Below are 144179 nucleotides of genomic sequence, written 5' to 3' on the forward strand. Positions count from 1 at the left end.
AGAGAATATAATTTACCAATGGATTAATCTGTTTCGGCTGCCACAGTATATTTAAGTTCTACTGAATGAACTGAACTTCAGAAGCTGTTGTTTTCTTGTGCAGGAAACATTTCAGAAGTTTAAGCCTCTTCAGCATGACCCTTTTGTCTTCTCTCGGGAAGACAGCATTCATGCTCCCCTGGAGTACCATTCTGCTGGTGCCCTGGAAGTTGTCTCTATTTTTTTCATTTTATGGGATGTGGGGATTGCTGGCAAGGCCAGTTTTTATTGCCCATCCCTAGTTACCCTCGAGCAGATGGTGGTGAGCTGCCTTTATGAACCACTGCATTCCCACTTCACCCACAGGGTTGTTGGGGAGGGTGTTCCAGGATTTTGACCCAGCGACACTGAAGGAACAGCGATATATTCCCAAGTCAGGATGATGAGTGACTTGGAGGGGAATCTCCAGTTGGTGATATTCCCAGGTATCTACTGCTCTTGTCCTTCTAGATGGTTGTGGTCGTGAGTTTGGAAGGTGTTGCCAAAGAAACCTTAGTGAGTTCCTGTAACATAGAAACATAGAAAACTACAGCACAAAACAGGCCCTTCGGCCCCACAAGTTGTGCCGAACATATCCCTACCATTTAGGCCTACCTATAACCATCCATCCTATTAAGTCCCATGTAATCATCCAGGAGTCTCTTAAAAGATCCTATTGAGTTTGCCTCCACCACCACTGATGGCAGCCAATTCCACTCGCCCACCACCCTCTGTGTGAAAAACTTCCCCCTAACATTTCCCCTGTACCTACACCCCAGCACCTTAAACCTGTGTCCTCTCGTAGCAGCCATTTCCACTCTGGGAAAAAGCCTCTGAGAGTCCACCCGATCTATGCCTCTCAACATCTTATATACCTCTATTAGGTCTCCTCTCATCCTAGGTCTCTCCAAGCAGAAAAGACCGATCTCCCTCAGCCTATCCTCATAAATCATGCCACTCAATCCAGGCAACATCCTTGTAAATCACCTCTGCACCCTTTCAATCTTTTCCACATCCTTCCTGTAATGAGGCGACCAGAAGTGCATCTTGTAAATGATGCATAGTGCTGCCACCTTTTACCAGTGGTGGAGGAATTGAATGTTTGTGGAAGGAGTAGTAATCAAGCAAGCTGCTTTGTCCTGGATGGTGTCGAGCTTCTTCTGTGCTATTGGAGCTGCACTTATCCAGGCAAGGGAAGAGTATTCCATCACACGCCTGACTTGTGCCTTACAGATGGTGGACAGGCTTTGGGGAGTCAGGAGCTGAGTTAATTGCCGCAGGAGTCCGAGCCTCTGACCTGCCCTGTAGCCGTAGTGTATATATGGCTAGTCCAGTTCAGTTACTGGTCAATGGTTGATGCTGGGGGATTCAGTGATTGTAATGCCATTTAAGGTCAAGGGGTGATGGTTAGATTCTCTCTTGTTGGAGATGGTCATTGCCAGGCACTTGTGTGGCACTGCCTGGACATGTCCCTCTTCCCCTGGAGGCTATGCTTACCACTGCACTCCTGGGGGGAATCTCCTTGATTGATTATTGTTTTTCAGAACCCATTGTAAACAAGTATGAATATTCAGTAAGGGGAGAATCATGTGACAGGGAAGGGATGCTCAGTAAGTATATTATAATGTATTGAAATACATTTAATTGAGATTCCAGCCCTTTCTGGGCATGATCCTCATTACATCACCCGCGAAGAGGGTGGAAGATTGGAAAATGTGATCTCACCACTGAGATCACGTTTTCCGATTCTTGCAGGATCTTGTGCCCATGTTATCATTTTCACTGACGGCAGAAGCAAGCTTCCTCAGCGAAATGGAAGCTTTTAATAAAAAGGTTTCTTTATTCAGCTGCCTGCCTTTTTGCAATTGAGCATGACCGGAAAAATGAGCAGAGGTGGCACAGAGAAGAATAAACTGCTTAAAGGGAGAGGAGGAGGATTCTCAGGCCATATCCACCCAGGATCCCTGGGGAACAATTCTCCTATCTCAACTTCAGTGAGATACAATGTGTTAGACACCTCTGCTTCACCAAGGTGGAGATCACTGAAATCGGCTGCTTGTTATAGTCTAAACCTTAGCCTCCAGACAGGGTGAGAAGTGCATTCCCAGTGACTGTGATGGTCAATGTGGCCAGGAATGATTATGTCTTAGGCTACTTCCAGGCTAGAGCAGGTGATATCTGCAATATTGATGGTTTGAGTTATAAGGAGAGGCTGGATAGATTGGGACATTTTTCCCTGGAGCGTAGGAGGCTAAGGGTTGATTTTATAGAGATCTACAAAATAATGAGGGGCATAGATAAAGTAGATAGTCAACATTTTTTCTCAAAGATAGGGGAGTCTAAAGCTAGAGGGCATGGGTTTAAGGTGAGAGGGGAGAGATACAAAAGGGTCCAGAGGGGCAATTTCTTCACTCAGGGGGTGGTAAGTGTCTGGAATAACTGCCAGAGGCAGTAATAGAGGTGGGTACAATTTTGTCTTTTAAAAAGCATTTGGACAGATACATGGGTAAGATGGGTGTAGAGAGATATGAGCCAAATGTGGGCAATTGGGACTAGCTTAGTGGTAAAAACTGGGCGGCATGAACAAGTTGGGCCGAAGGGCCTGTTTCCATGCTGTAAACCTCGACGACTTTATGGCTGGTGTTTTACGACCTCGCCCAGGTGAGGTTCGTAAAATCCTGGCCGAGGCCAACGGAGAATTCTGTTCTGCGAGCCTCGCCTGCCCTGATTCTGGGGCGGGCGTGGCGGTAAAATTCCACTATATATCTCAAAGTTCTCCACTACTGGTGAATAAGTGAGGTCACTGATACTCTGCATGCAGAGAGCTGGTTGTATTTCATTCACTCTTGCCAGAAATAAGACGGCAGAATGAGCACATGGCTTTGTGAGAATTGCAGCTTTACTCATGGGGCCATTGACTGCAAGAACCTCATTTTGCAGGCATGACGTGTAAATTAGGATCTGCCACAACTGAAATGGATTTCGCTCCCACATTGTCCAGCTGGTGTGCAATCACATGCAACATATAATGCAGGTTAACCTTTATAGTAAAAGGCAGAAGCATAGGGCTGTGGAGAGTTTAAAGTTTATTTATTAGTGTCACAAGTAGGCTCACTGCAATGAAATTACTGTGAAAATCCCGTAGAGGGGATGGGGAGTAAGAGGCGTGTTACACAATCTGCAGCTTGTAACTCAGAAGAGATTGTGGTATGAGAAGGAAGGCGGAGTGAGAAGGAGGATTAGGAATCAGGCCAAGACCATCTTCAGCTCTGTTGCTATCCAGAGCTTCAGTAGTGGTTACTCCGATGCTGGGAGCAACATCTCCTCCATGGAAAGAAGGACATGCAGGCATGCTTGTTCCCTGTTGGCTATCTTCTGATACCTCCAATTGTGCACCGCTTTTTCCTGCAAGAGGATGGGAGGTATTTCAGTGGGTTTCCTGCAATTGAACAAAGAACAAAGAAATTTACAGCACAGGAACAGGCCCTTCGGCCCTCCAAGCCTGCACCGACCATGCTGCCCCGTCTGAACTAAAACCCCCTACCCTTCCGGGGACCGTATCCCTCTATTCCCATCCTATTCATGTATTTGTCCAGACGCCCCTTAAAACTCACTATCGTATCCGCTTCCACTCCCTCCCCCGGCAGCGAGTTCCAGGCACCCACCACCCTCTGTGTAAAAAAAAAAAACTTGCCTCATACATCTCCTTTAAACCTTGCCCCTCGCACCTTAAACCTGTGCCCCCCTAGTAATTGACTCTTCCACCCTGGGGAAAAAGCTTCTGACTATCCACTCTGTCCATGCCCCTCATAATCTTGTAGACTTCTATCAGGTCGCCCCTCAACCTCCGTCGCTCCAGTGAGAACAAACCAAGTTTCTCCAACCTCTCCTCATAGCTAATGCCCTCCATACCAGGCAACATCCTGGTAAATCTTTTCTGTACCCTCTCCAAAGCCTCCACATCCTTCTGGTAGTGTGGCGACCAGAATTGAACACTATATTCCAAGTGCGGCCTAACTAAGGTTCTATAAAGCTACAACATGACTTGCCAATTTTTAAACTCAATGTCCCGGCCGATGAAGGCAAGCATGCCTTATGCCTTCTTGACTACCTTCTCCACCTGCGTTGCCACTTTCAGTGACCTGTGTATCTGTACACCCAGATCCCTCTGCCTATCAATACTCCTAAGGGTTCTGCCATTTACTGTATGTTTCCTATCTGTATTAGACCTTCCAAAATGCATTACCTCACATTTGTCTGGATTAAACTCCATCTGCCATCTCTCCGCCCAAGTCTCCAACCGATCTATACCCTGCTGTATCCTCTGATGGTCCTCATCGCTATCCGCAAATCCACCAACCTTTGTTTCGTCCATAAACTTACTGATCAATCCAATTACATTTTCCTCCACATTCACCCCAAGCAAGAATTAACTGTCACAAGGCGAACCCAGTGTGAAGCGAGTTGAGGACATGCGCGAGTACTTTGGGTGATGTGTCTTTCTTGATTGACTAGTTGTCAGCAAGCTGGGAGATATGGGTAAGAGGTTTGCAGCAGTGATAATCGTGTGTGGGTATGGTGAGGCACAATGTTAGGTTTAGGTTATGTTTGATAGAAATTGTTGGTCGGTGAGGGATGGTGCATTGAGCTCTGCATGAGAACAGTGGGATATTGCATTTGAAGATGCACCTCTCATGTAAGGTAATTGAGTTGTATCCTCAGGGCTATATTACTTATATGGACCGGCACAGCTATCTGTTCCCACTGTCTTGTGTCTGTCTGGTCCTCCTCAGCATCTCCTTGACCAAGGGCTCCAGTGCAACTGCAGAAAATCTTGGAGCCCACTCTCTTCTATGCTGTGCTACCATTGAGTGTTTGCCTTTTTGCTCACACTCCTTTTTGCAACCAGTTCCAACACTTGCTGCAGCCAGTTTTCTGCACCTTCTCTTTAAGACTGACTTTAAGTGGTGTCGGTTAGATTTCAATGATGCTAGAAAATTTTGTGGCCCTTCTCTGACATGCAGACCTAACATTGGCTGCATGCAGCAATAACTGGGCATGAGGTTTGTACGCGGTCTGCGTTGGAAGCAGGAGATGCTGTTGAATCATTTTGCATGATCCCCATATCTGCTTTTTGGGTCTTACTGAGTTATGCAGTCTAGATACCTTTACAGAAACTCACTGGTATTGTTGCTGATGGGTCTGCAACCATATTAAGATCAATAATTGGTCAGTTATGACAGTTTTCATGAATTGAGGACATTTCCTTGCATTGTTCATCAGAAGCAGCTGATGCCAGAGTGTCGAAATCTGAAACCCATCATGGAGATTGTTTTGGAAATTGTGAACTACATTGAAACCCACGCACTAAATAACAGATAATTGAGAAATCTGATTGAAGCACTGTGATGAAAATTCCACTTCAGGTCACTGTTGTTTCACTCTGTATCAGATATCCTTACTTGCAGAAAGTGATTGCTCAATCCAGCGATAAGCGTTCGCAGAAGGACAAGAGAAAGCATACTCTGAACTGATGGATCTTTCTAGCAGATGTCTCACAGCATCTGGATAAATTAAATCTGGAATCAAAAGATGAAGTTGTTACCTGAACATCTGCAAAGTGTGTTTTCCTTTCGAAACAAAGTTGAACTGCTCCAGACACAGTTGCAGAGGTGGAATGGTGAACTGCTAATTAGGGTCTGGAAAATGATAATGTGAAAGAAGGACCACACCGTCGTAAGTATTATTTGACCTTTTTCCTAGATCTTAAACAGTATTTTATTTTTTTAAGATATTGAAAAACATACTGATGAGATTTCAGGCTGACCCTTTCGAAGCAGCGAAGTCTCCAGTAGGTACCAGTGCAGCAACTTCTCAATTGGAAATGATCAAACTACATGAACATCACAGACTGAGGTCAATTCTAAAACAGTGAATCTTTGGGTGGCCCCATTCACCATGCTCGCAAATCACATTATTGTCACTAAATCTCGTGAGGGCCAAAAACGGGATTTGTGCCATCGTGATCTCAGTTTGAGATCATCCCCATCCACTGCCAGTGATGTGATCCGATTTGCACACAGGTCGTGAACCTGATTTCCATGACTTTAAATACTTTTTAATATAATTAAAGGGCTTTAGTCAGTAGTATCTATCCAGTATGTATTCTCTATCCTGGAGGAGCGATGTCATGCCGGTGCACATCACTACTGCTTTGCAAAAGCCAAAATCAGCCATATTGACCATGCCCGAGGCATGGAGGTTCGTGGAGGCTCTACGGGTTGAGGGACAAGGCTGGGCATTGCCCCTGGCACCCTGACAGTGCCCCAAGCAGTGCCCCCTGGGACAGTCAATCTGCAGAGCCAGGTTTACAACTGGATGGTAATTTAAAAATCTTACCCCAAAGGCTTCAGCTCCAAATCGCCATTCCAAAGAATAAACAGGCATTAGCACAGAGGTAAAGCAAAATGAAAGCAACCATTAAAAATATTTATTTCCCACCTAGGCTAAAGATATCATTCCCCCTATCCAACTGACAAACTTTCTCATCTCTAAAGAGCTTCTTCTGGGTGTATTTTTCTAATTTGTGGGACATGGGCATTGCTGGCTAGCCAGCATTTATTGCCCATCCCTAGCTGCCCTTGAACTGATTGGCTTGCTGGGCCATTTCAGAGGCCAGCTGAGAGTCAACCACATTGCTGTGGCTCTGGAGTCACATGTGAGCCAGACCAGGTAAGGACGGCAGATTTTCTTCCCTAAAGGACATTAGTGAACGAGATGGGTTTTTCCGACAATCAACAGTGGTTTCATGGTCATCAGTAGATTCTTAATTCCAGATTTTTTTATTGAATTCAAATTCCACCATCTGCCGTGGTGGGATTTGAACCCGAGTCTCCAGAATATTAGCTGAGATTCTGGATTAATAATCTAGCGATGATACCATTAGGTGATAATGGACTAAAGGCAAAGCCAAGCAGTACTGTTATACCTGTTAATTCTCAGATACTTTCAACCAGTTTACTTACTCCAAGGTTTTACCCCGGTGCCCTTATTTGCAAGGTGGACAAAGGACAAACACAAGTAAAGATTCAACAAGTTTATTAAATAACACTATTAACCCTTAAATTACCCACATAAAACAAGAGGATACCCCAGCAGATTCAAGTATACTACCCGTAAAGATGGCTTGGTTAAACTGCAGGCCCGATTCTCTGAGTCCCTCTGGTCTGTTGTCACGAAGGTGAGTCTCGATGGCCGCTTCTTCCTTCCTTCCTTGTCTGGTCAGTCTTCCGAATGGTCACGGCTGTCTCCCCTGTCGAGTCTTCGCTCCTGTGTGCCTCTGAGCGTGTCCCTTTATCCCCAGCCTGCTTGCCTTTCCAGAAACTTCTCTGGCTTCTGGCCAATGAGGTCCCAGGAGGGGGTTCCAATACCCAGTGGGTTTCTTGAACATTCTGGTCTGGAGAATGCCTCCAAGCCTTTTGCTAAGCGCTGGTGAAATATGGAGGGGGAGTTATGAAAACCTGGTGGTAAACACGTCCAGGTGTACTGTTGTCCCTGGAACGTGAAGGCAAATTTATGTCTGCCTGACAGGACACCAGGGTCCGCCCCCAGGTGTCCATCTCCATGTTGTTAAACTTGTTATCAGGTAAGGTTTCTACAGGATCTCTTGGTGACAGAAAGTCTGGCCCGATCTGGGCTTCTAACAATAGACCGATGCATTTCAATGAGGTGCCATGATCTCCTGCTAAGTCTCAAGTAGAGTGTAACGACCTTTGATGGGTGGTTGATGGGTCAGGCCCAGACACATTTGTGTATTGTACAATTGGCCTGCCTGAGGTGTGACTGTGTTTGATTTCAATGTGCCCAATTCTTTAATTTAGGATATCCAATTTTATCAGCCTTAAAACTAGGCCCTGTTTATATCACCACAGTACTCTAACAGGACTACATTTGCATTCATCAATCTCCTTACAAATACTTTCCAATTCTGATTATGATGTGCTGATTCAGTTGAAACAAATAAATACTCTGCATAGCATGCTGCTGCATTTGTAAACAAGGAAAAGCATTCCATGGTGTCCTGATATCACCCTCACGGATGATTCCTTTTACCTTGCTGAACTGACCTTCTTCAGAAACAATCCTGTTGCAGTAATTCATAATGGAGTGACGAACCATCTGCTGAAGTGCATAAAGTTACCATCCGTGTTCAGCTTGACAAACATTCAGCAGAGTTTTCAGGCTATCCTCGGCTGCTTAGCAGTTTGGTAGGTCTCGTTTGGCAGATTCAGTATTGCAATTCCATGCTCATTGAATCTAAATTGATGCAATCCCTACATTATAAAAGTCACTTGCTGTGTCAAATATTAATGCAACAAAATCCAACCTGATTCTTCTTCCAAACACTGGCAACAAGAAAGGCCGGAAATAAGCCATGTGTGACTTGATGCACTGCTGGTGCACCACAGACCGAAACAGCTCTGCTGACTCCAAATTTGCAATGTTTCCAGAGAATTGGTTTACATTTCAAATACTCTTTCATCTCCAGTTGCAATCAGAAAGAAAGTCAAGGAAGCCAAAGATTGCAAATTCCACTTCCATCTTACAGTAAGGATAATGTTTTGAAAAACAAACAAAGGGGGGAGGGGGGGCGTTAAATTTAACAGAATTTAGTTGTTGTGGTTTCAGTTTTCCATCAAACTATAAAAATGGGTGCAGGATTCAGATTGAGCCTGCAACGTTATACATATTAAAACAAACTATTAGGAAAATATGAGCATGATGATCAATGTCTAAATCATATAAGGTAAACAGCTAACCTGAATAAAATACTACCACAGAGTTAATGAAAAGAGGCAGGCCTCTTTATAGATTCTCATTGTCTTAAAAATATAAGCTGGACTTTACAATCTGCTGCCAAAGAAATCACAACAGCAACGTTATTTTCAGCATACAAAAAGATTACCCTGATCAATAAAGGGCACAATACCCTGTACTCCTCACAATATAATTCAAACACTTTAACATGTGTTCCAATCAGGTTGGGGACTGTTAACATTTAAAGAGAAATCTGAACACCTTGGGAGGAATTTTCCTGTCCCGCCTGCCACTGGAATCGCAGTGGGCAGGACACGGATCATTGCAAAGGTCTGTTGACCTCGGGCAGGATTTTCTGGCTTTGGGGCGAGCGTGGCCAGGAAATTCTACCTCTTGTTTCAACCAATAAAACTACACACCAAGATTTCACATTTTTAAACAAAACTTTATAAAATAATTAAGCAAAACGAACAGTCTTAACATGATAAATTACAACTATGTAAGCCAAGCACTCAATTTTACTCCTTACTTCCCCCAAATAATTATACTTTATGATATCGTAAGAGTTATTTACTTCTGTCAGGACCACCCAAACTATGCATAGTCCTCTGTAAACTACTTTAATTCTCCTCAGTAACAGCAATTCTCAAAAGTAAGACTTTCATTTACTATCTTTTGACTATAGATGTCTCAGACCCCTGTTGTGGTTGCCTTTCCAGTAACTTCCAATCAAATACTGCTGGTTGCTTTATTTTGCCCAAGACTTCATGAGGACAGCTGTAGGTTTCCACGAGCTTAAAATTAGACTATCTTCCAGCTTCTATTCCCTCACAAAATTCAAAATGGATTAAACCCTACCTGCATCTCCTACGGTGGATAAAGTTAGTTTTCTCTGCCTATAGTGCAGGTCTACTTACAGTTGTATACTTTGGCTATCTTCTCTCAATGAGCTGCAAATTGCACACACCAGGTTCAATTGCAACTAACTATCTCAACAAACACACAGATAAATTGAAACTAGAGAAACTCTCTAAATTTCACCCATCTCCATGGTGACGTGGCATGCTCTGGGATGTCCTTAAGCAGACCTTTAGGTTATGTATTCCTCATTTAATATTCCTTCTTTGATCTGATGAAAGAAATTGATTTTACAACCCTTCAGGCTTTACTGAATGCTTTTAAACTAATTTATCTCCCAAAATATCTCTCTGGACTGCCTTCACTGATTGTAGATGTCATGTCTCCACCAAAAGGCCCACACACAGACAGGTTATGCAGTGTTCAAGTTTCTCCACTTGTAGTTTCATGGTCTTAGGTTTTTAGTTGTTAACCTCCTCAGACAAGAGATGGCCCCAACCGTTTTAGTCTACAAGACCCCAAGCACGTTTTAATTGCATTTAATCAATTTTCTGCAGGTAAAGCTTGAATTCCTAAAACCAAAAATTACATTCTAAAAAAACATGAACCATGAACTAGATACTCACAACACATGCCATCGAATGCAGTCTAGTTTATGAAATGCTGCTGCCTTGGACAAAAAGCAAACTAAGGCACAATTAAAATTTAGAGTTACATTGGCAGCAGTTGTTCCAAATTTGTCTGTCAGCGATGACAAAACTGAATAAGTTGAAATATCAGTCGGCTTGCTTTGACAAAACAAATATATGTTTCTGTATGCCAATATGGAACTTGCCTGTCGTATGAAAGCATGATGAACCTTTTTATCCAGTAGGTTTGCTATACAAATATATATGTTTAAAAATATCTCAATGGGCTACAGAGCAGCAGACCAGTAGTTGCAGCATGTTAGCCAGTGAGGGTGAAGATTAAAGACATTAAGAATTGGTTACAGACTGGGACTTGGGATGCAGCAGCTACAAAAGCTGCCTGAGCAGCAGATCAAGAATGAGTTTAATGAATAGGCTAAAGGCATTAATGGACACAAAGGGCCTGATTTTACCATTTTCATTCTAAGTGCTGAATCTGGGCGCAATTCAGATCCGACTTGGAAATCTGCTCTCAGGCGCCCCCATTAGCACTTAGCTTGAAAAAAAAGTCTGAATTGCGCTGTGGGCGGGGCTTAGTGTGCCCGAACCAATCGGAGCTCTGAACTACGCATGCACAGTTAGAAAAAAATTTGAAAAAGTGTGCCCATGTCAGATCGCCCCCGGGCCACAGAAAGTGGAGAAAGCAGCCCAGGAGCAAAAAGCGGGAGCGATGGCCCTCACAGACATCGCCCAACCCCCACAACATAACTGTCCTCTTATCCACCCACCCCTCCGCTACCCAGACCGATCACGACCTCCTGCCCCCTTCCCCCCGCACTGATCGCCCGCAGAGTGGCAGTGGACCCCCCTGTCCCCCCCGTCCCCACCACCAGAGATCCATCTGGCCTCCCCACGCCGCCTCCAGCGAGCGATCGGGCCTCCCCCCTACCCCTCCACCAGAGATACATTTTACCTGCCTCCCTCCTCCCCCATCCCGCAAGCCAGAGAATGATGTGGCCTCACTCCCCTCCACCCCCCCAGAGGTACCTCTGTCCTGTCTTCTCCTCCCTCCCCACCCCCTCATCAGAGAATAATCTGGCTCGCCTTCCTCTCCCCCCCCCCCCAACCAGACAACGATCGGGCCTCCCTCCACACCGTGCCCCCCCCCTCCCCCCCACCACCGATCTGAGTTAGAGAGCCGTTGGAAGCTCTGACTGTACCTCTTCAACAGCTGGAGCACCCAAAACAGACTTTTATTCAGCATGTCCATTTCGACCCGATTCTGGATTGGCGAACGCGGTAGTAAAGGGGGAAATGCTGATAAAGTTGGGTGGGCAGTTCATTAATTCAATTTAAATGCATGCAAATGCATTTAAATCACTGTTGTGCCCGTTTTGGGCGCGAATCGGATCGCGGCCATTCCCGGGCTCGGTAAAGTGGCGGGTGCGGATCGTGTTAATGGCCTCATGCCCGACTTTGCCACATTTTCCCGCATGAAAACGGGCATGACGCAATGGTAAAATCGGCCCAAAAAGAGACGAGAGCTTTTAAAAGGACGTGGGGAGGCCAAAGAAACCGACTTTGATCAAAAAGGAAGTCTTGTGTTCGAGTGAGACTCAGAACAGGATAATGAAAATAAACTATTCTATTTCTATAAAAGCACGGACATGTTTTAAATCCTTGTAGACCATTGTAAAAAAATTAGCTTATCATATGCTAAAACGTTTAAAACCACAAAATATAAAGTTTTACATCAAATAAAAACTGCCTTGCTTGAACAAAAAGAACACTAAGTAAGAGTAAGATGGCAGTGGGTTAATCAGAGAAGGTTCATAAATATGTACCTGATACCGCCTTGTGGCCAGAATGCAGTAGGAAAGTGCTGAAGCAAAATGTGACAACAACATGCCGACAGTGGTGCAAACAGAAAGTCAGTGCAAGTATAATGCTGGCTGTGATTCTCCACCCCCATTTTCAGCAGAATCCAAATGGAATCCCCAAGTGGCTTTTACGCTGACGGGATTTCCCCTTCAGATGGTCCCTGCCACCTGCCAATGAGTTAATGGAGTTCCCATCATGAAAGGTTGGAACCCCATCAGTATGTATTTAATTCTCATCAGTCGGCTTTCCTGCTGTATTATTCCCCCACGTTAGAGTTTCCCCACCACCAGCGTGATGTCACGTCAGAGGGTTTTACAACAAGTCTGGACCAATGGGGACCTGGGGAGTAGTCCCCACTAAGGGTGCATAGGGGGCAGTTCCCAGGCACTACCAGGGGACAGTCCAAAGGGACAGTGCCGGGGGCAATTCTGGTGGGCACATCAGTTACGGACATTCAAGGTGGGGGTGTCCCAGGTGGGACTGGGGGAGGGAGGTTCTGTGGGGTCTTTGACTTATTATTTTTAATTTTTTTTGATCAGGGCACCCTTTAAGACAGCCATGGTTGCAGGCAGGGCAAGCCAGCATGATATTCTTGGACCCGCCTGAGGCAACACATGATAAAAATTGAGAGTATATATACATATATAAGACACATCAACATGCACATAGGGCTTTGAGATCATGTGTAGAAATGAGGTAAAATGGGGTTTAAAAGTGAGGGATATTTAGACAAGGGTGTGCAAATACAATCCAGTTCTCATTTTACAATTACATATTCTGTCCTTATTTTTATATGACAATTATTAAGACATTCGGAAGCAGAAAATCAGAGATGATTGGAGCATAAGTATTCCTTGGTGACGAAATTTGAGGAGTTGGAAATTGCTAAACTGAAGAATTTACACCACCACCGCTGAGGAGAGATGTAATTACGACATGGCAAGTTAACCTAAATCGTTTCCATTATAAATGTGGATGCAGAAATTTGGACAGAAAGTGTGTGCTGGTATGTTTGGCCAAATTTACTGTGGTCAGGCATCTTTAGAATCATAGAATCCCTACAGTGCAGAAGGAGGTCATTTGGCCCATTGCGTCTGCACCAGCCATAATCCAACCCAGGCTATATCCCCTTAACCCCATGTATTTACCCTGCTAGTCCCCCTGACACTATGGGGCAATTTAGCATGGTCAATCAACCTAACTCGCACATCTTTGGACTGTGGGAGGAAACCGGAGCACCCAGAGGAAACCTATGCAGATGCAGAGAGAACGTGCAGAGTCCGCACAGACAGTGACCCGAGGCCGGAATTGAATCCGGGTCCCTGGCGCTGTGAGGCAGCAGTGCTAACCTCTGTTCCACTGTGCCGCATCTATCAGCATTTGTCATTCGACTTGCCCATGGAGCCTTCAGCTGAAAAGCTTTCCCCACAAAAGTATTGAAAATGTGAATTGGTAACATCACAAATGGCTGGGATTCTCCAGCTTCCCAGCTGTGTGTATCCCGCCAGCAGGAAGTAGCGCGTTGTTTGCGAGTGGCGGCATTCTCTGGTCCCTCTGCTGTCAATGGGAATTCCCATTGACGTCACCCCACGGTGGCGGGAAACCCACAGGCGGGGGTGCGCGGCTGGCGGTGTGACTGGTGGGAGAATTCCGGCTGTGATATTCATCTGGTATCTGTAAACTCAAAAGGCAGAGAAAAAGGCATTAAGTAGATGCGGAGCAGGGGGAGGGAGGTGGTGAATTCAATATTAACTCAGGTATAGAAAGAGAAACATAGGGTGGGATTTTCCAGCTGTGCTTACCCCGAGACCTGAAAATCCCGAGGTCAACGGACCTTTCCATGGTCCACCTCTCACCCGCTATGATTCCCGTGGCAGGCAAGGACAGGAAAATTCACCCCATAGAAAGAGAAAGATTGAATTAAGACGGAGAGAAAAAGTAATGAAGAGAAAAAAAAGGTAAAATACAAAATTTGACAATTTTAAAATCTACAATTGAAACATGAAAGAATGAGACTCCACACTTCTAATAGCCTATTTACAGTGCCAGAGAGGCTGATTGACAGCATTTAACAATTATCACGTCATTAAAAGCATACTTACGCTTGAAATGATAAGACTTAACTTTTTGCAAGGAGTTTCCATCACACCACCCACAAACAGAGCAACAATGACATTTCAGTGACTATAAGTAGTGCAGTTGAGAACAATATGCAGTTTTCGTAAAGGCGATTGGCAGCAATGTTTGAATATTCACTATTAATTGCACAATTGTTCCTTGACTGAAATTGCTGTATCATTTACCCCAAAATAACTCTGAACCACACTGTTATTTTGACAGCAGAGTCAGGCCTAAGATTTTGCACAAAACGCTTTCAACATGATGGAGTACCACAGGCTGTAACTGCATGGTTCTTGTGCTGACTAAAAATAGATGATGCAATTGCTTTAAAATTGAGAGCAGTGAAGATCCGTTCTCATCATCTCTCTCTCCCAGGGCCTGAGCTGAACTTTAAAAGGTCCTTAACTTTTCAGCTCTTTGCCAGATACATCTTATTTCTGCAGTTGCACTCTGAAAAGTCAGTCACACCCAATAATCCTGGGATTGTGTTGTATGAGAGCACTGGAAAATGGTTTGCAAGAGAGACTGACAAATGCATGGTAAAGACAGGTTGGTATCAGGATGTTGGTGGATAAGCACCTTGAGTACCCAGATTGGGTAAGAGCTGAGGTTGTAAGAGGGAGGGAGGAAATGTACACCTGATCACAAAAAGACTAGGTGGTATAATAGTACTGTCGCTGGACTAATAATCCAGAGACCTGAGGTATTGCTCTGGAGTCCCGGGTTCAAATCTCACCGTGGCAGATGGAAGGTTTCTTCCAAGGGAAGGCTGACTGATCGTAGGGTGATTTGTCTTGGGGCAGCATGGTGGCATAGTGGTTAGCACTGTTGCCTCACAGCGCCAGGAACTCGGGTTTGATTCCAGCCTTGGGTCACTGTCTGTGTGAAATTTGCATGTTCTCTCCATGTCTGCATGGGTTCCCTCCGGGTGCTCCGGTTTCCTCCCACGCTGTGGGTTAGGTTGATTGGCCATGCTAAATTGCCCCTTAGAGACAGGGGGATCAACAGAGTAAATATGTCGGGTTGCAAGGATAGGGCCTGGGGTGGGATTGTTGTCAGTGCAGGCTCGATGGGCCGAATGACCTTCTTCTGCACTGTGGGGATTCTATTCTAGGTCTTCTATTTACACATTCCTGTTTATCGGTACTTTTTGTACCATGATTTTCTGCTGATTTCGACATGCTCTAACTGAGTTTAATGCACAGAATTGCTTTTAATTTTGGAATTTGTACAGGTTTCCATCCTTATTTTCGGTCCCCCCAACTTTAATTGATGAAGTTGCTTCTTCAAGCTTCATTTTTCTAGCTAACATTGCAGGTGAACTTTAGAAAACAGGAGATTTGTAAACATTACACCCTATTTCAAATAAGGGTGTAAGGATAAACCTAGCAACGCAGTGGCACGGCATAGTGGCACAGTGATTAGCACTGCTGCTCTCAGCGCCAGGGACCCGGGTTCAATTCCAGCCTTGCACATTCTCCCCGTGTCTGCATGGGTTTCTTCTGGGTGCTCTGGTTCCCTCCCATAGTCCACAGATGTGCAGGTTAGTTAGATTGACCATGCTAAATTGCACCTTAGTAACCCAAGATGTGTAGGTTAGGGGGATTAACAGTGCAAGTATGTGGGGTTATGGGAATAGGCCCTGTCAGAAAGTTGCTGCAGACTCGATGGGTCAAATGGCCTCCTTCTGCACTGTAGGGAGTCTATGATTCTACATATCCCCCGTTTTAACTTCAGTGGTGGGAAAGCTTTTAGAAATGATAATTCATGTCAAAATTAATGGTCAGTTGGAAAAATGTGGATTTATTAAGGAAAGCCAACATGATTTGTTAAGGACAAATCGTGTTTAATTAACTACCTTGAGTTTTTTGATGAGGTATCTGAAGGGGCTGTTGAGGATAATATGGTTGCAGTGGTTAACAGGGGCTTCCAAAAGACATTTGATAAATACCACCTTAGCAACAAAGTTAGAGCCCATGGAATAAAAGGGGCAGTAGTTGACACATGAGTTATCCTTTACACTGTGCCTGGCTGCAGCCCATTCATGCCCTGTGACTCACCCCATGCAAATCCTGACTCTGTATTAGTCTGCAAAGTTTACATTGTGCCGACATTTGAACTGGTGGGAGTGAGTGTCAGATCAAGTGCTTCCTCATCAGTTCAAAGCTGTTGCTCTTTCTCATGCTCCTCTGGGTACTGTTGCTGGTCAGGCAGCAATTTTTGGTATCTGAAAGCTTAAAATCAAAAATGGAGAGTTAGGGTGAGGGAACCAGGATGGGGTATAAAACATTATAACCAGGATGGGGTATAAAACATTATAATGGATCAGAGCTCCATTGTCACACCATCTGCTGTTTTTGAACCGTGTTAGATAGCAGGATAAGGGTCAGGTGGGAGATAAGAAGGGGCATTAGGCAGTATTATAACATCATTCCAAGTTCTCTCAGCAATTCTGGGTGTTACAGGCTCTGTCATAGCCGACTTCATGATGTGTAACACCATTTCCTCATTCAGATTGATGAAAGTGCCTTTGTTCCCTGCCAATTGTGTCCTGCTGCCTTCTATTGTCAACAACCTTGTCCTGCAAGAGAGAAGACAGAATGTCTCGGCACTTATGTGGCACAAATATTGCTTACTACTTATCAGCCCAAGTCCAAAGTTTAAAGTTAAAGTTTATTTATTAGTCACAAGTAAGGTTTACATTAACACTGCAATGAAGTTAGTGTGAAATTCCCCTCGTTGCCACAGTCCGGCGCCTGTTCGGGTTCATGCACCTAACCAGCATGTCTTTCAGAATGGTTGGGTCTAGGACATTACCCTGAGGAACTCATGGAAACATAGAAAGATAGAAACTAGAAGCAGGAATAGGCCATTTGGCCCTTTGAACCTGCTCCATCACGTCTTTTGATTACGGCTGATCATTAAATTCAATAATCTGCCTTTCTGCATATCCCTTGATCCCTTTAGCCCCAAGAGTTATATCCTAATATAGAAACATCTATATCGAAACAACTGATTCCCATTGACTCCAGTTTCTCTCGGACTCCTTGATGCCATACTCTATGAAATGCTTCCTTAATGTCAAGAGCAGTCATTTTCATCTCACCTCTTGAATTCAACTCTTTTGTCCATATTTGGACTATGGCTATAATAAGGTCAGGAGCTGAGTGGCCTGGCTGAATATGAACTGAGCAGGTTATTGCTGGCTAAGTGTCACTTGATAGAACTGTTAACAACAGAATCCATCACTTTGCTGATGATCGAGAGTAGACAGGACATATCTGGGCAATTTTCCACATTGCCGGATAGATGCCAGTGTAATAGCTGTACTGGAACAGCTTGGCTAGGGGTACTGTAAGTTCTGGAGCACAAGTCTTCAGTTCTATTGCTGGGATGTTGTCAGGGCCCATAGACTGACATCTGCGATCCTGGGGACCTCCGGAGAAAGTGAATGCATCGTTCACTCAGCACTTCTGGCTGAAGATTGTTACAAAAGCTTCAGCCTTGCCTTTTGCACTGATGCGCTGGGCTCCCCCATTATTGAAGATGGGGATATTTGTGGACTTTTGTTAGTTGTTCGTTGTTCAATTGTCCACCACCATTCACTGCAAGAGTAAGAGAGATCGTAATGTGGGGCATTTGGTCTGCGGAGCAATGGGCTCAGGTCACGAGCTGTGCCAGCCAGCACGTAGGGTGTGAATTTGATGGTCAGCTTGTCAGTCAGTGGGGGTGTCAGATGATGTTCACGGGGGTGGGTCAGTGGCTTTGATAGTTGTGGGATCAGTTGGTGGCTGAAGGGATAGAATGTGGTCAGGGTGTCTGATGATTCTCAGACCAGGACATGGAGCAGATGGACTGCACAAGTTCACTGAGTAGTTTGTTGACCCTGAAGTAAACAGCATTGCTGTATTGAATCTTTCTGGCATTCTTGCAGCAGTTGATCTGAGATCTGGGAAACCAGCAGCCTATGGGAAAAAAATAATAATGAAGGTGGATAGCTTCATTGTTGCCTTAAAGTGACCAACCCTCACCCATTTCTGTTAAAACTGAAAATGGATAGGTTCAAGATGAATCTGCTTCTTCATAGAACCATAGAATACAGTGCAGAAGGAGGCCATTCGGCACTGCTCACAATCCCACCCAGGCCCTATCCCCATAACATCACGTATTTACCCTAGTTAGTCCCCCTAACACTAGGGTCAATTTACCATGGCCAATCCACCTAACCTTGCAAATCTTTAGACTGTGGGAGGAAACCGGAGCAAACGCACGCAGACCCGGGGAGAATGTCCAAACTCCACACAGATAGTGATCCGAGGCCAGAATTGAACCCGGGTCCCTGGCGCTGTGAGGCTGCAGTGCCAACCACTGTGTTACTGTGCTGCACTTGAGGCATGGTGGTACAGTGGTTAGTGGTGCTATGAGGCATTTGAGCCTTCAAATAACCCCAATGTCCCATCCTCAGCCTCAATGTTTGCTCAGTAACTGGGACAGTTTTTAAAAAAAATCATTCATGGGACATGGGCGTCGCTGGCTGGCCAGCATTTATTGCCCATCCCTAGTTGCCCGAGGGCAGTTAAGAGTCAATCACATTGCTGTGGCTCTGGAGTCACATGTAGGCCAGACGAGGTAAGGACAGCAGATTTCCTTCCCTAAAGGACATTAGTGAACCAGATAAGCTTTTCCAACAATTGACAATGGTTTCATGGTCATTAAGTAGACTCTTAAGGACAGATTTTTAAAAATTGAATTCAAATTCCACCATGGCGGGATTCGAACCTGGTTCCCCAGAGCATTAGCTGAGTTTCTGGATTAATAGTTTAGTGATAATACCACTAGACCATCACTGATTTCTCATACTCTGTTGGTAGAATACAATTTAGTTTGACTAGGTATACTCAGCTACTTGTCATGTATGTTGTGCATATTTCGTAGGATCATATATTTTTTTCAAACTACTTTTACTTGCATCTTTCTTTTTCTACTGATGCATTTTTACATTAACAGTTGCTGTTGCAATCCAAACTCACCCCAGCTTTGTTTCTCACACTCAATGCAAACGTTCTCCTCGACAAACTGTGAAATGAAGCAAAACATTCGGTGCGAAATAATCTATGATAGAATACCCTGTGTGAAGATTAGACTAAACAACCAAACAGTCATTCACAGCAGCAAGCAGTGACAACAAAACTGCTGAAGTCAGTTCAAATAACACAGCAATCTTGAACCAGTTCATGAAAGATTAAACAGACAAATCTATCAGTCAGGTTCCTTTGAATAGCTTTCCTAGCAGATCTTTCAAAGAAAATATAGATAAACACTGATCAGAAACTGATTATCCGGCTGATCCCTACAGGGTATAATCTTTCTCTGAATTTCATGACTGTTCCTACCTATAGAGTCACATTTTGCCTTCTTATAAAAACTATAATGAACTGGTATATCAAATGTGGTTGATCCTGATATCATAGAACTATTTGAAATACAGTGCTCTCAACTGAAACTTCTATAAGCAAATTCCAAAACATATGCAGGGAGGCACGGTAGCTAGCACTGTTGCCTCACAGCCAGGGACCTGGGTTCAATTCTGGTGTGGAGTGACTATGTGGAGTTTGCATGTTCTCCCCATGTCTGTGTGGCTTTCTTCCGGGTGCTCTGGTTACCTCCCACAGTCTAAAGATGTGCGGGTTAGGTTGATTGGCCATGCTAAGTTGCCCTTTAGTGTCAGGGAGATTAGCATGGTAAATACATGAGGTTAGGGTCTCATGTCCCTGCGGCCCTTCTCCTTCTAGATAGCAGTGGTCGTGGGTTTGGAAGGTGCTCCCTAAGGAGTCTTGATGAGTTCCTGCAGTGCATCTTGTAGATGATACACACTGCTGCCACTGTGCATTATTGGTGGAGGGGGTGGAAGTTTGTGGATGGGCTGCCAGTCAAGCATACTGCTTTATCCTGGATGATGTCAAGCTTCTTGGAGCTGCACTCGAGCAGGCAAGAGGAGAGTATTCCATCAGATGCCAAACTTTGCCTTGTGGATGGTGGACAGACTTTGGGGAATCAGAAGGTGAGTTATTCGCCATAGGATTCCTAGCCTCTGACCTGCTCTTGTAGACATAGGACAGGATTTTACAACCTCACACGGGTGAGATCGTAAAATCCCACCTGAGTCCAATGGAGATTTACATTCTGCGAGCCTCGCCTGCCCCAATTCCGGGTTGAGTGAGGTGGTAAATCTCCGGTTATAGTATTTATATGACTAGTACAGTTCAGTTTCTGGTCAGTGGTACCACCCAGGATGTTGATATTGGGGGATTTGGCAATTGTAATTCTATTTAAGGTTAAGGGGTGATGGTTAGATTGTCTGTTGTTGGAGATGGTCATTGCCTGTCACTTGTGCGGTGCAAATGTTACTTGCCACCCAAGCCTGGAAATTGTCCAGGTCTTGCCGCATTTGGACATAGACTGTTTCGGTATTCAAGGAGTTGTGAATGGTGCTGAATATTGTGTGATCATTAGCGAACATCACCACTTCTGAACTTATGATGGAAGGAAGGTCATTGATGAAGCAGCTGTAGACAGTTGGGCCTAGGACACTCCCCGGAGGAATTCCCATATCTTGTGAGTCTCCTCTCAAGGAAGTCAGACATGGATAATTAAATTTATCATTGCCTGTAATGTGCTAGCTTATGATGAAAAGAAAATTTGAGTACCAGGATCTCAAACGCAAGACTAAGATCATGTTTGTCTGGGCAGTCATGATCCCCACACTCCTATATGTCTTTGAGAGTTGCACATCCTACAGCAAACACCTCAAAGCACTGGAGAAGTACTGCCAGTAATGCCTTTTCAACATCTTTGAAATTCAGTGGCAAGAAAAACTGGCCAACTCTGGGATCCTCTCTGAAGCCAGCATTCTGAGCATCCAACTACTAATCACTCAAAACCAGTTCCACTCGGTGGAACATATTGTCCATATGCCTGACAGCAGATTCACAAAACAAATGTCCTGCTTAGAACTTGTTCATGGCAGGAGACTCTCAGGAGACAGCAGAAATGCTTTTGGGATGTCCTCAAAGCATCCCTGATGAGATCAACCTGCCGTCTCATAGAAGTCCCTGGTTCGTGAGTGAACAAAATGGAGACGGTTATTTGGGAAGGCACATTGGGAGACCTTGGGGGCGATTCTCCCAAAAGTGCTGAATTTGCAGGAAAACAGTTATAAATCCCGACTGTTTGTCAGTTCAGCTTCTCACCTGAATTGCCGCACTCTGTGCACTGCAGAGGTCCCAACTATGAATATCATTAAAAACTTGGGGGGGGGGGGGGCTATTCGTGCCAGAGTCTGACAGTTCTGGAACTCTGCACATGCGCAGTGGTTCCGATCTGTCAGACTCCCCATTTGCTGGCCAGCTCGATCGCTGGCCAGCCCGGGACCCCCACAGTACTGCCCCTCCAGCCCCCTCCCATGGCCCAATCGTGGCCCCCACAGCAATTCCTGGACCAGCCCTGACCCCCCCTCCCACCCCGGAGCGCCCCGATGCACAGCCCACCCACCCCCTTACCCTAGCAGACCTTCCCCCTGCTGACACCCCCCAGAGTTAGACCCCCCCTCACCCCCGGGGGCAGCCCCCTCCCCGGCAGACCACCCTCTCCCCCAGCCCGCCCCAATCACTGCCCTCCCTCCATCCCACACTGATCCTCTCTGCAGAGTGGCAGTGGGATCCCCGCGCCCCCACCAATCACCCCTAGGCCCTGCCCACAATAGGCCCATGGGCAGTGCCAAGGTGCCCCCTGGGCATGGGTACTTTGCCAGTTGGGCAGTGCCAGAGGACACAGGTTGGCACTGCCAGGGTGCCCATCCCCAGAGGGCACCACCCCCCCTGCCGCCCGACCCCCGAGGGGGCCCTGATTGCCTCCCCCTTCATTCCGGTGGGGTCTCCCACTAGTTTCCCGAACATGGGGAGCTATTCTGAACCCCACTGGAATGAATTATTCCTGGCAGGGTGGGAGATTCAATCGGGACCTGAAAGGTCCCGATAGTGAACTGCTAAGCATATTTAAAACATATTTTAAAAAGATTTAAATTACTTACCTGCCTTCCCGCCGATTTCCAGCGTGGTCTGACCTGTAACTGTTCGTGGGCCTTGGGAGATGCGCATGCGTTCTGGCGCATGCGCAAATCCCTGTTCAAGGCCGGCGATGCGCATCTCCCACACCGACCCGCCAGAAAAGTTGCGGGTCGCGATGGGAGAATCGCGGCCTTGTTCGGAACATGAAGAAATTAAGTGAAAGCTTTGGAGAGAGCGCACAAACCTCCAAACTATTCATCTGCCTGACTCTTCAAGCACCATCTGCCCTGTATGTGGCAGTGTTTGTAGATCATACATTTGACTTAATCAGTTAGCTCAGAACCCATTGAACTGAGTGGAAGCAAATCAACCTCAATTCCCGAGTGCCTGCCTTGGAATACTCACTGAACATTGGGCAGTTTGTCAACACAATGGTAAATGAAGCTTGAACGTGAAACCTTTTCAGCTTTTACACTACTGGTATCGAGCAGGTGGAATGTCACTCTACACACAGTCTAACTGATGTAGGTGAATGTTGAAAATTGCTGGCTGGGTATTTAACAATGTTTTTCAACTGAATACTTTCTAACTCATGAGTGGTACAAAAATAATAATTGAAATCCATCACTGTGCGTCAGAGATAGTACCATTTGCAGGAGTCAGCCACATCCTACTTCATATCTGGATGGATAACTGCACACGGTCCTGGACACTCTCCCAGCTCTCACCTGTGGTTCCACGTAACAACTTGTGAATGACAGCGGCCACACCCTGGTAAATGCTAGGTGAGGCTAGAATGCAGGATGGTGTTCACATGATGAGAAAGATGCCTAACTCCAACCATCCTTTTCCTAGTGCACAAAAAGAAGCTGCCTCAACTGGTGGAGAAGAGTAAATTATATTCCATTGCTGGAAAGTGTAGAGTCCTTTATCACAGTCAGAAAAGGTGCTGCAGATCATCTACTGCCATCAGCCACATCTCTAGTCATAGAACAAAAAACAGTACAGTACAGGAACAGGCCCTTTGGCCCACCAAACCTGCTCCGACATATGACACCTTTCTAAAGTAAAGACATTTTGCCTCTGTTTGACTTGATAAGCCACTAGGAACAAATGTGCAAGACTGAGCACTTTGAGCTGGTCAAATGCAACCCATCTCATAGAAACATAGAAAATAGAAGCAGGAGTAGGCCATTCAGCCCTTCGAGCCTACTCCACAACTCACTTTGATCATCGCTGATCATCAAATTCTATATCCTGATCTCGTCTTCCCCCCATATGTCTTGATCCCTTCAGCCCCAAGAGCTATATCTAGTTTTTTCTTGAAATCACACACTATTTTGGCCTCAACTACTTTCTCTGGTGGTGAATTCCACTGACTCACTACGCTCTGGGTGAAGAAATTTCTCCTCACCTCAGTCCGAAAAGGTTTACCCCTTATCCTCAATCTATGACCCCTAGTTCTGGACTCCCCCACCATCGGGAACATTCTTTCTGAATCCATCCTGTCTAATCCCGTTAGAATTTTATAAGTTTCTATGAGATCCCCTCTCACTCTTCTAAACTCCAATGTAAATAATCCTAACTGACTTAATCTCTCCTCATATAACAGACCTGCCATCTCAGGAATCAATCTGATAAACCTTTGCTGTATTCCCTTTACAACAAGGACATCTTTCCTCAGATAAGGACACCAAAACTGCACACAATACTCCAGCTGTTACCTCACCAATGCCCTATACAATTGCAGCAAAACATCACTATTCCGATACTCAAATCCTCTCGCTATGAAGGCCAACATACCATTTGCCTTCTTTTCTGCCCTCTGCACCTGCGCACTTACTTTCGGTGGCTGATGTACGAGGACACCAAGGTCTCCCTCTCCCATTCTCCATTGTAATCAACTTGCACATAGATATTCCTTGTATACATAACTTATTGATTCCGGAGTTGAGAGGGTTGGCTTATAAGGAGGGACAGTAGACTGGGATTATACTCATTGGAATTCAGAAGAATGAGGGGCAATAAGCTAATGAAGGGAATAGATAAGATAGAAGCAGGGAGGTTGTTTCCACTATGGGTGAAACTAGAACTAGGGGGTATAGCCTCAAAATAAGGGGGAACAGATTTAGGACTGAGTTGAGGAGGAACGTCTTCATCCAAAGGGTTGTGAATCTGTAGAATTCCGTGCTCAGTGAAGCAGTTGAGGCTACCTCGTTGAATGTTTTTAAGGCAAGGATAGATAAATTTTTGAACAGTAAAGGAATTAAGGGTTATAGTGAGCGGGCGGGTAAGTGGAGCTGAGTCCACAAAAAGATCAGCCACAATCTTATTGAATGGCGGAGCAGGCTCGAGGGGCCAGATGGCCTACTCCTGCTCCTAGTTCTTATGTTCGCAGCTGGAATACTGTGTTCAGTATTGGTCCCCTTATTTGCAGAAGGATATATTGGCCTTGGAGGGAGTGCAGAGAAGGTTCACTTGGTTGATACCAGAGATGAGGGGTGTTGATTATGAGGAGAGACTGAGCAGATTGGGTTTGTACTCGTTGGAATTTAGAAGGCTGAGGGGGGATCTTATAGAGACCTATAAGATAATGAAGGGGCTGGATAGGGTAGAGGTGGAGAGATTCTTTCCACTTAGAAAGGAAGCTAGAACTAGAGGGCACAGCCTCAATATAAAGGGGGGACAGAGTTGAGGAGGAACTTCTTCTCTCAGAGGGTGGTGAATCTCTGGAATTCTCTGCCCACTGAAGTGGTGGAGGCTACCTCGTTGGATATGTTTAAATCACGGATAGATGGATTCCTGATCGGTAAGGGAATTAGGGGTTATGGGGATCAGGCGGGTAAGTGGAACTGATCCACTTCGGATCAGCCATGATCTTGTTGGGTGGCGGGGCAGGCTCGAGGGGCTGGATGGCCTACTCCTGCTCCTATTTCTTATGTTCTTATTTCTTATGTTCTTATGTTCTTCTGTTCCTATTGACTCCTTCGCACTAATCCTGTTATATCTTGAAATGCATTCCTTTAGTATTCATCTACACACTACAGTATATTGCAGGTGAGACAAGAAAAAGAAGAAACAGGAATTCTACTTCGCAAACAATTTTTGTCTGCAATGTGAAAAGCCATGCAGGTCTGTAATCAGGTCCCATAGCCACATTAGAACGTATAACAGATTAGGCCTTGGGGATACACAGAGATGGCACACACGATTCTATGTGTGCAGTTGCTTGATTCAGAGTGCTTTTAAAATGTCTGTCCTCATACTTACAGCTTCTCGCCAACAGTTTAGTTTATTTTTCACAGTCACCCATACTTAACTAATTACACACAGTGAACAGTCAACAGGCACACATAATCAGACACCAAACAATTAAACACTAAACAATTAAACCTCTGCGCACAAAAGCAATGGCTGTCTTTGATAACAAAGGAAAACCAATAACAATGATCCCACACCTTTACGTGTGAAAAATAAATGTAAAGACTTATAGTTCAATAATCTACGTTTTCCTACACCAACATTTTAGGCAACCTCAGGCAACCTCACATGCATTCTATTCCTCTATCTCACTTGGTACTCCTACTGTTGAGATCGGCAATTCATTTAAGAACTTTAAAACTTGATGTTTGCATTTACAGTGCACATCAAACGATACTTTAATACAAAGCAAATGTCTACTGTTCCAAAGTATTGTATAAAAAAAAACAATCTCAGAGAGACCAGTGCTGGATAGTGTGTGGGTGTTTTAGCCAGAAACAGTCACACTCTGTCAGCTGCAGTGTGCGACTCTCAGCTCTTTTATAGTTATCTTCAGACATTATTTGTAGTCTCTCACTGCACTGACTGCCAGTTTCTTCTCCTGAAGGCTCAAAAGAGATGGAACGCAATCAGAGAGTAAATTACATGACTCTTGCTTCACTGATTCAGAAAAGGAGAAATGTGCAAAGTCCATTCTAACTGAAAACTTCTTGGATGTTTTGTGATGGCGTTTATCCTTGAAACTTCTGTATTGTGCAGTTGGCACACTTCTGTTCTATTGGCTTATGGAACATTTTGCTTTGGCTTTTCTCCTATTTTTTCTTTTGCTTCCTTAGCTACTTAGCATAAGTAATGTTGTTCGCAAGCAGATCTTAATATACATCAGTTGATGTGAACTCATTGCAATGTACAAGCAGACATATTCCCACATCAGTATTTGTGGATGCTCTCTTGTGTTATTTCACCTGTATTAAAAACTGCAGCAATTTTCCACATAGCAGATTCATAGAAAATAAAAAATGGTTTGTGTTAAGTGACAGTGGAGGAGCCAAAATTATTTTGTTACTCCAAAAACTTCATACTACAAAGATTTAGGCAGTTTATAGAAAGGTCTATGGATTCTCCAACCTCTTCAGAGGCCTGGAGGAAATCCAGATGTGGGGTGTCGGCCGAAAATTGGGATTCCTGATGGGTGTGAGAGCTCTCGAGATTCACCTGACTCGCCTTACCGGTCCCGTTCGGGTTCCCACCCAGTGATCTTCGGATTTGCCAGGGCTAGAAGGGACAGTCCAGCCATGACACCCTCATCCTGGCAGAGAGTGGCAAGGTCTACCCCTTGCCCCCAGTCCGAATCCATCCAACTCCAGGTATTCTGAATCTGCACACCCAACTCAGAAGCGAAACTTTAGAGCTTCAGCTCTGCACCCAGGCTTAAGCAATCAAGTACAATGGTCAGTTACCAGACTAGCATAATCAAATGTATATCAATTAAACACTGTAGTAGTAGATGGGGGTGAAAATCAAGTGGTCTAATGGGTTAATATGCCCTGGATGGTGTCACGTTTCTGTGGTGTTGTTGGAACTGCATTCGTCCAGGCAAATTGAGAGCCTTCCATCACACTCCTGACTTGTGCCTTGTAGATGGTGGACTAGCTTTGGGGAGTCAGGAGGTGATTCATTTGCTGCAGAATTCTCAACCTCTGACTTGCTCTTGGGGTCAAAGTATTTACGTGACTGACCTAGTTAAGCTGCTGATCAGTGGTATCCCCAAGGTGTTGATGCGAGGGAATTCAGCCTTGGTATTGTCTTTAAATGTCATGGGGAGATGGTTAGATTTTCTCTTGTTGGAGATGGTCATTACCTGGCACTGGTGTGGTAAAAATGTTACTTGACAATCATCAGTCTAACACTATATGTTGACATACTTGTTGTATGTGAAAATGGACTGCTTCCGTATCTGAGGCTTTGTGAGTGATACTGAACACTGCAATCATCAGCGAACCTCCTCACTTCTGATCTGATGCTGGAGGGATGGTCATTGATGAAGCAGTTGAAGATGGTTGGGCCTAAGAGCAGCTTGAGGAGCTCCTGCAACAGTGCCCTAGGAATGAGAAGTAAGTGCCAACAACCACAAACATTTTCCTTTCTGATGGGTATGACTCCAACCAGAGTTGTGTTTTCCACCTGATTCCCATTGACTCCAGTTTTGCTAGGGCTCCTTGATGCCACACTTGGTCAAATGCTACCTTGGTGTGAAGGACAGTCACTCTCACTTCAACTCTGGAATTCAGCTCTTTTGTCCATGTTTGGATCAAGGCTGCATTGAAATCTGGAGCTAAGTAGCCTGGCAAAACCCAAACTGAGTGTCAATGAGCAAGTTATTGCTGCGTTGTGTCACATGACAGCACTTTCATCAGCACCACCCATCACTTTGATGATCGAAAATAGACAGATAGGTTGGTATTCATCTGGATTCGATTTGTCCTGATATTTGTGGACAGGGCATATTGGGCAACCTTTAACTTTATTGGGCAAATGCCAGCGTTGTAGCTTTAATGGAACACCTGTTATGGGTGTGGATGGTTTGGGATACAGTTCCTCAGTACGACCAGTGGGATGTTGTCAGCACCCAGAGGCTTTGCTGTAACCAATACTTTCAGCTGTTTCTTGATATCTTGTGGAGCAAATCAAATTGGCTGAATAATGTTCAGATACTGAACCAATCCATGCTGGGAAGCAGCAGAACTTGGACAATATTCAAGCTTGGACTAATAAGTAGCAAGCAATATTTGGGTCATGTAAGTGCCAGGCAATGACCATCTCCACCATGAGAGAGTCTAGCCACCTCTCCTGGGCATTCAATAGCATTACCATCGCTGAATTCCCCCAATATTAACATCCTGAAGTTACCATTGACTAGAAACCGAACTGGACCAACCACATAAGTATTGTAGCTATATGAGCCAGTCAGTGACTGGACATTCTGCAATGAATGACTCAGCTCCTGACTTCCCAAAATCCTTCCACCATCAACCGGGCACATGTTTAGAGTGTGACGGGATACTCCACTCGCATGGATGAGAACAGCTCCAACAATACGCAAGAAGCTTGTTGGCTTTTTAGAATAATCACTAGATCAGTTTTTACTGACAATCAATAATGGTGTCATGGTCTACTCAATCTCAATTACGTTTTAATTCAAATTGCCCCAGTGGAATTTGAACCCGGGTCCCTAGATTACACGTTAATTATTTAGTTCCTCCACGGCTGGTGCACAATGGATGCTGTCTGTACCATCTACAAGGAGATCTTTGACAGCACCTCCCAGACATGTGACTTCCACCACCTAGAAATGGTATGAATAATCCCCGCAAGGGCAGTGGGTTAGTGTATCAACCTTTGACACCACTAGCTGCTAATACATAGGTGTGGGTCCTTGGTGCTGAGTTAAAGAGCTTTGTTAGGAGGAATTAAGGTGAAGCATTTGCTGATCAGGTTTGATGAAGAGTGCTGGGGCATAAATGTCCGCATTAACCAGTCGACCCAAATTAGCTGTTCCTGTAATGTAGGCTTGATGCATTGCTATGTAAAATCATATGTCAGAGGCTGTGAACATTGCTGAATGAGCAACTCCTAGGCACCTCTGAATGGCTGATTCTCAAGTGACTTGGCAGAGATTAGCTTGCTTTTTCTTTAGGTGCCTTAAGGGAATCTACATGAAGTGAAAAAGGATGATTTACATAAATATTGCTAAAAGCTTGGTATGAGATGACAATTTGATTGTTCAGCTTCAGGTTGTGATCACTGAAAGCATTTATTATCAAGTGTCCAATGGTTCAAACTTTGACCAGATCTTCCAACCTTCCCTGCCACCCACATCTCAGGGAACAGGGTCAGATCAGATCCCCACCATGTTCCCACGCTATTGGAACAGTTCACAGACAGTAGGACCAGATGCATAGAGGCTACTTATTTCAAGGAGGTGGGTGTAGAGTAGAAGGTTAAATTAGAAGCATACAAGATGCTGATGTAATAATGACATCGCATCCCATGACTGAGAAGCAAGACGGATCTTAGAATCATAGAATCCCTACAGTGCAGGAGGAGGCTTTCGGTCCATCGAGTCTGCACCAACTCTCTAACAGAGCATCCCACCCAGGCCCTATCCCCGTATCCCTGCATATTTACCCCACTAATCCTCCTAACCTACACATCTTTGGCCACTAAGGGGCAATTTAGCATGGCCAGTGGGATGTTGTCAGCACCCATTGGCTTTGCTGAACAATGTTCAGATACTGAACCAATCCATGCTGGGAAGCAGCAGAACTTGGACAATATCCAAGCTTGGACTAATAAGTGGTAAGTAACGTTTGGGTCATGTAAGTGCCAGGCAATGACCATCTCCACCATGAGAGAGTCTAACCACCTCTCCTGGGCATTCAATAGCATTACCATTGCTGAATCCCCCAATATTAACATTAATTACCTGACCTGCACATCTTTGGATTGTGGGAGGAAACTGGAGCACCCAGGGGAAACCCACATAGACACAGGTAGAATGTGCAAACTCCACACCGACAGTCAGTGCTAACCACTGTGCCACCGTGCCCCCTTAAATCGTGAAGAGAGCAGATGCTCTTACTTGGAGGTTCAAATGTGTAAATACTTGCTATAAATAAATAGATCTGCTGAAAAACATGATGGTCTCAAGCAGCATACAATTGGAGGACTAGACAATCCTCAAACCCTGTCACACAACATAACGTGGAGATGCCGGCGTTGGACTGGGGTGAACACAGTAAGAGTTTTAACAACACCAGGTTAAAGTCCAACAGGTTTATTTGGTAGCAAATACCATTAGCTTTTGGAGCGCTGCTCCTTCGTCAGATGGAGTGGAAATGTGCTCTCAAAAGTTGTGTCTCTGTGCACTGTTTGAGAGCACAAAGAACAAAAAGAACAAAGAACAATACAGCACAGGAACAGGCCCTTCGGCCCTCCAAGCCCGCGCCGCTCCCTGGTCCAATCTAGACCATTCTTTTGTATCCCTCCATTCCCACTCCGTTCATGTGGCTATCTAGATAAGTCTTAAACGTTCCCAGTGTGTCCGCCTCCACCACCTTGCCCGGCAGCGCATTCCAGGCCCCCACCACCCTCTGCGTAAAATACGTCTTTCTGATATCCGTGTTAAACCTCCCCCCCCTCACCTTGAACCTATGACCCCTCGTGAACGTCACCACCGACCTGGGAAAAAGCTTCCCACCGTTCACCCTAATTATGCCTTTCATAATTTTATACACCTCTATTAGGTCACCTCTCATCCTCCGTCTTTCCAGTGAGAACAACCCCAGTTTACCCAATCTCTCCTCATAACTAAGCCCTTCCAAACCAGGCAACATCCTGGTAAACCTCCTCTGTACTTTCTCTAAAGCCTCCATGTCCTTCCGGTAGTGTGGCGACCAGAACTGGGCGCAGTATTCCAAATGCGGCCGAACCAACGTTCTATACAACCGCAACATCAGACCCCAACTTTTATACTCTATGCCCCATCCTATAAAGGCAAGCATGCCATATGCCTTATTCACTACCTTCTCCACCTGTGATGTCACCTTCAAGGATCTGTGGACTTGCACACCCAGGTCCCTCTGCGTATCTACACCCATTATGGTTCTGCCATTTATCGTATAGCTCCTCCGTACGTTAGTTCTACCAAAATGCATCACTTCGCATTTATCTGGATTGAACTCCATCTGCCATTTCTTTGCCCAAATTTCCAGCCTATCTATATCCTTCTATAGCCTCTGACAATGTTCCTCACTATCTGCAAGTCCAGCCATTTTCGTGTCGTCTGCAAACTTACTGATCACCCCAGTTACACCTTCTTCCAGATCGTTTATATAAATCACAAACAGCAGAGGTCCCAATACAGAGCCCTGCGGAACACCACTAGTCACAGGCATCCAGCCAGAAAAAGACCCTTCCACTACCACCCTCTGTCTTCTGTGACCAAGCCAGTTCTCCACCCATCTAGCCACCTCCCCCTTTATCCCATGAGATCCAACCTTTTGCACCAACCTACCATGAGGGACTTTATCAAACGCCTTACTAAAGTCCATATAGACGACATCCCTCGTCAACCATTCTAGTCACTTCTTCAAAAATCTCCACCAGGTTAGTGAGGCATGACCTCCCTCTCACAAAACCATGCTGACTATCGTTAATGAGTTTATTCCTTTCTAAATGCGCAAATGTGTAATTACTTGCTATAAATAAATAGATCTGCTTAAAAACACGATGGTCTCAAGCAGCATACAATTGGGGGACTAGACAATCCTCAAACCCTGTCACACAACATAACAGCAGGCAGCTACTTACATAATTATACAGTTAAAGGTATTATTAGATGGTGGGCCCACAGACATCCAATTAGATGGTCACCCGTGGTAAAATTGCCAAGCTGCTGCCTTGTACCCTGATGCCGGGAACCTGATGATCCATCCCATTTTGCTTCTGAACATTTAACTGTTTTATCATGTGCCTGCATGCCAATGTAATGTAAAGGTGCCCAGCAGAGCGAAGGTTAATGTGGGACTGCAGAACAGCACTGCTCACGGTATGATGTATAGAGTCAAATGGCTGAGAGAACCGTCTCAAGAGAACATTCTAGAAGCAATCTACCTGCATAGCAACAGCACCATGCATGCCTGTAACCTGGGATATGTAAATAGTTAAAGGCTACCAATATAGGGTTTAAACACACAAGTCTCAAGATCACACCACTGAGACATCTAAAGAACTCATATTACAACATCAACTGTTCAAGAAATCTTAGAATTCTGGTTTGATCATCTGAACGAATTCCAAATTACTATCCTACACCTCATAAAGAATTGTTTTGCATTTCAAAAATATTATATTCTAAGTGTACAATTTATTTTTTGCAGTTTCCCTTTGAACTTCATTGCCACTCTGTAGCATTTTCATATTAAGAAGTCTAACAACATCAGGTTAAAGTCCAACAGGTTTATTTGGTAGCAAAACTTTGGTAGCCTTTGCTACCAAATAAACCTGTTGGACTTTAACCTGGTGTTGTTAGACTTCTTACTGTGTTTACCCAAGTCCAACGCCGGCATCTCCACAGCATTTTCATATTACCAGAGAAATTATAGAATAAAGCGTCAAGTGGAACATATTCATTTTGACAGGACTGTTTTTTTATTAGTGTCACATGTAGGCTTACATCAACATTGAATTGAAGTTACAGTGAAAATTCTCTAGTCGCCACACTCCAGCGTCTATCCAGGCAAATTGAGGGAGAATTTGGCATGGCCAATGCACCTAACCAGCACATCTTTCAGACTGTGGGAGGAAACCGGAGCACCCGGAAGAAACCCATGCAGACACGGGTAGAATGTGCAGACTCCGCACAGACAGTGACCCAAGCCGGGAATCGAACCCACCTCCCTGACGCTGAGGCAGCACTGCTAACCAATGTGCCACTGTGCCGCCCCAACAATGGCGCTCAAGGTGGGACTCAAACCCATAAACCTGAGATTAAGGCCAGAATTTTACCGCCATGCCACGCCCTGGCCTAAGAGTTTCATGCTCTCCAGAGTGAGCTAGCCAGGCAGGTCTAGTTGTGAGAGGGAATCTCAAAGGAAAGAGCATGGGCTTTTGTAATGTGGCATCGTGTTTGTTAATCTGCGCGTTCTGTAATAATCAGAATTTTAAAACACAATTTCACATATTTCACAATACGGATCTGGGTTTTACATGAAAATTAATAAAAAAAGCTGCATCCCTTCTAAAAAAAACAGATTAGCACTTTTCATTTTTTGAAACAAAAAACTCCCAACTGATGTATTATATCCAAGCAGATATAATAAAAGGAATATCCCCAAGGGAGGCATTGCCTTTTAATAGAATTTTGTGAGTACCCTAAGTAACAAGTCATGTTTAGCATTAAATGGCACTTCCATTCCTTCATATCCCCAGAGCACAGATCTCCAGTCCTGATAACACGCAGATGGCATTCATCACTAAACTGTTTGTTTAAGTCAGTCCTAGAGTGAGGACTTTTTTTTGCTTGTATAATAAGTGTCAGAGAAAAATAAACATTCTGCAGGGACAGATAAAGACGCAGGATCTATTTGAATTCATATTAAAAATGAGAAAAGAAGCCGTCTTGTGCACCATGCCATTTTAATATAATCTGTTACCCACCCTCCTAACCAAAGAATGCTGTCAGGTTTTGTAAAGGATAACAAAAGAAAAATTGAAATGGGATGATATTTATGTGATGAATGCATTCATGTTTGATAGTGTTCATCATCAGTTAATCAATGCCTCAGTTTTAATATTCTCATCATTATTCTCAAATTCCACCACAACCTCACTCCTCCCATTCTCTGTAATCTCCTCCAGCCCTTCAACCCTCTGAGGAAGAAGAGGCAAATGGAGGCATAAAGTAAAGATAATTTATTAGTCACAAGTAGGCTTACATTAACAATGCAATGAAGTTACTGTGAAAATCCCCCAATTGCCACCTGTTCGGGTACACTGAGGGAGAATTTAGCATGGCCAATGCACCTAACCAGCAGGTCTTTTGGACTGTGGGAGGAAACCAGAGCACCCAGAAGAAACACAAACAGACACAGGGAGAACGTGCAAACTCCACACAGTGACCTAAGCCAAGAATCAAGCCTGGGTCCCTGGCGCTGTGAGCCAGCAGTGCTAACTACTGTGCCACCATGCTGCCTTAGGCATGTGGAGGTGATTGTGCAGAGACAGGAATTGGATAATCAATTGTTGGAAATGCTCTGGATATGATTAGAAAGCAAAGAGGAGAATCAGGAATAGTCTCAATGAGCTGGATAATCAAGAGAAGAAGATGCGGTGGTGGGCCGTGTCAAAGGTTGCTGAGGGGATTGGGAGGGATTATGCCACATGGTCGCAATCACAGAAGGTAGCATGTCATTTTGGTTAGGATATTTTTGGAACTGAGGATGGAGTGGAAACCGACTTTCAGCATCTTTCCAGAAAACAAAATGGACATAGATCTACGAGGTGACAATATATTGAAGGATTTTGGTGAGAAAATGGAGGGTGTAAATGGGACAGTGCTCGCTAAGGCAGAATGTCAGAGACTTGCGCCGAAAACCTCTGACCCTCATCCGTGGCTGGGATACTCCAGTGCTGCTGCAGTGACTGGAGTTCTGGCTGAGCGCCAAATTCTCCGTTCTCACTGGCAGTTGGATGGGTACGGAAGAGGTGGGAGAATCCTGCCCTTGTTTTTTAACAAAGTGGGGTTGGTGGCTGTTTTGAAGGGAGGAGTTGAAATACCCAAGGAGACAATGCCAGCAAGGCTAAGGGCAAGGAAGGGGATTTGGACAAGTAGCAGTTTGTTGGAATAGAGCCAAGGGATCTTGTGCACAAGCTGAGCTTGAATTAATGCTGAAGGGGAAATAAGATAGAAAATAGACAAAAACGGTGGAGATTCGAGACTTGCAGGAACTGTGCTGAGTCATTTGATTTCCTCTGCTGTAGCTTTTAGTACACATTGCTTTTAAAATGGCAAAATTCCTACTGCAGCTGTTTGAACATTCATTCAATACTGAAGAAAACTTGACTTCTGAAATTAACAAAAACTTGTGTTTGTATCATGTCTTTAACATAATACAACATTCTGAGGCCCTTCACAGGAGCATTATAAAACTAAATATGACACATAAGGAGATATGTGAACAGTGATTGACTGAAGAGATAGATTTTAAGGAATGTCTTAAAGGAGCGAAGAGAAGTGCAGAGGGAAGGAGACTTATGGAGAGAATTCTAGAGCATGGCACCAAAACAGCTGAAGGCCTCTGTTGTGGTTTAAAGATGAGACCACTCGAGTGTGAAAGTTCCTGTGACTAGAGATCTTTAGTCAATATATGTTGTCCTCTGTGCCCTTCCAAGGACTTCTCACTCAATACAAGGATTTACAGCATATTTTATACCTCAAAGTTAACTAAATCAGTTAAAGCATAAACGCATTAACCAAAAACCTCCGACCTCATCTGTGGCTTCGATTCTCCAGTACCGCTGCAGTGAATGGAGTTTTGGCTGAGCACCACATTTTCCGTTCTCGCTGGCAGCGGGGCAGGTACGGAGAAGATTGGAGAATCCTGCCCAATGTCTTACAAATACAATTTTAAAAGTTAACTGAATCAGTGAACACATAAACACAATGGTTGTGATTCTCCAGGGCAAAATCAAAGTGCTGCTGCCGGGGAAAAATTGGTGGGTTTCCTGTTGCCACTGGCAGCGCAAATAAAGTGGGATTCAACAACTTTAAAAGTGAAAGAACTAACCCCATGTGAATCATGCCAGCCCAAAGGCACCAGGCATGTGAGGCTCTTGAATCGATGATCAGCTGTTCAATTGACATTCAAGAACAGTTCCATCTTTTCCTTTTTTGAGAATAACTGAAGGAAGAATAACGCAATCTCACATTAATGGAGCAAGCAATTGATCTTAGACCTTTTATGAAAACAATCTTTGTGATTTATAACTTTGGAAATGATTCTAACAGTCTCAACTGCAGCAATATTCCAGAAAACCTCATTGGAACCTGTAACTGAATTGCTCCCCAAAAATTTAATTCATGATAAGACTAAATAGATATTCTACTCACTGTCCATTTAAAATATGTGATATCACAGCATCCAACCTGTAGTTTTCCCTATTAGAATTGCATCCCAATAGTTCCATCTTTCTGACATCCCCATGATAATAGAATGAGGTGTAGTTCTAAAATGGTGCCCAGTACAGGTGCAGCCATGTGGGCAATGCACTAGGGTTTTGAGTTTGGATACAATAAAGCAGAGAGATATAGATTTGCACGTATAATGCCTCACAAGTTACCAAGCTCATCTTAATATTGGAAGGTGAACACTCTTCACACAGGGAGGGAGAGTTAGCCCAATAACAGCCCCTACGTACCTTTATTGACCAGCTGCTCACCAACTCACTCGTGAATAATGAATATGATGGGAAAACCATGAAAAAGAGGCTTGCATTCTTGCATAGCATAATACTGTGTATTCCTGTGTTCTAGAGTGCCAGAGAATTACATTGAAATATTAATAACTGTACTTAAGAAGGCGAACATTGATGAGGAGAAAGGGAAATCACGTAGAAGCAATCTGGTGCTTTAATTAACAGTTTTCTCTTATGGGATCTGGCATGTTTGTTCAGTGTGGTATTGTCATAATTGCAAAGGCAATTTCAAATCCAAAGTAGCAACAAGAAGAGTCAGACTTTTGAAACTTCTAAAAGCCAATGAATTACCAAATGTTCAAATGAACAAGATTCTACTTCCTCATCTCATACGCAATGGTAAAATTATTTTGGTGTCTTATTTAACTAATATGAATGGTCCTTCTGTGGATATCATTGGATGATATGAGGAGATTGGCTCTAGATTTATAAAAATTAGTAGCAGAGGAGATGGCCAATCTGCCCATCAGAAGTCTGCTAGCTGAAAGAGATTCCATTTTTTAGCCTTTGGCAATAGCCCCGTAGATCATGATACTTCTACAGCATAACCATCCGTTGCATGTTTTAGAAACTTTCTTAATTCTAAATCTATGCTCCTTTGATCTCTGTTCACTGACCATAAAGACCACATTTCCACTCCATCTGACGAAGGAGCAGCGCTCCGAAAGCTAATGGTGTTTGCTACCAAATAAACCTGTTGGACTTTAACCTGGCGTTGTTAAAACTCTTACTGTGTTCACCCCAGTCCAACGCCGACATCTCCACATCATCACTGACCATAGAACATAGAACATAGAACATTACAGCGCAGTACAGGCCCTTCGGCCCTCGATGTTGCGCCGACCAGTGAAACCAATCTAAAGCCCATCTAACCTACACTATTCCAATATCATCCATATGTTTATCCAATGACCATTTAAATGCCCTTTAAATGACCAGATGAAATAATATTTCACTACTTGCCTTCTCAAGGCCTTTCAACATTTTGAACATTTCTACTAGATGCCCTCCTAACTTTGTCCCCCTCCAGTGAACTCAGTCTTTTCAAATCTTGACTTTGTGGCTTTATCAAAATGTTCTAGCAGAATCCAATTAGGCATGTCAAAAAATCCCTGGTCCAGATGAGGTTGAAATTGTTGTATGTCTTTTATCCCTGACTACTAGTTTCTGTATTTCCAAACTAGATTTACCTCTGCATATGTAATGTGACACTTCATTCTAAAATCCTAAAATTTACGACTGTTATTGCCCCCAGTCAATTGAATTTGGGAACAAGGCATGTACTTTGAAAAGGATTTTTTGCCGCATTAGCTGGTTATTTCTTTTTCAAGTGACAAGTAAAGTAAAATAAAATTTGGGAAATATGTATGGAGCTGTTTCTGGCATATTGGGAAATTTACAAGTTTGCTGAATGGGTGTGATAATGGAAGAACATGTGCTATAAGCAAATAGTAAAATTTGTCTTTGAAACAAATCAAAAATCACATTTCAAGTTCTTAGTGCCTGAGAGGAATAATAGAAATGAATAATGATTTTTGCACTGGCAGTACAATGTGCTCGAACTAGATTTGTTCAATATAGTTTAATAGGCAGGAAATGAGCTTTCAGAAAAAAGAAAAAGCGAATTTTTTTGATTTGTTTGAATAACCTGAATTATTTTCTGACATAAAAGCCAACAACCTTGTTTCCGTACTTAATGAGTTTCTATTAGTGGGTTTTATCCACATCCAATTTGTCCTTACAAAAAGTGACCTGACAAAAAGGCAAAAAAACCAGCCGAGTAGACAGTTAATCAAATATTCTGAGGTGGCACTCCCAATTTGCTTTTAACCTTGTTTAACTGCGATAGTAAGCTTTTATAATAATATTGAAAAATAGTGTCAAAATTAATGCTTTCAAAATTGTATCTGTGCTGTTATGTAAATAAGTTGCACTTATATAACACACTTAATGTGAAAAGCATTCAGTGCAGTGGCATGGTGGGTCAGTGTTGTGGACCGAGGGGTAAGAGGAGTGAAGAAATATTTAAAAAAATTAAAGGGGATGCATGGTAAGGCATGATGGGAATGTTTAAGAGGTGAACAACAGTATAGTTGAAATGGTAAGTCTTAAGAAGTTTTTAAAGGTAAAGCGATGTGAGAAAGATGTACAAAGAATATAGTTGCAGTGGCTGAAGGCTCTACCAGCAATAGGGGAAGGCAATGGTCTAGTGGTATTATTGCTAAACTATTCATCCAGAAACTTAGCTGATGTTCTGGGAACCCATGTTCAAATCCCGCCATGGTGGAATTTGAATTCAATAAAAATATCTGGAATTAAGAGTTTAATGATGATCAAGAAATTATTGTCAATTGTCAGAAAAAAAACATCTAGTTCACTAATATCCTTTAGGGAAAGAAATTTGCCGTCCTTACCTGGTCTGGCCTACACATGACTCCAGAGCCACAGCAATGTGGTTGACAGTCAACGGCCCTGCAAGAGCAATTCAGTTATCATGTGGGTGATAAATGTTGGCCAGCCAGCGACGCCCATGCCCCACGAATTAATAATTCCATAAATGCTGGGACAAAGAGATGGGAAGATGCACAGAAGACCAGAATCAGAGCTCTGAAGGGTGAGGAAGAAAACCTGGAGCAGGTTACAGTGACTGAATGGGCTGAAAGGGAAAGGATTTGTAGACAAGTCGGCGAATTTAGCTTCAAAGATTTGTGGTTAGGATCCAATGTAAGTCCACGAGGATGGGATTGATGGTGCAACAGGGCTTGATGTGGATAGAATAGAGGTAGATGAACTCTGAACCAGTTGTTGTTTATGGCACATGAAAGATCAGGCCAACAAGAAGAACCTTGGAGAAATTGAATCTAGAGTTGGGAAAATCATGGCTAATGAGTTCAGTAACAATAGCACTGAGATAAGGGGAGGTTAGTAATGTTATAGAAGTGGAAGTGAATGGTTTTAGGGATATACAATATGGGGGTTTGAATTTTAGTTCTGGATGGACCTGGATGTCAAAGTATTTTTTAGACTTATTGAGCCTAAATGTGTGGGTAGTAAGGGATAGGGAGCTCCTGGAAAGAGCAGTTTATTATGGTGGTGGGGGAATTAGGAGTGTGCGTTGAAGCCAAATATAATGATTTTGATCTTATAAACAGGCAGTTTCATAGAAAATGTGCAGTTGAACTTTTAGAATATTCCCGAATTTTACAATAACTTACATATGAACATACGCATTAGGAGCAGGAGTAGGCCACTCGGCCCCTTGAGCCTGTTCTGCCATTGAAGAAGATTGTGACTGATCTGATTGTAACCTCAACTCCATATTCCCATTTACCCCCAGATAATCTTTTACCCCCTTGCTTATCAATAATCTATCTACCCCGCCTTAAAAATATTCAAAAACTCTGCTTCCACTGCCTTTTGTGGAAAAGAATTCCAAAGATTCACGACCCTCTGAGAGAAAGAATGTCTCCTCATGTTTGCAATGTTCACCAATGTAAATTCAAAGCAACACATTTCAATCAATAATTCTTCTAACTTTTTCAGAGTAATTATTAGTGTAACCCTGGTGGAAGCACCCAAAGTTTTCAATTTAAGTCACATTTTTGAATGACTCCCAGATCAGGGCAACTGCCCAGAGGAAGTTAGAATTTCTGGGAAATTGCTGTGCAAACCCTTACCTGTGAAGTTCTGAGAGGAATTCCCCCAATACATCTTTGGGGTACCCCCTAAATCTGGTGCTGGGCACTCGGAAGTTATGACACAATGGATGGTTGTGAAATCAGTCATGCAGTGATAATCTAGTAATGGAAGCTCTCTGGCTCAATAGATGAGTGAAATTGCAACAAAATCAATTTTTAACACCAGATTTTTTTGAGAAGATTTAAAGAGCAGGAGTTTTAAGTGCCTGATAGCTCAATATCTCAACTTGACATTTCTTTAACCGATGCTTCTGACAGTTTTGACAGTTGATTTTTGACAAGTCTGTTGCTAATTCAAATGAGCATGACAGTGGTGAGTTGATGAACTTTTTATGTATGAAAATGCCTACTTTTAACAATTCCATAGGTCACCTGACCTACTCAAAAGGGCATCTTACTTCTCCCAAAATTATGCCAGGACCAGATCAAAAGGGGTACCTTTCCTCTCCAAAGAGGGATGCTGGCTATTCAAATAGATTCACAAAGTTCAATCTGCTCTTAACTACTCTAATGTTCACACTTCGGGTTTCACACTCATGGCCTACCAAAATTCAACTTCAGTGGAGGCAGCTGCTAATTTAAATGCTGGTTCCTCTGTGAAGCGCAGCTGCGCAAAATGAGTTCCAGCCCCATTCTCACCTCCTGCAAAAATGGGAAATGCTGTGTTCGGGAGAGATCATAAGATTTTCAGTCACTTCTGCCATTTTTGTTATGATGGAGAATGTGTGCGTGTGATCGTGTTTCAGTAGAGTATCATCACATCTACATTTAAGTGATCAAAGTTCATCCAATAATAGAAGTTCTAGCCTATCTGAAATACCAAAACCTTCCAGGTCCTAGGAAGACAAAGGACCATTGAAGCAGAGAACAAAAAAGCAGTACTATAATTTGGAAGCTTCAGATAAACTTATAAAGCTCAAATCTAATGAATTATTCCACATCTCACACCTGTCCAATGCTATAGATTTCACGGCAAAAAAGGACCCTTGATGGCATTCAGTGTGAATACTAGTTCAAGATGTCAGATGGAGTGTCAGTCTCAATTTTCAAATAGTAAAATATTTGCTGTGACTGCCAATGTGAATCATTCATTGTATCAGTGAGAATGAGAGCATTGGGAATGTGTGAAAATTGTATCATTTAGCACTGAATGCTACTTGGGAGGGGGCAAGGGTTTTTTGATGTAAGTAAAGTCGAGCAATTCACATATATTGAATCCTCTGTGTCAGCTCTCTATTCCTGTGACATTATATCAACTCTAGCCTGATCAAACTCTGAAAACCAGGCCCCAGGCTTATTACACTCAGCATACTGAGCTGGGACTAACTGCTCTTCTTCATCTGTCAAACCGTGCACCTTGCATCAAAGTAAACTGTCTGCTGTGCCTTATACAGAAAGGTCTTTGTTCCTGAAGTGTAGAAAGTCAGTCCATCGCTGGAGAGATGTTGCTGTTTAGTTAAAAGTCTCTTCACTGACCAGCCACCTTTAATATTAAGTCATAGAATCACTACAGTACAGAAGGAGGCCATTCAGCCCATCAAGTCTGTACCATCCACAATCTCACCCAGGCCCTATTCCCGTAACCCCACACATTTACCTTGCTAATCCCCCTGACACTAGGGTCAATTTAGCACAGCCAATCCACCTAACCCGCATATTTTTGGACTGTGGGAGGAAACCGGAGCACCCAAAGGAAACCCACACAGACACGGGGAGACTCTACACAGTGCAAACTCCACACAGATGGTGACTGAGGCCAGAATTGAACCCAGGTCCTTGGTGCTGTGAGGCAGCAGTGCTAACCACTGTGCCACCGTGCTGCCTCAAGTCCAAGTACTGATGTGCGTCATGAGGTTGCAGTTTGACTACTAAATAACTTTAACTGATTAATTGTTTTAATTCATTTTGATTTATCAGGAATACTGAAGAAAACATATACACTGGACATTTACTTGGATTTCTCTTCATTGACCTCTGTAATGTCATGTCCAGCAGGAGCTGTGGCTCAGTTCATGAGATGCTTGTAGTCAATAACTTCTCAGGAGCTCAGAACAGAGAGGCCCCAGCTGTGGACGGCGACAACTCAGTGTCAAGTAGGTTTCCTCACAACAGAGTGGCCACTGGTTTAGAGTGTGGTAAAAGTCCAGCTACGTAGTCATCCTAAGAGATGCAACATGCTCCATTCCCATCTCATGTTAACTCTTTTTACTCTTTTGGCTGCAAATTCAGTCGTCCCTCTGATGTGCTTGGGAGAAGACTGCAAGATGTCCAGGATCAGACTGAAGTCCCAGCCTGTTAAATTCAGAGGAGGTGGTGGGACCGTAGTATCAGAATCCCCGATAATTGCTATTAATAATGACACACATGTTACTTGATGTTGTCGACTGCAGCCTGAAGGAGGTGATCACTTGTGACATTTTTGACTACAGACCATTAATGCCATGTTCCAAAACCTTACACAAATTGACTCCTCTGCATTCCCAAACACAAGTTCCCTCACAGGTAGTCCATTTAAAAATTGCTGGTTAACAGAATACCTCTTTCTTTTAAAGTCTGCCTTCTTGTAGTCTGCTTTTTTTTATTTTTCTCAGCGGACCTTGGATGAGAGTTTATTCTCTGATGAGCTGTTTCCTTTTGCTGTCCTTTCCACCTGCACCTCTACCTACTCACTGTGAATCATCCAGTGCAGATCCCTCTAGCGCACAGTTTATGCCACATAGGATGTCCATTTCTGCATTGGAACTTAGAAAGGTGAGAGCAAATTACACTGCCCTCCTTTTTCTCCTGTAAGGTCTGACAACCGTTCAGCATGTAGCAACATGTGTAGACAGTGACAGATGAGCGGCAGTGTAAGAATTCATCTGGTTGAGATGCTGGGTGCAAGTGAGAAAGGTAAGTAGAAAGAGGAGAAGATGCCTGAAGAACCTGTTACGAGTGTCTTCAGCCTTGGTCAGCTTCAATGTAAATGACCACATCTTCTGTTGGCAACATCATGCTATAGAGGAAGGGTGTTCTCATGTTCTTGTATTCATTTTCTTTTGTGCCTGTTGTTCCTACGGTAGAGTTGCAGAGTGCCCAATCAAAGGGTTTGTAAGGTTCCTGAGGCAAATCAACAGAGTGTGCATGAGAGGCGAAAACTGATCCTCTAGGGAATAAATATTAAAAAGCTTCTGCCTAATGGGAAGCAAACAATAGTTAATACTTGTAAAATAATTTTGCAGAAATTATATTTGTGTTTTATTTAGCATCTAAATAGATATGAGTTAAATCAATAGTAAGGCGAAATGGTTCATTGCATTCTCCACTACTGCCAAGCTGCAGGATCAAATATCCAGGCGTGGATTAAAAAGTAGTGCGGTGGCACAGTAGTTAGTACTGCTGCCTCCCAGCTCCAGGGGCCTGGGTTTGATTCCTGACTTGGGTCACTGTCTGTGTGGAGTTTGGATGTTCATCCCATGTCGGCGTGGGTTTCCTCCAGTTGTTCCGGTTTCCTCCCACAGTTCAAAGATGTGTGGGTTAGGTGCATCGGCAATGCTAAATTGCCCCTTAGTTTCCTGGGATGCATAAGTTAGAGACATTAGCAGTTTAAATATGTGGGGTTATGCAGGAAGGGCCTGGGTGGAATTGTTGTAGGTGCAGACTCGATGGGCCGAATGGCCTCCTTCTGCACTGTAGGTTTTCTATGATTTCTATTCCACTGTTTCTTGGGCAAATCCTCAATCAAGTTCCAATTAATAGCATATGTAAGGCTGCAATTTGAAGCATGTAGCAATTCTCACGCATTTATTAAGCTTTAGTATCTAAATTTAATTGCAGCAATTGACAACATCTTTGGTAGATTAAATCCGTGGACACCCATTTTCTCAACTTGCGATAACTCTGATATACTCTGATTTGTCGCAATATGAATTAAAGACATGACACCATGTTCCAAGTGTACTCTGGTAACATCCAATGCTACCTGATCACTACTTCTCTCAATCCTTCCATTTTCTTTTTATTATCAGACTGCTTGACGGGTTCAGTTCTCAATGAGATACATCTTCCGCCAATTACACACAAAAAGACCAAACTCATTTTCTGCGAGCCCCAGCCAAAGCCTGAGTTCTCTGACCATTGATTCTATACCTCTCCCTGGCCACGGTCTCAGGCTGAACCAGATCTTCAGTTCACAACCTTAGAGTCCTATAGGTTTCAAGCCACACATCATCTCCATCACAAAGATCACCAACTTCCACCTCCATAACGTCAACCATTTCAGTGCTTCAACAAGAAACTACAAAAGGTCGTGAATGTAGCCCAATCCATCACACAAACCAGCCTCCCATTCATTGACACTCTACACTTCCCGCTGCCTCAGCAAAGCAGCCAGCATATTTAAGGACCCCATGCACCCCAATATACTCACTTCCACCGTCTTCCATCGGGAAAAAGATACAAAAGTCTGGAACACATACCAACCAACTCAAGAACAGCTTCTTCCCTGCTGCTGTCAGACTTTTAAATGGACCTACCTCGCACTAAGTTGATCTTTCTCTACACCCTAGCTATGACTGTAACACTACATTCTGCACTCGCTCCTTTCCTTCTCTATGAACAGTATGCTTTGTCTACATAGCATGCAAGAAACAATACTTTTCACTGTATGCTAATAGATGTGACAATAATAAATCAAATCAAATCAAATTAAATCAAAATCACATGTGTAGCTGAATAGCATTCTATGCTTTTGTTTCTTCCAGACTTGACAATTCTAATACTGTCCTGACTGAACACTCTTATGAAGAGCATATCCTCTTATATTAAGAGCAGTAGTTGGCCATTCAACCCCTCAAGCCTGCTCTGCCATTCGCACTCAAGAAAAATATGCCAGACCATCTTGAAGTATCAACCAGCCATAGCTGATTTCTACTGAAAATAACAGGTCACAATTAGTTTTTACTGAATGCAACCAGAATTAAAGGACTTTATAATTGGATACCGGTTGGTAACTTGTCCAGTCGGCTTTAACTGGGATAATTTGAATCTCACTGGAACCAGTTGAATTGTTTACTGTTTCAATGGTTTCCAACCAGGATAATTGGTACTTATAATGGGGAACCAGTTGTGATTCCATTTGCCCAGTTGACTTCAACTGTATCTACTTGAATCTTACTGGAACCAGTTGACTTCTGTTGGAACAAGTTGACATGTAAACTGTTGGAATTAAGTTGACATGCTGCTGCCTCAATGATCTTTGAACTGGAAATTGTACCAGTTGAAACCAGCTGAAATGACTTCAGTCCAAAGACTGCCTGAGTAAACGTGCCGAGCAAAACGTCATTGGTTTGTCAGTGCACATTTTCACATCAGGTTTGCAATGTGTTACAAAGAACACAATGGTATTTATCTCCTCTCTGCACAAATATGTTTAATGCTATGCATTTAACCATTTCATGATTTTTTTCTGGTTTTGTTTCAGCGCAGCCACACTCAAAGGGGCACCAAAGCAAACGATAGGCTATATTATGTTGAAAACTTTTCAGGTGTGAAAAAAACATATTTTTCTCATTGAGAAGCATGAAAAGGCCTTTACAGGATTAACCGTTGCCATGATAAGTACCTTGGTTGCATTGTGTCATCATAACTCAAAGGTAGTAATGGAAAAAATGCAAGAAACACTCTCTTGAAATGATTAAGAAATGCCACTCATTCTCTGATAACCCCTGTTAGGAATTGCAAGGAAAACCCATATGGACACCTACAGGAACATGAGCTGAAAATAGTGGCAGATAAAAGTGGAAGAAAACTCAAGGAAATGAACATATAGATACAAGAAATGAACATATAAAGACAAGAAATCAATACATAAATCAACATTTTGGGCCAAATGTGGGCAATTGGGACTAGCTTAATGGTAGAAACTGGGCAGCATGGACAAGTTAGGCCGAAGGGCCTGTTTCCATGCTGTAAATCTCTATGACTATATAAACACAAGAGGAAAAGATACGTCCTTGCTATCTGAATATCCTTTCTTCCACAGGCCATCCTTATTGCATTGGCTCTCTGGTACATGCTGCCTCCTGGAACACCTAGATAACAAAGATACCTATGTCAGACTCCTATTTATTGACTACAGCTCAGCCTTCAACACCAGTATTCCCATGAAATTCATTTCCACACTCCGTGGCCTGGGCCTCGGCTCCTCCCTCTGCGACTAGATCCTGAACTACCTAACTCACAGACCACAATCAGTAAGGATAGGCAACAACACCTCCTCCACAATCATCCTCAACACCGGTGCCCCACAAAGCTGTCTTCTCAGCTTCCTACTATACTCCTTATAAACCTATGACTGTGTGGCCAAATTCCCCTCCAATTTGATTTTCAAGTTTGCTGACAACACCACGGTAGTTCGACAGATCTCAAACAATGACGAGATGGAGACCAGGAATGAGATAGAGAATCTGGTGAACTGGTGCAGTGACAATAATCTCTCCCTCAATGTCAACAAAATGAAGGAGATTGTCATCGAATTCAGGAGGCGTAATGGAGAACATGCCCCTGTCTACATTAAAGGGGACAAAGTATAAAGGGTTGAGAGCTTCAAATTTTTAGGTGTCCAGATCACCAACAACCTGTCCTGGTCCCCCCATGCCGACACCATTGTTAAGAAAGCCCACCAACGTCTCTACTTTCTCAGAAGACTAAGGAGATTTGGCATGTCAGCTACGACTCTCACCAACTTTTACAGATGCACCATAGAAAGCATTTTTTCTGGTTGTATCACAGCTTGGTATGGCTCCTGCTCTGCCCAAGACCGCAAGAAACTACAAAAGTTCGTGAATGTAGCCAAATCCATCACGCAAACCAGCCTCCCATCCATTGACTCGGTCTACACTTCTCGCTGCCTCGGCAAAACAGCCAGCATTATTAAGGACCCCACGTACCCCAGACATTCTCTCTTCCACCTTCTTCCGTGGGAAAAAGATACAAAAGTCTGTGGTCACGTACCAACTGACTCAAGAACAGCTTCTTCTCTGCTGCCGTCAGACTTTTGAATGGACTTACCTTGCATTAAGTTGATCTTTCTCTACATCCTAGCTATGACTGTAACACTACATTCTGCACACTTTCATTTCCTTCTCTATGAACGGTATGCTTTGTCTGTATAACACGCAAGAAACAATACTTTTCACTGTATGCTAATACATGTGACATTAATAAATCAAATCAAATCCCTCTAGATTCCCAATGTTGCATTGCTAACTCTGGCAGAATCTATTCCCTGGAGCTTTTATCATGTGCCCTCCTAACCTCAACTACCCTGCCCAGTCACCTTCAATATTTTTACATCTTTGGTGTAAAAGATATTCAAAGAGAAGAAACCCTCACAATTGCTTTTGATATGACTCAATGATTTTGTTCATCCAAAGCTGCTTAAACCAGTGTCATAGAATCATAGACACCCTACAGTACAGAAGGAGGCCATTTGGCCCATCGAGCCTGCACCGACACCAATCCCACCCTATCCCTGTAACCCTGCTAATCCCTCCAAAACTAGGGTCAATTTAGTATGGCCAATCAACCTAACCTGCACATTTTTGGAGTATGGGAGGAAACCGGAGCACCCGAAGGAAACCCATTCAGACACAGGGAGAATGTGCAAACTCCACACAGACAGTGACCCAAGCAGGGAATCAAACCCAGGTCCCTGGTGCTATGAGGCAGCAGTGCTAACCACCGTGCCAACTCTGGGAGTCTAGGAGATTTATCATTACTTCCTGGGGACTCCAGGGCATTCCTGGAGGATTTACAACCTTATAATGAACCCGCTTCCCTCCCGCTCCTTTTATGGTGGCTCCCGTCCTCCCTGATATTTGACACCAACTTGCCACTGCTTCCCGACCTCGTCATGATCACCGAATTATTGGGTCACTCTCCATCCTTCCAACCGCACTTCCTGAGGCGTTGCTCTCAGTAACCGGCTTCTGAGAGGTGCCCCCAACAGGGAACTTGGTGATCAGCACCAGGCTGGGAAGGAAGCAATGGGAGGGAGGGAGACATTACACTGGAGAGGGTGGGAGCGGCCATACCAGGGAATGGAAAATAGGCATCAAGTACCAGGGACAGCAAGGTGAGTGCTGGGATGGGGGTGGGGGGAGGGGGGTGGGGGGGGTGGTACGAACCATAATGAGGAATGGAAGGGATGCGGCCATAACAGGAATGGCAGGGACACAGTGATGATAGCCCCAGAGTGGCCAGAAGGCAGTGAAGACAACAATATGACTCGCAGAGCCAGAAAGAGAAGGAAGCTGGAGAAGCTCCTCCATTGTTCCCTGATTTGCCAGCTTAAACAATATCGTTTTCTGTTCAGTCACAGTGCTTGTCAATCAGCGGTGTGCGTTCATCTCTTCATTCTGTGTGGAGAAGGGAAAAATAGTTTCTTGAATTTTCTCTGTGAGGGTGAGGCAAGGAAAGAATTTTATTTGACAGCTTTACTGGAGACAGGTCTGGGGATGTGAAATTGTTTTAATACCACTTTTAACACTCACATTTCAGGCGCCATTTTCCCGCCCTGCTACGCTACCGGGGAGCGCGCAAGACTGATTTAAATATTGATACATTAATTTAAATCCTTTTAGCGAGTTCCAGACGCTATTATTCGGGCTCACTTGGCTCTCCAACCTCGCCAGAGAAGGTTCCCACCAGCGGAGATCACATAAAGCCCCCAGCAAAGGGGACTTGATGTGATGGCCTCGCTGTTGGGACCAGTGGCCACCCGGGAGGTCCGGGGTGGTGGTGGAGAGGGGGGCGGGGGGGGGGGGGGCGACAGTGTTGCAATTCACGAGTCCCGGGTTCATATCCCGGACAAGCTCTTTATTAGGGTGGCATGGTGGCACAGTGGTTAGCACTGCTGCCTCACAGCACCAGGTTTGATTCCCGGCATCGGGTCACTGTCTGTGTGGAGTATGCACATTCTCCCCATGTCTGTGTAGGTTTCTTCCAGGTGCCCTGGTTTCCTCCCTCAGTCCAAAGATGTGTAAGTTAGGTGGATTGGCCATGCTAAATTGCCCCTTAGTGTCAGGGGGACCAGCTAGAGTAAATGCATGGGGTTATGGGCATAGGGCCTGGGTGGGATTGTAGTCTGTGCAGACTCAATGGGCTGAATGGTCTCTTTTTGCACTGTGGGATTCTATGATTCTGTGGTGGCGGGGCCAGAGAGGGACATATCCAGATGCGTGGGTGGAGGTGGGAGGGGTGTGAAGGGGGGTCCTCTGCATCGGGAGGTGGGGGCTAATGGTGGGGCCAATAGAGGACTGGGGCTGGCCAACAAAGGTAAGGGCCGGCCATCGAGTGGGTGGGGCGGGGGGGGGGGCTCAGGGCCGGCGATGTCCCGGGGCCAGGTGGGGGTCGTGGCCAGTGATCTCCGGGAGGGGTCAGAGAAGTTGGGCCTGCCATCGGAGGTCGGGGCTGGCCATTGGGAGGCCAGTGATGGGAGGGGGAGTTTGGGGCCAGCAATCAGGGGTTGGGGGGGGTGTTGGGGCTGGTGATTGGGATTCAGGTAATGGGAGGGGCAGCAGGATGTCAACTGATTTCCCAGTATACAGGGAGGCCGGCACATACCCAATGGCCCCCTGAGCGCTCTGCTGCCGGCCTCTCCAGCGGGATTAGGTTCCGTTCCCCCCTACTGGTGTGAATCACCTGACAGCCTCTGTATTGCACAGAGTGCTGTAAATTAGCGAGACTCAGCATGCTAAAAAAAGGGCGGGAAAACCTGCCATTTTGCCGCCAATTGGACGCTTTGATTTTTTTGGGGGAAAATCGCTCCATATTCTCTGCTCTTTGTTTCACAGGGAGACCCACTCTTTTCACTTACTTTTTCAACACAGGTCTCCATATCTTTGTTAATTCCTCGATCAGCAGTGCGCACATCAAGCTGTAGAGCATCACATTAGCTATTGATCTTAAGCCCCTGTATGTTGCGATGGATCCCAACAGTGGTGAACTACAAGAGGTTGAATAGAAAGCAGATTTCAAGTTCTCAGCTCATCCTCATGCTTACAGGTAGATTTCAAAGATATGAGGAAACTTTGTCTTCATGAAAAGGATTGAGAATATCTGTGAATCTTTTAACACTTGGAAACCATTTGCCTGATAACTTGTTGTCCCCTCCACCATGAACTCTGATTTTACATAGTAACCTTTGATGTGGCACCTTGTCAAAAATTATCGTCCGCTTTCCACAATTTGAGCTCATCTAAATTTTGCTGCCCTTATCCTGCTCACTCCTACATTCACTGACCTACATTAGCTTCCAATCCATGACGCCTTGATTTTAAAACTTTTATTCTCATGCTCAAATTTTTCCATGGCCTTATGCCCCACTTCACCACTTCCCGCCCACTTTCCCAACTCAGTCACCTCCTCCAGCTCTGGAACTTTGAGAACTCAATGTGTCCCCATCTCAAGGCGTTTTGTGCATCCCCCACCTTTTCAACATGCAGCCCAAACTCAGGAATTCCCTTCTTAAGCCTCTTTCCCCTCTCTCATTTAAGATTTGGGAGCAGCAAGGTAGCACTGCAGCCCCACAGTGCCAGGGACCTGGGTTCATTTCCAGCCTTGGGTAACTGTGTGGAGTTTGCACATTCTCACCGTGTCTGTGTGCGTTCCCTCCGGGTGATCTGGTTTCCTCCCACAGTTCAAAAATATGTGGGTTAGGTGGATTGGCCATACTAAATTGTCCCTTAGTGTCAGGGGATTAGCAGGGTAAAAACGAGGGGTTGCAGGGATAGGGCCTGGGTGGGATTTTATTTTATTTGATTTATTATTGTCATGTGTATTGGTATACAGTGAAAAGTATTGTTTCTTGCGTGCTATACAGACAAAGCATAACATTCATAGAGCACATCGGGGAGAAGGAAAGGAGGGTGCAGGATGTAGTGTTACAGTCATAGCTCGGGTGTAGAGAAGTGCAGACTCAATGGGCTGAATGGCCTCCTTCTGCACTGTAGGGATCCTATGATTCTTCTATGATAAAACCTACTGTTGATCAAATATTTGGTCACCTATCCTGATGTATACCTCTTTGGCTTGATGTCAATTCTTTTCCAAGTCTGATCTGGTGAAGCATCTTGCTACATTGTAAAAGTGCTACATAAATGCAAGAAAGAATAGTCATTATCCACCTTGGAATGTTTTCTTTATCCCATACGTTGCAAATTCTCTATATACCACAATCCAATTAAACCAACCTCGCAGTGCTGTAGGATATAGTTTTCTTGAGAGGGCAGGTTTCAAAGTTAATGAAAAATCATTTTCACTTTTGCTCCAATTTAAATTGAACGGGAGCTGTGGCACTTGTCCTGTGGCTTTGTATAATGTAGCAGCAGAAGATGGCATGTGGGAACATCCATCTACTGTGTCATGACATGTTTGTATTACTGCATAGCATGTAATTTCTTCAGAGGTAACCATAATGGAATTTTGCACTTACGGTGTGTGTGTGGAGGAAGCATGTTATTCACAGAATAAAAAGCTAGTTCATGAGTTTATAATATTACAGTAGACAATGGATACTGTCCATTTATTATTCTGAAGTATTTAACACTTAGTTTATTTCTAGCATACAATAGGAAATAAAGTCACATTCATAGTGTTCCCCTTTTCATTATTGGCTTGCTTCTCTGTTAAATTCTGCATCTTGCCTATCTGGCTCGAAGACCAATTAAATTGCATCTGCGGGCTGTGTTAAAAGTTGTTGTGTTATAATGTGATACATTTTTGACTATCTCATCTTGCCAGAAATGTCACTTAAGAGTCTTCGTTTTTCTTGACACATTTTCAATTTATTTATTTTGCTCACAGTGTGCTTAGCAGAAATTAAGGGCTGCAATTATACTCCAACTATAGATCTCCAATCAGGAGCTACAGTATATAATCCCGTAGGCAGTAGTTTGTTTATTGTGTGCTGAGTCTCACTCCTGGGTGCAGAATATCAATTGCATTGAGAATGCAGTCAGGAGTGTCCATTCTCTTAATACACTCAAATAAGCTTTGGATAAATTTAGAAATTGTCCAGGAGATCCAACCGTGAAGGACCTGGGTTCAAACGCAGACTGAGCTGAGTTACCCGCTTCAGCCAAGAAATGCTGGAAATGGCACTGTTAGACTCATACACCAGAATTTTACTGCCCCGCCCGCCATGGGAATTGGAGCGGGCGATGGGCGGACAATGGGAAGGTCTGTTGACCTCGGGTGAGATTTTTAGGTTTTGGGACGAATCAGGTCGTAAAATCCCATAGGGTGGGATTTTCTGGCCATGTTCATCCCAAGACTGGAAATTGCTGCCCAAGGTCTGCCAGATTTTCTGTCCTGCCCGCTACAATTCTAGTGGTGGACGAGCTGGGAAAATTCCACCCATAATTTGCTCGCTAAGGAGAGAAAATTCAGCTTGATTTTTTTTTCTCCTTTGGCTCCATTATGAGGACAGGAACAGAAGCAAGCAAACACGGGAATTCCTGATGCTGGCCAGCATGTCAGCACCACAGTCCTGACTCCCAATCATTTCCCTAGAGGTTGGATTGGTCGAGCAACAGCTACCCAACAGCTATCAGTGATGGGTAATTTATTAATACAACTGAGAATGATTAAGGCTGTTGATCAAAAACCGACTGGAATTCTAGGTGATAGACCAGGCGGGCCAGCTTGCCACATTGAAGACCCCTGACACCAGCGGTCACCAGACCTATCTGGCCACAGCAATGGCTGTTGTGCAAGGGTACAATGGAAGCTGTGGCTATATTTAATATCAAATATTTAGTAAGTGTTGAGAGAGTGCCTCAAAATGAAATCCCTTTCTCGTTTATCTGCAAAGGTATGCCACAGCTCTTTTAGTGCTGGGAGCCCTCTTATTAACCCTCCAGCTTTGAGAGGCTACCAGCCATCCTTAATTGGATGACAAGTGTGCCCCTGGGCTACTAATTGGCCAATCCTTCTTAAACTGCCGTCAGGTTACTGCTTCCAACATGGTGCAGGTTGGGATTTGCATTTGATCCAGACTTTGGGGGCTTGAACCCAAATGGAAAGTCCAGCCCTAGGTCACCTTCTAGTGATTTCTGCATGGACATTTCTGCTTCTGAATCCTTTGTTTTCCCTCCTTGCTTTAGTCAAGACACTGAGACAGATTTTCCCGGCCCTTGATTGTGCATGATCAAAGGCAAGCAGGGTAGAAATATGGCTGCAACATCACACAGGCAGAAGTCCCACCTCCGTTACTGCTCTTCCCAATCTTCCAGAGGGTGGGGGAGAGTGCTGGCCTCCAAACAGGCCCACACAACTATTATCAGGAAAATTAAGATTGATGTGGGCTTATTATAGCCTCTCTCTTATTTTTCTTTCAGTATTCCCAGTGGAAGTTGGCATTTAGCAGCTCTCTCTGTCCGACCAGCTGCGGGGAGGTGAGGACTATGTCTACTGAAAGGAAGAGTTTAAAGAGCTAAGTGAAAATGTTGTTCAAATGTTAAACAGCTGAAACCTTTGAAGTAGAAGTTGCAGCAGCCCATCACAGGACAGGGGAGGAGCCAATATTAAGAACTTTGACAGTTCAAGAGGCCATTTTATTCCTGGCATTATGTAAGCATTGGAGCAGATGAAAAGGCTTTTTGGACTCCACCTGAGCACGAGGAAAGCTACTGATGGGAATGGGTGCTGCACCCTCAGAAATCTAGGCCATTGGATGTGAGGAATAGCAGTCTGCATTGGCAGGGCAGAACGCCATGCATCAGGAGGCCTGCGGAGAGACATAAGAGGCACAGTGGAGATGGAGACATTTCCCTAAGCACAGGATCTATGGGTAGAGGTGAAGAGACATGTGGGAGAACCAGTAATTCTATGTGTGCAACAAATTCCATCCACAGTGCCTTAAAATGTCTACTCCATGGGCAGAATTTAATGTGTGAAATGCAGGCTCGATGTACAGAACTGGAAGCTGTCGTGAATCCTGGTCCCACCCAAGATCAATTGAGATTAAATGGCAGCCAGCATAAATCACGGCTGCATTAGGCTGGGGGTCTGTGAGGGTGGGTGCACGGTGATTATGTGCCCAATGGCAGCCCGTCACAAAGTTTAAAGGCAGCATGCAAAGACCGCTGAGGCATCATGGCTTACAGAATGACGAGCACTGGTAGACACAGCAGGAGGGAGGGGGTGTTCCAGCGGCCCTCAAGCCCCTCATTCCCCAGATGACTGCCTCAGAGCCCTAGTTCCAGTAGTCACAGCCCGAAGGGATATATTGATTCCCATGGGTGGATGGAGGAGGCCACCACTCCTCACCAGGAAGGCATGGACAGAGGTGGCTTCTAAGGCCAATGGGCATGTCCTTGTCTGGCATCCAGTGCCGGAAAAGGTTCAATGATCAACTGCACTCAGCATGGGTGAGTGATGACTAGGCATTGTCCAGTGTGGGGCACAGAGGAAGCGTGTTCGTTCATTGCTGCAATGAAGTGTGTAGGTTTCTGGAAGTCTCAGATTACACATGTGTCTCAAGGCTGGAGAGAAGAATCTGAAGCCCTGGGTTTGTCAACGGATCAGGTGTCCAAAGGGATTCTAATATTCTCTAACCTCTCTGGGGAGATCTGAGTTGGGGAGAGGAGAGCATGAGATACTACTGAAGAAAGAGAGTTGAGTACTCAATGGAGCCCTGCACTTACTTGCAGGAGAAATGGAGTCACAAGAGCCAGCAAAGAGCAGCCATCGGAGGTGGAGTGCCAAACCTGGCCACCCTCACTGGCCATGAGATAGGAACACTGGAGCTCGAGTGCGAACAGAAAGGAAAGTCATCAGTTCATGGTGAAGCTGGCGACTCGGAGGAGGGCAAGAGCCCAGTGGCTAGAATCATGACAGGATGAGGGTGAAAGTGATAAATGGGCATCTCATGCTGGTCTTTGAGACACTTTGATGCAACAGAGACCTATCATAATGGTCAGCAGATGTTGAAAGTTAGGTCTGTGTGTATGAGTTATGTCTCAGAATGATTGTGTTAATCTCTTAAATGAACCATCCACCAGAGCCAGCAAGAGGCCGAAGACTCTCTTTAGACACCAGAGCATACCCATGGCACACCCTCTCTCAGCACTAAGCACCAACACACATACTGGAACGTCGGAGTTTGTCACCATTTTAGGAGTGTTGGTATTGCACAGCAGCGAGGGCACATCATCCTCACTGATGCAGATGGTAGAGGCAGGGAATGCCCACTAAGCCAACAGCAGGAGGATTGCTCGATTCCAGGGCCATACTGAGCCTGAGGAAGATGATGAGCCTCTGGAATCATTTGAATGGCAGCAAATACTCAGTGTCCAACGGGATGCATGGAGAGATCTGGCAGAGATCCCTGAGGGTGTGTCTGTCATGGAGGAATCTTTGTGGAGTGTGAACGGTGCATTGACCCTGAGCACTGAGCGCACAGCCTCCTCCATTGAGAGATTGGTAACTCTTATGGAGAGTCAGCTGTTACTGGGGTTATATTTGGACCTGCAAAATCCCACACAGGCACTGACTTCAGGATGAAGTTACAGGCACTAACTTCAGGATGATAGTGCCCGTATGGGAGGAGGACGCGGCACTGACTCTCTGACAGATGCCCATCCTTTGTTGGCAAGCAGCACAGTGAGGACTCACCTCCCAATGATGGACCAGCTAGCTATCATCTCTGGGACTCTCTCTCATGGTGCCTAGGACAAGGGCAGCATCTGTCAGCCTCTCTGCCAGTCCTCGCACCATCCTCTGAGTCCATGGTGACTGAGGAGTGCCCAGCCGTGTCACTGAGCGAATCCTTCCAGACGGAGCCTGCTCAGACCCTGCCGGTCAGAGGATGACTGCCATGGTTACCAGCACCAAAATGGCATCGACATCAGCAACCTACCTCTCATGCCCCTGACAGTGAGGAGTGGGCCTGGGACACCTAGATGTAGCATCCACAAATGTAAACTTAAGTCACAGTGAGCACAACCAGGGGTTTGTACAGAGTGCTCTTGATTTCCTTCCCTCTCATTGTTTTCTGTAGCTTATCCAAATCTATAATGTATTATGTGATTGTTATCACCATTAAATTCTTATTGCTCACAGAACATCAGTGTCCTGTGTGTTTGAATGGCTTCAGCCTCATTAATGGCTGTGGACAGACACGTATTAGTCAGGCTTTTGGGCTGATTGAGTGCTTCGTTGTGAGATGTTGGAGATTGGAGTGATGTCCATGGACTCTGTGACAGGGTACCTGAAAAGTGTTGAGTTAGGGCCTCCTTTGTGTCTCTGTCCCCAAATACTCCTGATGTCAGCCTGCTCATCCCGGCCTTCTGGCTGCCCGGGATCTGCATCCAAGTCAATGTGGGTATCCTCTTCTGATCCAGGTACACCCGGCTCCAGAGGTTCACCCCTGGAGAGCAAGATTATGAAGACCACAGCAGACAACTACAATCAGTGACACTCCAGATAGACACTAGACAGATAGTGCAGGGTATCCCTGGATTGGTCCAGGCATCCGAACTTTATCTTCAGCAGCTCAATGGTCCTTTCCACCACTGCCCTTGTGGATACATGGCTGTAGTTGTATCTCTCCTCTGCCTTTGTCCTTGGATGCTTGACAGCTGTCAGCCACCTCTTCAGCGAATACCCCTAGTCACCAACCAGCTCCCCTTTGAGGTGAGCTGGAGCAGTGAAAAGCCTTGGCACTTGTGAGTGCTGCAGTGTATAGACATTGTGACAGCTGGCTGGGTACCTTGCATAGATCATACGGTCATAGGCTATCTGAACATTCATTGTGTGGAACCCCTTTCTGTTCACAAATGTACCCGGCTGGCCAGCTGGCATCCTGATGGCCGCTTGGGTGCAATCATGGGCACCCTGGATGCGGGGAACCTGCAATTGCAGCAAAGTCTCTGGAATGCTGAGCCTGGCTGTCATGGTCCATCCTGAAATAAATGAATATTCTCATTCATTTGACACGGCTGTTTGCAGCTGTCTATGAGACTCCACAAAGATCACCCACAGCACCCTGGAATGATCTGGAGGCGTAAAGGTTTAGTGCCACAGTCCCCACACAGCCTTGGGCCTTGTGTGTCCATCCATACAATTGGAGGCTATCTTCGAGCTGATCATCTGGCATGTGCCCATTACTGCATTCCTTGAAAGCCTTAACCCTTCTATGGCACTGGACCTCTGTCATGTCCAAGTAGTTTGAATGTTGCCTGCACACCCTGGTAGCTGGGTAGGGGTGTCCCTGCTATCCCTCATGATCCAGTGCCTGTACCTCTGCCAGAGGTGGATGCATGTGACCACCCCAGGCCTCCTCCCTCTTTGTTCTCTGTCCTCCTTCGAGAAGGTGCTTACTGCTGAGTAAACCATACCCATTTGTGGATATGCAGATGGGGCTGACCCGTGCACAAAGGGTGGCAGAGGGAACCAAACCTCAGGTCAGTGGACAGCAATATCAAGAGAGCTCCACACTATACTGAGGCCAACACAGAACTTATTCTCTCAAACCACAAAACACTAGCCGATGCACGTCTACGCCCACTGACCAAAATATCACACCAGTACGCGATGATGTCAGGATACGCGTCCAACGTCATCACCTGCTATTTAACATGCTTCCAGGTCGTGTGTGTGCCCAACCTGCGGATGTAAATTCTACCCCATGCTTCTATCTCTATCTTCCAGTTCTTTCTACAGTTCTTTCTATAACTCGGTGGAGTTGTGGACAGTGCGGAAGGATGTTGCAGGTTACAGAGGGACATAGATAAGCTGCAGAGCTGGGCTGGGAGGTGGCAAATGGAGTTTAATGCGGAAAAGTGTGAGGTGATTCACTTTGGAAGGAGTGACAGGAATACAGAGTACTGGGCTAATGGTAAGATACTTGGTAGTGTGGATGAGCAGAGAGATCTAGGTGTCCATGTGCATAGATCCCTGAAAGTTGGCACCCAGGTTGATAGGGTTGTTAAGAAGGCGTACGGTGTGTTAGCTTTTATTGGTAGAGGGATTGAGTTTCGGAGCTATGAGGTCATGTTGCAGCTGTACAAAACTCTGGTGCGGCCGCACTTGGAGTATTTGCGTACAGTTCTGGTCGCCGCATTATAGGAAGGATGTGCAAGCATTGGAAAGGGTGCAGAGGAGATTTACCAGGATGTTGCCTGGTATGGTGGGAAGGTCTTATGAGGAAAGGCTGAGGGACTTGAGGCTGTTTTCGTTAGAGAGAAGAAGGTTAAGAGGTGACTTAATAGAGGCATATAAGATGATCAGAGGATTAGATAGGATGGATAGTGAGAGCCTTTTTCCTCGGATGGTGATGGCTAGCATGAGGGGACATAGCTTTAAATTGAGGGGTGATAGATATAGGACAGATGTCAGAGGTAGGTTCTTTACTCAGAGAGTAGCGAGGGAGTGGAATGCCCTGCCTGCAATAGTAGTGGACTCGCCAACGTTAAGGGCATTTAAATGGTCATTGGATAAACATATGGATGATATTGGAATAGTATAGTTTAGATGGGCTTTAGATTGGTTTCACACGTTGGCGCAACATCGAGGGCCGAAGGGCTTGTACTGCGCTGTAATGTTCTACGTTCTATGTTTTATGTTCTACAGTTTGGTTATATTTTTCTCTGAGTCCACACCCAGACTTAACCAATCAAGCACAGTGAGCATCAATAGTAAACAGACTCACATTATCAAACACAGAATAGTTAAATCATTGAACAATGCACCCTTTCTGTATAACAAGGTGGCTCCTCTTGTTACCCTCTGGGAAGAGGGATCTCTCAACTCCCTCTTGGGTGCTAGTTCTTTGGCTCCCCTGTGTCATCTTAGATTCTTGTGGTACAATGACAGGGTTTGGCACAAACGCTCTCCCACAAGACAACCAGCACTCAGTGGTAGCTGTCTCAGATGTCTGAAACCTGTCTCCATTCCTGCTCCCATTAGCATTAACTGGACAATAAACCCATCTCCTTATCAATTAAAGGCGCACTTTCACAAATATTCAAACTTCAGTCAGTTTTCCACTGAAGGTGGGTTTCGGATACAAAAACAGAACTGGCCCCTGCTTCCCTCCTCCAAGGGGAGGGAAAACTGGATTCCATTGTTACTCATGATGTGGAGATTCTGGCGTTGGACTGGGGTAAACACAATAAGGAGTCTAACAACACCAGGTTAAAGTCCAACAGGTTTATTTGGTAGCAAACCTGTTGGACTTTAACCTGGTGTTGTTAGACTCCTTACTGTCTATTCCATTGTTACTGGCAGGACTGCAGCATCATGGCAAAGTTGCCATTCTTCTAATTCAGTGTTGATAGGCTACTCGACCTCTATGTGCATCACTTTAGCCTGATCCTGTAAACAGCTCTGATCCATATAAAGCGTAGATCACCAGATAGTGATTTGGAATGGGAAATTAGGCTAAATTATTACCTCCTTGGAGAATATGAGCCCATGTATTCAACAACAATCAGGTGATAGATAATTTGATTTTCTGCATTTACAACATCTCATTATTTGAAATTTAAGACATACAGTTATATTTATTTAAATAGACTATATGTTCTGTGTGAAAGAAGGTCACTGTAATGTCTGCCTTATGAGAAGATGAAACTCAAAATACAGTGAATTATGAACAACCATGCTGTTTATATGCTTGATACAACCAGGAAACAGACAGACAAAGCTTATTAAAAAGAAATGTTAGTTTGTGAGTTTATTAAGAAAACTATCTGGAATATTGTTGTTTAGAGGTCAGTACAATATAAATTCTGCAATGAATAACACATTTAATTATTCACTCTGTCAACCTGTTTTAATTAGTCTGACTCACTACTAATCAGGAAGCCTTACAATCTCTCGAATTGATTGATATGTCTGGAACTAAAGGGAATGAACCTGGTAAAACATTGTTGCTTTTTTGGATATTATGGAGAATAGGTGTGTGTGAGAGGCATAAAATAAAATTAAAAGGGGAAGGAAAATGAACATCCTAAAAGATGATTGTGCAAAGCAGGTGAAGATCCTTCTAGCCACATGATGTGTTTGCAAGTTGAGGTCATGCCAACATGATAGACATATTAAACTGCTGCCACTGATTAAGAGGAGCTGGTATCAATTAAATTATCTTGGGAATTTGAATCAGATTTTAACTCGTTAACTTGTGCTCAGCTCAATTTGATGTTTAAGCCAAAATTAGCCCTGACATAAACATGCTGAGCTAATTAATAAACAGCATTTACAGAGAGTCTCCTACAAAATGGCTGTGGTTATGGATTGTGCTTTTGCGTGAATAGTAAGTTTCAGTACATTATTGTTGCATCGTCTGAAGCTATCAGTTCATGATGAATAGGGGGGATGGTGAAGATGTTGTGGAGGTATTTGAGAAGTTTGAACAAAAGTGCAGATTGACATTCAGTAGTTTCCTCAATGGCGCCAGTGAAGAGGAAAGGATCAGTTAGATTTTTTTGTGGGCAGGAGAGAAAGGTTTAGATCCTTTCAAAACCAGGAAATGAGTGAGAATGAGAGTGAAAACCTTGGCAAACATTTGAAAAATTCAGACACATTTGCAACCAAAGTCAAAACCATTGGATATTAATTTCAAAGCCTAAAGTTGACAATTTCTTAACACGATTGAAAAATGCAACCAGCAATTGTAAATTTGAGGGAAAATGAAAGGCTGGTTGACCAGCTCAGCTGTGGCTCTGCACACCCTGCTGAACAAAAAGATCCCAGTAGAAAGGAGACGGTCACAATATTCCGGGCTCTACACACTCTCAGAACACATGAAGGAGTGAGCAGGTGGATGGAGATGCTGACAACCCAAACGACTAGCCTTCAGTTAGTTTTAGGGAAAGGTAGCAGAGTTGAAGCAGTTAAACAGCAAAACAAAATAACAGCAGACAGAGGAAAAGATGTGCAAGAGCTGTGGATGACCAGGTGGGTTCATAGATGGAAGAGAATGCCCCACATATGGGTTAAACTGCAGAGCTTGTATATAATCCCAATGACTGTGCAATGTGACAGAGATAGGGTGGGTGGTCCTGGGTAAGATGCTCTTTCGGAGAGTTATGCAGACTCAATGGGCTGAATGGCCTCCTTCTGCACTGCAGGGAGTCTACGGCACTGGGAAAAGCAAGAAGATGGTAAAGGAATTACCAGAGGCAGAGCAAAGAAAATAAATTAAATTATCCTGAAGGATGACAATGAGGATACAATAGACATACAGTCATAAAACTGCTCGAAGTGGCTGGATGCAACAGTTCCCAGAGAAAAGAAATTCATACAGTCATTCAGATCAGAAAGGGAGTAAGAAATAAACCTACAACCGTAACTCTGAAGCTGAAACTTGATTCTGGAGCACTGTGAAATATCAGACTATAGCAGAAAATTGTTGTAGAAAATTTGAAAGAAAATGTGTTTCTAACGAAAAATGCTTTGAAACTGAACGTCATGCTGATAGCAAATGACAGAACTAAGATTCCAGCTAGGGATAATCCAAATGAGAGGGACACACAAAGGGAAAAATGTTAACTGCAGGTTCTACACCACAAAACAGATGGTCTTGGTATCCTGGAGTTTGCAAAGAGTTACAGCTAATGTCAGTAAACCATGAGATGAAGGGAAGTGTCACTGAAGGTAGTACCATAGAACGATAGAATCCCTAGAGTGCAGAAAGAGGCTACTTGGCCCTTCAGGTCTGCACCAACTCTCCGAAAAAGCATCTCAGCCAGGCCCTCCCCACTACCCTATGCCTGTAACCCTGTGCATTTACCAGCCGAAACTCTACCACCTCGCTCACCACGGAATCAGCGCAGGCGAGGGTCCGACAATGGAAATCTCCGTTGACCTCGGGAGAGAAGTTTTGGTCTCTTCCGAGTGAGGCCGTAAAATCCTACCCACCATGTTTAATCCACTTGAGCTACACATCTTTGGACACTAAGGGGCAATTTATCAATGACTAATCCACCTAACCTGCATCTCTTTGGACTGTGGGAGGAAACTGGAGTACCCACGCAGACAAGGGGAGAACATGCAAACCCCACACAGACATTCACCCATGGTACGCCCATTGAAAAATGCCCTCTGATCAGAAATAAGAACAATTTGGTCCAAATTTATCCAGAGTGTTTTGGTGAGATGATTGGACGCTTTGATGATTGTGAGTATAACATCACTATTGATCCAGGGAAGAAACCATTCATCCCCCAGGTAAAGTACTAATTGTGCTAAAAATATAAAGCTTCAAAAAGAGCTCCAAGCGATGGAAGAAATAAAAGTGATTGCCAAAGTCAAACAGCCTCCAGATTGGGTAAATTTTAGCACGGTGAGAAAGAATCCAAATGGACAGCAGCGAAGTTACAATGATCCCAACATTCTGAATCTAGCCATAAAGAGGAATCACGACCCTCTTCCAACACTAGAAGCGATCAGACCAGCTGGGGAAATGCTTTTAAAGAACTTAAGGAATCTTTACTCTTGACAAATTCAACACATCCTTTGGATGGTACAAATTCTTGCATCTACATTTTGGCCTTAGAGAGAGCATGGGTATGTAGTAGACAAAGCACGCAAGGGATGCAAAGCAGCAGTTGTCATAGCTGATGATATCCAGGTCTGTGGGCTGGATGAAAAGAATACCATCTACATGAAGCCATGACGGGAACCAGGAAAGCTGGGATTAGGCTAAACACTAACAAATGCATTGTGAAGGTGGCAGAATGCAGTTCTTCAGACTGGTTTATATACCTGATGGAATCAAGCCAAATCCTGAAACAAATCACAGCTATCTCTCAGATGGAAGCTCCAGGAATGAAGAAACAACAGTGAAGTTTCCTTGGCTTGATCCAGTATATAAATTCTTTCAAATCTCACATGTCAGAACACAAAGCAAACCTACGAAAACTGATGATAGAGGATCACAACAGAAAATGCTGGAAAATCTCAGCAGGTCTGACAGAATCTGTGGAGAGAGAATTCTCTCCTCACAGATGCTGCTCTGTTTTGTTCTTTCAGTTTTGTTTATTTATTTATGAGTCACAAGTAGGCATACATTAACACTGCAATGAACAGTTCAAAGCCCACAGTCCAAAGATGTGCCTGTTAGGTGGTTTGGCCATGCTAAATTGCCCCTTAGTGTCAGGTGGATTAGTTAGGCTGAATGCATGGGGTTATGGGGATAGGGCCTGGATGGGATTGTGGTCGGTGCCGACTCGATGGGCCTCCTTCTGCACTGTAGGGATTCTATGATAATAAAGTTCCTGCTTTAATGGTTCGGGAGAATGTTAAATAAGAGAGGCTGAAATTCTAACCTCTAAACTATTATAATCGTTTGTTGATAAAAAGTAAGTTTTATGGAAGAAATACAAGGGAAAGCAAACAAACAAACGAGTCTCATGGCTTTCTGCCCATCGGGGACCCTGGTAACACCCCCCCCCCCCCCCCCTTTTTACAATGTGGCACAAACAACTTCTGTGTGAGACTTGGTACAAACAGGCTTGGAAAACAATGTACAAAAATATCACTCAAAGGTCAGCTTATTATTGTTGTGTAGCTGCAATTTTAGCTTTTCACAGGATGAATATTGCTGAGTTCACTGGGTTGACTGGCGAATATCTTAACTCCTTACTTTCTATACAGATGCTGTCAGACCTTTTGGGATTTTCCAGCATTTTCTGTTTTTGTTTCAGATTCCAGCATTCGTAGTAATTTACTTTTATATTATGACAGACGATGTTGAGTACTCGTGGTCAGAATCACGAGACGAGTTTTAACAAATTCAAAAAAGTATGCAAAGAGACAATTCTGTCATACTACAACAGGGAGAAATCTGTTATCAGTCTTTTGCTGCAAAAGTGTTGGGCGAAGGTCTGTTATAAGAGGAAAAGGCATCCAAAATTCTCATTTCAGCTGAGACCAAGTACTGAGAGCTTTTGGCAATTGTGTAATGTGGGATGTAAGAAATGTTGGGGGCGATTCTCCCAAAAATGTTCTAAGTGCTGAATTCACAGGTAAAATGGTGTAAATCACGATTGTTTTTTCAGTGGGAGTTCAGACTCAAATCTCCCACACTCTGTGCACTGCAGAGGTTACAATCGTGAATATCATTAAAAGCTCGGGGAGGGTGGGGCCTATTCACACCGGAGTCTGACAGTTCTAGAACTCTGTGCATGCGCAGTGGCCCCGCACTGTCAGTCTGCAGTTCGCTGGCCAGCTCGGATCGCCGGCCAGACCCGGACCCTTGCAGTGCTGCCCCTCCCCAAACTCCCCCACGGCCCGATCACAGCCCCCACAACCATTTCCGGGCCATCCCCAACCCCACTCCCATCTCGGAGCACCCCGATCTCCAGCCCCCTCCCACCCGGCAGTCCGTCCCCCACAGGAAGCAGACCTCTCCCGGGAGGCAAACCCCTCACCCTGACATGGGAGGCAGACCCCTCAGGGAGGAAGACTGCCCCACCCCTGCAGACCTCCCTCCAATGGGAGGCAGACCTCCCCAACAGACCCCCGCCACCCCAGATCGCTGGCCTCCCTCCAGCCCCTGATCCTGTCTGCAGCGGGACCTCCCACTCATCGCCCCCTAGGCTCTGCCCCGTAGGCCCTGCCCCCTTGGCACTGCCCCATGCCGCAGTTGGCAGTGCCAAGGTGCCCCTGGGCATGGGCACTTTGCTCCTTGGGCAGTGCCAGAGGGCACAGGCTGGCATTGCCAGGGTGCCCATGCCCAGGGAGCACCACCCCCCCACTGCCTGACCCCCTGGTGTGCCCCAATTGCCCCCATTCACTCCAACAGGATCTCCCGCTGGTTCCTCGGAAGTGGGGAGCTACTCTAAACCTCGTCAGAATGTAATTGTACTGGTAGGGTGGGAGATGCTATCAGGCCCACAGAATTCCGTCCCGGGCCCGATAATCACATTGAAATCACATTAAAATAAGCTTAAAATAACTTCCTTGGTGTTCCGCTGATTTCCTGTGTGGTCCTGACCGTGCTGGATTTCTGTCGCTGGGAGATGCGAGTGCGTCGGGAACACATGCGTGAATCTCGCGAATCGGTGCACACATGAATCTCCCGGCCCGACACGCCAAAAAATTAGCGGGGCGAATCACCCTTGTTATATCCACCTTTATGGGTGAAATTCCATATTGGACATTGATCATTATGCACTAGACCAGATCTTCAAGATAAATTTGTGCAGAATCATAGAACCCCTACAGTGCAGAAAGAGGCTATCTGGCTCATTGGGTGGCATGGCGACACAGTGGTTAGCACTCACAGTGCCAGGGACCCAGGTTCGATTCCCGGCTTGGGTCATTGTCTGTGCTGAGTCTGCATGTTCTCCCAATGTCTGCGTGGGTTTCCTCCAGGTGATCCAGTTTCCTCCCACAATCTGAAATATGTGCTGGTTAGGTGCATTAGCCATGCTAAAATCTCCCTCTGTGTACCTGAAAAGGCGCCGGAGTGTGGCGACTAGGGGATTTTCACAGTAGTTTCATTGCAGTTTTAATGCAAGCCTACTTGTGACACTAATTAATAAACTTTAAACTTAAACTCTGTCCCATCCCCGTAACCCCACATTTTTACTATGGCTAATCCACCTACCCTACACATCTTTGGACTGTGGGAGGAAACTGGAGCACCCGGAGGAAACCCACACAGACACAAGGAGAACGTGCAAACTCTACACAGTCACCAATGGCTGAAGTTGAACCGGGGTCACTGGCACTGTGAGACAGCAGTGCTATCCACTGTGCCACCATACCATTGTAGAGCATGAACAGCTGCAAAGGTTACTCTTGTAGCTTCAGAATTATGATTTCACTGTGAAATACACGCCAGGAAGAGAAATGATGCTAGCAGAAAACCTGGCCAGAATTTTATCATCCCACCCGCTACGGGAATCGAATCAGGCGAGGGGTGGAGCATGGGAAGGTCCATTAACCTCAGGTGGGATTTTACGGTTTTGGGATGAGCGAGGCCGTATAAGTCCGCCTCCTATCTCAGTTGTTGCCATCTAAAAACAAGAGCTTAAAGATGTAGAGATAGAAGATCCATCAACAAGTGAACATGACACCACGGAAACTGAACTTAATTAGAGATGAGACCAGCAAAAAGACAGAGTGACAGCTGCTCCCAGCAAGTGATCCAAGGACAAGCTGATATGATACAACAATTGCATCCTGCAATATGGTCTGTTAGAGATGACATCTCACTCGTACCTGATGTTCTAATGGCTGGATCCAGAATCATCACCCCAAACAATTTACAGGGAACTTCACCAGAATATATATGGAGGTCTCATGGGAATGGAGAAGGATGAGCTCAGAGCCAGATCAGCTGTGTATTGGATTGGTGTCTACAAAGACATCAAAAGAATAGTATCTACATGTAGTGCATGCCAGAAGTATAAAAACATATAGAATAGAATCCTACAGTGAAGAAGGAGGCGATTCGGCCCATTGAGTCTGCACCGACCACAATCCCACCCAGGCCCTATCCGCATAACCCCATGCATTTACCTTAGGTGGTTCCCCTGACACTAAGAAGCAATTTAGAATGGCCAATCGGCTTTACCCAAACATCTTTGGACTGTGGGAGGAAACCGGAGCACTTGGAGGAAACCCACGCAGACATGGGGAGAACGTGCAAACTCCTCACAGACAGTGACCCAAGCCAGGAATTGAACCCGGTCCCTGGCGCTGTGAGGCAGCAGTGCTAACCACTGTGCCATCGTGCTGCCCCAATATATATCAGAAAGATGAGATGATGGCCACTGAAGTACCACCAAGACCATGGTATAACATGGGAGCTGATATGTTTATACACAATTAAGAAAGGTATCTCAGAGTATTACTCTTCAGATCCCATTCATCAGAAAAGTGACAGATTTATGATCTACAATCTCAGCAGTAAGAGTTCTGTTTGCTGAGCAAGGGATTCCTGCAAGGGTAACATGTGACAATGGAATTAAAACCACCTCCAGAGAATACAAAGAGCTCACTGAATAGTTTGGGTTCAACATCATAAGCTCATCACCATATCATCCAGGGGAGCATGGATTTCTGCAAAAAAACCAAATGGTCAAGAGAACCTTTATGAAATAAAGATGCAATTTCTAATTTTCATTTTTTTTGCTGGATTATAAAAAAAATAATTTTGACCCTCTGAAGACAATGGAAAATTGCCCAGCAAGTGGGATGAACAAAAAAAGGCACAACCTAACAGGGAGACTGAAACACCTCGCCCCCTGTTGGCTTTATATCATCCTGAGACTTCAAATATTTTGGAAATGAGACATCAAAATGCTGTTCTGAAACAATAACTGGAGCAGACTTGAATTTAATAGAATTCCTCTGGAATATACAGCCAGTAAGATACTTTAAGGACTGCTTGCCAAGTAGGTGAGAGAGAGCAAGAGACAATGTTGTACTGAACTCAGGCTATGTGAAGCTGTGTACCATTTCTGCCTCTTCTTTCTCTTAGAAGTGCTGCCCAGTTTGCAAAGTAACTACCCTGAGAAGAGAAATCTTCTGTAAATTCAGAGTAAAATGGGGAAATCTTCCCCATACAACTACACCCAGGAAAACAAAGGGACAAAGTGGTTACAAATCCTGCCTGAGGTCAATAAATCTTTCCATTGTCTGCCTCCTCGCCTGCTCCGATTTCCGTGGCGGGCGGGGCGGTAAAATTCCAGTGCAGGAGTAAGCAAGCTGATGCTAAATACTATTCAGTTTGTGATGTGAGCTCAGGCTTCTGGCAAGTCACGCTGGATGAACACAGTTCCTATCTCTGTATCTTTAACACACCATATGGGAGTAACAGGTTTTTACCTTTTGGTATTAATTCAGTTCCACAGAAGCAGCTGTTTGAAGGATTAGAGGACATGGAAACCTCTGTTGATGATGTGCTGGTCTGAGGAACCACACAAGAAGAACACAACCACAGACTGAGGCAGGTGCTGGCAAGAGCTGGAGAAAGAAACTTAGAACTGAAGAGGGAAAAGTGCAAAATAGGTCTTTGAGAAATCAAGTAATTGGGACATGTGCTAATAAGTGAGGGACTGAATGTGGACCAGTGTAAAAGCGAAGCGGTGGTGAACACGCCATCCTCAGAATGTGAGAAAGACTTGGAAAGATTTTTAAGCATGGTGACCTCTATTGGTAAATTTATTCTGCACATGTCAGACTGAAGTCACCAAGAAACATTGACCAGTGTAAAAAGCAATGACCTAGATACCAGTGTTAAAGTATTATAATATCAGTCAGCCAGTCATGATATCTGTGGATACTTCAAAAAACCAGCCTGGGAGCTGTCCTCTTCTAAAATGAGGCACCAGTGGTGCGCACTTGAAAGGCAATGACTGAAACACAGCTATGCCCAAATAGAGAAGGAAATGCTTGCTATTGTGTTTGCTCTAGAATGCTTCCACCAGTTTGTCTATGATCAGAGATGTCTGATCATAAGCCATTGAAAGCTATACTTAAAAAGTTCCTGAACTGTGCATGACTAAGAATCAATAGATTACTACTGCATCTGCAGAAGTATCAAATCAGAGGCAAATACAAACTAGGCTAAGAAATGTATATCACAGACACTCTGTCATGTGCGTACCTACCCCATCAAGGAAGAATCAGACAAGCTGGCCGAGGCTGGCCCAGACACGTCCAGGGGGCCAGCGATTGGAGCATGGGAGGGATCAATGGGGCAGCATTGTGGGATTGCGGGGCTGCCCACTTATTCTTTGTGTGCACTCTGCAGTGTACGGAGTGTGGGAGAGTCGTGAAAGTGACACAGAGCTGGAGCAGGCCCTTCTCTTTCAAAATCATCTCTGCCACCAATCAGAACATCTAGTGGAAAAACTATGAACAAAAACACAGAGATGCAGCAATTAGTAAAAGACAAAGCAGGCTGATCAAAATGGAATGCGAAAGAATAAATAAGAGGCTTTGTGTACTTGAGTCGGCTAAACCCACAGCCCATTGTCTTCTAACAGAAACTAGCCTGAAGTGTTAAAAAAGGAGAAATGCCATGATAATAGGACGGTTATGGTGGTGGACTTCAATGTTAGATGCAATACGGTACCCTCTATACCTTCATGGCGTCACTTGATCGGGGAGGTCGAAGGTAAGTGTAAGTGTAGGTTATAGCAACGCCTTGCAGTTGTGTGTTCATGTTCTAAAAATATGTTATTAATAAAGTTAGATTACGGCAAGGGTGTTGGTCATCCTGCAACATAAAAACACGACAGTCAACACTTCAACAAACATGCTCAATCCCTGCCTGAGATGCTGACGACAAACTGCAGATGCACAAGATCTAACACTGAGAACCTGGAACCCAGAAAAAGTGATTGGTGAAGCTAAGACTCCAAAGACTTACATCATCAAGAATGAAACTGGTAAACAGATGAGCAGGAGCAGAGTCCATATTTGGCCTACACCTCAGCTGGTGAAGCAGAAAAGATTATCAGCAAAACTAGTGGGATCACGAACAAGTGAAATAACATCAAGAGAATAACCAACAAGTCATGCAATGTTAACAGCAAACGACATGTCAGTCACAGCATGCACAACTCTTCCAACACCAGGAGCAGTACACACACACCAGTACAGCCTGCCAGCTCATCAGTGAGGATAAAGAATACCAAATCCATGAAATGCAGGCACAATATCTTCCCACCTAAGCGTTACCATCAATATTTCTTTTGAGAAAAGACTCTTAAAGTATTTAATTTAATTATAGAAGTGGATTATTAATTCTCTCTAGTTTAGACATAATGGGTGCAATTTTACTAGATATTTCTCTAAGTGTCCAGCTAGTGTGAAAACGGGAGAGTTCCTGATCCGTTTTTCGGGTGAGTTTTCACACTCAATCATATGCACTCTTTGAAAATATGGGCTAGACTGTTTCTAGCCGCAAGAGGCAGTAGGTGGGGCCTAATTCACCAGACAGCCTGCAGCTCAGATCGGAGCGACAAACTGCGCATGCGCAAGAAAAGCAGAAACAAAAACTTCTGCTGACAGAAGTTCTGCTGACAGAAATCACATCACACGTGATTTTACGACATTTTTCTGCCGCAAAACGGGCATGATAAGGTCATAAAATTACATGGTCACACAGAAGCATCATGGGGGAATTCTCCCACGGGCATTGTAGCAAGCGGGGGGTGGACCACGCAAAGGTCCATTGACCTCGGGTGGAATTCTCTGGATTTGGCATGAGCGCAGCCGGAGAACCTCCCCCATATCTTTTTAGAGGAAGAAGTATGTTATATTGTTCTATTATTCAAAAATAGTTAGGAACTATATTGTTATTCCCATGTATACCTAAGCCTCCAGAATGCCGCACCACTCACTACTGTAAAACAGACCCTGTATCAAAGTATCATTCCACAGTGCATGATGAGATCTGAAGAAATACAATTATGGGTGGAATCTTGAGACCAGACTCTCTGTGCGTGGTCTTTGGGTCCTGGACCAGAATCCCAAATTACATTAGGAAGCCAGACTAGACCCCAACAATTTTTCTATTTTGGGCATAAATGTGAGGATAGGATGCTTCACTCCAAGAGTAATTCCGCTGACAAATTAGGGATTGTTCATAGTAAAACAAATTTTATTTGACAACACAGCTTAACTATAACTCTAACAAATGAAGCAGCTTAACTATTATCTGTTTGACCAACATTTAAACGTGAAAAGAAGCAACTCTAATTTCTAACTTATCATTGTTTTAGTTCCAAATAAGCAACATTCTTCTTACTGACTCAAAAAACACTTTAAATACAGTTTGCAACCATGAATATACTTGATATAAGTGGTGCAGTCAACCTTGAAGCTGTTGGAGAGATTTTGTGGACAGAGCAGGTTGCAGACCTCTATCTATAAACAAACTTCAGCCAGAACTCAAATGCTGTTTTTTTTACCTCTGCTACATACCTCGTTCCTCCCAGTAATCACATTATCACATGACCCTGTCAACCTTAATCCATCTTCCATTCCTTTAATCAAAAAATCCAGGGGACCTTTTATTTTTGTAAACTACAGTAAATTAGCTCTCTCCTGAGTAAACAATACATGGCTAAAATGAATAATTATCCTGCTTTCCCAGCATCTGAACCAGATTCCTTCCAAACATACCGACTGCCTGTACAAAAAAAACTGAACTTCAAAACAATTCTCTTAAGCATAATATATAAATATATGTCTGGAGCAATAGCACACTATCATCACAGTGGGATCACCAGTGGGTGACCAGTGGGTGTCAACTTGTGTCAGGGCAGTGCCATGGGCGAGTCTTAGTGGGAACGCCACCGGGGGTGGTGGTGGGGGGGGGGGGTGGGCGGGGTGGGTGCATTTATGTGTGGTGGGGAAGAGGGAGAGCAGTCACTGAGGGGTAAACTGCCGGCAATGATTGTCAGGGGCGTGGCATTGGTGGAAATGCCAGTTTTGATTGTGGGGATACCTCCATAGTAAAGAGGGGAGCTTATTTTTATTTCTGGTTAGGGCGCCCTTTAAAGATGGCACTCGAATCACTGTGGAGCTTGTTGCCAGCTCTCACAGTTCCCACGCTGCCAGAGTGATGGCGTAAACCAGCTCAATCATTTTTTTCTTTAAAGAAACTCAAAATCTGAAGGGAAAACAGGTCTGTGCAACTGAAGACCTACATACCAACTTTCTGACTGAGCCTGACACTTTGACAAATTCTGATAAGATCACGCCTCTAATGTCTGTTTCAATAACTAAATCCAAAAGTGTGATTACTTCAGATTTCTGGGAAGTACATGCAATTTGAGAGGGAGAAGCTGGAATCAGATGTAATGGTTTTACAATTAAATAAAGGTAACTACAAAGACATGAGGGAGGAGCTGGCCAGAGTTGATTGGAAAGGGAGCCTAGCAGGGAAGACAGTGGAACAGCAATGGCAGGCGTTTTTGGGGGTTATTCAGGAGGCACAACAGAAATTCATCCCAATGAGGAGGAAACATGCTAAGGGGAGGATGAGGCATCCATGGCTGACGAGGGACGTCAAGGACAGCATAAAAGCAAAAGAAAAAGCATACAAAGTGGCGAGGATTAGTGGGAAGCCAGAGGAATGGGAAGCCTTTAAAAGTGAGCAGAGGACAACTAAAAAAGCAATAAGGAGGGAGAAGATGAAATGAGTGTAAGTTAGCTTGTAATATAAAAGAAGATAGGAAGTTTTTTTAAATATATAAAAGGTAAGAGAGAGGCTAAAATGGACATCGGACCACTGGAAAATGAGGCTGGAGAAGTAATAATAGGAAACAAAGAAATGGCAGAGGAACTGAATAGTTACTTTGCATCGGTCTTCACGGTGGAAGACACCAGTGGGATACCAGAGCTCCAGAAGAGTCAGGGGGCACAGGTGAGTGTAGTGGCCATCACTAAGGAGAAGGTTCTGAGGAAACTAAAGATCTGAAGGTGGATAAGTCACCTGGACCAGATGGAATACACCCCAGGCTTCTAAAAGAGATAGCTGAGAAAATTGTGGAGGCATTGGTGGTGATCTTTCAGGAATCACTGGAGGCAGGGAGGGATGTTGGATTTATGTCACATTATCAGTAACCCCCACAGCTTTCCCCCTGATCTTGCAGAATCTCACTAGCTGTTCTGTCTGGAGACAATACACATCTCTTTAACCTGTGTTGAATGCTCCCTCCACCCACATTGTCTGTACCTTTAAGACCTGGCTGGCTGTAGAGATTTGCATTCTAATTAGTATTCTGTAACTTGATTTCTGTGTCTGTGCACTGTTGGAGAACAGATATCCACTCTATCTGACGAAGGAGCTGTGCTCTGAAAGCTTATGGTATTTGCTACCAAATAAACCTGTTGGACTTTAACCTGGTGTTGTGAGACTTCTTACTGTGCTTACCCCAGTCCAACGCCGGCATCTCCACGGCAGGGAGGGTACCAAAGGACTGGAAAGTAGCTAATGTAACACCGCTGTTTAAGAAGGGAGGGAGGCAGCAGATGGGAAATTATAGGGCGGTTAGCCTGACTTCAGTCATTGGCAAGATTTTAGAGTCCATTATTAAAGATGAGATCGCAGAGTACTTGGCAGTGCATGATAAAATAGGACTGAGTCAGCATGGCTTTGTCAAGGGGAAGTCATGTCTGACAAATCTGCTAGAGTTCTTTGAGGAGGTAACAAGGAAATTAGATCAAGGAGAACCAGTCGACGTGATTTATTTAGATTTCCAAAAGGCCTTTGACAAGGTGCCACAGAGGAGACTGTTAAATAAGTTAAGAGCCCATGGTGTTAATGGTAAGATCAAAGAATAAAGAACAAAGGAAATTACGGCACAGGAACAGGCCCTTCAGATCTCCAAGCCTACACCGACCATGTTGCCCGACTGAACAAAAACCCCCGACGCTTCTGGGGACTGTATCCCTCTATTCCCATCCTATTCATGTATTTGTCAAGATGCCCCTTAAAAGTCACTATCGTATCTGCTTCCACTACCTCCCCCGGCAGCGAGTTCCAGGCACCCACCACCGTCTGTGTAAAACAACTTGCCTCGTGCATCTCCTTTAAACCTATGCCCCCAGTAATTGACTCTTCCACCCTAGGAAAAAGCTTCTGACTATCCACTCTGTCCACGTCCCTCATAATCTTGTAGACTTCTGTCAGGTCTCCCCTCAACCTCTGTCGTTCCAGTGAGGACAAACCAAGTTTCTCCAGCCTCTCCTCATAGCTAGTACCCTCCATACCAGGCAACATCCTGGTAAATCTTTTCTGTACCCGCTCCAAAGCCTCCACATCCTTCTGGTAGTGTGGTGACCAGAATTGAACACTGTATTCCAAATGCGGCCTAACTAAGGTTCTATAAAGCTGCAACATAACTTGCCAATTTTTAAACTCAATGTCCCGGCCAATGAAGGCAAGCATGTCATATGCCTTCTTGACTACCTTGTCCACCTGCATGGCCACTTTCAGTGACCTGTGTGCCTGTACACCCAGATCCCTCTGCCTATCAATACTCTTCAGGGTTCTGCCATTTACTGTATATTTCCTATCTGTATCTGACCTCCCAAAAGGCATTACCTCACATTTGTCTGGATTAAACTCCATCTGCCATCTCTCCACCCAAGTCTCCAACCGATCTATCTCCTGCTGTATCCTCTGATGGCTCTCATCGCTATCTGCAAATCCACCAACCTTTGTGTCATCCACAAACTTACTCCTGGCATGGATAGAGGATTGGCTGACTGGCAGAAGGCAGAGAGTGGGGATAAAGGGGTTTGTTTCAGGTTGGCAGCCGGTGACTAGTAGTGTGCCTCAGGGGTTGGTGCTGGGATCACAATTTTTCACAATATACATTAACAATTTGGAAGAAGGAACTGAAGGCACTGTTGCTAAGTTTGCAGATGATACAAAGATATGTAGAGGGACAGATAGTATTGAGGAAGCGGGGGGGCTGCAAAAGGACTTAGACAAGTTCGGAGAGTGGGCAAAGAAGTGGCAGATGAAATACAATGTGGAAAAGTGTGAGGTTATGCACTTTAGAAGGAGGAATGGAGGCATAGACTATTTTCTAAATGGGAAAATGCTTGGGAAATCAGAAACACAAAGGAACTTGGGGAGTCCTTGTTCAAGATTCTCTTAAGGTTAACGTGCAGGTTCAGTCAGAAGTTAGGAAGGCAAATGCAATGTTAGTGTTCATGTTGAGAGGGCTCGAATACAAGAGCATGGATGTATTTCTGAGGCTGTATAAGGCTCTGGTCAGACCGCATTTGGAGTATTGCGAGCAGTTTTGGGCCCCATATCAAAGGAAGGATGTACTGACCTTGGAAAGAATCCAGGAGAGGATCACAAGAATGATTCCTGGAATGAAGACCTTGTCTTAAGAGGAACGGTTGAGGACTCTGGGTCTGTACTCATTGGAGTTTAGAAGGATGAGGGGGGATCTTATTGAAACTTACAGGATACTGCGAGGCCTAGATAGAATGGATGTGGAGAGGATGTTTCCACCATGTAGGAAAACCTAGAACCAGAGGGCACAACCTCAGGCTAAAGGGACGATCCTTTAAAACAGAGATGAGGAGGAATTTCATCAGCCAGAGACTGGTGAATCTATGGAACTCCACAGAAGGCTGTGGAGGCCAGGTCATTGAGTGTCTTTAAGACAGAGATAGAGAGGTTTTTGATTAATAAGGGGATCAGGGGTTATCGGGAAAAGGCAGGAGAATGGGGATGAGAAAAATATCAGCCATGGCTGAATGACGGAGCAGACTCGATGGGCCGAGTGGCCTAATTCTACTCCTATGTCTATGGTCTTATGGTCTTATAAGAAATAGCACCATGGATGTAATATAGAAAGATCACTCAGTGCTGCTATTGTGACATTTGGGGTGGCATGGTGGCACAGTGGTTAGCACTGATGCCTTACCACCCCAGGGACCGGGTTCAATCTCAGCCTTGGGTCACCATCTGTGTGGCGTTTGCACATTCTCCCTGTGTCTGCGTGGCTTTCCTCCAGGTGCTACGGTTTCCTCCCACGGTCCAAAGCTGAGCGGGTTAGGTTGATTGCTAAATTGACTCCAGTGTCAGTGGGATTAGCGGGGTAAATATGTGGAGTTACGGGAATAGGGCCTTGGTGGAACTGTGATTGGTGTCGACCCAATGTGCCGAATGGCCTCCTTTTGCACTGTCGTGATTCTACGATCACTAAAAGTAAAATGCCAGTGCCGCCATGGAGATATATGAGGCTTTGGATCATCTTCTTGCATGCACCTGAGCCAGCAACACCTATCCAACTGTACAGAAACAAAAAGAATTGGTGATGATGATGAGATTGTGTCTTTTCAATCCTTATTGTGTACTGAGGTACTTTTTAGAATTAAAGATGGTTAAATGCCAGTCTTTTGCTGAATTTTCTGAAGTGGTTGTCAAATGCTGGATATCACACTCTTTCAGAGTGTGAAAATTGGGAGCATTAATTATCCAACAAAACCTGAAATTTAATTCTATTTCTGCACCTTTTTTAAAAACTGTACAAATAAACAGAAGGATGTGGGTTGGCAGATATGCTGTGTGAGGCAGCCGCTTCATGATTTGTGATCAGCCTTCTCCTATAACATTTATTCACATTTATATTCTGAAGGCCTGGAGATTTCTGGCCTCGTTCTGCTCGCAGTTTAGCTAGTTTCCACATAGTGGAGGTAAAGAGCAGCAACAAATTTAATAAATGTGTCACATTGATGGGACTTGGATTGTTCAAGTCGGTATCACAAAGCCTTTTAATTAGATTTTTAAATAAGTGCCACAAAGTTGTAATGCCACAATCTTTTTTACACAAAGTGGATAAACTATTGAAACTTCTAAAAAGTGTAGAACTCGATGGAGAATAAACAGATTTCCTTATACTTCTCATTTGAACAAATGCTGTTATTTTACAGTTTTGTTGATAGTTGCAGGTCGAAATTAAATTGAGAGAGATGGTATAAGAGTGTATGTTATTATTTGACATTGTGCATTTTTTCCTTCAATTTTTTGGTCTTGTTCTGGTGCAGAATCCCATTACATAAATTGTTGTGAATAGACTTCAGGATATGAACAGAACTAATGCCTTCCCATGGCATCACAAGGATCAAAAATATTTGCCCTGCGTTTTCATTATTATTATGAAATTTAATATGGGATATCGGTACAGGGAATTCCTCAGATCTATAAAGGTGATAACCAATCACCAAACTTGTTTCTTGATCATCAATCATAGGTTTGACTAACTGTCCTATTTATAAATAGTATGGGGAGAGTTTGTTTTCGCTGCTTTGCTGAAGACATGGGGAGAGAAATGTCATTTGCTTTTCCTGAGCACTGGTAAACCTTTGGGGGAATCTTTGATTCGTTTGGGTGAAAGTAAAACCAGAAAAAGCTGGATATAGTCAGTAGCTCTGACAGCATCTGAGAGAGAAAACAGATTTAATGTTCCAGGAGAAAGCGATTGCTTAATTGGCACCCCATCCACCACCTTAAACGTTCACTCTCTTCACCATCAGCACCCAGTGGCTGCAGTGTGTAATATATGCACTGCAGCAACTCGCTAAGGCTTCTTCGCCTTTTCATTATCTTCCAAACCCACGACCTCTACCACCTAAAAAAGGGGAGGACAATAATTTTCACTTGGTGGGGGAGGAGGTCACATAAGAATTCTGGTATGTTGCCGTGGGCCCTATATCTGTTTTGTAATAAAATTACCTCACCATCTTAAAAAAAAACGTACTCATATGTGAAGAACGAAGTCTCTTGTGGACATGAACAAGGGTGGTGAAGTCAGCTGTCATCTGTGTCGTTGCAATGCGGGAGCAAGGTGGTCATTTCATCACAGAAAAAGTCTGTTTGCAAATTATATTTGGCTGCATGTTTGCTCTCAGTGTCGGTTGAAGTTGTCGTCTTTGAATACGGCGACCCTTTCTTTGCAAACTAAGCACAAAGCTTTCCCTGCTACATCCGTAAAGAAGTATTTTGAAGCCCACTCCTTGTTAAACACTCAGCATTCAGCGTGTACTTTTACTCCTTCGATAAATTTGTATTGAATCCCTCCGCTGAGGCACGTCAAATCCAAACTCCTGCAAAACTGAGAACTATATAACTAATTTCTGCACGGCTCCCATGCTAAACAGTTGGCTGCTACAATTGGCCACTGTGATCATAGCAACCAATCACAGGCCTGTTCTTTCTTCCTGTACAGCGCTCGCCGATAAAATAAATTTTGTTCAAAATACAACAATCTGGCTTTTGCTTTTGTCTGGTTTGGGAGTCATGGTGGGTCGGACAGAAGTAATATATGGGCCGGATCCGGTCTGTGAGCCGTATTTTGCCTATTCCTGATCTAGAAGGACAAGGGCAGCAGATCCATGTGAATACCATCACCTGCAAATTCCCCTCCAGGTCTCCCACTATCCTTAATTGGAAATCAATTGTCGTTCCTTCATTGCGGCTGGGTCAAAATTCTGGCACTCCTTACCCAGGATTATAGAATCCCTACAGTGCAGAAGGAGGCCCTTCGGCCCATCAAGTCTGCACAGGCCCTATCCTCATAACTCCACATACTTACCCTGCTAATCCCCTGACACTAGAGTCAATTTTCCCCCGGCCAATCAACCTAACCCACACATCTTTGGACTGTGGGAGGAAACCAGGGCACCCGGGGGAAACCCATGCAGACACGGAGAGAATTTGCAAACTCCACACAGACAGTGGCCCGAGGCTGGAATTGAAGCCGGGTCCCTGGCGCTGTGAGGCAGCAGTGCTAACCACTGTGTCACATACCTGACAGCACTGTGGATGTACATTCAGTAAAAAGGCTGCAGTGGTTCAAGAAGGCAGCTCACCACCATCTTCTCAAGGGCAATTAGAGATAGGAAATTGCCAGCTGATTGCTGGCAATGTCCAGATCACATAAGCAAAAATCTGAAATGATCTTTACAGTTCACGATAGCAAAAGCAGGATGGCCTATTTTAAATCAGTATATGGTCTCATTGCTTTGGTTTCTCTGTTTCAGTACTGTGGTTGGGAATCAATTGTATCTTTTGAATTATATATAGAAATTTGTGATATTTGAAGATGTATTATATGAGGACTTTGACTCTGTCCCTATGTCACAAATAATCAGTAGCTTTAAAGTAACATAAATAGAGCAATGAATAGTCAAAAAAAATTTAATTTTCCAGTTGAGTGAACAAGAACTCTATTTTATTGGTGCTATAGAAGCCCTGACGAGCTGTTTAAGGATTTAATATATACAAGAGTAAATATTGAGGACAAAATGTCAGAGACTGTGGGCGAAATCTTAGCAGGTCCGGTGAGAAATACAACATGTTTTCCTCCAGATCTTATCACACTCTGTCACAAAAAAACAGCTGGGTGGGTTTCACATTGTCATGTAGGGGGGAGTGGGGCCTCAATATACCGGCAAAACTTGGCTACACTGAGATTGGGGCGCCATTTTAAGGGGCCCCACGCTCAAAACATGAATAAACCTCCCCCTAGCCCACCATGGAGGTCTCAAGAGCTCCCATTCCTGCCACCCCGATCGGAGCCAACATTCACCCCCCCCGCCCCCCTCACCACCCCCGCCCCCTCGCCCATCCTCAATCGGAGTTGGAGCCGCAGCGCTTCTCCACCATCGCCCCCTCTTCACTAAATCAGAGCTGCCACCTCCCCCCACCCACAGTCAGTGCCGGCACCATCCCTCTTTCCCCTGAACATCAGACCCCTTCCCTCTCCTCCCAACAGTCAGTGTCAGCACCCCCCCCTTCCTCATGAACATGGGACCCCGACCCCCCAACCCCTCCAAACGACCATCACCAGCATCCCCAACTTCCATGTCCGCTCCCAGCCACCATCTACAGAGACTTCTGGTAGCTCCTATTTAACCCCATTCAGCTGGCACTGCCTCAAAATTGAATTAGTGTGTTACTAGATGGCTTGTCTACGTTCATAGCAGCTGAATTCTGAAGCAGTACTTTGAACAGCATGTCACCTTAGTCTTTTGGAGGACTTGTTAATCTACAATAACTGAATGTCATTCCCAGAGTGCTCAGGCTAGATATTGTCCAACAGTTACACCAGAGGTATTTAGGTATCACCAAGTGCAGGGCTAGGGCCTGCAATTCAGCCAGGCATCTCCAAAGCTATTGAAGACATGATTTCTAACTGTGCTATTTGTGCCGTTCATAGATAAGACCACAAGGAACCACTGATAGCCTGTTCCTTGTCATTCTGACTGTGGGAGTGCATCGGGATGGATTTTTTTGCTTTCAAGGATAAAACCTTTTTTATTGTCCTGGATTATTACTCTTGGTGGATTAAGGTCAAATGGTTACAAGGGCCCACCTTGGCAGTCGTTATTGCCATGCTGAAAGGAATTTTTGCAAAGCATGTCAGCCTTCACTTGGTTGGCTGTAACAATGACCTAGAGTTTACCAATGATTGCTTCAAATGCTTCACTGGGACATACGGCTTTGTCCACATCACCAGCTCACTCAGGTATCCAACAGAAAAGCGCGGTTTATACTGTCAAATCCTTATTGAAGAAAAATGACAATATCGACCTAGTTACAGGTCTATGCCCTTGCAGACCAGTCCGGTTTCATCAGAAATCTTCATGAGTAGGAGATTATACACACATGCCCTTTGAGCAAGTCTCAAAATGACAGAGATAAACTAAGGTGCAGGAAAGAGAGGACTACTATCATGTGGACTAGACCCTAACATACAACTGTTGCCACAAAGCACAGGATGTACCAGCACTCTTGTCAGGGGAATCTATCTGGCCCCGAGAACGGAACTGGCCTGGCCAGGATTTGAGTCAGTCTATTCATCCACATTCCTACCTTGTGCACACTGACCATGGTGTCTTTAGCTGGAACAGATATGCACTGGTATCCATCAGCAGATGGCCTTTACAGGATTACAGGATTGGTTACCTGAATGACCAAGGAGGGAACCAGACCAATTTATTTGATGGTTCACCAGACCCGTCCACAAGAACACTGTGACCCTAGCCCTCTTCCAAAAGAAACAAGAACACAATCAGGCAAGATTAATCAAACCACTGCAGCACCTTTCTCTTTGACTCAGGAGTGGTGACAGTGACTTGCAGGGGGAGGAAGTAGGATGTATAAATATTTCATAGAATCATAGAATTCCTGCAGTGCAGAAGGAGGCCATTCGTCCCATCTAGCTTGCACTGACCACAATTCCACTCAGGCCCTATCCCCATAACCCCATGTTATTAGTCCCCTGACACTAAGGGGCAATTTAGCATGGCCAATCAGCCTAACCCGTACATCTTTGGAGTGTGGGAGGAAACCGGAGCACCCGGAGGAAATCCACGCAGACACGGGGAGAATGAGCAAACTTCACACAGACAGTCACCCAAGACTGGAATTGAACCGGGATCCCTGGTGTTGTGAAGAAGCAGTGCTAACCACTCTGCCACCGTGCCACCCAGATGAGTTGATTGAAAGACTAGGAAGGTGATATAGTATAAAGGGCTAATAGCATCACCCCAATATACATCATTAGTGACACCACATCACGTGTCATGGGAACTGAGAGAGAACTGTTTCTGGAAAGAGCCTTGTATATAGTTGTATACAGTTAATAAATGTTTAGAAGTTTCTAGAAGCTTGGAAGCGATTCTCCCAAAAGTGCTGAATTGGCGAGAAAACTGGTCTCGATCACGATTGCTTTTTCAGTGAGAGTTCACACTCGAATCTCCGCACTCTCTGCAATGCAGAGGTCACAATCGTGAATATCATTAAAAACCCGGGGGGAGGGGGGATGTGGGGCAGGGCCTATTCACGCCGGAGTCTGACAGTTCCGGAACTCTCCACATGCGCAGTGGTCCCAATCTGTCAGTCTCCCCGTTTGCTGACCAGCTCGATTGCTGGCCAGCCCGGGACCCTCACAGTCCTACCCCTCCAGCCACCCCCCCATGGCCCAATCATGGCCCTCACGACAATTCCCGGGCCAGTCCTGACACCCCCCAGTCCCAGAGCACCCTGATGTCCAGTCCCCTGCACCCAGCAATGGCAATCCCCCCACTCTTCTCACCCCGGCAGACACCCCCTCTTCTGCTGACTCCCTCCGGGATCAGACCCATTTGACGGGAGGCAGACCCACTCCCCTCCGGAGGCAGCCCCCCCCACCCCCCCCGGCAGACCACCATCCCCCCAGCCCACCCCGATCACTGGCCTCCCTCCAGCTCAGACTGATCCCCACGCAGAGTGGCAGCAGGACCCCCCACCATCACCAATCACGCCATAGGCGCCGCCCACAATAGGCCGCACCCCCATGGCACTGCCCGATGCTCGCTGGGCAGTGTCAAGGGCCCCGGGCATGGGCACTTTGCCCCTTGGGCAGTGCCAGGAGGCACAGGCTGATACTGCCAGGATGCCCATGCCCAGGGGTTACCACCCCCCCCCCCCCCACATCACCGGCCGATCCCCTGGGGGGGCCCAATTTCTCCCCTTCACTTCGGCAGGGTCACCCGCTAATTCCCCGAATGTGGGGAGCAACTCTAAACCCTACCAGAGTGAAGTACTCCTGGAGGGATGGGAGATGCTATCGGGCCTGGCAAGTTCCATGCCGGGCCCGATAATCACATGTAAAATAGATTTAAAATTAAAAAAAGATTTAAATCACTTACCTGTCTTCCCGCCGGTTTCCAGCACGGTCCGACTGCGCCTGTTCCCTTGCTCTGGGAGACGGGCATGCATCGGGAACGCATGTGTGAATCCTGCGAAATGGCTGACACGTGATTCTCCACCCCGGACCCACCAGAAAACTTGCGGGTCGCAATGGAGAATCGACCCCCCCTTGTTTTTAGTAGTTGCTGTTAAACTCACCCTGGGACTGTTTATGACGATACTTCCAGCAAATGTGATGGAGGAGAGATTCTGGAATAGGTTGGACATTTCCCCTACCTTGGCAAACACCTGTTTCGAAAGGCCACCATTGATGAGGAGATCCGACACTGGGTCATCTGCACCGACTCAGCCTTCGACAAACTGCGGCAGTGTGCGTTTGACAACAAAGACCTCCACAAATTGACTAAGTCCGAGTGTACAGAACAGTTATTGTCACCACATTCTGTACTGCACTGAGACCTGGACTGTTCAAAATATTAATTTCACATGCTAGAAATTATAGATGTGACTATGGAATGAAGCACACATTATAGATTAGGTAAAATGCTTGGGTGCATGTTGACCAAATGATGACAGGTTGTCACAAGTTGTTTCGAAAGAAAACTGAGTAGTAGGATGTAAAAATGTAGTCTATAAGATCAAGAACTGCCATTCTCTGTGAAGCATGTGTGAGCTTGCGTTACTGTGCTCAATTTAGATCATATTGCGTCAAAAGTGTGAGTAGAATAGATTCAAAGAGCGTCACAAAGGTGGCTTCAAGCCTTGGATCATTGAGCTCCTTTAGCTTCTCTTTATAGCTCAGCTATTATTGGAAAAGTGAAAATGACCTTGGATGAGAGAAACATTTATTTTTAACCATAAATGGAATGAATCGACTAAATATGGTTTGGAATCAGATTATATGATTACAAGCTAAGGCAGCCATGGGAGAAACATAACTTTTATACACTGAGTAATCAAACAACATGATAGTCTGTTCTATTAGCTAATGCTTAATCAAATTTAAAAAAAGATGTAGGGCAGAATTTTCTGGCTGTTCCCACTGGCGGAATCTTCCAGTCTCTGCGATGCTGACCCCCTGCAATTGTGGGGGGGTGGTTGTGGAAGTTCCACCTGTAGGGTTACTCCCAAAAGAGAAAGAAGGCAGGAATGGTTCATGCAAAGATTTGTATGATGGCTCTGAGTAAAAGTCACACTTGGTGTACTGAGCTATATGGACCAGCGAAGTTCAATTCCTGGCCAGTGCTGGGTTCCTTCATCACAGGGGTCTACTGCCTTATGGACTAGGAGAAATAAAAATATGTCCAGTCTCATACTTCTGATTGCTACTCGGTAAATGCTGCTGGAAAATACATATGTGGAGACAAGATTAACTGTGATTTTTCCTCCCCATGATTGTCAACAGCTCACAGTCAATTTCTATGCTCGGAAAAGAAGAATGATTAACGCAACACTGCTAACATGTAATTCTGTTAATGACCCATTGCATTTGTGTTGTTTATAGTGTGAAATTTAGTGAGAACAATGGACATTTTCTTTCTTTTAATATTAAAAGAGTGATGCAAAATTGTAAGCGTTTATTAAAGCTGCTCGAGTGAAATGGTGGAGGGCAAATGGTATTTATTGAACCAGAGGTGGAATTTTATGGCTCCTCTCGCAGGAGGCATTTTCCGGACCCGCTGAAGTCAATGGAGTTTTGAATTGCTCGCTGCATTTTCCAGTCCCTGCCACAGCATTGGGGTTGGAAAGTTCAATCCTATATCACGTTGGCCGCTGGATATGGGTGCAGAAGATGGAGGGAAATAAGAAAGGAATTTGTGCCACAGTTGGAATATTGTGTTCAATTCTGGTCGCCACCCTACCAGAAAGATGTGAAAGCTTTGGAAAGGGTACTGAAAAGATTTACTAGGATGTTGCCTGGTACAGAGGGCATTAGCTGTGAGGAGAGGTTGGAGAAACTTGGTTTGTTCTCACTGGCACGACAGAGGTTGAGGGTTGACCTGGTAGAAGTCTACAAGATTATGAGGGGCATGGACAGAGTAGATAGTCAGAAGCTTTTTTCCCAGTGTGGAAGAGTCAATTACTAGGAGGCATAGGTTTAAGCTGTGAGGGGCAGGGTTTAAAAGTGATGCACGAAACAAATTTTTTACACAGAGGCATGGGTGCCTGGAACTCGCTGTCTGGGGAGATAATGGAAATCGATATGATAATGACTTTTAAGAGACATCTGGACAAATACATGAATAGGATGGGAATAGAGGGATATGGTCCCCAGAAGGGTAAGGGATTTTAGTTCACACGGGCAGCGTGGTTGGTGCAGGATTGGAGGGCCGAAGGGCCTGTTCCTGTGCTGTAACTTTCTTTGTTCTTTGTCTAATCTGACTATCACTGGAATCACTGACTTAATTGCATGATTATCTTCCCATTCCCACCGCCTTCTGTTCATTTGAGAAAGTTTCATTTTTGTTTGTGCAAACTTTCCTGCTGTCTTACTATCTCTTTTGAGGTTATCTGTCCACTGGTCTGTAACAATACTGACATTTTCGTTTACAGACGGATACACAGTCCATTATCTCAAATGGACCTTTTGCCCCTCCAGCATCTATTAAATCCAAGTGGTAGAATTTGTTCTTTCTACTCTATCGTTTATCTATTGATTTCCTTCCCCTCTACACCCTGCCACTTTGTTCCATCATTATATCGCTCTCGTTTACTGATTTACCTTTTGACAAAATCATTGGCTTGGATTTAACTCTATTTCTTATTCTTTTGCCCTGCAACTTTATGAAGTATTATGCACATGAGGTAACAGAGCCAAGGTCAATTGAATTTTTGCTACATTATTGGATAGTGTATCCATCACTACTTGTAAGAGATATAATTATTTTATGTTGTTCAGTGATTTTACCCATCCTAATTTTTAAAATCCATAACATCAAGTTGAATTACTTCAATTCAAAAAGCAATTTTCCAAAAGTTGAATTACTCATACTTTCAGCTTACCTTTATCTGTCTTTCCATGTCTCGGAGACATATTGACAAGCACTTGCAAATGTGTTTTGTAGAAAATCGCGGAGTTGCTCATTTATTCATTTTCTTTGGAATGTTCCTTTCAAATTCTTCAGAATATCTGCATTCTGTTTGTCCGATAAGAGCAATTTTAATCAAAAAGAATACTATCGCTGTTTGTCTCGCAAAAAGCTTCAAAGAGGGACAAAAATTGGGAGATCCAGCCTTCCATCCAATGACTCCGTCTACACTTCCCGCTGCCTCAGAAAAGCAGCCAGCATAATCAAGTACCCCGGACATTCTCTCTTCCACCTTCTTCCGTCGGGAAAAAGATACAAAAGTCTGAGGTCACGTACCAACTGACTCAAGAACAGTTTCTTCCCTGCTGCTGTCAGACTTTTGAATGCACCTACCTTATATTAAGTTGATCTTTCTCCACACCCTAGTTATGACTATAACACCACATTTTGCTTCCTCTCCTTTCCTTCTCCCCTTTGTACTCTATGACCAGTATGCTTTGTCCGTATAGCGCAAGAAACAATACTGTTCACTGTATACCGATGCGTGTTGTGGAGATGCCGGCGTTGGACTGGGGTGGGGCACAGTAAGAAGTCTCAAACACCAGGTTAAAGTCCAACAGGTTTATTTGGAATCACGAGCTTTCGGAGCACTCTCCTTCCTCAGGTGACTCACCTGAGACTTCTTACTGTGCCAATACATGTGACAATAATAAATCAAATCAAATTGAGTTCAAAGACGAAGGTGAGAATGTTAACAAGTGAAGCATTAATTGTCAGTGAACCATCCAGAAGATGTGAGCTAACATGTGATAAATAGTAAGGATAGGATCTAAAGCAGCATGTATACTACCAGTGTTGTTTTCTAATACAGCTCAGAGTAAATCAATTAAGGACAATAATTGTGTTGCTCCAGGGAATTGTGCAAAACTTTTCCCTCCAAATTCCAATAAACAGGGACATGTTCTGCACTCTTCAACTTTGGCCTCCCTGCAGTGAGAGGTAGTGGAATTTACCCTTGTATTTCTAATGAGGAGACATGACAACACCACTACCTCATAAACCAAGAGACAAACGATTAAAAATCAGAGATTTAGCATAAGAATAATGAATTACTGTTTTTTGTTCAAACATGAACTAACATAGATTAACAGTTTGGTTCTAAAATCATGAGTGACTAATTTCATCTCGAACAGGTCAGAGTACCATATCATTGCATCTTAAAATGCTTTACAAGAAAATAATTCAAGAATCCTCGGCAGGATTTGAGCTGAAGAGGCCCTAAAGTGACATTCTCTTCTCAAGAGAATAGTGAGTCTGAAGCAAAAGGCACTGGATGCAGATCTGTTCCCACAGAGGTGCTGGATGCTGGGCATGGAGTGTCGATGATCTATTCATCATTATTATGGGGATGTGATACCAAGGCAATGCCAGAGCCATAGAAATCAAAGAGGGCATGGTGAGGAGGGCCAGGTGAGGGGATTGCACATTTACTCTAATGACCCCCAAGGCTTGTTACAGAAAGTTCCAGACTTCTCAGGGTGATGAGGTCCTGTAGATATACATAGGCCAGGATACTATGAATATTCATGTTGTATTGAACACCAAGCTCTGAGCCCCAGGTAGCAGTACCCGTGATCTTGGAGCACAGGAGTCCCTCAGATACTACCACTCAAGAGCCGAAGTGTGCTCAGTTTATCTAACACTCACATGCACAAACCTTATTAGGTAGGGGGAAGTCGGAGGCTTCACGGGGAAGGCAATTGCAGGTCTCAATCACAGTGGCTCCTTGGGCTGGCGTCTGGATCCTGAGAGTAAGTGTGAAGGTAAATAATCCAAACCCAGAAAGAAGAAAACAGTAAAAATGGGGAAATAAGATTATTGGTCCAAGCTGTTTTTTTCTGACTGGAAGTTCATCAAGTCCTCACCTTGAGAATGTGGCTGAGTTCCCAGATGTTCAGGAAATATAGCTGACAGCAATAAATTCAGAATCTGAATGGCATTGAAGCTCTATCTCAATATTATATAAAGTTGCAACCCTCCTCTTTGGATTGTTGATGCAGGGTGACTGACTCTGGGTGAAGTAAATAAGGGACCCTTCACCATGGCAAGGTGTGGTGGTGGACATTGGCTGCTGCCGAGACCACTGAGCATGTCAGGGGGGGTGGGGTTAGCCTTGTTGGCAAGACTATGAGAGTGGTGGGAGGTGCTGGCAGAACCTTTGGAGCTGCATGGGAGAGTCAGTACTTCACAACTGCTTTGGCCAAACAATTTGCCTCTCAAGTCTGAAAATGCCAGCTCAGACCACCCCTCTGGTCAACTGTTGGACAGCCCCAGATTCCACATCACCAACCTGCTGAGCTTGAGGCACGTGCAGACACAAATGCTGCAGAGACTGACCAAATCTAGGACAAAGTGCATCCTGGAAAAAACTGATGCGGGAAGTAAAGGCCAAATTACCGAACTGGTCTGGAAAATCCAGGAGAGTTGCCTATTCACCTTCCTGCCTTAATCAGAATTGGAAATAGGCAAGTTGGAGCTGAATTTGGGATGGGGAACAAATTTCATAGAATCATAGAATCCCTACAGTGCAGAAGGAGGCCATTCGGCCCATCAAATCTGCACTGACCACAATCCCGCCCAGGCCCTATTCCCATAACCCCACGTATTTACCTTGCTAATCCCCTGATACTAAGGGGCAATTTAGCATGGCCCATCAAACTAACCCGCACATCTTTGGATTGTGGGAGGAAACTGGAGCACCCGGACGAAACCCATGCAGACATGGGGAGAATGTGCAAACCCCACATAGACAGTGACCCGAGGTCAGAATTGAAGCCAGGTCCCTGGTGTTGTGTGGCAGCAGTGCTAACCACTATGCCACCATGCCACCCCTGATTCTTCACCCTCCCACCTGACCCAAACTCATGTTTCTTTCCATTAAAGTTCAGCAAGTTGCTTATATGAACATAAGATCAACTGAGTTCCAACCCCATCAACATAAATCATCCTTGTAACAGAAATCCATACATACATAAGGGTGGCACAACCATAATTGAAAAGTTAATTGACTGGACACTAAAATAATTAGTTTCCTTGTGTTTAGATGAATATTTTGGTAGGAAAATTGTCGTAGCATGGCCCTTTAAGAGGGATCATTTCCCGAGATCCACGTAGTCGGCAGTGACCCTATGGATTATCCTCCGTAGAAAGCTGAACCAATCAACAGGAGGGGTGTACTGCGAGTTTGAGGAGGCACTCACAATCGGATCTAGGGAATCAAGCAGAGCAATCGCATTTGCAATCTAATCAGAGTTGTTGCATATAAATATTTCTCCTGTTGGCAATAAAGACTTTTATTGTTAAAGCCACATCAAATCGCCCTCAATCTATTACAAAAATCATACTATTTTACCATTCTACATTTTAAAAATGAGTCCAATCAAATGACCTTCATTATAAAAGATGATTTTAAATCCACCTATACCATCAAATCTATTATATCATACATGCTTTATCTTAATGTGAATGTAATGTACTGTTATCTTATGCATATTTTCTGCAAAACTTGAGTGTCAGGAAAATTTATAAACGTCATTATTTGTAAAGTTACACTTGTTTACACAATTAATGTATACTATACCTTTGACGATAGTGGGTAACTATCACTTTTTATAAGGGATGAGCATTATTTGGTAAGAATTGGTCCCTTAGCAATGCTGCACAACTGCAGCTTCAATACAAATTACCACGTACTGTTCTTGTCTTGATGAGAAAAAGAAAAGATTGTGATTTGGGGCTGAGGGCGATACAGAGAGTAAAAGTTCAGAACATCTTCGAAGTCTTGCAGAGCTGCTTCCTGTAACCAAGTAAGCAATCAGCAGACAATGGGCTGGATTTTGGAAGGCTGCTGGAGGTAGGAATGGGGGTGGTGGGCCCAGAATTTCCTGATGCCAGTCAGCATGCTGGCTTGCCAGCACCACCCTGCATCTGGACCATTTTTAAGGAGGCAGGCTGAGCGGGGTGACATCTACCTGCCCACGGATGTGGTTATAATCAAGAGGCTTATTGAGACCAATGCTCAGAGGATGAGTGGAAATTCCCAGTGAGCCTTTGGGCCACCCTGGTTTTCTGAAGCCTGAAAGATGCCTGGAAAGCAGTTTTTGGCTGTAGAACAAGAGAGCAACACTCCAGGATCAATCTGAGTTTCCCCAACCCTGACAACAGTCCCCATACCTACACAATCATAGCTAGAGCCATGAGTCACCCTGTGGAGGGGTTCCTCTGGCCAGCAATTGGCCTTTCATTCTAAAATCATGGTTTGCATGTAGCGGCATGGGGTGTTGGGACTCCGAGTTGTCCCAACGTCGGGTCCTAATCCAAATATGAAAAGCCAACCCTGAAAGTCAGCAATCTGATCTGACCCAGCTTCCTGAGCAAATATCAGCAACTGAATAATCCCGAGGCCTCTTGCAAGATTGAGTGAGATCTGATTTTTCTTATAAATAGCATCTCTCATAATAGATTCATAAGACTTGGCATGTCTGCATGATTCATGCTGATTTCTGGCTAGTTGAACAATTTAAAATGCCCTAATCCCCACTGTGAGAAATTTGTTTGTGTGTTATACTGTTAATTAATTCTGTGAGCCAATCTCAATTGACACACTGAACTCTTTGACCAAGCTTTTGGCCATTTGTCCTGACACTTCTTTTTGTGGTTCAGTGTCAAAAATGTTACATTAAATACATTCTTGTGAAGTGCCTCAGAATGCTTTGCAATGTTAAAGGAGCTATATAGAATCCTGGAATCCTACACTGCAGAAGGAGGCCATTCGCCCCTTTGAGTCTGCACCGACCACAATCCCACTCAGGCCCTATCCCCATAATCAGTGCATTTACCCTAACTAGCCGCCCTGACACTAAGGGGCAATTTAGCATGGTCAATCCACCTAACCCGCACATCTTTGGAGCATGGGAGGAAACTGCAACACCCAGAGGAAACCCACACAGACATGGGAGAAGGTGCAAACTCCACACAGACAGTAACCCAAGTCCGGGAATCAAACCCGGGTCCCTTCAGCTGTGAGGCAGCAGTGCTAACCACTGTGCCGCCATGCCGCCCAAGATTGCAAGTTATTGTTGAAAGTTATGATTGCAAGTTATTGTTGATGTTGCTGTTGTGTCCGTTAAACACCTTCAGAATTGAGTTCTGATTAGCTGAGCAGAATATATGCTGATTGTTTCTCCCTCAGTTTCTAATGATGCTGATATTGGAAATTACATTTTGGGGACAGTGCAATTTTTAAAAAATATTCATTCATGGGACATGGGCGTCACTGGCTGGCCAGCATTTATTGGCCATCCCTAGTTGCCCTGGAGAAGGTGGTGGTGAGTTGCCTTCTTGAATCGCTGCAGTCCATGTGCTGTGGGTTCACCCACAATGCCGTTAGGGAGGGAATTCCAGGATTTTGACCCAGCGACTGTGAAGGAATGGCGATATATTTCCAAGTCAGGATGGTGAGTGGCTTGGAGGGGAACTTGCAGGTGGTGGTGTTCCCATGTATCTGCTGCTCTTGTCCTTCTAGATGGTAGTGGTTGTGGGTTTGGAAGGTGCTGTCTAAGGATCTTTGGTGATTTGCTGCAGTGCATCTTGTAGATAGTATACACTGCTGCTACTGAGCATCAGTGGTGGAGGGATTGAATGTTTGTCGATGTGGTGCCAATCAAGCAGGCTGCTTTGTCCTGGATGGTGTCAAGCTTCTTGAGTGTTGTTGGAGCTGCACCCATCCAGGCAAGTGGGAAGTATTCCATCACATTCCTGACTTGTGCCTTGTAGATGGTGGATAGGCTTTGGGGATTCAGGAGATGAGTTACTCGCCGCAGTTACTTCCTAGCCTCTGATCTGCTCTTGTAGCACTGTGTTTATGTGGTGAGTCCAGTTGAGTTTTTGGTCAATAGTAATCCCAAAGATGTTGGCAGTGGGGGATTCAGTGATGGTAACACTATGGAATTCTTTGAGAACATTACATGCGCAGTGGACAATGGGGAACCTGTGGATGTTGTATATCTGGATTTCCAGAAGGCATTTGACAAGGTGCCACACCAAAGACAGCTACATAAGATAAAGGTGCATGGTGTTATGGGTAATGTATAAGCAGGGATAGAGGATTGGTTAACTAACAGAAAGCAAAGAGTGGGGGTAAATAGTGTTGGCGATCAGTGACTAGTGGTGTGCCTCAGGGATCAGTGTTGGGACCGCAATTGTGTATGATTTACATAGATGATTTGGAGTTGGGGACCAAGTGTAGTGTGTCAAAATTCGCAGATGACACTAAGATGAGTGGCAGAGCAAAGTGTACAGAGGACGCTGAAGGTCTGCAAAGGGATATAGATAGTCTAAGTGAGTGGGTGAGGGTCAGGCAGATGGAGTACAATGTTGGTAAATGTGAGGTCATCCATTTTGGTAGGAATAACAGCAAAATGGACTATTATTTAAATGGTAAAAAATTGCAGTATGTTGCTGTGCAGAGGGACCTGGGTGTCCTTGTGCAAGAATCACAAGGAGTTGATTTGCAGGTGCAGCAGGTAATTAAGGAGGCAAATGGAATTTTGTCCTTCATTGCTAGAGGGATGGAGTTTAAAAACAGCGAGGTTATGTTGCAGCTGTATAAAGTGCTGGTGAGGCCACATCTGGAGTACTGTGTACAGTTTTGGTCTCCTTACTTGAGAAAGAATATACTGGCACTGGAGGGGATGCAGAGGAGATTCACTAGGTTGATTCCAGAGTTAAGAAGGTTGGCTTATGAGGAGAGACTGAATAGATTGGGGCTATACTCATTGGAATTCAGAAGAATGAGGGGAGATCTTATAGAAACATATAGGATTATGAAGGGAATAGATAAGATAGGAGCAGGGAAGTTTTTTCCACTGGCAGGTGAAACTAGATCTAGGGGGCATGGCCTCAAAATAAGGGGGAGCAGATTTAGGACTGAGTTGAGGAGGAACTTCTTCACCCAAAGGACTGTGAATCTGTGGAATTGCCTGTCCTGTCCAGTGAAGCAGTTGAGGCTACCTCATTGAATGTTTTTAAGGCAAGGATAAATAAATTTTTGAACAGTAAAGGAATTAAGGGTTCCGGTGAGCGGGCGGGTAAGTGGAGCTGAGTCCACGAAAAGATCAGCCATGATCTTATTGAATGACGGAGCAGGCTCGAGGAGCCAGATGGCCTACTCCTGCTCCTAGTTCTTATGTCCTTATGTCCTTATGAATGTCAAGGAGCGGTGGTTAGAGTGTCTCTTATTGGTGATGGTCATTGCCTGGCATTTGTGTGGTGTGAATGTTACTTGCCACTTGTCAGCCCAAGCCTGGATATTGTCCAGATCTTGTTGCATTTGAACATATACTGCCTCAGTATCTGAGGAGTCGTGAAATGTGCTGAACATTGTGTAATTGTCGGCGAACAGCCTGACCTGATGACGGAGGGAAGGTCATTGATGACGCAACTGAAGATTGTTACCACAGTATGAAAGGCAATGGAGGATATGCAGGCATGTTCCTGCTGGTTCCATAGCAACCCTGCTATCATCCCATGTTCCTTCAGACACAAAGCAACCTCCCCCATCCCCACTGGAAACCCTCTGAAGATTGCTATCTCTGATATAGTGGACCCAAACTAGATACCTTGAAAATGGCAGGCTGCATCTCATGTCATCACAGGCACCTACATCCCACTGATAATATTGAGATGAGCCCTGAGGCCCAATTTAGGGCAAGGCTTTTAGGCTTCCAGCTTCTAGCAGCCCATGGGAGCATGTTGGTCAGTTTGTAGCTAAATATGGGCCTACACTCTAATTCAAGGAACATAGTAGCTTTCAGCACATAGATCTCATTTCCTCAGTGTTGGCATATTCTCCTCTTCATTTTTGAGTCCACTAAAGCTGGCAAGTAATTTGAAGTGGATGCGTGCATAAAACTTGACATCGTGAACATGAACTGAAAAAAAGCTGATGATTCTGAGGTTATATCAGCGGAAATAAAAATGATAGGAGATGCAAAATAGATTGTCTTTTTACTATCAGCCATATCTCACACCACCTCACAATGTCACAATCTATTTGTGAATGTGAAAATGGCTTGCTTCTCTCTTTCACACACTTATAAATGCAATCGGGGTGGACAAGGAACAGGGATACCAATCAGTGAGAGGCACGTTGTAACTTAAAAGCAGCTAATTGCATAAATAAATATTAATATTTCACTATATAAAAATAATTATAATTACTACATAGGATTGTATGGAATGTTAAACACAGAAACAAGCCATTCCGCCCAGCTGGTCCATACCAGTTTTTATACTTCTCACAAGCCTCCACCAATCCTCTCCAACTGGTCTGAAAATGGGAGAGTTACAGATCAGCTTATTGGGTGGGTTTTCACGCCTAATCTTATGCACGCCATCTCTAAAAAGATGGGTTAGTCAGTTTCTAGCCAGAGAGGCTGTGGGCAGGGCATAACTCAGGAGACAGCCTGCAGAGGGAGGTATTGCGCATGTGCAGACCTCTGATGTTGCACATGAGCATTAACAGTAGCAGAGGTCTGATAGACAGAGAGCGGCCAGGCCACTGCTATTGCAGGTAGCCTCAACTAGCTCCCCCCACCTCTCCCCCCCCCCACAATCGCGGAGGCTCTTGGCCCGAGATGCAGCCCCCGCCGCTCCCCTCCCCCTAAAGATTGAGCACCGGGCTTGCCAAACACATTGAAATGAACATATACATAAATTTAAATTAATTAATTAGTCTCTCGCCCATTTCCAGTAAGAGGCTGACTACAAGGGAAATCCAGGTGTTGCAATATTGCGACAGGCACAAAAACCGATGCCATTTACGCTAGCCGCTTTACAGCTGATTTTACGACATTTTCCCACCACAAAACGGGTGTAAAGCAGCTGTAAAATTGCATCTTATAAGTGTAACTGACCTGCCACTATTCGAGATATTGCATTAAAAACTCCAAACTTTGTTTCATAAAGGATAGAGTAATTTACATATGAAAACTTCATTTGTATTATTACATGCCTCACAACATTACAGTAATGGTTTTATATTGCTGTGACTAACTTAATTAAATGATCACAAATTTTAATTAATAGTGACCTCCCATTACTAAAGATAAGATACATAATAATTAAAATTGATTAAACACCTCACTCAGAAGACAGAAAATCCCAGATCACAACATTTAAAACATGATTAAAGACTTTTGGGCCTAATTATCTGCAAGACTGTGTTCTCTGAGGTCAGTTGAATGTTTGGAAGGCAGTTGTAGTGGTATCACAATCACATTAAAGATGCGAAAATTTGGATTTTTATGTATTTATTTGACTCAAAATAAGACAGAATAATAGATTATTAAAAATAATGGCAAAGGAATTCGTATGGGAAGAAATAATCATACAGGAGTAATTCCAATGAGGGGAATAAAATTATCAATGATTAAAAGCAATGCGTATTGAGTACTTTAATTATCATTTCCATGTAAAGTATTCACTGGAGAAAAATATGAAGCCTGGCTCAAGACATCAACTCAAAGCAATTACTTAAGAACATAACATAAGAAATAGGAGCAAGAGTAGGCCATTTCCTCTCTTGAGCCTGCTCTGCCGTTTAATAAGATCATGGTTAATCTAATTACGGTCTTAATTCCACTTTCCTGCTGCTCCTGTAATCCTTGACTCCCTTATCAATCAAAAATCTGCCTAACTCGGCCTTGAATATGCTCAATGACTCCATTGCTCACTGAGGAACTCTAATGACCCTCTGGGAGAAGGAATTCCTCCTCATCTCTATCTTAAATGGGAGACCCCTTATTCTGAAACTGTGTCTCCTAGTTCAAGCTACCCCCATGAGAGGAAACATCTTAGCATCCACCCTATCAAGTCTCCTCAGATCCTTACATGTTTCAATAAGATCATGTATCATTCTTCTAAACTCCACTGAGTATAGGCTCAGCCTGCTCAACCTTTCATCATAAGTCAAACCCCCTCATCTGAGAATGACCCTCGTGAACCTTTTCTGAACTGCTTCCAGTATGTTCCTCCTTAAGTAAGGTGACCAAAACTGTACACAGTACTTGAGGTGTCATCTCACCAATGCCCTGTACAATTGTCGCAAGACACTCCTATGTTTTGTTGTAATGTGAGTTCTTTGGATGTCTGAATGATGAAATCTTGAAATTTGTATATTTAAACATGAACCATTTATTGTCAGTCTTTAACTATTTACAGATGCCGAGTTACTGTCATGCATGGAGCTGCTTCTCTATGCAGGTAGGCTTCTTCTAGAATGTTCTCCGAGCCTCTTACCATGTGACTCTATATATTGTACCATTGGCACTATTCTCCAGTCTCACATTAACCTTTATACTGCCAAAAATCTTTACATTACAATGGCATGCACGCAATATCATGACACTTCTATACTCCATTCCCCTTCCAATAAAGCTGAAATTCTGTTGCTGTATCTGCATGCTAACTTCTTGTAATTTATGTACAAGGACACCCAGGTCCCTCTGTACCATAGCATTCTGCAGTATCTTTCCATTTAAATCAAATTATGCTTTACTATTCTTCCTGCCCAAATGGACAACTTTACATTTTCCCACATTATACTCCATCTGACAATTTTTTGCTTACTCACTTAATCTATTTATATCTCTTTGCAGACTCTTTCTTTCTTCCTCACAACATGTTTTTCTACCTATCTTTGTATCTTCAGCAAATCTGGCACTAAAACAGTTGGCCCTTTCATCCAAGTCATTAATATACGTTGTAAATAGTTGAGGACCCAACCCTAATCCCCAGCTACAGTTTGACATCTTGAAAATGTCCCATTTATCCTGACACTCTGGGCCTGATTTTATCATCACGTTGTGGCCGTTTTTAGGCTCAAAAGCTCGGTAAAGCCGGGCGTGAGGTGAGTAGCGTGATCCGCGTCCACCTCCGCACCGGTTCCTCTTTTACCAAGGCCCGAAAATGGCCGCGCTCAGGACCGTGCCTGAAACGGGCGCGACGACTATTTAAATGCATATTCCATGCATTTAAATTGACTAAATGGGCTACACGCCCAACTTTATCGGCACCTCCCCCTTTACCACCGCATTTGCCCATCCAGAATCGGTGCGAAAGAGGCATGTTCTACAAAAGACCAATTCGGGCATTCCAGTTAGTGAGGAGGTAAGTGCTGAGTATCCAACGGCTCTCTGCTTGAGATTGGTGCGGTGGGGGAGAGGGGTGGGGGTGGGGAGGGGGGGGGGGGGGGAGGGGGGGGAGGGGGGGGAGGGGAGGAGGGGAAGGGGGGGGTCCACTGCCACTTTGCCTGAGATCAGCGAGAGGGAAGGGAGGGTCCAATGCCATGCTGCCTGAGATCAGTGAGGGGAAAGGGGGGTTTGCTGCCACTCTGCCTGAGATCAGTGAGGGGGAAAAGGGGGGGAAGGACCCTCGATTATTTTGGGTGGCGGAGGGGTGGGGGGATTAGGGGGTCAGTAATGTTGTGGGGGTGAGGCATTATCTGTGGGGGCCAGGAGGAGGCATTGTCCGGCCCAGGAGGGATGTGACAGGGGGCAGCATTCTATCATTTTTTTTCTGCACATGTGCAGTTGGTGGCGCCGATCAGAGCTGCAGGATTTCGACGCATTAAGCCCCACCCACAGGCTTGTGCAGTGCGATTCGGAATTGCTGATATTTTTCAGGCAGAGTGCGTATGGGGCACCTGAGAACGGGTCTAAAAGTCGGATCTGAAACACTCTCAGTTTCAAATCCACCCAGCACTTAGAATGAAAATGGTAAAATAGGGCCCACTGTTTTCTGTTGGTTAGACAGTTCCCTGTCCATGTAACTATATCATTTGCTATAACATAAACTCTCACTTTGTATAATTAACTTCTATGTGGCACATTGTTAGAGAAATGTCAAATAGTCAGGGATTTAAGACACTGATAAGACAACTAGCATAAAATGAAATGACTCCAGATCAGACTTACAGACTAACAGGGGTACTGTCTGCAATAAGACACATATAATCACAATAAGAGATTTAAACAATTAAGAGATTTGAATAAGTATTTCTGATTTAAACATGTATTTTGGATTTCAGAGGTATTTTTAAAATGGTGTTTGCACTTTGAACAAAAGTAGGCTGCTTCAAGGGCATGATGGGATGAAGACTTAGTGAGATGAACCATGTTCTTTGGAACAATGAAACTACAGGATGTGTATATTCTTATCAGCCTAAGTTACGGACAGTATGGGTTCCCAAAGCCATAGTATGAATAGAGCTGTTCAATTTGTACTGATAAGACAGTGCTGCTCAGGCATGGGAATATCAACTGTCTGACCCGACCATTCGATGCAATTGAGAGTTGATGGGAACAGTACCTTCGAACCCCATAGCTAAGCATCAGGGGTTGCTAAGCAACAGGGGGAAGAAGCATCCTGATTCTACGGACCATTGAAATCTCATGATGTCAGAGTGTAGAATGTAATTGGCTAAGGTATATGACAAATGATTGATTTGTACGAATGATGACTGATTCATAACTAACGGGAAAGCGGGAAAGGCAAACTTGAAAATGTTTAATTGTCCTGTCTAATGTAATGTAACTTCAGAATCGTATTGGAATGCTCAGGGCCTTTTCATCAGAGGGGTGTTGGACTGCGCAATGCTATCTCTCCCAGTGATCGTTGATCAAATAAAGATACGTCTTTAACCAGGATACTGACTTCATGAGTCTTTGTATTAGCTGAAGTCTCTGAGAAAACCTCACAACACACATTATCGAACGCCTTTTCAAAATCCATATAAACTACATCCTTGATTCGCCTCTATCCACTCTGCTTGTTACATCCTGAAAGAACTCTAATATATTTGTCAAACATGATTTCCCTTTCACTAAACCATGGGGCGGAATTCTCCCATCTGGGACTAAGTCCTGTGACAGAGTTGGGGAGTGTTTCCTGCTAGAGAGGCCAATGGAAAATCACGCCATACCTTCTGGTCCTGACTTCATTAATTGTGTAACCAGGGATTTAGCGTGGTGGGCCTGATTGTGGACCGCCCACTGTCATGTCCAGGTGCCAAATTTAAAAGGTGCCCAACATCATTGTCTCACAGTTGAAGAAAGAAGATGGGCCTCCTAAAAAAAGATGGATCACCCGGAACATGTTGGAGATGGAATATAGATCTCCTTGATGACACTGAAACTGAAAGCTCCCCCTGATAGATGCTCCCCCACCCACTGCTGTGGTGTTTCAGATTTCAGGGTCGCAGGCAGCCTATATCCCAAAACTCCGGAGGCAGCCCCGGGTATTCTTCAGTTGGGTTCCAACTTCTGCATGTTGTTCCAGACGTGTTTCCAGTAGCGGGATGCAAATGAGTTTCATGCAGGCCGTCAGCGGGTTTTCCGATCTACCATGGCGAGCATCTGTGAAAGATTCCACTTTTGGAAATACACGCCAGTGTAAAAACAATTTTTGGGTCTCCTGATAAATTCTCCCTGCTCCCCCGCCATTGAACCCACCACCAGTAGGGGCAGGTCCACCCACGGTGTCTCTCTGCCTGATTATACTACAATTTTCAATTTTCTTTGCTACCACCTCTTTAATAATGGACTCTACCATTTTCCCAATGCCAGACTTTAGGCTAAGTGGTCTATAATTTTCTCTGTTCTGTCCCCCCTGCTATGACCAAGTGAGAAGTCATCAAATGACTCTTCACTTTGCTCTCTATCACCTGACTGCAACATGATTTTTTTTGCTAGAAAGGGGTAATTGTCAATGCAGTAAATACATAACTGTTTATACACCGTGATCATAAAAAGTCAATAGGATAAGTTTTCTTGCATTTAACAAAGAAACAGGTTAGCTTGGAGAAATCTAAGTAAAATAATAAAATACACATCAACTTTTACACACACACAGACACACACAGACACACACATACGGAAGGAACAGAGTTGGTGAGCGTAGGTTAACCAAATCAGAGTCCATGAAACAAAGTAAAAAACTACATAGTTCATATTTTAGGTGACTCAGCTGGCTTCAGGTTGAATTCAATTTTCCTGATGCTTCTGATTTAAAGACGTAAATGTCTGAGCTTGTTGTTCTTTTAGAGACGCAATTGTGGAGTTAAATTCTTTCTTTCAAATCTCTGTCTGTTGCACATGGAAGAGAGAGTCAACAGCAGACAGAGCCCAAAGCTTGCAAGTTGTGCACAGAGAGAGAGTTGGAAAGGACCTCACTTAGATTCTCAACAGTTTGTATAGTTCTGCAGAGAGAGCATGTGCTGAAAACAGAAAGGGGGTGGCTTGTCATGTGATCCGTCCTCTAACTGCCAGTAATTCCAAATGAATGTGTATTCCAACTATACTTGATTAGCTCATGTCTGGAAAGTTATCTTGAATCAGGATGCCAGTGTTCAAGAAATTCATTTTTAATTGCCCATCTCCAACAGTTGAATACCTCAGGTGATTGCCATAGGTGCCTCATTAATGAAGCAGGTGATGTAAGGTATTTTACAATCCTCAAAGGATGTTTATCTTTGGTTAATTTTGAAGACTTGCTGTTTTCAACTCAATGAGGTTGGAATGTGGGAAGTGTAGTAAGACAGGTTAGGTAATTATTATGACCGTGAGCTCAGGTCACTTTCAGCTGTTGTAAAAAAAAATCTGTTATTTTATAAATTCAATTTCATGTTCCAGTCAGTGAATTAAACTGAATTGTTTGGCATAAAGCATATCTTCATGATACGCACCTTTCTTCAACAAAGGTGTGCATTTGCAGTTTTCCAATATGTGGGGCCTTTTCTAGAACCTAGAGAGTTTTGGAAAATGACAACCCTTCACTATCTCTACAGCCACTTTTTTTTTGTAATACCCTTGGATGCAAGTAATCAGGTCTAGTGGATTTATCACCTTAAATCCCGTCAGGATTTCCATTATCTTTTCTCTCATGATCATGGTTGTTTTAATTCCTCTGTGTTTCTCCAGAAGGAATCCTTCAAATGCAGACAATAAAAATTTAACAAAACTTACTCCAACTTATAAATCAAAGAAAGGGTTTAATAAAGAAACTTCATTACTCCAAACTTGGGGCCTCGCCCGGGCCAATCCAAGTTCCCCACAATTCCCAACATGTTCTTATTTATAGTGAGTCAGCTGACCATCACATCATTCTGTAATTGGTTCCATGATTTACTGGGTCAGCTAACTCTTACAGCTTGTTACAATTGGTCACGTTACAACTGATACAAAGTTGTCACCGGTTACGTTCGAACACTCCCTTCCTTTTGCCTCTTAATTTTCTCCTATTCTTGGGATGCTTGAAGAGAGATACAAAACTCTTGTTCAATGCCCCTGATATTTTTGCATTTCAGATTTTTAAACCAGACTTGTAGAAACCTCCCTGGAGTTTTACTCTCTTGATAAATTACACACATCCATGTTATTCACTTCGAACATTTGACAAAATATAATGGCCGGAATTGTACTGTCCCGCCTGCCACGAGAATTGGAGCGGGCAAGGGGCAGACCATGGAAAGGTCCGTTGACCCCAGGCAGGATTTTACAGTCTTGGGACGCACAAGGCTGTAAAATCTCATCCATAGTAATCCTTATGGAGTGGCAGCAGTCAATCCATTTGTTCTATGTTGGAGATTGAGAAGATAAATTGGACTCTAATATTTCCATTTAGTGTGCGGAAGTATCCAGTATCACCATTTTTGGTTGCAAATTGCGAGATTGACAACAGCCCTCTCAAACCTAATCTCAAACAGAGTGAAATTAGCAGCAATGGAAGACACAGCATTAATTAAAACTGTGCCAGAAGTTAGAAACAATCTTTGATTGGCCAAACCTGGAAACCTCAAGTATAACACGTGTTGTATTGGGGGGTTAGGGTGGTATGAGAATTTTTCCTAAGTTTTCCAAGTTTTTGATCTCGGTTGTTGCATGTTGTTAAGAGGGGGAGGAATTCTAATAGTACATTCGGAAATGACAAGGAGAAAACGGCCATAATCAATCAAACTTGCCCCACTCAGTCAGGTTAATTGATGCATCATGATTAGACACCCGTTATGCAATGACTACTATTTAATCTCCTTGGAAAGGCAAAAAAAGATAAAAGCCCCAAGTCAATTAAACAAATTCCTCTCTGATTTGCCACCTTAGCTGATTGGCACTCGTCCAAGAGACCTCATTGTGTTGTGCGGGACTTCACCTACCTTTTTATAAAATGTGATATATGCCCCGGCTCTTAGTCTGAAACTATGCAAAAAGTCATTAGTCACCCATGGTCCTGAAACTTCTTCCATAGATCTACTATCCTCTGCAAAATGAATTGCCCAACATCTATTCCAGCCCAACTGTTGTGTAACTTATACACAGAGACCTAGCCTTACCTAGTCATTTTGCTACTAAATGTCAATGGTGGCCAGTTGGTAGCAGTCTCACCCCTCAGTCAGGCAGGTGATGGTTCAAGTCCCTTTCCAGGACTTGAAGGCACAAGTGCAGACTAACACTCCACTGCAGTACTGTGCTATTCGAGGTGCGATATTTTGGATGAGACAATAAATCGAGAATCCATCTGTCCTCTTCGATCCCATGTCAGAATGCGACAGAAGATCAGGGGAGTTATCCCTAGTGTTCTGGTCAATGTTTAGCCATCAATCAACATGACAGAAACAGATTGCCTGATCACTATTACATTGGTGTTCATAAGAGTTTACTGTGTGTAAATTGGTTGCTGTGTTTCCTATACCACAACCATGCCTACACTTCAGAAGTATTTCATTGGCTGTAAAGTGCTTTGAGATGTTAGATGGTGGTGAAAGGTGTTATATAAATGCAAGTCAACTTTTCTACTGGTAACATAATTCATCTCATTTTATGTCATTTATTTGGAGTGATTTATTAAATCAGTCCAAAATCTCTGTATCCCTAAAGTAAACAGCCCCAGCTTATTAAGGCCATTTTCGTATTTGAATTATTTTTAAAGTTGAGCATTAACTTTATATTGCTGGTTTTTCCCCATCAGCAGCAAATGCAAATAGGTCCATATCCCTGAGCTGATCGTGCACATCTGTAGCAACAAAGGAAGAATGGGTAAGCATGCTCTGAAGTACAAATCTCCTCTGGAAATATGTAAAAATCATTAGTTCTGGGAAGGGGAGTAACCATCTATGTACTTGCCTCTGCAGATTAACCATCATTTTATGACAACAGCCTTGCTTTCAGTAATGTAACAGAATTGATAATTATTGCTGCACCATCTGCCAGACAGAGCTTCAGTGTTTGATCTTTGTGGATGTATAATGGGTGATTTAGCACTCCTGCAGTCCTAACTGTAACTGATACTCCCTGCAATTATGGATCCCTACTGAGAGCACAGACTTGCAGAATCATCTTTACTTCTTTCATTGAATTGATCTTGTTGGTCTTGGCAAGAAGAGCCACATTTTCTGGAGGATTCGACTTTTCTCCAATCATTTGCAGTCATCTTATCAGCAAATTCAATCTTCCTTTTTCTGCTTCCTTTTTTTCTTTCATACTTTTGGTGTCTGTAACTTGGCATTTTGAAGGTTTTCACGGTGACCTCAAGTTCACAATATTCTCTATAAAGGAGTATTCACTGTACTCAAATATGGTATGTTTTGGGTTTCGTCATTATTGTTTCTTCCAAAGATAAAATTTCTTAAATAGATTAAAGACTAAAATGTGCCAGTATTTTACTTTTCTCCATTTATCATGCATTGTATTTTCTGCCAATGTTTTCCATTAATATATATTTTTAAAATTCTGTTCTTGGTAAATTCATACTTGCCCTGACATTTGACTTTATCTTTAATTCATTCTGCTCTAATGTTTTCTCTCCTATTCGATCACTTTTTATTTATCTTTTCCTTGTGTCCATCTTGGTTTCTTACTTCATAAATAAAGTGATAAATTCTGTTTAGTCTCTGCTTGGCTTTCCATTCTCCCTCTGCTCACTTCCTCGTAAGTTAATGCATCATTTGCCCTTCAATATTGAAGAAGATCATCTTCATTTGTGTTCCAGGCATTGGGTTGTGTGGGTGCGAAGGTGGCTGATGAGTCCTATCTTGGCACAAAATTGTCACAGGACAGGCGGTTACCTTTACGCTTGTAGATGTGCAGTGAGGACAGAACAATGAGGGTGGTAAGTAGATGGGGGGGGGGGCACTGTTCTCATGGTTTTTAAGTGCCTTGTGCTTGTTTTGGGCTGGCACTACCCATTTTGCCTCGATGTGCCTTTGGCAGTTGCACCTCTCCAGGCTCAGCAATCCTGGGCAAGGATCTTTCATGATGCAGTGTCAATTTAAAGTCCTTGAGGGAGGCTTTCAGCATTTCCTCAAAGTGTTCCTTCTGGCCGCCATGGGAGCATGCTCCATTTTGCAGTTAACCATAGAAGATTTGCTTTGAAAGTTGGTTGTCAGGCATTCTGGTGACATGTCCAGCCCATCAGAGCAATTTTTGTTGTTACATTGTGCAGATGCTGCTATGTCGGTCCTCCCAGGGACCTCTGTGTCTGGGACTTTGTCTTGCCACTAGATGTTGAGGAGCTTGCAGAGGCAGCAAAACTTTCTTTGTCTGTCACTGGTAAACAATCTAGGACTCATTCACGTAGAGAAGAGTGGAGAGGACAACTGCTCAGTAGACCTTGAGCTTGGTTTTTAGGCTCACTCCTCTGCATTCCCATAATGAATAAGTTTTAAGTTTATTTATTTGTCACAAGTAAGCTTACATTAACACTGCAATGAAGTTACTGTGAAAATCCCCTCGTCGCCACACTCTGGTGCTTCTTCGGGTACACTGAGCGAGAATTTAGCATGGCCAATGCACCTAACCAGCACATCCTTTGGACTGTGGGAGGAAACCAGAGACTTGGAGGAAACCCACACAGACGTAGGGAGAATGTGCAGGCACTGGACAGACAGTGACCCAAGCTGGGAATCAAACCCGGGTCCCTGGCACTGTGAGGCAGCAGTGCTAACTACTGTGCCATCATGCAGCCTCCGAAGTCTTCCAAAAGACACACTGGCCTTGATGATTCTGGCATTGATCTCATCATCAATATGAACACAGTGTGAGAAGAGTGTTGGCTAGGTAGGTGATCTTGTCCATAGTGGTCAGCTTCTGGTCATTTACTCTTTCTGTCAGCTCTTGATAGAGCTTTCCTAGAGCAGGTTGGAACATGACTTCTGTCTTCTTTGTGCTGATGGTGAGACTGATGTTATCACAGGATGCAGAGGACGGTTCCATTATGTGATGCATGTCTACCTCACTTCCAGCATTTCATCAGAACTCTGATGAAGGGTCTTCCAGATTCGAAACATTGGCTCTATTCTCTCCCCACAGGTGCTGTCAGACCTGCTGAGATTTTCCAGCATTTTTTGTTTTTGTTTCTGGATTAATAGTCGAGTGATAATACCACTGGGCCATCACCTCCCCATGCGACAACAATAAATCAAATCAAATCTAATCTAAAATACAGACAGGCAGGACCAGAGAATATTATAAATGTTTAGATGTGTTTACACATTTTGGGCTGGATTTTTCCATGAATTACCAAACATTTCCAGCTGTGTTTAGACACCAAACTGAGTAGAAATCATTAGCTTTTGTTCAGTGGTAGCATTCGCTCACTTGAGACAGAAGTCCCAGTCCAGAATCTGAAACACCTAAGCTAAGAAACACTTCAGCTGAGGGTCCACCTTTCAGATGAGATGCTTAATCAAGGCTCCATTTACCCTCATAAACATGAAATAATCCCACAATACTATTGAAAGAGGTAGTGGGAAGTTCTGCTCATATATTGACAAATAAATATTTGGTCAATTATTTTATTGCTGTTTCTGGAATCTTGCTGTGTGTAAATTGTCATTTGCGTTTCACAACATTTACAACAGAACATTGGCTGAGAGTTCTAACCTTGCACCAGAGTTATCCTCCCAAATATAACATGATCCCTTCAAGACCACTGTAAGTTGGAGAGATGGTATTTTAATGTATTAATTGCGTATGCCTTACTCCCTACCTCCCACAATGAATGTCCCCCAACTTCTGTTCCAAAACAGCTCCGAATTACCACCATAAAATAAGTAAGAGTGTGATTTAGGTCATCCGAAGGAAAAAACTGCATTGAGGAGGTCAATTTAGTTGCTGTAACTGAAGGTGGTATTATGCTTGTTTGCATGTTGGTCTTTTGGCAGCTATAGTCAGGACTTCTACTGTTTATTTTCATTAGCGCTGCAAAGAGTATAGTTTTAGGATAAGACTATGATTTCTTAAAGGGAATTTTCTATGTTTGGAAGAGTATAAGGAGATGTGAAGAGGCTAGATTGAAAACATTAGGATGAGATTTCATGGAAAACTATTGTCCCTACTTGCAGATACCCACTCCAGTGACGTTTGTGAACATTATCAGATCAAAAGATTATACTTCCTCCCCTCTTCGCAAAACTAGTAGCAGCATGGGAGCACCATTTTCTGTATCAAAGTCAACATTGAAGTATAAGGGTGTTGGGGGCAAAAAAGGGGTTAATGTGGAACTGTGGAACAGTACCACTCTCGATTTGATGTAGAAAGTCACATGATGGTAGACTCTGTAGAGTAGAGTCTGGAAGGAGCCAGCATAGAGACAGCACCAATGCATGGATATGTATATAGTCATGTGTTACCAATAAACGGTTTCTGTTTAACTATACAAGCCCCCAGACCTCTTAGAAAGATATCTAACAACATTACAATAAACACCACCTTGAATTTATTTGTCTCCTTCCAGATCACATCTGGTGAACTTTACAGGATTAGTGAGGCAGCAGAGAAGATGACTGATATTCTGTTCAGGAATGTTACTCAGTTCATTTCTTCCCTAATGGAACCAAAGCAACAAAGGGAAAGGGCTATCTAGTTTTACAGATGGGTTGACTTCCCAGAGGAACTATTAATAGAACATGCACTGAACATCATAGGACACTTGTTCTATTTGATGAACTGGTAACTATTTAATTCCTTTAATTGGCATCGTACACTAGGTGCACATCACCTTATCCTACATATGATATCTAATAGCCAGGAAGCTGTTGTGATGCTTTCATCCTGCTATATTCTGTTGAAGTAAACAAACAGCCTATTATTCATCCTGTTATAATCAACCATGTATCAAGATGATTGATTAGTAAACAGTGTTATTCCCTACAATTATGATTTATTATGGTAGTAAGGCATCTGTAGTCCAAAGGGTCAACAGATATAATGCCAGCATAAAATGTGCCACAGAGCAAATTATAGGGATTCTCAAGTCTCCATTTAGGTGCCTGGATAAATCACATGAACTCTGAGATGCAACCTAACAAGAAATAGCCGAAATCATTGCAGTGTGCTATGTACTGGTCAACATCAAAATGATGAAAAGCTTCTGATTTCTAGAAGTTGAAAGGACAATCCTGAAGGCAGCTCAAATAATAGTCAATTTTCTTCTTCACCTTCCTCCCACCATCCTCATAACCACGCAAAGTCCTTCACTGCCAAAAGCTAAAATCTATTTCCTTTATCAGCCAAGAGACTGCATTCTCCTGCCATTACCCAGCTCGCAACATTTTGCAATTGCATTTTCAAATAGACTCTGAAATCTATAGATTTACTTTACAAAACAACATTCTTCAAAAATGAGAGAATGCATTCACCCTCTGAATTACATTTCATCATTGTTCGTACACTTTGCACCAGCTACCTTGCTTGCTGAAGTTCAGAGCTATTTTCACAGGGGATTTTCACAATAACTTCATTGTGGTGTTAATGTAAGCCTACTCATGACACTAATAAATACACTTTAAAACTTTTAAATTTCTCCAATATGCTTCTTGAGTGAGATAAGTTTTAGTGCTACATTGCTAGAAAATTCTCTGGAGCTTTAAGAAACCTGAGGTGACATTCATGTCATGATATCAGGTATGTCAAAGGGACCAGCCTTTCTTTTGCACTGTCTTGGATTGTTTATTACTGAATCTTCCTCCTGTGTAAACATTGGAGGGGACTTAAGGATATTGGTTCATTGTCAATTCTGCAGACACAATTGTATCATCACAGATAAATGGAATCCCTATGAAAGTGTTCCGTTCAAAGCATCTGTTATCTTATAAGAAGAGGTTGAGTAGGTTGGGACTGTACTCATTGCACTTTAACAGAATGAGGAGAAGCTTACTGAGATGCATAGGATTCTCAGGAGGCATGACAAGTTGGATGCTGAGAGGTTGTTTCCCCTTGTGGGAGAGTCAAGGGACCAGAGGGCATAATCTCAGAATAAGGGGTCACCCATTTGAGACAGAGAAGAGGAGGACTTTCTTCTCTCAGAGGGTAGTGAATCTATGGAATGATTTATCACAGAGGCCTGCCAGGGTTGGGCCATTAAGTATGTTCAAGGCTGAGATAGACAGATTTTTAATCAGGAAAGGAATCAAGGGTTATGGGGATAAGGCGGATAGTGGAGTTGAGGATCATCATCAGATCAGTCATGATCTCATTGAATGGCAGAGCAGACTGGATGGGCTGAATGGCCTACTTCTGCTCCTACATCTTATGATCTTATTGTCGTATTAGCAGTTAACCTGGTACATTTTTTGCTTCAACAATCTTCAACCATCGCAATCTCAAGGTGTTCCACATGTTCTGGGAATCTTCTTGCACCCGGGTACAAATGTGACCAGTGGATTTGCCCCATTTCTCAACCATATGTGCAGAAAACATCTTCACATCTTCGGTATGAAATCACCACTCACTTATCACAGCTATTGAAGACAATGCCCTTATGTTCTGGGTCATTTAGCTCTTCAGCTATTGACAGGATGGCATGGTGGCACAGTGATTAGCACTGCTGCCTCACACACCAGGGAACTGGGTTCGATTCCTGGCTTGGGTCACCATCTGTGTGGAGTCTGTACATTCTCCCCGTGTCTGCCTGGGTGTCCTCTAAGTGCTCTGGTTTCTTCCCACAGTCTGGGATTTATCATAGAATCATAGAATCCTACAGTGCTAAAGGAGACCATTCGGCCCATCGAGTCTGCACCGACAACAATCCCACCCAGGCCCTATCCCCATAAACCCTTGCACTTAAGTTCCCCTGACACTAAGGGGCAATTTGCAGGGCCAATCCACTTAACCTCCACATCTTTGGACTGTGGGGGGAAACCGAAGCACCCGGAGGAAACCCATGCAGACACAGGGAGAATGTGCAAACTCCAGACAGACAGTGGGAATCGAACCCGGGTCCCTGGTGCTGTGAGGCAGCAGTGCTAACCATGCCACCCAGTTGTTAGGCACATTGGCCATGCTAAATTTTCCCTCAGTGTACCCAAAGAGGTGACAGAGTGTGGCGACTGGGGGATTTTCACAGTAACTTCGTTGTAGTGTTAATGTAAGCCTACTTGTGACAATAATAAATAAACATTTAAAAAATAAATTTAGGACGACCATCTTCCTCCCTTTCATTTCAATGACCTCATTCTCACTTGTGCGAAGTGTTTCACTCAGCAAAAACACTGACTCATTGACTGCTACCTCTTGTGAGGAAGTCTGTGGGCTGGTGTTTGTTCAGGTAAGATGTAGATGTGTGGTGCGGCGTGAGGTGTGTTCAGAAGAAGATCTCCCACACTCTCAAATGCATCCATAGAAGTGTTGTTGGATTTAATGTGGATCACCTGTTGCACACTCAGAGCAGGGAATGATTGTGTTGCTGAAAGTTTATGGGTGCTCATGGGAGTAGTTAGCCTCTTCCTCCATGTCACTCACTATGAGATATATAGAGGAGTGCACTTAGCTGTATACACTGAAATTTGTACTTTAATGAATAAGAACATAAGAAATAGGAGCAGAGGTAGACTATTCTGCTCCTTGAGCCTGCTCTGCCATTCAATAAGATCTGATTTGATTCTGGACTCAACTTCATTTTCCTGCCAGCTTGGCTCCCATAACCTTTAAATCCCATGTAGATCAAAGCTGTCTCTCATTCAGCATTGAATATATTTAACGACCCGCCTCCACTGCTTTCTGGGGTGGTGAAGGCCAAGCACTAACTACTCGGAGGGAAGAAATTCCTACTCATCATTTTAAATCAATATTCTGAAACGGTGTCCCCTTAGTTTTAGTTTCTCTCACAAATCCCCTCTCAACATCCACCCTGTCAACCACCCTCAGAAAAGCATGAGTGTGAGGACACTGTAACCATAGAATCATAGAAACCCTACAGTACAGAAGGAGGCCATTCGGCCCATCGAGTCTGCACCGACCACAATCCCACCCAGGCCCTACCCCCACATATTTACCCGCTAATCCCTCTAACCTACGCATCTCAGGACTCTAAGGGGCAATTTTTAACCTGGCCAATCAACCTAACCCGCACATCTTTGGACTGTGGGAGGAAACCAGAGCACCCGGAGGAAACCCACGCAGACACGAGGAGAATGTGCAAACTCCACACAGACAATGACCCGAGCCAGGAATCGAACCCAGGACCTTGGAGCTGTGAAGCAGCAGTGCTAACCACTGTGCTACCGTGCTACTTGACAAAACAGTCGATCTTGACATTACTTATAATGAGCTGTCCCCTGTTTTGAACAATCTTTTACTTCCATCTTGCCCTCAAACTCACAATGTCCCACAGCCTTTCTTATTGTCTGAGAATTATTTTCTGAACTCTGGCACGGTGGCACAGTGGTTAGCCCTGCTGCCTCACAGCGCCAGGGACCTGCGTTCGATTCCCGGCTTGGGTCACTGTCTGTGTGGAGTTTGTGGTTTCTCCCCGTGTTTCCTCCAGGCGATCCGGTTTTCTGCCACAGTCCAAAAATGTGCGGTTTAGGTTGATTGGCCATGCAAAATTACTCCTCAGTGTCAGAGGGATTAGCAAGGTAAATGTGTGGCGATAGGGCTTGGGTGGGAATGTTGCCTGTGCAGGCTCGATGGGCTGAATGGCCTCCTTCTGCACTGTATTCTATTCTATGTCCTGTCCATGAAGACTCGGGGCTTTCAGTCTTGATATACAACCTCACCCATGAATTGAAATAAAAGCAAATTACTGCGGATGCTGGAATCTGAAACCAAAAGACAAAACACTGGAAAATCTCAGCAGATCTGGCAGCATCTGTAAGGAGAGAAAAGAGCTGACGTTTCGAATCCAGATGACCCTTTGCCAAAGCTAAAAGGCATAGAAAGTGGGAGATATTCATACTGCAGGGTGAGGGAATGAAAGATGAGTCATAGCCACAGAAATCAGCGGAGTACTTACAGGATGAGTGGTGTGAAGAGCTGTAGACCAGATAGCTGTGGGAGTCAGTAAGCTTGTAATGGATATTGGTAGATAGTCTGTTGCCGGAAATGGAGACAGAAAGGTTAAGGAAGGGAAGGGAAGTGTCTGAGATGGACCAGATGAAGGCGATGGAGGGGTGGAAACTGGAAGCCAAGTTGGTAAATCTTTTGAGGTCCTTGCCCACATGTCTGTCCTTGGCTTATTTTTCCCCTGGTTTCCCCTGGTTTCTATGGCTAAGACTCATCTTTCATTCCCTCCCTCTGCAGTATAAATATCTCCACTTTCTACACCTTTTAGCTTTGACAAAGGGTCATCTGGACTCAGCTCTTTTCTCTCCTTACAGATGCTGCCAGACCTGCTGAGATTTCTCACCCATGAATTGCAGCTTGCTGCTTTTGGTTCCATTACATATGTTTTGAGTGGAGGGAAAGACACTGTTAAAGTAGTGTGAGTTATTTGAGCACATGTGTCTGGTTATGTGTGCCCACGAAGATGGCAGAAGCCCTGTAGCAGGCAATGTGAGTTGACAAAGCAATTGTGCTTGAGTGGTTTTCCAAGTACTGACAGGGAAAAAATATGATAGAACCTTCACTCACCACCTTCCTTCCTATGTTTGTGATAGTGAATGAAGAACGGCAACTGTGTCTCGGCTAACTAGGCCATCTTTGTGAATTTAAGGAACCTCTTCCACTGTATGTACCACTGTGTACCACTGATGGCTTCACCAACTCTGTCAATGTGCAACAATTGATCTCTTCTTTGCCCTGACTTCATCCAATAATACCTCCATGAATGTATTGGAGTGTTTGACAGCCTTTCTGCAGAATTACCCTCTCCCCCACCACCACCTTCCCCTCAGAGGCTGCTGCTCCTCTACAACTGGCTGCAGCATCCCAAACAAGGGTCCAGGAAGGAAAGCTTCAGTGAGTCAATGATGGAGGTGAGGGGGCCGTCCTGATCAACCACTTATTTACCAATAAGATGGGAGGAGAGTAAATGAACGGGCCGTGGAAGCAAGTGTGAAAAACTGTGAAAACTTTCCCTGGTTTTCAACATTAATGAAAGAGTCAGAATATTAACCAGAGTAACATATTATCCATTCCTCTGACTGTAGTTTGCCTTCTACCTCTAAACTTGTTTGTGTTTCCAACACTTGTACATTATTAATTCGACCTCCTTTTTAGAAATATTGATAACAATGGTATTGAGTTGGCTAAAATAGTGGGGCATAAATTATCTGTTATCTGTTCCCTGCTTCATTTCCTGCAGATTGATATCATCAGTAAAATCTGATCTCTTTTGGAGCTGACTAAATTATTGAGAGGAACATTTTATTGAAAAGTGCACCTGGGTTACTGCTGTTTGAATTGAAGGTAAGGTTCATATACTGAAATGATAAAATGCTGCATATTTGTGAATGACAAATATTTGATATTGTGGCTGAATTATTAAGGATAGGAGATTTTTAAAATGATAACGATTTACATATACCTCGCTTGCAGTCTTGTATTTTCAGTTGGATATATTTATGTGTGCTTTTAGTTTGGCCTGTTTATTTTCAGATACAAGTTAATGAGGGAACCTAGTATAAACACATTATGGATGGAATTTTCCCGTCCCGCCCACCAGGGGAATCGTAGCTGGTGGGACACAGACCATGCAAAGGTCCATTGACCTTGGGCGAGATTTTCCGACCTTGAGGTGAGCATGGCCGGAAAATCCCACTGTATGTTGCAAAAAGTGCAGAATATTTGAAGAGCTAATGTATGGATTTGTGCATTCATTCACAAAAAAAAACATTAAAGCCTGAGTTGCCTATATTAAAATCTTCAATCCCAACATACGATTAAGTAACTACTTGGGCAGACCTGCTTCAGGAAACCTCTTCACATCAGAAAATTGAGCTTAAAATCAAAGTTTACCGATCCATCAATTTTGGAGCCTGGATTTACTGTCCTGATTTTCAATAACTTAATTTAAATACATAGATTTAGAATGGGCACATTTGATTTTTTTTTCAAAGGAACATGAAGCTTGTGTTGGAAGAACATTGGCCTGAATTTTCAGTTCCCACTGGAGACTGGATTGGAGGCAGATAGGGCACGAAAATATCAGTGCTGTCTTTCTTTCCCAATGCCATTTCTGGTGATGGTCATATTCACTAGCACATTCTCAAGGCCAATTGGGAATGGATAACAAATGTGTTAGCCTTGCTAGCCATAACCACATCCATGAAAGAATAAAAGAAAGAGCTGGTTAACAGAGGGAGGTGACGTGTTCAAGGTGGGGGGAGCAGACTGTATGGGATGCATGTGTTGATGGAGTTTGGAGAACACTGTGGAGCCTGTTGGGCCACTCTAGGGAATTACCTTGGACCCATTAAAGGATAAGCTGCACAGACAATTGACAAACAGGTGCATTTCAGACAGGGCGAGTGGGCAGTATAGGGAGTCATCACCTTCCTGTCAACATGGGAGACAGAACAGGAAGCAAGGCTTTTCAAGGACAGTGTGAGGATCAATTGTAAGCGAGGCAGCTTGAGGTGATCAAGAACAAAATGCACAAGAGATTTGTGCCTTTGGCGCCAAAGACTTCACACCATGCAATTCTACTCACTATGCTCTGCCAGTAACCATTGGTCTCAGACAGCCAGCTGGTACTTTCATTTCTTTTAAAGGGGAAGGGGGCAGTAGGTATACAAAAATTCTCTTTCCCCACCACCATATCCCCCCACTCCCCCTGACCATTCTTATTGCAAAAGGAACTGCAGATGTAGTTGTTAAATCTATTAAAACTTGAATGGAGTTTGCCTTAAATCACTTCACACACGAGCGTTCCATTGAAATCAATGCAATTAGCTGGAGTTATATGCTGAGATCTTGTTAATGTTAATTATTTAATAACACATTCTCTCATCATTGGATACTTTGTACGTTCCTGTATCGGCAAGGGCAAATTAAAAAGCAGAAATGGGATTGCAATATTATTGCCTTTTGTCTGATATGTACAGGGGCAGTCCATATCCTTTCTCGGGGATGAAATTGATCATTGACTATAATGAAAAATGAACAACGGTGAATTGACAGCCCATTTTGCACCTCAATCAATTTTCTTCTCATTTGAAAGTCAGTAGGCTGCAGATTTGTAATCATATTATGCTTTATTGCTGATCACCAACTGCACCCTCACTATTTCTTGTGTGTGAATAAGTCAATCATCTTTTTAAAAAAAGTTTATTTATTATTGTCACAAGTAGGCTTATATTAAAGAACAACAAAGAACAATACAGCACAGGAACAGACCCTTCGGCCCTCCAAGCCCGTGCCGCTCCCTGGTCCAACTAGACCATTCTTTTGTTTCCCTCCATTCCCACTCCATTCATGTGGCTATCTAGATAAGTCTTAAATGTTCCCAGTGTGTCCGCCTCCACCACCTTGCCCGGCAGCGCATTCCAGGCCCCCACCACCCTCTGTAAAATACCTCCTTCTGATATCCGTGTTAAACCTCCCCCTCTCACCTTGAACCTATGACCCCTCGTGAACGTCACCACCGACCTGGGAAAAAGCTTCCCACCGTTCACCCTATCTATGCCTTTCATAATTTTATACACCTCTATTAGGTCACCCCTCATCCTCCGTCTTTCCAGTGAGAACAACCCCAGTTTACCCAATCTCTCTTCATAACTAAGCCCTTCCATACCAGGCAACATCCTAGTAAACCTCCTCTGTACTCTCTCTAAAGCCTCCACGTCCTTCCGGTAGTGTGGCGACCAGAACTGGGTGCAGTATTCCAAATGCGGCTGAACCAACGTTCTATACAACTGCAACATCAGACCCCAACTTTTATACTCTATGCCCCGTCCTATAAAGGCAAGCATGCCATATGCCTTCTTCACTACCTTCTCCACCTGAGACGTCACCTTCAAGGATCTGTGGACTTGCACACCCAGGTTCCTCTGCATATCTACACCAATACTGCAATGAAGTTTCTGAATGTAGTCGCTACATCCCGGCACTTGTTCGGGTACATTCAGGGAAAATTTAGTGTGGCCAATGCACCTAACCAGCACATCTTTTGGACTATGGGAGGAAAACCGGAGCACCCAGAGGAAACCCAAGCAGACACGGGAAGAATGTGCAGACTCTTCACAGATAGTGACCCAAGCTGGGAATCGAACCCAGGTTCCTGGCACTGTGAGGCAACAGTGCTAACCACTGTGTCATCATGCCGCCAATCTAGACCTAGTAACTAGGTCGCAATGCAGTCATTCTTCAAAAATAGCGCGCCTTAGGATCCAATATGGTACTTGATGTATTCTCGTTCTGTGTATCACACAACATATTAGTTCCAACATAATCATAATCAGGGTATGTACCTCAAACAAGGCTTGATAGTTTGCATATGCAAATAGGAAACTTATCTCTGTATTGAGACCCATTTATAAAATTTGTTCTCAGTACATATAACAAGGAAAAAAGTGGGCCTAGCATTAGTTGCTGGGATACATCACTTCTACCCTGCTGTACTCCATTTTCAGTTGCCAATTAACTTTCTATCCATACTAATACATTTCCTCGCTGACCATATTTTTTGTAACAGGTTTCTTGTGAGACATCCTTATTTTCTAAAGTTCCAAATACATTACTCTACTTGATTCCCCTGGTTCATCTTCAGTCACTGGTCAATTGTTTTTCAGTAATAATATTTCTTTAACAAATCCATACTGGTAGCTTTTCATCACAATTAATTTTTTTATTAATTTAAGTGATGTGGACTGCGCTAGCTATGCCAGCATTTATTGCCCATCCCTAATTGTCCTTAAAAAGGTGATGGTAAACAGCCTTCTTGAACCGATGCAGTCTCTGTAGTCTAGGCACACCCACAGTTCTGTTAGAGAGGGAGTTCTAAGATTTTGATCCAGCAACACTGAAGGAATGGCAATATTTTCCCAATGTGGAGATGCCGGCGTTGGACTGGGGTAAACACAGTAAGAAGTCTCACAACACCAGGTTAAGTTGGACTTTAACCTGGTGTTGTGAGACTTCTTACAATATTTTCCCAAGTCAGGAAGGCAAGTGGCTTGGAGGGGAATTTTGAGGTGTTGGTGTTCCCATGTATCTGCTGCCCTTGTCATTTCATATGGTGGTTGTTGTGGGTTTGGAAGCTGCTGTCTAAGGAGGCTTGGTGAGCTCCTGCAGTGCATCTTGTAGATGGTCTCATACTGCTGCTACTGTGCATCGGTGATGGAGGGAGTGAATGTTAGTGGATGTGGTGCCAAACAAGCTTTACCCTGGATGGTATAAAGCCTCTTGAGTGTTTTTGGAGCTGCACTCATCCAGGCACATGGAGAGCATTCCATCTCACTCCCAACTTGTGCCTTGTAGACAGGCCCTGGGGAATCAGGAGGTCAGTTACTTGCCCTCATTTACCTCAAATTATGCATAACGGTTGAACCACAAATGGTGTGAGATTATCTGGTCTCGAGGTACTCAACATTTCTTTCTCTTCTTCTTGAATAAGGGTAACTCAATGCTACTTTCTGGTTTACCATACAATTTGCATATTTAAGAAACATTGAAATATTAGGACCAGACACCCTATATATTCTATCTGACTTTACAACACTTAGGTTGTACACTATCTTCAGTTCTTCTATTATTCCTCAGAAATAATTCCTTTCTTACTTTCACTTCTAACAATTGATCCTGTAACACAGATATATTTTTACCTCTAAAGCCACGTGTAAATTTTAAATTATTTATTTAATATCTCAGCCATACTTTCATCCATCGCAACTTGACTCCATTCTTTGTTCCTGTGTGGTCTGCCATTTTTTTCTTCAATTCTAACTGCTAGTCTTTTTTCATTTTCCCCTTTTACTTCTTCCATCCTCCCTTTTCACCTCGATGTTGCTCATGATTATCAATATTGTTGAGAGCCCTAACTTTAACTTTCAATTTGGTTGTAATTGCTATGTACTCATTAATTCTATATGTTGAAGCACCCTTTTTTGCTTATAAGAGCACATTTATTTTATGCTTTATCCCTGGATTTTCTGCCCCCTGCCTACCTAGTATGTTTTCCAATGAAGGAAGGGGGATCTCCTCACCTGGCAAGGGATCTTCTAGTCCTGATGATGTCAACGGCATTTTGCGTTGTTCAAAGGCCATGCCATTGGCGAACCTGCCGCGGGGGAGTTGCCATTGGCAGAACCAGATTATTCCGTTGACAGGAAAGTCTTTAATTCAACCTTATCTATATCATATCTGAAGAATCTTTTTTGTGTGTTTTAATTTTGCCAGATTATTTTCCAGACTGGCTGTTGTAAATGGAATTCTTGTCATTGTTCAAATTGAGTAGCCAGAGCCTTAGACTTGCACAGACAGGCTTTTAAAAAAACATCGGAACTGTCATTGCCTGATTTTTATTAAAAAGCCTGTTGGAAACCCACAAAAGTCTTTCCTGCTCTCAGCAACTGTCAGTTTTTGAAAGAAAAATAACCACTAGTCAAACTGTCAGGGAACTAAGGGATTGATTCCAGTTGCAAAACGTGTGATGAAATCTTTCAGGGCAAATAAGGCATCCTTGTCAATGTTGAGCGATAGTGCCATGGGGGAAACTCATAGGCAGTACCCAGGAGCACCAGGCCTAGACACTTGGTGGGCAATTCTCTGAGGCCACTAACCCCTTGCAGGAATCACAACGGACCATTGAATTGGGCGTAAGGCAAAAACGGGATTCTCACCAACTGTCAAACCTGTTGTGAGGCTCCCTGCCCCCATGTCGATTCTGCTGGCAGTCCAATTCAATGCCCCTGGGGTTGCACCCGCCTGCCCAGCGTGATGTCTACTAGGTGGAATTTGGTGCAGGTCCTGACAAGCGTGGACCTGGCACCTTGGACTCTGAGGGGGAGGGGGGGGTGCAAGGCAATAAATTTTGTGCCTGTGTGCCCCTCTGCCAGATGCAGAGGGAAGGTCCCCCAAGAGACCTGGGGATTTGGTGGGCTCAGGCTGGGGAAGGGGTTGACCTGAGCACTCCTCCCAGGGATGGGGGTCCTGTGGCTGCACTGTCCCTTCTTGCCCTGGGAAAAGTGAAGATCACTCTTGGTATAGTGATCTCAGGAAGCTTTTTGTTCCAAATTTTCATTTTCGTGCCTGTGTACTGTGAAACATTTGAAGTGCCCTGGTCACTTTAATAACAATGTCACCTGGACAGATGGAAGCCATCAAAATCACAGCAGCACTTGCTTTCTCTCAGAAGCCCCTAGGTCTGAGTAGGCCTCTTTGAAGTGCTCTGACTTCAAAGGGGCCTACTTTGGAGATGCCAATTTCTCTAGGGGATTCCATTTTTTTGCCTGAATGAGCAGCAGGTGCAGCCTGGTCACTTTGAATTGCTCTGATTGACACACCAGAGCAGATCAAATAGTTAATTGTTTATACAATACAGTAAGCTTGTTCTCTGCACACCTGCTCATTTAGACTCATTCTTTTAACATTGATTTTTTTCAAGTCTCTGAGCCTTCCTGGAATGCTCAAAGGCTTTGAAATGCGCTGTTTGCGTTCCATTTCATGCTTTACCAAAATTTGCTGCATTCTGGGGTGGTTCCGGCTGATTGGAAAACAGCAAATCTGATGCCACTGTTTAAAAAAGGGGGTTGATAAAAGACGGGTAACTATAGGCCAGTTAGCTTAACCTCTGTAATGGGGAAAATGCTTGAATCTATCATCAAAGAAGAAATAGCGAGACATCTGGATAGAAATTGTCCCATTGGAAAGACGCAGCATGGATTCATGAAAGGCCGGTCATGTTTAACTAATTTACTGGAATTCTTTGAGGACATTATGAGCGCGGTGGACAACGGGAAAGGGTGCATGTGGTGTATCTGGATTTCCAGAAGGCATTCGACAAGGTGCCACACAAAAGGCTGCTGCATAAGATAAAGGTGCACAATGTTACGAGTAATGTATTAGCATGGATAAAGGATTGGTTAACTAACAGAAGGCAAAGAGTGGGGATAAGTGGGTGTTTTTCTGGCTGGTGATCAGTGACTAGTGGTGTGCCTCAGGGATCAGTGTTAGGACCGCAATTATTTACAATTTACATAGATGATTTGGAATTGTAGTGAGTCAAAGTTCCCAGATGACTCTCAGATGGGTGGCAGAGCAAAGTGTGCAGAGGACACTGAACGTCTGCAAAGGGATATAGATAGTTTAAGTGAGTGGGCAAGGGTCTGGCCGAAGGAGTACAATGTTGGTAAATGTGAGGTCATCCATTCTGGTAGGAATAACAGCAAAAGATTTCTGATGCTGAGTAGAGGTACTTGGGTGTTCTGATGCATGAATTGCAGAAGTTGGTTTGCAGGTGCAGCAGGAAATTAAGAAGGCAGATGGAATTTTGCCCTTCATTGCTGGAGGGATGGAGTTTAAAAACAGGGAGGTTATGTTGCAGCTGTATGAGGTGCTGGTGAGGCCACACCTGGAGGATTGTGTACAGTTTTGGTCTCCTTACTTGAGAAAGGATATACTGGCACTGGAGGGGGTGCAGAGGAGATTCACTAGGTTGATTCCGGAGTTGAGAGGGTTGGCTTATGAGGAGAGACTGAGTAGACTGGGACTATACTCATTGGAATTTAGAAGAATGAGGGGGGGAATCTTATAGAAACATATAAGATTATGAAGGATGAAACTAGAACTAGGGGGCAAAACCTCAAAATAAGAAATACAAAGTCAAAGTTTATTTGGGGGAGCAGATTTAGGACTGAGTTGAGGAAGAACTTCTTCACCCAAAGGGTTGTGAATCTCTGGAATTCCCTGCCAGTGAAGCAGTTGCGGCTACCTCATTAAATGTTTTTAAGGCTAAAATAGATAGATGTTTCAACAGTAAAGTACTTAAGGGTTACGGTGAGTGGGCAGATAAGTGGAGCTGAGTCCACGAAAAGATCAGCCATGGTCTTATTGAATAGTGGAGCAGGCTCGAGGGGCCAGATGGCCTACTCCTGCTCCTAGCTCTTATTTTCTTCAGTACCATTAACTAGTGTCTTGATTGACAGTGTGAGACCATTACACAGCAGGCAGGAGACTTGTTTGTTTTTGTTTCCCTTCATGGTTGAATGCATCTCAGCTGACTGTTTTGCTTTCATAGTGAGTCTTCTTCAAACTCTCATGCTGGAATTGCAGGCTTGCTTTGGAGGTGGTTTTCAGCCAAAGAAGAGGCTGGCACCACAGTAATAGCTGATCATCTTTGGATATTTTCAGTGGAAGGGAAAGGGGACTGTTATTACCATTTCATTGTAAATGGTATCGATAGAATATGTCAATGTTGTCTTGTTTCTATTTTGCACGATGCCCAACATCATTGCTGCAAACTAACTTTATTAATAACAGAATGCAGAAGCATAGAATCATAGAATTTATACAGTGGAGAAAAAAGGCCATCCAGCTCATCACATCTGCACTGATGCTCCAAAGGATCACCATTCCAGGCCCTGCCCTCTGCCCTATCCTTGTAACCTCATGCATTTACCGTGGCTGATCCACCTAACCTACACATCTTGGACACTACGGGGAAATTCAGCATGGCCAACCCACCTAACCAGCACATCTTTGGACTGTGGGAGGAAACCGGAGCATTCAGAGGAAACTCACACAAACACCGAGAGGATGTACACACTCCACACAGACCTTTCACCCGAGGCCAGAATCGAACCCAGACCTCTGTCACTGTGAGGCAGCAGTGCCAACCACTGTGCCACCCTCTTTTTGGCTTGGCTTTCAGCAAGGATAATATTTATGAAGGAATAATTAGGTCAGTATGTTTCTGTGAATCTGTTGCTACTTGTAGAATGTTCCAATTCCAATTCTCTTCCCACACCTAGTGGGGTTCTAAGACAGACTTCTGTTTCTTTTGTGAGTAATTCCTGGAACAGGTCACTAGTCTGTCACCAGAGGCTCATAGCTTGAGGGGCATCACTTCACATCAAGTGCGACTGACCAAGAGTCTCTGCTGCTGTCTTACCACCAGCCATTGGCATGTTGTAGATTCAGTAAGAAGTTTAACAACACCAGGTTAAAGTCCAACAGGTTTATTTGGTAGCAAAAGCCACACAAGCTTTCGGAGCTCTAAGCCCCTTCTTCAGGTGAGTGGGAATTCTGTTCACAAACAGAGCATATAAAGACACAGACTCAATTTACATGAATAATGGTTGGAATGCGAATACTTACAACTAATCAAGTCTTTAAGAAACAAAACAGCATGAGTGGAGAGAGCATCAAGACAGGCTAAAAAGATGTGTATTGTCTCCAGACAAGACAGCCAGTGAAACTCTGTGGGGGTTACAAATAGTGGGACATGAACCCAATATCCCGGTTGAGGCCGTCCTCGTGTGTGCGGAACTTGGCTATCAGTTTCTGCTCAGCGACTCTGCGCCGTCGTGTGTCGCGAAGGCCGCCATGGAGAACGCTTACCCGAATATCAGAGGCCGAATGCCCGTGACCGCTGAAGTGCTCCCCAACAGGAAGAGAACAGTCTTGCCTGGTGATTGTCGAGCGGTGTTCATTCATCCGTTGTCGCAGCGTCTGCATAGTTTCCCCAATGTACCATGCCTCGGGACATCCTTTCTTGCAGCGTATCAGGTAGACAACGTTGTCTACCTTGAGCTTCTGGCACAGAGGCAGGGATGCTGCCCACTGCTCCAGAAGATCTCCTGGACACACATTACAACCCATTGCAGCCTGATTACAATCTACATTCATATGTGCTATCTCATCTTTCATCCCTAGATCAGGTGACCACATGAAGTTCAGAATGTACCATATTACATCTAATACTCAGATCCACTACCACAATCACCCTAATATCATGGCATGTGTGAGACGCTTTTGGCATGCATGGATCAAAATTCTCAGAATTTAACTGTTTTGTTGTGTGCTGACTGTTATTCTCATCCAAGGATCCTTCAGATGTGGTTGCCATTTTGTTTATGATGGGTTTGGGACAGAAAATGTTCAAATCTTTTTAAATTGCCCAGTGCTTTTGTGGCAAAATGATGTACAGCTCGTTGCAAATATTATATTGTTCTCTGAACTAGCTGAATCACTTAAAAGGACCAAGTTAAGTGGGAAGATGAAGGAGAATAAAATTAATGCCAATAATGTTGGTCTAATAGCAGGTTATTCACTGTATTCACTTCAGTAAACTATACCCACTGCAGTGATGTGCCATTGGCATTCTGGAGAGGAGGTGAAGGGTTGGTAACTCCAGCATTATCTTTCAGAATCAACCTTCATGGAATATTAGCGAATATAGACCTCTTCAAAAGTTGGCTGAATAGAAAGTCTGGCAGTGAATACAATCCTCGTATATTTACGAGGATGTTGCCACGACTAGTGGGCCTAGGTTATAGGGAGAGGTTGGCCAGGCTAGGACTTTATTCCTTGGAACATAGGAGAATGAGGTGTGATCTTATTGAGGTGTATAAAATCATAAGGGGCATAGGTAGGATGAATGCACATAGTCTTTTTCCCAGCGAGGGGGAATTGAAAACTAGAGGGCATAGGTTTAAGGTAAGAGGGAAAAGATTTAAAACAGACCTGTGGGGCAACTTCTTCATACAGAAGGTGGTGCATTTATGGAATGAGCTGCCAAAGAAAGTGGTTGAGGCAGGTAGAGTAGCTACATTAAAAAAACATTTGGATAAGTACATGGATGGGAAAGGATTAGAGGGATATGGGCCAAATGTGGGCAATTGGGCCTAGCTGGGAGGGCACCATGGTCGCATGGAGCAGTTGGGCCAAAGGACATGTTTCCGTGCTGTATTGCTCTATTACTCTATGACACTATAATTGGTTACATTGGTAATTCATGCTTGCAATGCAGAAACGAACTGCTACTTAATCCTGGTTTTCAGTAACCAAAGATAAAAATGTCAAATTCAGCAATGTGTAATTAGCTATCAAATGTCAAACTCATTTGTACTTTCTCCAATTAAATGGGACACAAAATACATTCCAGTCCACATTGAAACAATCAATATACCTTTAGATCATAAATGGACCATCCAAAGCAAAATATTTTTTTTGAAGCAAACAAGCACTAGGAAAACTTGTAGGGTAAAGTGTGTCTCTTTTTATCTTTGTATGCTGTAACATCCTTCTAAGTCCAGTATTTGGAAGCAATGTCACTTTAAGGCTCTGCAGTTGAGTTGATTAACTGGATTTTCACTGGGAAGGAAGTGTTAAAATGGTGGACCCGATTCTGGGATTCTTGACCCCATTCACCAGTTGGCTGGTTCAGTTTATCAGCCCACATCCTGCATTCCCAACTTGACTGGCTCCATTGTGGGGATTGAGATGTTCTACCCCTCTATAATTTTCATGGGCCAGCATTTAAAGCACTTGTAGTTCATGGCACCTCAGAGATGCCATCGTTTGGATGAAGGAAACTTTTGAAAGATAGGGGACAGGTTAAGAGGTCTTATTCATCGCCCCCCCCTCCCAGCCCCCACCGCCCCCACCCCCCCCCCCCCCCCCCACACACACACACACCCATGGCCCTCATACACTCTATGCTCAGCTATGGCACTTCCATACCTGTTGATCCACAATAGGATGTGTTAAAAAAACTAAACAATAAAGTCATTCATTCATAAGTTTCCACTTAGTTAAACAAAAACTCCTTTCATTACAAGCCAATGAAAGATTATTGTGATAGTTTGGTGAATTTATTGATAATTCAGTGAAGGGGGAAAATGTTACATGTGTGATTGAGGGGGAGGGCTAAGAGGGTGAAGGTGAAATAAGGGGCCTGGAAACAGAAGAAGTCATGATGTGGAGATGCCGGCGTTGGACTGGGGTAAACACAGTAAGAGTTTTAACAACACCAGGTTAAAGTCCAACAGGTTTATTTGGTAGCAAATGCCGTTAGCTTTTGGAGCCCTGCTCCTTCATCAGATGGAGTGGATATCAGATATATCGGATATCAGATATCCACTCCATCTGACGAAGGAGCGGGGCTCCGAAAGCCAATGGCATTTGCTCCCAAGTAAACCTGTTGGACTTTAACCTGGTGTTGTTAAAACAGAAGAAGTACCAGGGCCCATGATTTTTTTCCCCTGACCCTGGGCCATGCCCAACAGAAGGACCCACAGTGATGTTCACGTTGTGGATACACTGGAAGAGGCAGCACTGCTGACACAGGCAGAGGAACACCCACAGCACTTCAGAAAGGAAATGCTCTCTGCAGCCTTAGGAAAATTAAAAATTGTGCATGGCTACAGCTGTCAGACCATCATTGTGGATGGGGAAATCTCACCACACAATGACTTATGTCAGCTGCAGCTGTGACCATTACATCCCCGCAGCTCTCTGCTGGGGTGTTTATGCAGAGATGTTGATGAACTACTCCCCCCCTCCCCTCCCACACCCCCCCTTCTCCCCAGGAGGCTGCCTCTTGCTGTTTCCTGGTCTTGCATGAGGGAGATGCTGATTGCGTTAACAATCTCCCTCAGTTGGCTCATTAATGGGCCCAACTGGCTGCCAGCCACTGCTGTGCCAGGAAGACCCTGGGTTGGTAGAGTTGCATTGTAAACATTCTCTGAGTGTGGGAGGGCTAAGTTATCAGGTTACTGATTTGATTTATTATTGTCACATATTATGCAGTAAAAAGTATTGTTTCTTGCATGCTATACAGACAAAACATACCGTTCATAGACAAGGAAAGGAGAGAGTGCAGAATGTAGTGTTACAGTCATAGCTAGGGTGCAGAGAAAGATCAACTTAGTGCGAGGTAGGTCCATTCAAAATTCTGATGGCAGCAGGGAAGAAGCTGTTCTTGAGTCAGTTGGTACGTGACCTCAGACTTTTGTATCCTTTTCCCGACGAAAGAAAGTAGAAGAGAGAATGTCCGGGGTGTGTGGGGTCCTTAATTATGCTGGTTGATTTTCTGAAGCGGCGGGAAGTGTAGACAGAGTTAATGGATGGGAAGCTGGTTTGTGTGATGGATTGGGCTACATTCACGACATTTCTTAATTTATTGAGGACTTTTGCAGAGCAGGAACGATACCAAGGTATGATACAACCACAAAGAATGCATTTTGAGTTATGGGTCTATTGAAGGATAAATATCAGAGGTTGCAAGTGACTACTTCACTTTTGAGTAAATGTCAAAAATCGGACTGATATTCATCCACTGTTCCTTGTCAAACCAGATCTGATTTTCTGAGCTCACAAAAAATGCACCTGCCCAATGCATTAACAATCATTGTCTTTCAGAAGCATTTTCATTTCCAGCATTTTCTGATTTTGGTTCTATTCTGAATTTCATTCACATTGAAGCCTAGCAGCAGTTAGGCAGTGAGGGGCTGGAGAAAGATTCCAGGCTGCAACAACCCCACCAGAGCAACCGGTATTTCAATGACTTTACCCAAAATAACATGACAATATTAAGTTAATTCAAGAATTCAAAGTAAATTTGTGACTGCAATTAAATAAGTGGTCAATGTTGTTATGATTGTTTGTATTGCTGTCAATCATGAACAATAAGTGTGTGGACTCAAAGGAACTTTTGATTGCTCAAAGAATTAACAAGAATTGACCAGGAGGCTACCTGTTCGCAGAGGTTGCAAATTAGATCCTGCACAACTGTCAGCTTAGGTTTTATGGAATTATCGTTGAAGAAACCAATGGACAGCTTTAATGGAATTTGGAATCTTTTGCAGGCAGTTTCCCAAGTGTAACTGTGATCCTAATCTGCAACATTACATAATGCTACAATCAGTATCTGCAGTCTATCTGCGGTGTTAGGCTAAATGAAAACAGATTGCTTGCTTCATACAGTAACGGAGACGAGCAAGAAAAAAATAGGACCAAAAACTACACGTTACGAGAAGCGGTTTGTACACATCATTAGTGCGTTTATTTAAGTGGCAATTTTAACCCATACATGGAGGTGGGCTTGGGTTTCGCAGGAAGATAAAATGTTACAATTCTTAAATCTAGGTCACAGCATGACCAATTCTGGTTTTAACACAGGTAGGATGATGATAAGGCAACCAACCAATCAGCACCCAGGAAGCCGAAGGAGGATACATGTCTCCTTTTAACACAGTTCCTTTTTTACTGGCTGTTGCCTGGGTTTACCAGGCCTCAGGAAATACTGTGGGTAAAAGGCAAGGAGGAAAGATGGACCCATAAGGTTGTGGGCCGGGGGCCAGACAAATCCCAACAGACCCAACAAGCTCAATTTGTAGTTAAGAGAACAAATACCTCCCATCATCTGTCGAATCACGTCCCAGTCTCCCCAGTTCACCATACCTCAGTAATATCACAACTTCCTCCAACTTCACAATGTCTCCCATTCCCATCCCTTCTTCCACCCCCTTCAAAATCTCTTTCCCACCACAGCAACAAAACTGATATTTATATCATTCTTTAATGTGAGAAAATGTCCCAAGGTGCATCGCAGAGCATTATCAAATATGAGACTGAGCCACATAAGGAGATATTGGCTCACACATCCAAAAACTTGGTCAAAGTGGTAGGTTTTAAGGAATCTCTTAAAAGAGAACATAATTGGAGAGGTATAGGGAGATAACTCCAGAGTTTGGGGCCTTGCCAAATGAAGGTGAGGCACCATTGGTGGAGGATTAAAATCAGGGAGGTTCAAAAGGCCATCATTAGATGAGTATGGATATCTTGGAGGATTCTGGGACTGAAGGAAATTACAGAGATAGGGAATGGGTAGGGTGCATCACACACAGGGGACATACACTTTACTTAACTTCCGCTCCATCCCTTCTGATCTCATCTCTGTCTTTTGTCTCTATACAGGCCAAACTCGTATACAACAACAAGAGCAAGCCCAGACTGGGGGAGGGACGGTAGAGACATTCACCCTCACTGATATGAGGATGCTTCAGAGCTTGCCAGTGAGGACTGGGATAATCCCTGTGGTGATGCAAAGCTTGGCCTCTCTCAACAACCTAATACTGATCTCAGCTCCATCATTTCACCAGATCCTTCAATTTACACCGAGTGCAACGTATTTTAAATTAGCTTCAATTCATCAATAAATCCGTCCTTTTGTAATTTTAGGTACCAGCAGGTCACAGTCAGCTAGCCAGCTGAGCATCTCCCCGAGCCACCCGGAGCATGTCTGAGGATGAGGGGGCTCAGGAAGAACTGTCACAACGCTTACCTGCATCCTCCACCAGCGCAGAGAGACACACATCAGTAGATTCAGGGTCACTCTCTGGGGAACACCTCACAGACATGTCCCCATAGCAGCCAGAGGCAAGGACAGCTCAGGACTCTGGCCTTCAGAGGGCTTCTAGAGGCCAGCTACCTGCTTAGTCCCAATCAGATAATGAACATCTGGATATGGCTGCCAGCTCACTGGTGGAGATACTAAGTGAGGCAATGGAACATCGGGCATAATTTCAGCAGACTAGAGTGCATGATGGAGGAGTCTGTCTGCATTCTGTCCGATGTCATGGCTCCAATTTGAGAGGCCCTCAAGGCACCATGGGAAGGTTGGCAAGCACCATGGAGATGTTGGTCCAGCAAGTGTTGCTGGATTTGCACTCGGTCCTGCACTCCATGGCCTCTGGTGGGCACCATCAGGATGTAGGCAACAAGGGGTTGAGGCACCTTGACCCCACCCCCTCCCAAAGCCCCAGAACCGGCAGGAGTCATGCCAGGGCCCTCTGGCACCCAGAGAGATGATGAGCATCAGTCTGACACCCCGTGGGCCTCCACTCAGGACACTACAATAGTGTTCAGCATTTCAGAGTCCCCACTCTCTGTGCTTGCATGAAGTCTTGCAGCACAAGCTGCCGAGGGTCCATCTGCCCTGAGCAGGAAACCCTTATGAGTCTGGCCCCCTCCAGGGTTTGGGCTACCAGAGGGCATCTACCAAGGTTAACACAGACATCAGGATGTGGTGGTCAGTAGGCTGCCTCCACCCCTGCTGCAGATGTCCGGCTGTGCCAAGGCATAGGGGTGGGGTTTAGAAAATTAAAACCATTCCTACAAACCTTCTGCCCCTCAAAGATCCCAGGTACCTGGGAGTGATTGAGGATGCAGGGGTCATTGCAGCTCCCAGGAAAACGATGCATATACATGCAGAATGTGCTTGCAATGGTCACACACCAACTGCACTTTGACAGAAAGAAAGCCCTTGCAGTTAATGTAAATTAAGGGCTGCTCTCAGGCTGCCCTTATAACCACATGGGTGCAGTCTATTACACCCTGCACTCTGGGGAAGCCTGAGATAGCTGTGAATGCCGTGAATCTCTGAGCCTGGCTATTGTCATCCAGAGCAAAGTTTACATACTGATGGGCCCTCCTGTAAAGGGCATTGATCACCTCCTGAATGCAGCAATGTGTTGCTGAATGTGAAATGCTGCACAGGTCCCTAGTTGCTCACTAGAAAGACTCAGAGACAAAGAAATTGAGTGCTGCTGTTACCTTCAGGGCCACTGGCAGGGGAAAGCTTCCAAACCCAAGTGGCGCCAGGTCTTCTTGGAGTATGTGGCCTATGTGATAAATAAGATCGCTGGACAATTTCAGCCTCTCACTCGTGTAGGTCAGAGATTCGTCAATGACAGATCTTTATTGTGGTGAGTCATCTCTGCTGTCTGGGTCTTTGTTCCTCATCCTGCTGTTGATACTCAGGCTCCCCTGTGTGTAGTCTCAGGAAATTCCTCCTGCTGGAGATATGTGCGCGCATCAACATCTTTCACTCCTCCACCTCCTACATCAAATCAGGATACTGAGAAAAGCTGCCTGGACCATTGGATCCAATCTTACTTTTGCCTCCTCTCTGAAAAGACCAGAATGGTTAAAGGGCATAGAACAGATAGTTGATCTATGGGAGAGGTGGGGTAGCTAATCTTTGACATCCTAGACTGCATTGTGCCTCATGTAACTGTACTGCTGTGAAACTCGTGCACACGCATACAGGTGAGCAGCATTCCATTTCACAGATGTGACATCTGGAGATCTGCGATGGGGAGCATGGGATGGGACTTGTGAATTACATGATTGAACCAATCTGGCTCTGAATTCCATTCTTTGACTTGGTTGAACTATGAGCTTTCAAATGCTCATGGTGCATGAATGGAATCCGTTGGGCCACTGATGAATGGCTTTAATTGTTGACCCGTGACTCCCCTGCATTGATGGGATGGCAGAATCGATGCAGCTGTGCCCCTTTAGTATAGCTTCCCCTCTCCTCTGCATTCCCACCTTCCACGATGCAGCCTTTGGAATTTTGATGTGAAGTTATTGGGCCTATATATTCCTTCCAGACAGGAACAATCTTACTTTCAGTTTTGGAAGATGCCATTTTACCAGTGCGCTGAGATGGGAGTAGAGTCGGAGTGGAGTGGGGGAAACAAGAGGAAAGTTGATAGATGTATGGTAGTCTCTAAATTTACTGCTGTTTTCACCAGTTGTTGAGGGCAACATGATTTAATGACAAAAAGTTCAATGGTAATAGATGTTGCAATTTGTAAACAGGCTTAGAAATGTAAACAGACCAAGAACATTTGAAAACTGAGTAGATTATAACACTGATATATCACATGCGAACAGTCTTCACATGTTATCTCTTGGAATTATGCAAAGAACCCACAACTATCTAATTTGTCCTTTTAACTGTTCATTATTTCTCTTCATGCGATAAAACCATTATTAAATCTATTTTGAATTATTTTTATTTCGGTAAGGAACAGAGGTCAATTGAAGTAATTTATTGTCATCTTTCTCCTGCAGGTGTTGTTGCATTTCACAGTCTTATTGATGGATGATAACTAATTCTGTACTTATTAATGATACAGATTAAGAATTTAGCAAGTTAATGTCCACAGGGGTTTTTTCTGACCATAGCTATAACTTCCGTTATGTCAATGTTCTGTCCGTAGAGGGACTTGGTGTTGAATTCTAATGAAATGAGGTAGCAGAGCACCTCATTTACAGATAAAAATCATCGGGCTGGAGGACCTGAGACACTTGCAAGTGGTGGCACAGAAAGCACGGGCCTATCCCACTGGGAAGCCCAGTCTTCAGGTCCCAGATGAATGGCAGTGGAAAGGTAAGGTGGGAATGGGGTTAAGTCAGGACAGACAGAAAAGAGAGAGTATGTGAAAAGCAGTACAATTTCCGACTGGCCTTTGGTCTGTGTACAAGCTTCTTTCACTCTGGGATAAGGGTATTTTTTTTCTCTTTTCATGTAAAGGGGATGAATTACTGAGTGAGAAGCAAAGTGTGAATGAATGAGAATGCTGAAGAATGAATGTATGAGTAAGAAATGGGAGCAAATTTAATCCCCTTGGTTACTAGGGATGGTGTTAAGAAAGGGTTAAATTCATAATGAATCTACTTGCCTGAGGCAACACCATTCCCATCTGGTGCCATCTTCTCTTACCCTACTTTGAAGTTGACTGTGGCTCTGGCTGCAAATGAATGAGAGTCTGATTTAATTTTAAAAGCTAAGCCCCGTTGACGTTGTCACTGTAACAGCATTTTCATTTATCAATTCAAGGAGCCTACATGAGGCTAAACTTGATAGCAGGAGTCCCTGGCTAACGAGCAGAAGCCAAGATAAAAAATTTTTTTAAATTTTCTGTGAAGTTCTTGAAGCGAGCAGAAATTCTCTCCCCATGAGTCCTGGTTCCTACACCACCCCAAGATCTCACTATTAATTGTATATTAATTGTGATAAATTGGGTGCAGGTGGTGCACATTAATTGAGGATTCATCTCCCTTTAAATAGACACAGACTGAAACTGTGGTTGTTGGGTTAGGAGGTATGTGCATGTAACTTGTAATTCTGTAAATAAAAATGTAAGTATATAAAAGTTAGCTCCGGTCTATGCTTCACTATCTTTCTGAAGTAAAACACTGGCCTTGCTTTTCTCTTTCTCCACTGGTAAAGGCTGCCAAGGCCTTTACTCAACACTGACTTGATGCTGAGGACCATTTCTTAGACTCAGATTATTTAAATTAAGCCCAGGAGTTGAGATGGCATGGCCTTTAAAACTCACCTGGCTTGTGTTTCACCATTATCTGTCAAGTCAAAATCAACCCCAAATAAATGAGTGAGAGTCTGAGTGTGAATATGTGTGATAAGTGAATGAGATGAGTTAATAAGTGAGAAAGGAAGTGTATTTGTGGAGTGTATGAGAGCTTGAATGTATAAGGGAATGTGTGATTCAGTGACAGTAAGCGTTTATGAGAAGAAGTGTGAGGATGCGACGAACCGGGGTGCGGGGGGGTGGTGGTGGGGGGTGCGGGGGGGTGGTGGTGGGGGGTGCGGGGGGGTAGGGGGGGGGGGTGCGGAGGGGAATGACTGACCATGATTGTGGGTTTGAGTGAATAACGTCGTGAATGAGTGTGAGTGCAGAAGAGCATCAGTGAATGAGTATGAGTCAAAGAATTAGTGGTAATGCAGGTGGTACACAACAGACTTTAGTGAGCATCAACCGAAGTGTTAACCTTCGCAGCCAACCCTGCAGTCATGGTGGAGGTGGGAGAAGGAGAAGACAAAATTTAGCTATTACAAACAAGACTCTTTCAATACTCAGATATTACCAGATTTCACTCAAGTCAAAGCAAACAAAGCAATTTTCAGACTTGTCATGTAGTTCATACTCTATGCTTCTAAAGCTTATGTAATCATTTGCCTTGTATTATAATTTTGTCAAGTATTTTTATATTACCTATGGCAAGCATGCATTTTCATGATCGTGCATGGACAGATTTGACATTAAATTATGTAGGTCATAATTTTATTGTCACAAGACATTAAGGACGTGTACTTTATAACAACTTCCAGAATCTCTGGTTGTCCCACAGTATATTATGTACTTTTGAAGTGTAGCCACTGTTGAAACATAGGAAATCTGACTGCTTGTTTGTGAATAGCAAGCTCCCACAAACAGTAATGTACCAATGACCATTTCATCTGATTTAGGAGCTCATTGAGGGATATAGATTGGCCACAACACCACATGACTCTCCCTTGCTCCTCCTTGAATGATACCACAGGATTTTCTGCATCAAGCTGAAAGGGCAGAAGGGGACTGAGTTCAACGCCTTACCTGAATGATGACACCTCTGCCCTGGAGTGGGGCTTGAACACACAACCTTTGCTCTGAATTGTAACATGGCTGACAACTAGTGAAGCAAACAAACGTTTACACGGGGTTCGTAAATGCCAATCCCTATAGCCCCAAAATGAAACTGAGCATTATTCCCTGCCCCGTTGTGTGTACTTGAAGGAACTTCCACCTTGTTTCACCCCATGCTGGACTCAATATTGAGCACACCGCTTAATTTTAAACTAATGGGAATAGTCTGGGTCTGTTCACCCGCATTTCCAGATCTCCGTCATCCAGTTAACACCTCAAATTGAGGCTGTTGTGAGACAAAGGGTCATGCCTCCCGAGGTTACAGATTTTCTTTCATCTCTGTTTGTGTATATTCCTTCTGCAGCGTACTGGAAGTGTCAGTAGGTGGTGCTCATTTAGTGTTTCCCAAGGCATTTCCATTACCCAAGCACACTGTGTGTTCCAGTGAGTGCCCATCTCATTAATACTGTGACAGCTCCTAGGCTTGCCAACCATCTGCTGCACAACCAAGATGCCCACATTCATTTAATAGTCACAAATGTTTGGTACAGCTATTGCTACCAAACTTTGTTCCAGTTAGGATCATTTGCTCTCCTAAGGTCGTGTGTTGCTTGTTAGACCGACTGGTAAATGTGTACCTTTGAGGTCTCCATCATAATGAATAAAATGCAAATGACAAGCATGAACAAAACAGTGAAATAGATCTAAGGCCTGCTGCAAGGAACTGGCAGTGGTCCAGCTATGCGAATCTTGAATTTCTAACTGAAATGTGACCTAAAAACAGGAACATTAAGGAGTTGCAGCATTTCCTTTGTGTAGTGTTTTTTAATTTTTGCTATGGGGATAAATACTGACAGTTCCGACATTTCAACAGTGAATACACTTCAAAAAGTACTTAATTGACTATACAGCACTTTGAGACATGCAATGGTCATGAACAGCACTATCTAGTCACAAGTTTTCCTTTTGTTTTATTCCATAGAAGCCCTTCAGTGCAGAAGGAGGCCATTCGGCCCATTGTGGCTGCATCAACTCTCTGAAAGAACATCTTACCCAGGCCCTCCCCTCCGCCCTATCCTGCAACCCCATTCATTTACTATGGCTAATCCACCTAACATACCCATTTTTGGACACTAAGGGCCCAATTTTACCATTTTTGCACACTAAAGCTTGATAAAGTCAGACGTGAGGCGATTAACATGATCCGTGCCTGCGTCCGCACAGATGCCCACTTTACCAAGGCCCGAAAATGGCCGTGATCCGAACCGCACTTGAAACGGGTGCAACGGCGATTTAAATGCATTTGCATGGGCTGCCCGCCCAACTTTACCGGCACTTCCCTCTTTACCATTGCGTTCACCCGTCCAGATTCGGCGCGAAACAACATGCTCAGCAAAGGTCTGTTTCGGGCACTCCAACTTCTGAAGAGGTAAATTCAGAACTTCCAACGGCTCTCTGGCTCAGATCAGTGGGGAGGGGGGGCAAGCCAGATCATTCTCTGGTGGGGAGTGGGGGAAGGAGGTGGTGGGTCAGATGCATCTCTGGTGGGGATGCTCTGGTGGGGGTGGGTGGGGGGGGAGGAGACCCGATCATTCTGTGGTGGCGGGGGGGAGGTGAGGGAGGAGGGAGGCCCGATCATTTTCTGGTGGAGAGAGTGGGGGAGGAGGGAGGCCCGATAATTCTCTGGTGGGGGGGGGGGGTGGAGGGGGAATGGGGAAGGCCAGATGGATCTCTGGTGGGGGTGTGGGGTGCGAGGGGGCAGGGGGGTCTGCTGCCACTCTGTGGGCGATCGGTGAGGGGGAAGGGGGCAGAGGATCGCGATTGGTCTGGCTAGCAGGGGGGTGGGTGGATAAGGGGGACAGTTATGTTGTGGGGATGATGTCTGTGGGGACCATCACTCCCGCTTTTCGCTCCCGGGCCGCTTTATCTGCTTTTTGCGGCCCGGGAGCGATGTGGCAAGGGAGCGTTTTTCAAGTTTTCTTTCACTGCGCATGCGCAGTTGAAGGCTCCAATTGGAGCTGCAACGTTTCAGGCGCGATAAGTCCCGCCCACAGCGTGATTCAGACCTGTGATTTCTTTTCAAGCTAAGTGCGTATGGGGGCTCCTGAGAGCAGTTTTCCAAGTCGGATCTGAATTGCGCCAAGATTCAGCACTTAGAATCAAAATGGTAAAATCGGGCCCTAAGGGGCAATTTAGCATGGCCAATGCACCTAACTTGCACATCTTTGGATGGTGGGAGGAAACCTGAGCACCCAGAGGAAACCCATGGAGACATGGGGAGAACATGCAAACTCCACACTGACAGTCACCCAAGGCCAGAATCTAACCCACGTTCCTGGCACTGTGAGACACCACTATGCCACCCATTATAGAAGGACATTATATTCTGATCCCATTTTGAGTTCTCTTGTTTGTCAGGAGCATGTTAATTTTCACTCCCCTCTGAGTTAGAAATTTGTGGGTTCAAGTCCCAATTAAGAGCACAGAAGGCTGACACTCCAATACAGTACTGGGGAAATGTTGCCCTGTAGGAGGTGCATCTTTCGGATGCGATATTAAGCTCAAGGTGTCATTTGTCTTTCAGTTGAATGTAAAAGATCCTGTGGTACTGCAGTGAGTTCTTCCTGCCATCCTGGCCAATATTTATCCCTCAATTAACCTCACAAGAACATCACTGGTCATGGTGACATTGCTGTTTGTGAAAATTTGCTGTGTTCAAATTGGCTGCTTTGTTTCTGACATAATTCCACTTCAAAAGCATCTCATTGACTGTAAAATGTTTTGGGACATCCTGAAAGCTGCTATAAAAAATGGCCGCACAGTGGTTAGCACCGCTGTCTCTACAGCGCCAGGGACCTGGGTTCGATTCCCGGCTTGAGTCACTGTCTGTGTGGAGTCTGTACGTTCTCCCTGTATCTATGTGGGTTTCTTCCGGGTGATCTGGTTTCCTCCCACAGTCTAAAAGATGTGCTTGATAGGTGCATTACACCCTCAGTGTAAATTCTGCCCCAGTGTACCCAAACAGGCGCTGGAGTGTGGCGACTAGGAGATTTTCACAGTAACTTCATTGAGGTTAAGCCCTTGTGACACTAATAAATAAACTTAAAAATTCAAGTTGCTATTTCTATTATTTGGATAATTCACTCTTTTTTAAAAGGTAGGAATATGAAAATGACACGAGCAGAGACTTTCTTTCATCAATTTTCTTGTTGTCCTTTGGACCTTTTTCAATCAGGCCTAAAATATAAATTGTATGTTTTCTATTAGAATACAAAAATTAAAAGTATGCAGTAAAAGGTCATAAAATGTATTACTTTTCTAATCTTATAAGGCATTGGTCATGCATGAAAAATGACAAATGACTGGTTTTTGCAATATATACATTTACAACCACAGTTTGGATGTGTGCTCGAAATGACATTTGGATTTTGTGGCTATTTTCAGAACTGACATTTTAATTTTGCTGAGAATATGACTGGGCTTAAATAATGTCATTTTTAGCAGAAGAATCAGCAGGATACTGTCACACTGTTCTGTTCACTGGTCCAAATCTCAGCAGTGACTGGCGCTCCAACTGGCCAACCATATGTAGGCTGATTTTGCCACTGTGAGTAGATGTGCTCCATCTATCATGTAAAAGCGATTTATCTCACAAAAACATGCCCCCTACCAGTGGTTCAACAGCAGCTGGAATCCAGGTTTACTCTCTTTCTCTTCGCCCCATTGAAAGAAGATAAATGAGCAGTTATAATAGGGGAAAGGATATCTTTTTAAAACTAATGAAGATTACCTCTGCTTTTTCATTTACTGCAGGAGATTAGATAAATGTGAGATCCCATGACAGTGTAAATTGTACATATTCTGTTGCGAGAAAAAACACATCTTGCTTATTTGCTTTTTGTCCTATTGTACATAACTCTTTTATTATTATATTCCTATAACAGGATGAATATTATTGTTCAACTGAGCTGATATCGCAAATGATTACAGCAGAGGCTTCGTTAAAGGATCTCCTTCTCCTTCGGCAGTCCTTCAGAATTGAGGATGACTTGTTTCCCACCCAGTTCAGTGCATTTTGAGATGGCTGATAAATCCAATGCACATTCTGCAGACTCTGCCACATTCAGGACAGTTGATGCTTGAAAGGTTGGGTAGATGAGTTGTTTTGACTTCTGTAGGCTTTCTTTGACATCCTGACTTTGCATCTGTGTATTCTCGACTAAGTCTCTTGATGTGTTTAAGGGGAGATATTATTTCATTGAATGCAGTTCAGAGAAGGTTCACTAGGATTATCGTCGGTATGGAGGGATATGTCTTATGAGGCAAGGTTAAACAGGCTGGAGCTTTACTCATTGGAATTTAGAAGAGTGAGAGATGATCTCATTGAAACATATTGGATTCTTGAGTGGCTTGACAGGGTAAATGCTGAGAGTATGTTTCCCCTCATGGGACCAGAGGGCATAGTCTCAGAATAACGGGGCGCCAATTTAAAACTAAGATGAAGAGGAATTTTTCTCACAGAGGGTTGAGAGTCTTTGGAACTCTTTGCCACAGAGAGCTGTGGGGGCAGAGTCCTTGAATTTATTTAAGGCTTAGATGGATACATTTTTGATCAGTAAGGGAATCAAGGGTTACAGAGAAAGGACAAGAAAGTGGATGTGAGGAATGTTGGATCAGCCATGATCCTATTGAATGGCAGAGCAGGGTCGAAGGGCTGAATGGCCTGCTCCTGTTTCTATTTCTTATGATCTTATGTTCAACTCTTTCCCAAATAAAACTTCTCCATTTTAATTGGTCACAAGCCAGGGATTCCCATGAGTCAGCAGGATGTTTGACCTCTTCACGGATGTTTTGCGGACATCGTTAAAGTATTTTCTCTGTCCTCCTGGGATTCTGCTGCCATGACCAAGTTCTGAGTAGAGCAGTTGCTTCAAGATTCTGGTAGCAGACATACAAACAATACATCTTCTCCAGAGGAGCTGGTTTTCAGTGATTAAAACTTCAAAGGTGGACAAGTTGGCCTGGAAGAGGACACTGCTACTGGACCACCTCTCTTGCCACCAGAGGGTCTTGTGAAGGCACCACTGGTGGTATTATGCCAGTGCTTTGAGCCACCTGCCGTAAGTTGTCCAAGTTTCAGGAACATATAGGAGCAGGAGGATGACTATTGCCCAGTAATTCATAAGTTAGTCTTGGGTTTGAGATCCTGGTACTCAAATAATTTTTCCTCAGTTAGCTGAAGGCACATTGGAGTTGATAATAACATTTTTCGCTTATGTCTGTCTTCATTGAGAGGAAGCTCCCAAGACATGGAAAATGGTCAACATTTTCCAGGATCTCACTGTTGATCGCACCAAATGTGGGGAGATGCTGTGCTTTGGGAGTTGGTTGAGAGAGGGATGAAGCTTTCCGTGTGCTTGGTGTAAAGCCCATTTGTAAGGCCCATTTTCTCATCTGCTTCGGAGGAGCTGACAATAACCTGGAGCTCAGTTTCTGAGTGAACACGCACACAAACATCAACTGTATACTGAAGCTCAGTGACGGAGTTGGGGTGGTTTCGGTTTTGGATTAAAAGTGGCATGTATTGAACTCTTTCCCAAGTATTTGATAAACTATTTCCACGCCTCTGGGTAGTTTGCTGGACGTGAGGTGCAGCGCACATTGCAATGAGGAAAATGGAGAAGAGGGTTGATACACTGACAAGGCCTTGCCTGACCCCAGTCTTCACTGAGATTGGATCTACAGTAGTTCTGTTAGTGGGGTTCGCACATCATCGTGGAGAATGGTGACCAAATTTGAGCAGGATGCGGCAGAAACCTTCACCATTGACAGAGTCAAAGGAGGTTGAAAAAGGAGCACCCTGTTTCTCATGATACTGCCTGAAAGAAGGCATCCCATAATAATCAACAGCAGCATATCTTGATTCTGATTTGATTTAGAACTTAGAACATAGAACATAGAACAGTACAGCACAGAACAGGCCCTTCGGCCCACGATGTTGTGCCGAGCTTTATCTGAAACCAAGATCAAGCTATCCCACTCCCTATCATCCTGGTGTGCTCCATGTGCCTATCCAATAACCGCTTAAATGTTCCTAAAGTGTCTGACTCCACTATCACTGCAGGCAGTCCATTCCACACCCCAACCACTCTCTGCGTAAAGAACCTACCTCTGATATCCTTCCTGTATCTCCCACCACGAACCCTATAGTTATGCCCCCTTGTAATAGCTCCATCCACCCGAGGAAATGGTCTTTGAACGTTCACTCTATCTATCCCCTTCATCATTTTATAAACCTCTATTAAGTCTCCCCTCAGCCTCCTCCGCTCCAGAGAGAACAGCCCTAGCTCCCTCAACCTTTCCTCATAAGACCTACCCTCCAAACCAGGCAGCATCCTGGTAAATCTCCTCTGCACTCTTTCCAGCGCTTCCACATCCTTCTTATAGTGAGGTGACCAGAACTGCACACAATTACACAATAATTGATTTACTATTGTCACATGTATTAACATACAGTGAAAAGTATTGTTTCTTGCGCACTATACAGACAAAGCATACCGTTCATAGAGAAGGAAACGAGAGAGTGCAGAATGTAATGTTGCAATCATAGCTAGGGTGTAGAGAAAGATCAACTTAATGTGAGGTAGGTCCATTCAAAAGTCTGACAGCAGCAGGGAAGAAGCTGTTTTTGAGTCGGTTGGTACATGACCTCAGACTTTTGTATTTTTTCCCGACGGAAGAAGGTGGAAGAGAGAATGTCCAGGGTGCGTGGGGTCCTTAATTATGCTGGCTGCTTTGCTGAGGCAGCGGGAAGTGTAGACAGAGTCAATGATGGGAGGCTGGTTTGCGTGATGGATTGGGCTACATTCACGACCTTTTGTAGTTCCTTGCGGTCTTGGGCAGAGCAGGAGCTAAACCAAGCTGTGATACAACCAGAAAGAATGCTTTCTATGGTGCATCTGTAAAAGTTGGAGAGAGTTGTAGCTGACATGACAAATTTCCTTAGTCTTCTGAGAAAGTAGAGGCGTTGGTGGTCTTTCTTAACTATAGTTTTGGCATGGGGGGACCATGACAGGTTGTTGGTGATCTGGACACCTAAAAACTTGAAGCTCTCAAATCTGATAAAATTCCAACCATATCTGTAGTCTATATTGTATCTGCATGGAATAAATGTGGGGAATATGGAAGTTTTTCGCCTGCTTCAGACCAGTTGAGAACCAGAGCAGTGACATTGCCTGCAAACTGTCCTGCTAATGACACAACATAAAACTGTTACAGCCAGTTAATGAGACAGCTGTGCCAACCAATCTGCTACCAGTTCTTTCTGAGCAAGATGTTTGGATTGTGCTGTGCAGCAGAAACGAGATAACTTACCTCACAACCACCTCTCCATCACCTAGGCTGAGGAAACTTTGGCTACTGGGCAGTTCTGCCGTTTGCCATAGATTCATGCTTAGACATTACTTTTCCTTTGACATTGTTTTTTTTTAAACTTTTCACTTAACTATCACCCTCTCAGTCTTGGCAAAGGCTGCAACTAAACCTTTCAAAATTACAGTGGAATTTATGTCCCCTCATTCTCTCTAGTGGTCTTTATTCCCTTTAAATTTCACCTTCACAACTGGTCTGCCCCCTGCATCCATTTAAAAGTTGGAGCATTTAATATTTATGCAAAAGGGTGTTATTATCACATTACTATCTTGCTGAGATTCTCATTAGCTCTTGACCATTCACAATAACTTACATCATGACCCTAGTAATAACTGCCAGGTACGATGATTTAACAGCCGGGCAAACCAGATATAATAGTTTCCCTGAGGTCCTGTGGAATTTAACAGCGGGACCTGATCTACATTTTTCAAATTAGATTCCTAGTCGAAGCCAGCCAGATAGAGAGGCTGGCCGGTTGTTGGGCACTTAGACAGCCAGAGAGCAGAGTGGTACTGACTCATACATCTGGAGAATGTAAGAGATTTGGATTCAGGCAGCTGAGATAGGAAGTCAACTATTGGTAAGTTTGGCGCTCAGCCATATCTCCGTACACTGCAGCGGAACCAGAGAATCCTGCTGATGTGAACAGATGGAGAATCACGCCCTAACTCTTTGGTTGAGCTTTTAGTTGTGCAAACTCTTTATGTGGCTTAGTGTCATACTCAGTTTTATAATGCTTCTGTGAAGTGCCTTGGGGAGTTTCATTACGTTAAAGATCCTATAGAAATTCTTTTCATTGTTGTTATAGTCACATCACATCTGATGCAGCTATTAATTTTTCCATGGGCATTCTTGGGATCCATTTGCCTATTATTTTTCTTACAATTCTGTCTTCTGTTGTATTCTGTTGTCTCCTAAAGATGCTTTCACCCTCATCAGCCTGCCTTTAACCCTTTCAATTTATTGATATCCAAACTAAGTCTGGGGTATTTTGAAATCTGGCAATCTCTTCACTTCAGAATGGCCCATTTGTCCTACAAAGGCTTAAGGGAATGATCGTTTCCCAGGATTTCTTAAAAGGCAGCAGACATCTGATCCAAATGGGTCTCTTTCTCAGTGAGATCCAAGAGCCTGCCCATATGAGACATCATGTCACAATCCAACAACTTAAACCCGAGGATAAAAGCAAAATACTGCGGATACTGGAACCTGAAACACAAACAGAAAAATGCTGTAAAATCTAAGCAGGTCTGACAGCATCTATGGAGAAGGAGTCGAGCCAACCTTGAGTCTAGATGACCTGTCAGACCTGCTGAGATTTTCCAGCATTTTTCTGTTTTTGTAACTTAAACCTTAGCACTGATCCAGGTATGTCCACATTAAATTTTATCAATGATTTATAATTTTTTATAACTTGTTAATTCCGTGACATATTCCTCCACGAAATAACTATCTACTTTCTGAAATCAATCAAAGACTGACCAGGCCTTCATAGGCATTTAACAGATCATATTTCTCATCAACTTCATCACTTTCTCGTTAGTATAGTGGTTAGTATCCCCGCCTGTCACGCGGGAGACCGGGGTTCAATTCCCCGACAGGGAGCTTGTCACATTTTGGGGGGTAGGTACAGGGGAGATGTTAGGGGTAAGTTTTTCACACAGAGGGTGGTGGGCGAGTGGAATCAGCTGCCGTCAGTGGTGGTGGAGGTGATTAATTCACTCGGGAGGCTGGATCGTACCCGGGAAATAAAGGCTTTTATTAGTAACAAGAATGGAGCATACTGCTTAACAATACAATCCCAGACTAAAGGGTCACTAGGCAGTGCAGTGACCTTTATACTCCTCCAGGTAGGCGGAGCCAACTGGAGTGTACCACAGAACAATGCTAACAGGTAGAACACCCCAACCCTAACCCCAACAGTAACAACAGTAACATATGTACAAGTACCCATAGTGGTAACCATCTATGGTTCACCACAGGAGGCAAACTCAATAGGGTCTTTTAAGAGACTCCTGGATGAGTACATGGAGCTTAATAGGATGGAGGGTTATAGGTAGGTCTAGAAGGTAGGGATGTGTTCGGCACAACTTGTGGGCCGAAGGGCCTCTTTGTGCTGTAGTTTTTCTATGTTCTATGTTCTAAGAAACCTAATAGAAGGTTGCTAAATTGTTTGTTGCTCAACAGTTGTCATGCATTCAGCTTACAAAATACTTTATTTCTGATTTTACTTCTGGTATGAAGCAACAGCACCAAAGCCTTGTATTCTCCTTGGTAGGTGTGCTACCATGTGTACCTACCCATATCATTTTTCCACTAGATATATGATTCAGACTCAGAACATCGGGGTGGGGGGGGGAGTGGGGGCAGGGGGGTAAACATACTTGAACTTACATTGCCGCTGCCGTTTTTTACGATGGATACTATTGCAGTTTTCTGTCTGTTTTATTTTTGTTAGCTTCTAATCTTTATCTTTAGTTAAACATTTTTTCTACCATGTTTACTCCAGAAAACCAGTTGGTGAAGGAGCTGCAACTAATCTTTATACATTTCTGTATTTATTTACAGAGTTAGGCATTTACAAGTATGCAATTCCTAACCCAACAACCACACTTTTTGTCTTTGTCAATTTATAGGGAGTTCAAGTGAACACACAGTTAATGCATACAAATCAACACGAATTAGTAAACAATTGGCAGTCAGATCTCAGGGTGATTTACATAATAGGTTAGACAGTAGGTGGAAGAACTCTTGCTGGCCCATAAGCAGTGCTGGAAAGCACTTTCATCTTCCATCCAGTTTTCTCGCCAGCCTGCGCTGGAACTATTGAACATAAATCTCAGTGAAATTATATTTCAAAATCCTGAATTATCATTTCTAAATTACATTAATTGCTGTGATAATTGCCCTCCTGCCTGCATTATTAAACTCCTGGCTGTGGTGAGTACATTACTTGCAGGAATCCAAATAGCTTGGTGCCGAGTTGCGCCATTCTCCAAAAATCTCATCCCCCATCTCATTGGTTTTTGGGGTTACAATTCACCACCCCATGTCTCATTTTTTTCTCTGGCTTCAAAGTTTGGATCCTGTTAGATAAGAGAGACAAGCCATTAATCCTGCCTACCTCATCCATCCAGACAAACAAAAAATGCCTTTTTTACATCATATAATGATCTCTTATAGAGGTATACATTTTTTACTTCCACGCCTTAATCCAGAACATCATTCAAAGGGTTACTCACCATTTGTTTAACATGCTCTTCCTGATTTGCCATCAACCAGAAATTTTCCTTTCACGAGCTTTAAACTCTGTTGCCTTGTTCTGTTATCTTGGCATGCATTGAAGTAATGCAGCAAATGAACCTTTTCAACGTCACTTAAATCTTATCTACTCTATAGAAAATCTGCACAATCACTACCTTTCAAATTTAAAGAACATACTCTTTACCACTTTCTCCCTGCAGCTCCATCCCCTAATGCCAGGAACCAGTTATGTGGCTCTTGTCTACATGGTCTAAATGTGTTTTCTTTATGTATTGGCAGACAAAACTAGATCTCGTACACAAGGTGTGGTCTCATCAAGGTACTGTCTTACCAAGGTACAATACAGCTTAATACATGGTCTCTGGTTTTATAATTATATAAGCTGCTTATTTAGCTGGATTCATTAAAATCCCATGGCATTTTCTTTTGAAGATGAAGAGTTGTCCTCTCTCCAGAAGTAGATGAACCAGTCCTTCCTCTCACTGCTATTTCACAAAATTGTTGCAGGCAATTCGAATGTTGCACTAGTCTACGGAAAAAAGAAGGGACTTAAATAATTAATTAGTTGCAAACATTTGTTGTTGGTTAGGAGAGGGGATAGCCTAAGGATGTCAAAGGTGTTATAAAATGTCGTTTTCCTCCTCCTCTTCCTCTTTTCCCTCTTCCTTCTTTACAAGTGGAGGAGGGGTAGTCTCAGATCAATCCCATTTAAGAAGTGTAACCAGACAAATAGTTGACCCAATCTTTAACTACATTGTTTTACTGGCAGAGGCAAAACTGTGTGACCAATTAAGGGAAATTCCAAAAAATTCCTTTCAGACTCCCTCGGACAATCAAACAAATCTGGAAGGGACCACGTTAATCACAGCTAACTTGCAACTTACCCTCCACAGCTGGAAGAATTCTCTTTTTTCAGGCATTTGCCAAATTTCCAAAGAGAGGACTAAAGAAATCCCTACCATGGGGTTGGTTTGATGAGCAAAGATACTGAAGGACATGCTTCCTTTCTAAATAAATCTTTAGCTACAATTTTTACATGTATAGCCTTTAGACCGACTATTTCACATATCTATCTGAACTGAGTCTAGTTCCTTCATCATTCAAAAAAATCTAACATATACTCTCTACGTTTGCCAAAGTAACCCCTCCCCAAGGAGCCTTTCCTTATAATATGGAGCTCTCAAACTAGGTCCACCTTTCCACCTAAATTATACCTAGCACATGTATGATGTTCTCTCTTTCTGTTAAAATAGGATAGCTTGCACTTCGCCTGTCACTGATTCTGTATGACAACAGATTTTATTGCCCTCCTTTTTTTCAGGTCTCTGGTTACTTTTGCCTATCTCCGTCCCCTCTCTCTCAATCCTAATTTAGTATTGTTTGTTATGAG

Source organism: Mustelus asterias, chromosome 6, assembly GCF_964213995.1.
Source record: "Mustelus asterias chromosome 6, sMusAst1.hap1.1, whole genome shotgun sequence".
In the NCBI taxonomy this organism is placed as follows: domain Eukaryota; kingdom Metazoa; phylum Chordata; class Chondrichthyes; order Carcharhiniformes; family Triakidae; genus Mustelus; species Mustelus asterias.